Genomic DNA, 144,179 nt, shown 5'->3' with positions numbered 1-144,179 from the left:
TGAATTGATGAATAAATACTTTCTCTGTTTATTTTCTATGGCTCATCAGAAAGTTCTAGCAGAATCAAGCACCAGTTTTTCATAGTGGTAGCATATGATAAAGAGTTTATCTCCATTTTTGGATGTTGGTCAGTTTTTAAGCCTAATTTCTTCTTTTTCCCTTTCTGATCCACATCTACTTAAGCCAGTAAGAAAGCTTAGGTCTTCCTCCTTTTTCTCTGGCAGAAAGTTCAAATTGTGGAAGCTCTGGTCCACATATGGGAATGCTCCTCTGACTCACATCCCCTAACCACCATAAGGACTCCAAGCCAATCTTCTTTCTCAGCCACTTTTGGACCTACTTGAGATTTTTCCCTGATGTCCCCAGAAAGCCTCATTATGTGAGTAATACAACTTTTTATATTGTTTTGGTGGTGTCATCAGTCTCAACATCCAAAGCAAATATTGGGTGAGGGTCCATCCTATCTCTATGGAGTGACTACCACACAGCAAATCTGAAGAAACATTCTTCCATTGTCTTTCTCTCTTTTCATATTTCACTGCATTTTTTTCTTATACTCCTCATCCCAGGGATCATATTTCCATATAAACCACAATGAAACATTTAGAGGAAAGGCCATAGGGTAGGAGCATTTCTGGCATGTTCAATCAATAGCAAAGTGAAACAATGTGGCTGTTGTAAAATAAGCAAGAAAGTAAGTAATAGGGGATAAGGACAGAGAGACAATAGAGGTTGGGGTTAGAACATATAAAACTTAAGCTTTTACTCTATGTGAGATAATAAGCCTTTGTATGTTTTTGAGCAGTGGGATTACATGATTTGTTTATGTAACAGAGAGACAAATGCAGAAGCAGAAAAAATGGTAAAAAACTATTGTAATAATTCAGGCTAAAGATGAGGTTAACTTGGACTAGGGAGGTCATAATTTCCTTTACTTTTCAAAGCCTAAGTTTCCTTATATGTAAAATTTCCCACTCAACCTAAAGAATTCTGTGGGAGTAGAAATGAAATTTAATTTTTGAAAACCACATGATAAGCTGAAAAGGAAAGACAGTTAACTTTCTGGGTGTTTTCTACATACCAAATAACCTCTAAATGTTTTGACCATATATTCAAGTAGCTACTGCTATGATACCCCCTTTAAGATAAGGAAACCGGGACTAATTTTTCTAATTTTCATGGATAGATAGAAACACAGTTGAAATTTGAACTTGAATTTTTGGACCAAAGCCTGTATTCTTAAGCACCATGCTGTACAGCTTAGAATGGATATAAAAATTAAGTCTCTTAGTCGCAGAAAATGAGTCATGTGGTCACAGCATTTTAAGCACTTTGTAGGTTCATTTCCCTTCTTTGTCATCTGTCACTCTTTCAGAGCCTAGCAACTTAACTGTATTTGGCTTATATTAAGTGTGTTTTGATCAATAGGTCAGCCTACTTTAAGTGCATAGCTCTTTATAATAATATACTATCAAAATATATTTTCCTTATAATGGCAAGTGTTCCTGTTTCTGAAATGTTCAAGCCCATAGTAACTCAAGACTTATCATATAAGACAATCCTATAGATGTAAAGTGTTAAAATTTACAATGCATAAAAATGTTTTTATCTTCATTAAAATGAAACTGGAAGTAGTTAGGGCAGAGATAACGATACTAGTTGTTTTTTTTTTTAATGAATTGAACCCCTGTAAGAAAGATTGATGATATAAAATATCAAAAAATTACAGGCCATTCCATGTGTAGTCTCTTTCAAAAAACTTCTTATGCATGTCCATTATAAAAGTTTTGCTTTTATCCCAAAAAGACCAACAAGAAATGCTGCTGTTTTATTGTTTGTTTCATTGCCAGAAAAAAATCATATTCACGTGAACACCAGCAACAAAGTGTTAAATGTTATCTTCCCTAAAACACATATGTTTATTATAGTATGGGCTGTTACTTTAAATTAAGAGTTACAAATAAGTAATTTACATTTAATATAAAGTTTTATGCATAAAATACCAATTAATTTGTCATAAATAAATTGCTGTATTCATAAATTAATAGCCACACAGTCTTCAGAAAATACAGTATATTGATAAGAATGTAATTAAGCCTTTATTGCTCATGTAATTTAAAATTAAATTAATTGGATGGCAAGTGAACCTCATTAAGCATTCTTCTTACAATCAATGTATATCTCATTAACATACAATACCTACCTAAATATACCTAAATGAAATAGAAGGTTTTTGGAGAATAGGACAAATATATGATTTTAATATATTTAGGGGACTCAAAATAATAGTGCATTTTTCCAAGATTTAGACCCTGTTTTAAGGAGAAATTTCAGTCTCTCCATTATTCATTGGTTGAAATATGCTGAAAATAGATCATTTCTGCCTGAATCCCAATGGACTGAGAAAAAAAATCAAATGAAGCCCAACCTTATCAATGAGATCATTAATTACTTAACAAAATGAAAAGAATTGGCACTGATTCATTAGCAGACAATAGAGTCACCTTGTCCAAAATTATTTTTTGTTGAGAACTGCTTTGATTATTTAATGTGTTCAGATTGATAATGGGAGGGGCTATCTGATGCTGAGAAATCCTATTTCAGGCAAAGGGCAGGTGAGAAGGAAGGAAAGTGCTTGTTGAAAAGGAGAAACGGTATTCACTAGACCTTTGAAACCTCTGGGAAAAAGACACCAAGTAGTCTTCCCAATGTGCAATAAACATAATTAAAAATTGGTCACCAAGATTCCCACCCCTTGCCATTAATACCTTGTAGGATCTCCTTCCCTTGAGTTCCATGAAGGTACATAGATAGGTTGTCACCTTGAGTAAACTTTGTGAGACTTTGAAGAGAGGACCTAGTCAAGTTGTACTCAAATTCCTGACCCAAGGAAACACAATGAATGTTCATTGTTTTGAGCAGTTAATTTCATGATAATGCACAATGCAACATAAAAACCTCACACACTGGCTTAGTGTATTTTTAGGGCTAACTTATAGATAAAAGGTAAATAAATTTTGCAGATGAGATTATGGTGCCCAATCAGTTGACTCTGAGTTAGTCAAAAGGGAGACTATCCTGGGTAGGCCTAGCCTAGCAACATAAGCTCTTAAAACTGACGTGAAGCAGCAGCAGAAGACTCTCTGCTGTCTTTGAATACTCAAACATCCACATTTTGAACTGCCTTTAAAGGGAATCCACAGATCCACATGGCAAAGGCCCAAGAATAGTGATAGGAGCTGAGAATGTTCACTTGACAACAGCTAGAAAAAAAAAAAAAGCTACTGTAGTCATACAACAGTAAGGAAATTAATTCTGTCAACATCCAGTGAATTCAGAAGGGGACTCTGAGCCTCAGATAATATTGCAGCACTGGAAGACACCTACATTGGAGACTCATAATACCCTGAGCAGATGGGAAGACAAAGCCAGTGCTGGGCTTCTAATCTACAGACAACTGTGAGGTAACAAATGCATGTGGTTTTAAAACACTTAGCCTGTGGTAATATATTATGCGATAAATAACTAATACTCATCAATTTAAGACTTTATGAGAGCTGTGAAGAGAGGTATGTGGCAGCTGTAACCACACAATATACCAAATATTAATAAAATAGAGATGCTTGCCAAACTTACCTATGGCTCAACTAGAAAAATAAAATAAAATTGTCAAGCAAGTGCTCAAAAATGGCTACAGTGGGCCTCTGCTTAAAACAAACAAAACAGGAGGAGCTTCAAAATGACTGACTAGAAGCATTTCATGCTTGCCTCTCCCACTTAAAAGAAATAAAATCGTGTATAGACAACCACATTTTGAATACATTATCCAACAAAAACACATGAATCCATCAGAAAAGTGACAGAAAACATCAAAGGCATGAAGGGAAAAGGAAGAGAGGCACCTTGCTTGGCTGGGATTTGCTGAGACCTGGACTTGACTTCCCAATGTGGGGAAAGAGTAAGTAAGAGACTTCCAGTGGCCATATTCTCTCCATAAAATTATGTAATCCTGGGCATGGGAGAGCTCTTACATTAACATAGGAAGCTGCCAGGAGACTGTGGGACAGAACTGGTCCAGGAGGAGAGCTTGCACTGTCTCACATACTTTCTGAGACCTAAACAGCTACAGCAAGATATCATTTTCAGTCTGAACCTTTGGTAGACTGCATGCTTCCCTGGGTCCCAGGAATGAGGTGTTAGGGAAACTTGGGTTGTCACAGCTGGTACTGGGGTACAAGCTGGGAGCACCCCCATAGCCAGGGCTGAGGCATAAGCAAAAGGTGGGCTGTAGCTGCTGATGTTGGGAAGCAAGTACTGACAGAACCAAGATTGGTTCATAAACCAGGTACAAGTTGCCCCAGGGACTTAGTCGTGAGATGGGCAGACATTCCTGTAGCTGGAACTGAGGCCCAAGTTAGGCATGGTCTACCACCAGCAGAGCTAGGGACAAGCCTTTCCAAGGCTGGGGCATGAAATGGATGTGTGTTCCCCACCTGCCAAATCAGTCTGCAGCCACTGAGTCCAGCCCCACCTTCTCCATTGGCAGGACCTGGGCACAGATACTATCAGCCCACATCTGACAACTCCACAGGGCATGAGGATCATCCTGCCCCTACCCACCACAGATGGCACCTCCTCTCCCCACTGGGGGGCCCGAGGTCAAGGCCACTCAGCTCTGCTACACACCCTCAAAACAAAACACATAGGCTGGGAGTCCTGGAGATTGCTCAACTTAGTCCACCTCCTTGGGCACATGAGTATTTTGGGGCCTAAAGTTGGGCCTTAATTCCCAATTGTCACCATCTCAGCTGGCACCTACCTGCAAGTGCCACCTTCAGGCCTGGAGACTGGACAGCCAAGAACATAATAGCCACTGCCGAAATCAGTGCACATGGCTTAGGACCCAGAGACTAATCCCAACACTGCTACTGTCATAGCCCACAGTATATCAGTTGTCCAGAAGCATGACAATCTACTCATCTACCTGGTCCACTGCTTCCATTACTCAATTGAGCAGCCCACTTGAAGGCCCAAGAATCAGTCCACCAATAACCACTAAAACTGGAGCCAGTGTACACTCCCTGGGGCAACAAGATTGGCATTCTCAGTCTCCTGTGACAACTACTGGGGCCTGAAGCCTGGCACATTTAGTGTTCCACATCCAAGCACAACTTCACCACAGCCTCTACTAATAAGCATACCCTAAACCACAGAGAAAATCACAGACACTATCAATATTTTCTGCAGTCAAATAAATAATACAGAGATGACACTTGTATACGCATCCAAAATCAAAGCCAGTGCCATAATCGACCAACACCATAAAAACATATTCAGGAAAAAGTACTAACCTATAAAAGTAAATTCAAGAATAGGAAGAAGTGACTGTTACAGCTGATGCACAGATATCTCTGCAAGGACATAGGAAATATGAAAAAGCAAGAAAATATTACACCTCCAGAGAAGTAAAATGTTTCTGCCTCAATAGACCACAATCAAAAAGAAATTTCCAAACTCCAAGAAAAAAATTAAAATATTTGTTTTAAATAAGCCAGTGAGATAGAAAAGACTTCTGAAAAACTATACAATGGAATCAGAAAACAATTCAGAACATAAAGGTGAAATTTATGAAAGAAATAGATATTTTTTAAAGAAATAAATAAAAGTTACTGAATTGAAGTTTATTGAAAGAAATAAAAAACATTAGAAAGCTTCAACAATAGATTATTAGATCAAGAAGGAAAAATAACCTGAAAACTTGAAGACAGGTATTTTGAAATAATCTGGTCAGAAAAGAATAAAGAAGAAAAGATAAAAAAAAATAAGCAAAGTCTTTGTAATATTTGGGACAATGTAAAGTAACTAAATACACAATCATCTGTATCCTCAAGAGCAAAGAGAGGGGAAAAAAGTTTAGAAAACCTTTTAAACGAAATAATAGATACTTCTTTTCCAAGTCTAGCAAGAGATTTAGACATTCAGGTACAGGAGGCTCGCCATTCCCAGGCAGTTACAATGCAAAAATATCTTCTCCAGAGCAGATTATGGTCATACCATTTCAAATAAAACAGCAAATCAGAAAAAAACAGCAAAAGAAAAGAATAAAGTAACCTATAAAGAAAGTTCCGTCATGTTAACATCAAATTACTCAATGGAAACCTTGCAGGCCAAAAGACGATGGGATGATTTATTCAAAGTGCTGAAGTGAAAATAACAACAAAAAATCTCTGTCAGTCAAGAATACTCTATCCAGTAAAATTAGATTTGACAAATGAAGGAGAAATAAAGTCTTTTCCAGACAGGAAAACGCTGAGGGAATTTACTACCACTATACTGGCCATACAAGAAGTGCTCAAGAGAGTACTAAACCTGGAATTGAAAGGGTGACATTTACCATCACGAAAGCAAACAAAGGTAAAAACTCACAGGAAAAGCAATCATATAAAAGAATAAGAAATAGGACTAAAATGGTACCACGACAGAAATGTACCAAACAATGACAATGATAAAGAAAAAGCAAAGACAAAATGATATAAAAAAAAACCAGAAAATAATTAATAATATGACAGGAATGAAACCTCACATAACAATAATAACCTTGAATGCAACTTAATTACAACTTAAAAGATACAGATTTTTTATTAAGATGGCAGATTAGAGGCTTTAGCATGGCTCAGACACTTGGAAATAGCAATATAGTGCATAAAGATTAACTCTCTGAGCCTTAATTCAAGAAGTAAAATGAGAATCCACCAGAATTGTGAAGGACTCCCCAAATCTCAGAGGGAAACATGAGCAAACAGCCCTTGTGTGATGGTTAATATTAAGAGTTAGCTTGATTGGATTGAAGGATGCAAAGTATTGTTTCTTGGTTTATCTAGGTGTTTCTGGGTGATGCCAGAGAGATTAACATTTGAATCAGTGGACTGGGGAAGAAAGACCCACTCAAAATGTGGGTGGGCACCATCCAACTGGCTGCCGGTGTGGCTAGAAAAAGCAGGCAGAAAAAGGTGGAAGAAGCTGACTTGCTGAGCCTTCCAGCCTAAATCTTTCTCCGATTCTGGATGCTTCCTACTCTGGAACATCGGACTCCCAAGTTCTTTGGCTTGTGGACTCTTGGACTTACACCAGTGGTTTGCCAGAGGTTCTTGGGCCTTCAGCCACAGACTGAAGGCTGTAATATTGGCTTTCCTACTTTTGAGGTTTTGGGACTCGGACTGAGCCACTACTGGCTTTCTTGCCCCTCAACTTTCAGACAGCCTATGGTGGGACTTTACCTTGTGGTTATGTGAGTGAATTGTCCTTAATAAACTCCTTTTCATATATGCATATATCCTATTAGTTCTGTCCCTTTAGAGAGAACTTTAATTAATACACGTTGCAACAGCATTCAGCTTTAAAAAGTGAGTAACCCGCCCCTCCCCGCTCCCGCCCAGGTCACATCTCCCATGATGTGAGTGCGGCAGAAAGGCTCCCACTGTGACTCATCTTTCCACTGGGGATCCAAACAACCCAGGCTGAGGGAGAGCGCTTTGTTTTTCCCATGCCCTGGAGCTAACATGGGCAAAGTCTTGGAGGCACTGAGAGTAAGACACTGGGAAAAACTGCAGGTATTTTCCCAGACCTGAGACTGATAGCACGACATTATTTTTAATCTGGGCACACAAAGTAAGACATTCTTTGGTGATACAACACTGTGGCAGTGTAGGCATTTTTGTTTCAGGCCAGAGATTAGAGCACTAGCTCTGGAGTGGGGTAGGGGACTCCACAGACAGAACTGTAGATAGCAGTTCAGCAGTAGAAACTGGAACTGTGCTTTCCACCATTGCAAGCCTGGGGCATGTGGAGAAATGCTTTAGCTGCAGTTTCTCCTGGGCAATGAGATTTGTAGCCAGGGCCAGCTTGGTAACCTGGAACTGGTCTGCATGTACAGCAAAATAATCGACAGAGTGAACCAACAGTACACCTGTTGAATGGAAGAAAATATTTGCAAACTACTCATCTGGCGGGGGACAAATATCCAGAATACACAAGAATATCAAACAACTCAACGATAAATGAAGAAATTATTCCATTAATGAATTGGCAAACAACATGAGTTGACATTTCTCAAAAGAAGAAAAGGGGCCAAGAAGTATCTGAAAAAATGCTCAGTACCAGTAATCATCATAGAAATGCAAATCATATTACCCCAGTCAGAATGGCTATCATCTTAAATACAAAAACAATAACAACAACAACAACAACAACTTAAAAAAAAAAAGATGTTGGCAAGAATGCAGAGAAAAGGGAACTCTTATACACTGTTTGTGGGAATGTAAACTGGTACAGCCACCATAAAACAGTATGGAGATTCCCAAAAAAAAACTAAAAATAGAATTACCATTCAATCCAGCAAATCCCCTACTGGGAATCTACCCAAAGGAAAATATATCAATACTTCAAATGGGACACCTGCGCTTGTGTGTTTATTGCAGCACTATTCACAATAGGAAAGAAATAGAAAAGATATGGAATCAATCTGTGTCCATCAGTGGATACATAAAATACAGTGTATGTACACAATAGAATACTATTAATATTTGACCATTTGAAAAAATGAAATTATGTTATTTGTAGCAACATGGCTGGATCTGGACGTCATTTTCCAAAGTGAAATAAGTCAGGTAATAAAAGGCAAATATCACATGTTTTCACTTATATGTGAGAGTTAAAAACAGCAGTCAGGTGAAAGAGATCAAGTCAATTTATATGGAGAATTCTGAAGTAGTTCCATGATACATATCATTTTTAAATTGCCTTTTGTAAACTATATCAGATGTTAGATAGTGGTGAATGATTGGACTCGGCTCTCCAACAACTTCCCCTACGTGTTGCTAAATGGGAGTGATTTCCAAAGGTTATTTTGTCTCCATTCAAAAGTAATGACTTTTTTAGCAGTATGCCAAAAAAAGAATGATTTTTTTTTTTTATTTAACAGTGTGCTAAATGTACTTATAGTCTTGAGTTCAATGAAGAGCTGGAGAACTGTGTCCTTCCATGTGATAATTGTACTCATTCGTATTACAACTGGGAAAAACAGCCAACTGCATGATTTAATGTTGATTGGTGACTTGGGTGGTCTTCAAGTAGATACTGTATGGACAAAGAAGGGGCACTATTAACAATCCCACAAGCACTTCAAAACAAGGTGTATATGTTAGTCTGTTCTTACATTGCTGTAAATACCTGAGACTGGGTAATTTATAGAGAAAAGAGGTTTAGTTGGCTCATGGTTCTACAGGCTGTACAGGAAGCATGATGCTGGCATCTGCTTCTGTTGAAGGCCTTAGGGAGCTTCCACTCATGATGAAAGGTGAAGGGGGAGCAGGCATATTACATGGTAAGAGAGGGGGCAAGAGAGAGAGAAAGGGATGAGCTTCCAGGCTCTTTTAAACAATCCGATCTCATAGAACTAACTGAATGAGAAATCACTCATTAGCAAGGGGATGGCTTTAAGCCTTTCATGAAGAATCCACCCCTATGATCCAACACCTCTCACTAGACCCCACTTTCAACATTGAAGATAACACCTCAACATGAGATTTGGAAGGGCAAACATCCAAATCACACCAGTGCACTGTTTTTCTCCACCTTATTATTGTAAAATATAAAGATTACTGTATCATGTTCAAGAACTGTCAGAAAATAACTGAGATGACAATGCAAGTAGGTAACTAGGTAGTTTTTCTTGGGACAGAAATTCCAGTAATAGGGGGTACTGAATAAAATATTATTTCTATTAACCTCTGTTCAAATTTGAGTTCCAATACTGGAAGGAGCTATTTGGCTAAAGGAATAGGTGGCTTGGTGCAGTAATACTTTGGTAGCCACTGTGCTAGCAGCTGAAAGAATCTGGTATCCTTGCCAGATATCATAAAATTGTAAGCTTCTAGCTAATCTTAGGAATTGGAAAGAAGGGCAGTGGAGGAAACAAGAAATAGACTGTGGGATAGAGAACAGGGCCAGAACGCAGGACATCTGGGCTTGCCACAATTGAGTACTGGAAAAATGGGGAAGTTGTCACCTTCTAGAAATAATAAAAATTTAAAAATAACTATCTAAAAGAAATCTACTCTTCCAAGTCTCTTCAGGCAAAGAATTGGTTTTTTACTGCACCACACATGCAGGCATATAGCTGAGACCATCCAGAGGAGTGAACATTTTGAAAAAAGGGAAGACTTGTACTTGACCAACTCTCAATTGTCAAGTCCAAGAAAATATATAGAGAACAAAAACCAAATTGAAGCAAAGCAGAAGCAGCCACAGTGATCAATCAGAACACAAAGGTGTGTCCAAGGAACACACTTGGAGAAATTCCTGAAGACAGAAAAAATTGGGCTTTTTATAAAGGGCTGTAACTAAAGGTAAAACTTAAAAAGGCACTCCTAAGGGTGTGTAGGTGGGTTAGACATACTCCCTTGCTCATTAAGTTATTTTCAAATAAGGTAATAGACAGAAAATCAATTATCAAATGAAAGGAAGTCCTATTTAATTTCTATTAGTATTTTTTACTATCAAAATATTCAAAAGTATACCATCACTTCTGCTTTCCAGTTCAGCATGTTGCAAGTTTAGAAGTCGCCACCTCATCCTAACAACAAGCAAAAAGCTAAACACAGTTTAAAATAAAAACTCTTTAACTTTTATTTTATGTTCAGGAGTACAAGTGCAGGTTTGTTACGTAAACTTGTGTCATGGAAATTTGTTGTACAGATTAGTTCATCACCCAGGTATTAAGCCTACTACTCATTAGTTATTTCTCTTTATCCTCTCCCTCCTCCCACCTTCCACACTCCAAAAGGCCCCACTGTGTGTTGTTCCCCTCTATGTGTTCATATGTTCTCATCATTTAGCTCTCACTTATAAGTGAGAACATGCGGTATTTGCTTTTCTGTTTCTGTTAGTTTGCTAAACCCATAAGAAAGATTAAATCACAGGCCAAACAATTGTCCCCAAGTCAGAGTAACAGACAGGTAGATACAGAAAAACCACAACCTACCACAGCAGAAACCCATAAGCAGAAACTTCCACTGCAGCAAGTGTCAGAGCAGGAACACTTGCAATGCAATTGATGAATTGTTAGAGGATTAGTATGTACAAGTTTCAAAACTAAAAACTCTAAGGGTACCCAGTGATAGGAGGGCCTGCACACTTTTAAAGTTTTACCTCTCCCCAGGCATTCTCACTGGTCCTCACGGTGAATATCAGAGACAAGTCACCTCGTGCTTCTGGCAGGGGGAGGAGAAAAGTAACCATTTTTAAATACTCCAGAGCATTTTGTTCTTAACAAGGTCTGCCCTTGTTAAGTCTACCTGTTTCTTCAGAGCCTAACTTACCTAGAGGAAGGGAAATCCCCAACTCCCACCCATTCTAGCCATCCTGTCCCACCTAAAAGTGGGAGAAAAAGGGGGAGAAGCTCTTGCTATTTTCACAGTCCAGGGCCATAGGCTCACCAAAACACTAAGACCTAATCATAGAACATGAGCACTTTCTCCCCGGCCCCGCAAAACTTACCACTGCATTATTAAAGCCTATTTACTGCAGTTTCTTTTACCAAATGCATCATGTCCACCTTTCAAAAAAAATAACAAAGCATAGTAAGTGAAAGAAAAAATACAGTTTTGAAGATTCTGAACAAGTATCAGAGCAGGAGTCAGATATGGCAGAAAAGTTGAAATTATCAGAATAGAAATTGTTCAAGTCTATGTGTAATATGCTAATCACATCTAACATTACAAAGTAGAAAATATGAAAGTACAGATAGATATTGTCAGCAAAGAGATGGAAATTCTAAGAACCAAAAGAAATATTAGAGATGAAAAACACTGTAATAGAAATAATGACTTTTATGGGCTCATTCGTGGACTCTACATTTTTGAAAAAAACAATCTCTTAGCTCTGAGGACATGACAATAAAAATTTTCAAAAGTAAGAAAAAAACTGAACAACTATTGAAAACTCCCCAAATATCCAAAAACTGACAACTCTAAAATGTGTAACTTACGTAGAATGGGAATACCGGAAAAAAAAAAAGACAGGAAAAGAAGCAATATGTGAAGCAATAATGGCAGAGAATTTCCTGAAATCAATGTCAGATGCAAAACCACAGATCTCAAAAGTTCAGAGAACACTGAACAAGATAAATGTCAAAAAAACACCCCACAGCTAGACTTAGCATATTTAGGCTTCAGAAAAATCAAAGATGAAGAAAAATTCTTGAAATAAATCAGAAGGGAAAAACACTTTACTTATAGAAGAGCAAAGATAGAAATCACATCCAAATTCTACTCAGAAACCATGTGTCATAGTTTTTTTTTATGTTCCTATAACAGAATACCAGACTTGGCAATTTATAATGAATACAAATTTATTTGGCTCATGGTTCTTAAGGCTGAAAAATCCAAGATTAAGAGACCCACCTGTCAATTGCCTTCTTGCTGCATCGCAACATGTTAGAAGGCATCACTTGGGTGAGAAAGAGAGGAGAGGACTCCAAATTTATTATTTTACCAGAAATTCACTCCCAGTGTAACTAACACACTCCTCCAATAACAGCATTAGTCTATTCATGACGGGAGAATCCTCATGACCGAATCGCCTTTTAAAGCTCTCTCCTCTTAACACTGTTGCATTGAAAATTATATTTCCAACACATGAAATTTAAGGGACACATTTAAACACTAGCATTTAACATCCATCCCCCAAAATGTATGTTCTTATCATATGTAAAATACATTAATACCACCTCAATAGCCACAAAAGCCTTAACTTGTTCCAGCATCAGTTCAAAAGTTCTAAGTCCAGAGTGTCCTCTAAATCTGTTATGGCTGAAACTCAAGACACGATTTATGAGACAAATTTCCCTCCATCTATAAGTCTATGAAATTAAACAAGCTATGTACTATCAAAATACAGTGGTGGGATAGGCAAAGAATTGACATTCACATTCCAAAAGGGAAAAATAGGCAAGAAGAAAGAGGTAACTGTTCCCCCAGTAAGCCCAAAACCCAAGAGGAAAAACAATATTAAATTCTAAGGCAACATAATAATTTCTTTGACTCCATGTTTCACATCTTGGTCACAGAGGGGTGGGGGTAGGGCTCTCAAGGCCTCAGGAAGCCCCATCCCTATGATCTTTGTAAGCTCATTCCACCCAGCAGCTCTCATCATGGGTTAGAGTATTTTTTTTCCTGCAGTTTTTCCAGGCTGGAATTGCCCACCGATTTCCCAGGTGGTCCTCTGGCATCTCAGAGGATGCCCCACTCACATGGCTCCAATGGGCAATGGCTCTGCTCCTAAGAACAAATTCCTGCCTGGATTCCCAGGCAGTCTGCAACTTCCTTTGAAATCTAAGTGGAGACTGCCATGAACTCACAATTCTTGCATTCTACACATTTGCAGAATTAGTACCACATGGACACTGCCAAGGTTTATTACTTATGTTTTCTAGAGTGATAGGAAAAGCCACACCTTGGACTGCATGCAACATAATTGTGGTGGTATCCTTGCCAGCTGGCATAAAATTATAAGCTTCTGATTAATCTTAGGAATTGGAAAGAGGGACTACTATGGCTGCATAGTATTCCATGGTGTATATGTGCCACATTTTCTTAATCCACTCTATCATTGATAGACATTTGGGTTGGTTCCAAATCTTTGCTATTGTGAATAGTGCCGCAACAAAGGATTATAAATCATGCTACTATAAAGACACATACACAGGTATGTTTAACAATGTTGTTTCTAACAAGCCATTGATATAAAATATCTTTCCATTTTTTGGTGTTTTCTTCAATTTCTGACATCAAAGATTTATAGTTGTCAGTGCAGAGATCTTTCACTCCTTTGGTTAATCCCTTGGTATATTATTTTATTTGTAACTGTTGTAGATGGGAATATTTTATTGCTTTATTTTTCAGATTGTTCACTGTTGTTATATAGAAGTGCTACTAATTTTTGTATGTTGATTTTGTATCTTGCAATGTTACTCAATTTTTAAATAGGTTCTAATAGGTTTTTTGTGAAGTCTTTAGGTTTTTTTGCAAATATATGATTGTATGATCTGCAAATAATGATAATTTGTCTTCTTCCTAACCAATTTAGATGACCTTTATTTCTTTTCCTGGCTGATTGTTCTTTCCAAGACTGTCTTGCTATGTTGAATGACAGTGGTGAAAGTGTGCATCCTGTGATGTTCCAGATCTTAGAGGAAACGCTTTCAGTTTTTTCCTATTTTGTATGATAGTAGCTATGAATCTGTCATATATGGCTTTTATTGTGTTATGTTCTTTTTTTAAGCATTTTTTGAGGTTTTTTTAATCATGAAGAGATGTTGAATTTTATCAAATGCTTTTGCAGCATCAATTGAAATAATCTTAACGTTTTTGTTGTTCATTCGGTTGATATGATATATCACATTGATTTCCATATGTTGAATAATTTTTGCATCCCTGGGATAAATTCCACTTGGTTCATGATTAACAGTCTTTTTAATGTGTTTTTTGAACTTGGTTTGCTAGTATTTTGTTGAAGACTTTTGCATGAATGTCCATCAGTGATGTTGTTTTGTAGTTTCCATTGTTTCATGTGTTTTTGTCTCATTTTGTATCAGGGTAATAATGTTCCCACAGAAAAACTTTGGAAATACTCCCTCCCCCTTATTTTTGGGGAATAGTTTGAGTGGCATTTCTATTATTTCTTCAAAAGTTTGAAAAAAATCAGCATGAAATCAGGACTCAGGGTTTCCTTGGCTGGGAGAATTTTATTACGGCTTTAGTGTCATTACTTGTTATCGGTCTGTTCAAGTTTTGGATACCTTCATTGTTCAGTCTTGTTAGGTTATGTGTCTAGACATTTATCCATTTCTTCTAGGCTTTCCAACTTATTAGCATATAGTTGCTCATAGTAGCCTCTGATGACCCTTTGAATTTCTCTGGTATTGGTTGTAATGACTCCTTTTCCATCTATGATTTTATTTACTTCAGTCTTCTATCTTTTTTGGAGTTAGTCTGACTAAAGGTTTGTTGATTCTTTTTATAAAAACAACAAATTTTGTATCATTGATCTTTTGCGTTGTGTCCTTAATTTCAGATTTATTCATTTGCAGTCCAATATTAATTATTTTTTCTCCTAATTTTGGGTTTGATTTGCTCCTGCTTTTCTATTTATTTAAAATGTATAATTACTTCCATTAGTCATGCAAATTAGGTGCAAAACTAGGCATGAAGAACAGTGAAACTACCCCCACCCAGAGTGGCCACGACCACCTACATGATTGTGCATAGAAGGCACACACAGTCCTCCGGTCACAAATGCTCCATAGCCATGCTAACACTACCACCTGTGCAAATGTTTGCAGTAGCTGGTGGCTCCCTCGCACCCCAGGCCACATTGCCACTGCTGTAAACACCCACATGGAGGATGGCACCCTGGCACCTGCTAGCACCCTACAGCAGCTGATGAGTGTGCACCCTGCCACAATGATGATACTGCAACTGCAGATGGCACATGTGAACAAGGATGGATCCTACTGCTACAAAGTGCTTTCGCTGGCAGCATCCAACAGCATGTAGTGACCAGAGGTTGGAAAGCACCTTGGCCCCTCCAGCACAGCAGGTTCCTAACCTTAAAGAGCCAGAGAACAAAGCCAGAGCCCGATATCAGTCCCTCAGTGTTAGAAAATGCAGTCCAAGCATCCTCAGCTGGCCTTGGCCTCCTAAAAATCTTCCAGAAATGAAGACAGTCGACTGAACCCACTTTATACCAAATGAAATCCTCAAGGTCATTAAATAGGATAAAATTATTAAAAATCCATCCAAAGGACATCAACTTTGAAGATGAAAGTAAAATTAGCCGACAAGGATGAGATAGAACCAGCACAATTACTCTGAAAAGTCAAAATGCCTAAGTACCTTCCTTCCTCCAAATGATTGCAGTAGATCTCCAGCAATGATTCTTAACCAAACTGAGATGGCTAAAGTGACAGAAATAGAATTAAAAATATAGATAGAAACAAAGATTATCGAGATTCAGGGGAGCACTGAAACCCAATCTAAGGAAGCCAAGAATCACAGTGAAATAATATAGGAGCCGACAGACAAAAAGGCCAGTATAGAAAAGAATGCAAGCAATCTCATAGAACTGAAAAACACACTCCAATAATTTCATAATGCAATTACAAGTGTTAGCAGAATAAACCTAACAGAGAAGAGAATCTCAGGCTTAAAGACTGGCTTTCTGAAATAAGACAGTCAGATAAGAATTTTTTAAAGGAATAAAAAGGAATGAATAAAACCTCCAAAAATATGGGATTATGTAAAAGGAACAATTCCATGACTCATTGGCATCTCTGAAAGAAATGGGGAGAATGGAAGCAACTTGAAAAACATATTTCAGCATGTATTAGTCCGCTTTCATGCTGCTGATAAAGACATACCTGAGACTGAGCAATTTACAGAAGAAAGAGGTTTAATGGATTCACAGTTTCACATGGCTGTGAAGGCCTCACAATCATGGCAGAAGGTGAAAGGCACATTTCACATGGTGGCAGACAAGAGAAGAGAATAAGACCCAAGCAAAAGGGGTTTCTTCTTATAAAACCATTAGAACTTGTGAGACTTATTCACTACCATGAGAATAGTATGGGGGAAACTGCCCCTATGATTCAATCGTTTCCCACTGAGTCCCTCCCACAACTTAAGGGAATTATGGGAGCTATAATTCAAGATGAGATTTGGGTGGAGGCACAGCCAAACCATATCTTTCCCCCCCGGCCCCTCCCAAATCTTATGTCCTCAAATTTCAAAACCAATCATGCCTTCCCAACAGTCCCCCAAAATCTTAACTCATTTTAGCATTAACTCAGAAGTCCATAGTCCAAAGTCTCATCTGAAACAAGGCAAGTCTCTTTCACCTATGAGCCTCAAAAATAAAAGCATGTTACTTACTTCCTAGATACAATGGGGATATAGGCATTGGGTAAATACAGCTATTCCAAATGGGAGAAATTGGCCAAAACAAAGGGGCTACAAGCCCCATGCAAGTCCAAAATCCAGCAGGACAGTCAAATCTTAAATTTCCAACATAATCTCCTTTGACTCCATGTCTCACATCCAGGTCACGCTAATGCAAGAGGTGCTTTCCCACGGTCTTGGGAAGCTCCACCCCTGTGTCTTTGCAGGGTACAGCCTCCCTCCCAGCTGCTTTCATGGGCTTGCATTGAGTGTCTGCAGCTTTTCCAGGCTCACAATGCAAGCTGTTGGTGGACCTACCATTCTGGGGTCTGGAGAAGGGTGCCCCTCTTCTCACAGCTCCACTAGGCAAAGACCCAGTAGAAACTCTGTTTGGGGGCTCCAAACTAACATTTCCTTCTGCATTGCCCTAGCAGAGGTTCTCCATGAGGACCCTGCCCCTACAGCAAACTTCTTCCTGGACATCCAGGCATTTCCACACATCCTCTGAAATCTAGGTGGAGGTTCCCAAACCCCACTTCTGGACTTCTGTGTACTTTCAGGCTCGACACCATGTGGAAGCTAACAAGGCTTGGGACTTGCACCCTCTGAAGCCACAGCCTGAGCTCTACATTGGCCCCTGTAAACTGTGTCTGGAGCAGCTGGGACACAGGGCGCCAAGACCCTGTGCTGCACATGGCACGGGGACCCTAGGCCCAGCCCACAAAACCATTTTTTTCTCCTAGGCTTCAGGCCCATGATGGGAGGTGCTGCCATGAAGACCTCTGACATGCCCTGGAAATATTTTCCCCATTGTCTTGGAGATTGACATTCAGCTCTTAGTTATTTATGCAAATTTCTACAGCTGGCTTGAATTTCTCCCCAGAAAATGGGATTTTCTTTTCTTTTGCATTGTCAGGCTGCAAATTTTCGAACTTTTATGCTCTGTTTCCCTTTTAAAACTGAATGCTTTTAGCAGCACCCAAGTCACCTCTTCAGTGCTTTGCTGCTTAGAAATGTCTTCTGCCAGATAACCTAAATCATCTCTCTCAAGTTCAAAGTTCCACAAATCTCTAGGGCAGGGGCACAATCCTGCCGGTCTCTTTGCTAAAACATAACAAGAGTCACCTTTGTTCCAGTTGCCAATAAGTTCCTAATCTCCATCTGAGACCACCTCAGCCTGGATTTCTTTGTCCATATCATTATCAGCATTTTTGTCAAAGTCATTCAACAAGTCTCTAGGAAGTTTCAAACTTTCCCACATTTTCCTGTCTTCACCCTCTGCCTGTTACTCAATTCCAAACTCCCTTCTACATTTTCAGGTATCTTTTTTATAGTGCCGCACTCTACTGGTACCAATTTACTATATTAGCCTGGTTTTATGCTGCTGATAAAGATATACTCAAGACTAGGAAATCTTCAAAAGAAAGAGGTTTAATGGACTCACAGTTTCACGTGGCTGGGGAGGCCTCACAATCATGGCAGAAGGTGAAAGCCGCATAGCACATGGTGACAGACAAGAGAAGAGAATGAGAGCCAAGCAAAAAGGGTTCCTCCTTATAAAACCATCAGATCTCATGCCACTTATTCACTACCATGAGAACAGTATGGGGGATACTGACCCCATGATTCAATCATATCCCACTGGATCCCTCCAACTACATAAGGGAATTATGGGATCTACAGTTCAAAATGAGATTTGGGTGGAGGCACAGCCAAACCATATCACAAGATAACATCCATGAGAACTTCCTCAACCTTGGTAGAGGGGCCAGCATTTAAATTTAAGGAATACAGAGAATCCTCACAAAATACTTCATAAGAAGATCATCCCCAAGACATATAATCATCAGATTATCCAAGGTTGAAATAAAAGAAATACTGCTAAAGGCAGCTAGAAAGGAAAAAAAACAGTCACTTACAAAGGGAAGCTCTTTAGACCTTCAGACTAACAGTGACACTCTCAGCAGGCAACCTACAAGCCCAAGGTCAGGGGCCTATTTTCAACATTAAAAAAAAAAGAACAAAGAATTTCATACCCAGCCAAATTAAACTTCATAAGTGAAGGAAAAATTAAATCATTTTCAGACAAGCAAATGCTGAGGGAATTTATTACCACCAGAACTGCCTTTCAAGAGTTTCTAAAAGAAGCACTAAATATAGAAAGAATATACCATTACCAGCCACTGCAAAAGCACATTTAAGTACAGAAACCAATGGCACTATAAAGCAATCATATTAACAAGTTAACATAATAACCAACAACATGATCACAGAATCAAATCAACACATATCAATACTAATCTTGAATATAAATGGGCTAAAAGCCCCAATTTTAAAAGGCACACTGTGGCAAGGTGGGTAAAGGAGAAAGACCCAATGGTATGCTGTCTTCAAAAGAACCATCTCACATGCCATGACACGCATAGGCTCAAAACAAAGGGATGAATAAAATTCTACCAAGCAAATGAAAAACAGAAAAAATCAGGGGTCGGAATTCTAAATTCAGACAAAACAGGCTTTAAACCAACAAAGATCTAAAAAGACAAATCAAGTATTATATCATAATGGGTTAATTAAACAAGAAGACATAGCTATCTTAAATCTCTGTACACTCAACACAGGAGCCCACAGATTCATAAAGCAAGATCTTAGAAACCTTCAAAAAGTCTTACATTCTAACGCTGTAACAGTGGGAGACTTCAACACCCCACTGACAGTATTAGTTCATCGAGGCAGAAAATTAACAAAGATATTTAGGACCTAAACTCAACAATGGACCAAATGGATCTGATAGACATTTACAAAACTCCCCACCCTGAAACAACAGAATATACATTCTTCCCATTGCCACATGGTACATACTCAAATCACTATGACCACACAGTTGGACATAAAAGAAATCTCAGGAAATACAAAAAACACAAAATTATAGCAATCACTTTCTTGAGTCACAGCACAATAAAAATAGAATTCAAGACTAAGAAAATTACTGAAAACCATACAAACTTGGAAATTAAACAACCTGTCCCAGGATGACTTTTGAGTAAATAATAAAATTAAGGCATAAATCAAGATTTAAAAAAAAAAGCTAATGAAAATAATGATACAACATAGGAGAATCACTGGAATGCATCTAAGGCAGTATTAAGAGGGAAATTTATAGCACTAGACACCAACATGAAGAAGTTAAAAAGACCTCAAGTTAACAAACATTATAGCTAAAAGAACTACAGAAGCAAGAGAAAACCAACCTCAAAACTAACAGAAGACAAAACATTACCAAAATCAGACCTGAACTGAAGGAGATTGAGACATGAATAACCTTTTAAAAGACCAATGAAGCTAGGAGCTGGCTTTTGAAAGAAAAAAAAATAAGATAGATTGCTAGCTAGACTAATAAAAAAAGAAACAGAGAAAATCCAAATAAACACAATTAGAAACAACAAAGGAGATACTACCACTAACCCCACAGAAATGCAAATAACAATCAGAGACTATTGTGAACACTTCTATGCACACAAACTAGAAAATATGAAGGAAATGCATAAATTCCTGGACATGTATGCCCTCCCAAGACAGAACCAGGAAGAAACTGTATCCCTGAACAGACCAATAATGAGCTCCAAAATTGAATCGGTAATACAGAGCCTATCAACCAAAAAAAGCCTGGGATGAGATGGATTTGCAACTGAATTCTACCAGATGTTCAAAAAACAGCTGTTACCATTTCTACTGAGAAAATTCCAAAACCTTGAGGAGGAAGGACTCCTCCCTAATTCATTATATGAGGCCAGAATAATCCTGATAGTAAATCCTGCAGAGACTCAACAAACAGAAAACTTCAGGAAAATATCTTTTATGAACATAGATGCAAAAATTCTTAACAAAATACTAGCAAATTGAATCCAGCAGCACATCAAATTCTAATCCAGAACAATTCAGTAGGCTTTATCCCTGGGATGCAAGTTTTCTATAACATATGCATATCAATAAACATGATTCATTAAATAAACAGAACTAAAGACAAAAACCACATACATGATCATCTCAATAGATGCAGAAAGGGCTTTTAATAATATTCAACATCTCTTCGTGTTAAAAACTCTCAACAAACTGTGTATTGAAGTAAAATATTTCAAAATAATAAGTTCCATCTACGAAAACCCCATAGCGAACATCATACTGAATAGACTAAAGCTTAAAACATTCCCCTTCAAAAATGGCACAAAACAAGGATGTTCTCTCTAACCACTCCTATTCAACATAGTATTAGAAGTCCTAGCCAGAGCAATTAGGTAAAAGAAAGAAATAAAAGACATCAAAATAGGAAAAGAGGAAGTGACGCTATCCCTGTTTGCAGAAGACATGATTCTACATCTGGAAAACCCCATAGTCTTGGTCCAAAAGCTTCTAAAGCTCATAATGAACTTTAACAAACTTTCAGAATACCAAATCAATGTACAAAAGTCACTAGCAGTCCTATACACCAACAACAACCAAGCCAAGATCCAAATCAGGAATGTAATTCCATTCACAATTGCCACAAAAATCATGTAATATCTATGAGCACAGCTAACCAAGGAGGTGAAAGATATCTACAATAAGAATTACAAAAAGCTGCTGAAATAAATCAGAAATGACACAACAAATGAAAAAACATTTTATTCTAATGGTGATATAATTTGGCTTTGTGTTCCCTTCCAAATCTCATCTCAAATTGTAATCCCCAGTTGCTGAGGGAGATACCTGGTGGGAGGTGACTAAATCATGGGGGCAAATTCCCCCATTCTGTGCTCATGATAGTGAGTGAGTTCTCAGGAGATCTAGTGGTTTTATAAATGGCTCTTCCCCCTTCACTTTCTTAATACTTCTTTATCTTGCTGCTTTGTGAGGAAGGTGCCTACTACCCCCCTCAGCCATGATTTTAAGTTGCCTGAGGCCTCCCCAGCCATGTGGAACTGTGAGTCAATTAAACCTCTTTCTTTTGTTAGTTACCCAGTCTCAGGTATTTCTTTCTAGCAGTGTGAGAATAGACTAATACACATGGATAGGAAGAATTAATATCATTAGAATGGCCATACTGCAAAAAGCAATTTACAGATTGAATGATATTTCTATCAAACTACCAATGACATTTTTGACAGAACTGGAAAAAGTATTTTAAAATTTATATCAAACCAAAAATAGAGCCTGACTAGCCAAGACAGTTATAAGCAAAAAGAACAAAACTGGAGGCATCATGTTACTTGACTTAAAACTATACTGCAAGGCTCCAGTAACTAAAACAGCATAGTACTGGTACAAAAACAAACACATAGAACAATGGAACAGAATAGAGAGCCCAGAAACAAAGCTGCATGCCTACAACCAGCTGATCTTTGACAAAGCTGACAAAAACAAGCAATGGAGAAATGACTCCTTATTCAATAAATGGTGTGGGGATAACTGGCTAGCCATATGTAGAAGATTGAAATTGGACCCCTTACCTTTCACTGTATACAAAATTCAACTCCAGTTGGATTAAAGACTAAAATGTAAAACCCAAAACTACAAAAACACTGGAGGACAACCTAGGCAATACCATTCTGGACATAGGAACTGGCAAAGATTTCATGACGGAAATGCCAAAAGCAATTGGAACAAAGGCAAGAATTTACAAATGGGATCTAATTAAACCTAAGAGCTTCTACAAAGCAAAAGACACTATGAACAGAGTAAACAGACAACCTAAAGAATGGGTGAAAATATTTGTCACTTGTGCATCTGACAAAGGTCTAAAATACAGCATCTATAAGAAGCTTAAACATATTTACCAAAAAAAAATTAAAAAGTGGGCAAAGGGCATGAATAGACACTTTTCAAAATAAGACATACGTGCAGCCAACAAGTATATGAGAAAATGCTCAACATCACTGATCATTAGGGAAATGCAAATCAAAATCACAATGATATTTGAGGTTTCGGAGAGAAGAGAATGCTTATGCACTGTTGGTGGTAGTGTAAATTAGTTCAACCATTGTTGAAAAAAGTTTGTATATTCCTCAAAGAGCTAAAAACCGAGCTACTAGGCAACCCAGTGATCCCATTACTGTATATATATCCAAAGGAATACAAATTGTTCTATCATAAAGACATGCACAGGTATGTTCATTGCAGGACTATTTACAAAAGCAAAGATGTGGAATCAACTAAATGCCCATCAATGGTATAAGTAGATGAAGAAAATATGGTACATGTTCATCATGGAATACTATGCAGCCATAAAAAGAATAAGATAATGTTCTTTGTAGGAGCACGTGTGGAGCTGGTGGCCATTATCTTTAGCACACCGACACAGAAACAGAAAATGAAATATCGCATGTTCTCATGTTAAGTGGGAGCTAAATGATGAGAACACATGGACAAAAAGAGGGGAATGACAGACACGGGGTCTATCAGAGGGTGAAGTGTGGGAGGAGGGAGAGGAACACAAAAAATAACTAATGGGTAGTGGGCTTTGCACCTGGGTGATAAAATAAACTGTACAACAAACCCCCATGACACAAGTTTATCTAACAAACCTGCACATGTATCCCTGAACCTAAATGAAATGTATCATTAGGTGATTTATTAGAAGTTTTTTAAAAAAAAATCTTTTTGATATAGGTGCCTATAGGTATAAACTTTTCTCTTAGAACTGTTTTTGATGTACCCCATAGGTACTGGCATATTGTGTTTCTATTATTATTTGTTTCAAAAAATATTTAAATTTTCTTCTTAATTTCTTCATTGACCCACAGGTCATTCAGGAGTATATTGTTTAATTTTCATATCTTTATATAGTTTCCAAAATTCCTCTTGCTATTGATTTCTTGCTTTATTCAATTGTGGTCTGAGAAGATATTTGATATAATTTCCTTTTTTTATTTTTTAAGACTTGTATTGTGTCCAAACATATGGTCTATTCTTGAGAATGATCCACATGCTGAGAAGAATGTGTATTCTGTTGCTGTTGGATAAACTGTTTTGTAAATATCTATGAGGTCTATTTGGTGTATAGTGCAGATCGTCTGATATTTCTTTATTGATGTACCGTTTGGATGATCTGTCCAATGCTGAAAGTGTGGTGTTGAAGTCTCCAGTTATTATGATGCTGGTATCCAACTGTTTTAAGCTCTAGTAATATTTGCTTTATATACCTGGATGTTCCAGTGTTGGATGACTATATACTTAAGCTTGTTATAACTTTGCGCCAAATTGACCCCTTTATCTGTATATAATGACCTTCATTGTCTATTTTTATAGTTTTTGTCTTGAAATCTATTTTGTCTAAATAGAGCTAGCTCTGCTCTTTTTTTTTTTTTTTTGGTTCCTATTTTCATGGAATATCTTTTTCCATCCCTTTATTTTCATTCTATGTATTTCCTTATAGGTGAAGTGTGTTTCTTGTTGGTAACAGATGGTTGGGTGTTATTTTCTCATCCATTCAGCCACTCTATGTCTTTTGATTGGATTGTTCAGTATGATTAAATTCAATGTTATTATTGATAAGTAAGAGCTTACTCCTGCCATATTTTAATTTGTTTTCCATTATTGTGGTCTTCTCTCCCTTCATTTCCTTCCTTCCTATGTTCCTTTTAGTAAAGATGATTTTTTTCTGGTGGTATGTTCTCATTTTTTGCTTTTACTTTTTGTGTATCTGTTGTATGTTTTTTTTTTAATTTGAAGTTACCACGAGGATTGCAAATAATAACACATTATTTTAAACTTAATGACAACTTAACACTGATTGCATAAACAATCTAGCTAACCAACAAGCAAGGAAAAATAAACAAATAAAACACTACACTTTAACTTCATCCTCCTGCTTTTGACCTTTTTGTTGTTTCCACTTATATCTTCTACTATCTATGTCTTCAAAAGTTATTGCAGTTACTATTTTGATTGCTTCAATATTTGGTCTTTCTACTCAAGGCATGAATAGTTTGCAGAGCACAATTACAGTGTTATAATATTCTGTGATTTTCTGTGTACTTACTATTACCCAGGAGTAACATCATTTTCTTTCAGGTTGAAGAACTTCCTTTAGCATTTCTTGTAAGACAGGTCTGGTGGTTATGAAATACCTTAGCTTTTGTTTGTCTGAGGTAGTATTTATTTCTCCTTCATGTTTGAAGGATATTTTCCCTGAATATACTATTCTAGGATGCAGGGTTTTTTTCTTCAGTATTTTTAATATGTCCTGTCATGCTCTCCTACCTGGTAAGATTTCCATGGAAAGATTTGCTGCCAGACATATTGGAGCTCCATTTAATGTTATTTGTTTCTTTTCTATTGCTGCTTTTAGGGTCCGTTCTTCTTGAACTTTGGGAGTTTGATTATTAAATGTCTTGTGGTAGTCTTATTTGGGTTAAATCTGCTTGGTGTTCTTTAGCTTTATACTTGCATATTAATATATTTTTCTATGGGATGTTCTTTGTTATTATCCCTTTGAATAAACTTTCTACCCTTATCTATCTTTCTACCTCTTCTTTAAGGCCAATGCCTCTTAGATTTCCCTTTTAAGGCTATTTTCTAGATCTTGTGTGCATGTGTCAGTCTTTTTTATTCTTTTTATTGTCTCCTCTGACTGTGTGTTTTCAAAGAGCCTATTTTCAAGGTCACTAATTCTTTCTTCAGCTTGACCAATTCTGCTGTTAAGAGACTCCGATGCTTTCTTTTGTATATCAATTGCATTTTCAACTCCAGAATTTCTGCTTGATACTGCTTAATTATTTCAATATGTTTCTAAAATTTGTATGATGACATTTTCAATGTATTCTCTGTGTTATCTTGATTTTCATTGCGTTTCCCCAAAATAGCTATTTGGAATTTTCTGTCTAAAATGTCACGTATCTGTATTTTTTTTTTTTAAGGATTGGTTTCTGGTGCCTGCCTTATTTAGTTCTTTTGGTGAGATCATGTTTTCCTGGTTGGTCTTGATGCTTCTGAATTTTTGTTTGTGCCTGGGCATTGAAGGGTTAAGAATTATGGTCATCACAATCTGGGCTTGTTTGTATGTGTCCTTCTTGGGAAGGTTTTCCAGGTATTCAACGGGACTTGAGTGTCTCAGTTTGAGTTTTTGGTCACTGCAGCTATATCTGAATTAGGGGGCACCCCAAGCCCAATTCTGTGGCTCATTCAGACTTGTAGAGGTACTGCCTTGGTGATTCTAAATTTTGGTTCTCATAAATGTGCTTTTTTATGTGTACAGTTGTTCAGTTTTGTGTTCCTGTGTGGAAGACAATTGGTGAATGCTTCTATTTGGTCATTTTGCTGTGCATATACCTATATAGACTGATTTTGTGGGGAAAGACCTTCACGTGTAGGTGGATGCAAGGTCACCATCTGGGTTGGGTGTGACAATTCTTGTTGTTAGGGGAGCACAGCAATGTAGTCTTTGTGCAGCCTTGTCAGATGAGGTTAACCTTGGCAATATTGAAAAGCTTATCAGTAGCCAATTATGTGGGTGTCCACAGAAATGGTGAGGCATGTTGGGTCTTTCATGGAGAAGTCTGTCTGGGTATTGATCTCTTTTACTCTTAAAAGGGAAGTCATGGCTGATGGCATCCCTCTTGGTGTCAGGTGTAGCTCATGGTTGTGTCAGCAGTGTTGGTGTTACTGGTGTCCAGTGCATGGTGCTCAATTAAAATCCATGAAGCTAGAGTCAGGAGTGTGGGCATACTTTGATGGACAATGTCTCTGGGGTCCAGTGCAGGAGTGACATGAGTGGCTGGAGTGCATTTTTTTAATTGCCACATTGGTGATGGTTAGCAAGACACAGGTGTTTTTGAAGCATCTGGAAAGCTGGGTTGTGAAGCATGGGCATGCACATAGCTGCAGTGACACTTGCAAACAGGATATATGTGTTTCATATGCAGCAAAATCACCAGTATTCTAGGCATGAAATGTGCAGAGTGGCCATGAAGCCATGATTTAGAGTGCAGCAATGGCTCTGATAAGAGGTTAATAGCAAATAAGCAAGTAATCTGATTTAAAAATGAACAAAGAACCTCAATAGACCTTTATCCAAAGAAGACATTAAGATGGCCAACAAATACATAAAACAATCCTCAATATCACTAATTATCAGGAAAACACAAATAAATACTCTATGAGATATCATCTAACTAACATCTGTTAGGGTTGCTGTCATAAAAAATGATAGCCAGTGTTGTAGAGACTTTGGAGAAAAGGGAGCTCCCTACGCTGTTGTTGAAAATGTAAATTGGTATAGCCATTATGGAAAACAATATAGGTGTTACTAAGATAATTAAAAATAGAATTTCCATATAACCCAATAATCCGTCTTCTGGACATATATCGAAAACAATTGAAATGAGTATCTTGGGAAAAAATGTGCACTTCCATGTGCATTGCAACATTATTAGTAATATCTGAGACATAAAAACAACCTTGTGTTCAACGATAGATGAGTAGATAAACAAAATGTGGCATATAGATATAATATTATTTAGCCCTGAATAAAATGGAGATCCTTCCATTTGAAACAACACATGTACACACATGAGCACTAGGGATATTATAGTAAGTTAAATAACCCGGTAAAAGAAGGGCTAATATTGCATGATTCTACTTATCTGAGTTATGTAAGATAGTGAAAGTCATAGAAAGAAAGTATGGAATGGTGGTTGCCAGGAGATTCTAGGAAGAAAAATGGTAAGTTGCTGACCAATAGGTATAAAGTTTCAGTAATAAAAGATAAATAAGTTCTAAACATTTGCTATACAACATTGTACCTATAGTTAACACTATTCTTTGGTATAATTAAATGTTTGTTAAGAGGTAGATCTTATGTTATGTGTTTTATCATAATAAAAATTGTGAAGTAGAAATAAAGACATTTTCAGATGAAAATTGAGGCTATTTGTTGCTACTAGACCTACCTTACAAAAATGTTAAGTTATACAGAAAGAACTTAAATGATATACGTAAGAAACTTGAGTCTGCATAAAGAAATAAAAACCATTGCTGGATAAATAATTGAAGGTAAGATAAAACTTTTATTTTTCTCATTTTTTATTTTAAAAAATCTTTTATTTACTTATTTACCAAATTTAACTTTGTTTAAGTAAGGGTACATGTGCAGGTTTGTTATATAGGTAAACTAGTGTCATGGGAGTTTGTTGGACAGATTATTTTACTTAATTAACCTGAAATAAAACATTTTGCTTTAAATGGTAACAACAATGTATTTTATCATATGTATCTATCCACCTATGCTTATATATGCTTATGTATAAGTAAAATAAATGACAATAAAAGTATAACAAATGAGAGGGAGCAATTAAAATATTTTGTTATAAAGTACTTGCACTCCTCATTAAGCAATTAAATCTTATTTGAAATTTGAGTTGGATTAATTGTAAATGTATATTGCAGAGTCTGAGGCAACCACTAAATAAAGAAATAAAAATATACTTGACATTTTGAAAAGATAGAAATTAAAATTAAATGCTCAAATAGAATCACGAACAATGGAAAAAGTGTAAAGAACAAAAATAGAAAAAAGAATAAGAGCAGCAAACAGGAAACATTAATATAATAGATGTTAACCTGTCTATATTGGCAATTGCTTAAAATATAAATAATCTAAATATACAAACTAATAGAGAAAAACTGGCAGAGTATGATAAAACAAGCTAAAGTACATGTTGTCTAGAAAAAACTCAGTTTGTATGTAAATACACATACAGATTAAAAGTTAAAAATTAGACAAAAATGCATCATGCTAACACAAATCATGGAAAGCAGGAGTAGTGGATACTAATGTGGGGCAGAACAGACTTCAAAGCAAAGAAAGTTATCAGAAATAAAGAGGTAAATTTAAAGACATGGAATCAACCAAAATGTCCATCAGTCATAGACTGAATACAGAAAATATGGTAAATACACATCATGGAATACTATGCAGTCATAAAAAGGGACGAGATTATGTCCTTTGCAGGGACATGGATGAAGCTGGAAGCCATTATCCTCAGCAAACTAATGCAGGAACAGAACACCAAACAGCGTGTGTTTTCACTTACAAGTAGGAGCTGAACAATAAGAACACACGGACACAGGGAGGGGAACAACAAACACTGGGGCCTGTCAGGGGTGGGGAAGGGGGAGGGAGAGCATTAGGAAAAATAGTTAACGCTGGCTGGGCTTAACACCTAGGCAATGGACTTACAGGTGCAGAAAACCACCATGGCACACATTTACCTATGTAATGAACCTGCACATTCTGCACATGTACCCCAGAACTTAAAAACAAAAATGATAAAATGGTCAATACTCCAAGAAGATATAACAATTTGTGATGTCTTTGTTCCTAACAAAACTGTCAAATATGTGTGGCAAACACTTATAGAACTGCTAGGAGAAATATATAAATCCATATTACAGTTGGAAATTTTAACATCTCTCAGGAATGGTCAGACCCAATAGGCAGAAAATCAGTAAGAACATAGCTAAAATTAATAGCATTATCAGTCAACTGAATATAATTGATATCTATAAATTATTCCATCCAACAGCAGCAGAGTACACATACTTCTTAAGATCATATGGAATATTCACAAAGATAAACATTTTAGTTCATAAAACTCACTTTAAATTTTTATTTTTAAAAAAGAAAACATGCAATTTCTGCTCTCCAACCATAATGAAATTAAGCTCGAAGTCAATAACAGAAAGATAGCTGGGAAATCCCAATATACTTAGATTAAATGACATACTTCTAAGTAACAAATTGTGTTAAATAAGACATCTCAAGAGACATTTAAAAACATTTTAACTAAACAAAAATACAACTTATCAATGTTTGTAAGATACAATGAAAGCAGTGTTAAGATGTTCAGAGAGAATCTAATAATATTTGACACATATACTAGAAAAGAAGAAATATCTAAAATGAATACTTTAATATTCCACCATAAGAAACTGGGAGAACTTGAATAAATTGTATTCAAATTAAGTAGAAGAAACAGGAAATAAATTGAGATAATCAATGAAAAAAACTAGCTCTTTGAAAAGAAAAATAAAATTGATAAGCCTCTAGCCAGGATAACTAAGAAAAAAAGAGGAAAAATAGAAATTACTAATATCAGAGATGGAGAGGGAAACATCACTACAGATCCAATCGATGTTAAAAGGATAATAATGGAATATTGTAAACAACTCTATGCTTACAAATTTGATAATGTAGCTGAAATGGATCAGTTCCTTGAAAGGCGTGATCTGCCAAAACTCACACAAGAAGAAATAGACAATCTGAATATACCTAGGTCTAATAAAGTAATTGAAACGATATTTAGTTTCCTCACAGAACATACTGCTTTAGGAACAGATGGATTCACTGTTGAATTCTATCAAACATTTAGAAAGAAATTATACCAATTCTCTACAATCTCTTTTGGAAAATAGAAGCAGAGAAAATACTTTATTTTTCTATAAGACCCACATTATACCAGTACCATAATTAGAAAAAATACACAACATGGAAACTACAAACCAATATTTTCATGAACATAGATGAGCAAACTTAAATGATCAATTATAAAAATAATTATGAAATGCAACCAGCTGATATTTATCCCAAGTACGCTGGGCTGGTTCAACATTCAAACATCAATGAATATAATCAAATACAGCAATAGGCTTGAAGAATCATGTGATCATATCGATAGATTCAGAAAATGCATCTGACAATATCCACACCCAATCATGATAAAAACACTCAGTAATGTGAAAATACAGGATAACTTCCTCAACTTAATGAAGAACATCTACAGTTAGCATCATACTTAATTATGAGAAATTAAAAGCTTTTCCACTAAGATCAGGAAAAAGGCAATGATGTCCCTCTCACAACTGCTTTTTCAACAATGTACTAGAAGTCTGAGGTAATGCAATAGAAAAGAAGACAAAAAGTGTATAGATTAAGAAGGTAGAAATAAAACCGTATTTGTAAATGGCATGATTATCTATGTAGAAAATGTGAAAAAATGAAAAAAAATTATTGAACTGATAAACATGTATATCAATTACAGCAAGTTGGAGGATACAAGGTTAATATACAAAAGTCAATTGATTTATTATATGCCAACAATGAACACATAGAATTTGAAATCCAAAACACATTTTCTTCACCCAAATAATAAAATTATTACAAATCTAACAAATTATGCACGAGACTGACTCAGACGCTTCTCAACTTATGATGGGGTTTAACCCATCATAAGTTGAAAATATCATTTCAAAAATGCATTCAATACATCTAACTTATTAAATATGATAGCCTAGTCTCGCTTAAAGTGCTCAGAACACTTACATTAGCTTACATTAGGCAAAATCATCTAACATAAAGCCTATTTTAAAATAAAGTGTTGAATATGCCATGTCATTTATTAAATACTGTTTAAAAAGAGAAATACAGAATGGCTTTATAAGTACCAGAGGTGTGCTTTCTACTGAATGTGTATAGCTTTCACACCATCATAAAGTAGAACAATTGTAAGTCAAACCATTGTAAGTTGGGGATTATCTCTATGAGAAAAGCCACAAAATTCTGATAAAATGTATTTTAAAAGCTAAATAGAGAGATGTTCCATATTCATGAATAGCATAACAATATTCTCAAGATGTCAGCTCTTCTCAACTTGATATACAGATTCAGTGCATTTCTAATAAAAATCCCAGCAAGTTATTTTGAGAATATTGATGAACTGATTCTAAAGTTTATGTAGGCATGCAAAAACAAACAAACAAACAAACAAACCAAAAAAAAAAACCCAGAATGAACAAGTCAATAATAAAAGAGAAGAATGAAGTGGGAAAATTGACATAGCCTCCTTTTTTTTTTTTTAACTTTAAGTTTCAGGGATACATGTGCAGAACCTGCAGGTATGTTCCATATATATACGTGTGCCATGGTGGTTTGCTTCACTTATCAACCCATCCTCTAGGTTTTAAGCCCCACATGCATTAGGTATTTCTCTTAATCATAGCCTCCTATTGAAAGAAGATGCCCTCTAGGACTCTCATTGCTACAAAGGAGAAGTCAATGCCTGGTTTCAAACCTCCAAAGGACAGACTGACTCTCTTGTTAGGGCCCAATGCAGCAGTCATTTTAAGTTGAAAACATTGCTCACGTATTATTCCAAATATACTAGGACCCTTAAGAATTATTCTAAATCTACTCTACCTGTGCTCTGTAAACAAATAAAAAAAGTTTAAACGTTAATGTTTAAAGCTTTAGGTAAATCACATTAAACAATTTTCTGAATTATATTTTCATTTCATATATGATGACAAGTGATGGTTAACAATATTACATAGTCATACAACTGAGATTTATATCTGCTACAGAAAAAATTTCAATTTGTCCTTAAATGTCATTTTCAGATTGCTTTTGATGTACCTGCATTCTGTCCTTAAAGTTCAAAAGCTTTCAAAGCTATAAAATGACTTCATAAAGACCTTTTCTTCTATTCAAACTTTAATTAACCAAGACTCATGGGTGTTAGATACTGTGATCAGTTATCTGTTTCAAACCTTGATATTGAAAGCCTTTATAAAAATACAACATGATAGGAAGTTTGCATGTCATATAATATAGTGGTTTCAAAACCTCGACATACATTAGAATCACTTTAGAAGCTTGTTTAAAATTGATATCTCCAGATCACAGTCTGGAGAAGTTTGATCCAGGGTTTGTGTAGAGTCTGAGAGTTTATACTGTTTTTAAAGATGATCCAGTCCAAATTCCTACCCATAAAATCAATATCTTCTATAGCATAGCTAACAGTAAAGTTACTAAGTCTGCTGGAAGCCAAAGTGTTGTCCACCTTCATATTAAAGAATCCAGGAGTATGCAGTGCTACTCTAAAAATTTCCAAAACTATAGTCTAAATATAATAAATCTTCATTTGAGGGTTTCTTTCATTACTATGGATTAGAATAAAAATTTACATATATTTCAAGGATAAAAAGTACTCTATTTCAAAGACATTTATGCTAGTGACGGTTTACTTCATGTTAGATCCTAAGTAATCCCAGAGAAATTATTTATTCCCCTCTGCATTTACGTGTATTATAGTGGAAAAATGATTAGTTTTGTTCAATAAAAAATGTACACCTATTAGATTTAAAAGAAACTACCTACACTTCTTCCCAAGACCTGTTTATTATTTTATAATTATAAGTAATTAAATGCATCCACCTTGCTTTAATAGGTAGAGTAACTGACTTTTGCTCTGATTAACTGAGTATCTTATGGAAACTGAATTATTTTTCAACTTATAAATTCTACACATTTAGTCTTAGATATCAAAGTGTAGAAACAATAGGATATTAACCCTAGTACAGTAAATTTTGCTTGTGTCAACCAGCATTATTGGTTTGATACTGTGAGTTATATTTTGCTGAAAGCCAAGTGGAGCCAAAAAGATAAAAGAAAGGAATAAAAAAGGAAGGAAGGAAAGAAGGAAGAAAGGAAGGAAGGAAAGGATGGAGGGACGGAGGAGGGAAGGAAGGGAGAAAGAAAGAAAGAGAGTGAGGAAGGAGAGAAGGAAGGGAGGTAGAGGAGAAAGGAAGGAAGGAGAGGAAGGAAGTAATGAAGGAAATAAGGAAGAAAGAAAGGAGAGAAGAAAGAGGTATGAGAGGAGAAAGGGAGGGAAGGAACAAAAAGGAAAAGAAAGAAAATAAAAGTGAGAAAATAAACATTACTCTTAATTAGGAATTGACAGATAGTGAGGTTCTAGTTAATTGGCGTTTTTCTGTGTAGAATTAAAAATGGAATCATACTATGCAGGTAAAAGGAAACAGGTCCTTAATAGCATTTATCATTTCCATACTTTTTTATTGTTATCCTTTCCATTAGAAAAGCAAAACACAATAAACCAGAATGACTAAATTGACTCCATTGCTAGAGCTGGTAAGGTGTCTGCTACTCTTCTTAGATGTGGCAAGCAGGGTCTTAATGGGAATCCCATCAAATCTTATAATTATATAATAAAAGTTTACGATTAAAAGGCGCCTCTGAGAGCCCAATGCTTTATTCAATATGGGAACCCCCTCTACAGTATCCCTAACAAAGTTCCATTTAATGTTTGAAAACTCAATTGTCAGGAAGTTTACTACCTAAAAAAAGAACAGTTGACTTCTGTACAGCTTCAATAGTTAGAATATTCTTCCTTAATTTGTGTGAAATCAGACCTCCTATAACTTTCACATATGAGGTATTATGTCCAACCTCTACAGCTAAAGTGTATTCTTTACATAAGTAGTTTCATAAGATGCTCTAGAGGAAAAAAGAAGGGAAGTATTTTTAGTGAAATATATCTAAAATGTGCAGTCTTCTTCACCTCTCATTTAGATGATTCAAAATAATAAGTATATTAAAGCCTTAGAAATTATAATGTAAGGATACCGATTTAAGTTTGATTAACTTACCATTCCCCAAACTTAATTGACAATAGTATCCTTTTATTTCAGAGACATATATTAACATAATTTGAAATGATAATTCCTTGGAACACACTTTGAGAAGCATTGCTCAACAAAAATACATACTCTATTTCCCATGTGTTAGCTTTAAAACAAAAATATAAACTTGCAATTTATATATATTTTATGTATACATATATAACCAAGTAATTTAATGTTTTATCTACATTCACCTCCCCCTTTATTATAAGATATAGATTTTGTATTGTAGTAGCATGGTTTGGAGCCTAGTTTACCATCCCATTAGTCCCTCTCTTGCATTGCAGTTTACCTACCTAAAAGAAGGTGCCCATAGTTGTTTTTCTACATTTTGAAAGGTAATTCTTTTATAAATCAGTTTTTTGTTCCTTTCATTTCTGTTTACTATTACGATTTGGGGGAAAATTCTATCTTTAAAGCCCAGCAAATCCGCTAACTTGGTCAATACACTTATTAATTCAAATAATATGTATTGGGCATTTAATATGTGGCAGGCATTTATCTGTGTTCTTGGACTATATTAGTAAATAAAAGCAATATCCTAGCCTTCATGGAACCTACATTCTAGCGACAAGCAGCAAAAAGTAAACAATAAATAAAATAAGACTACTATGTTGTTTACTAGAAGGTGATAAATGCTATGTATTTTTAAAAGTAGAGCAGAATGTAAGATACAGTGAGCCCCACATGATTTAAAATAAGTTGATTAGGATAGAAAGATTCATCAAAAAAAAAGATTCAGAGAAATTGAAATATTTAGCCACACAGACTACTGGAGGGATTATTCAAGCAGAGGTTACAGCCAGTGCAAAGACTCTAGTAGGGATATATCTGTTTCGTTCAAGGAATAGCAAGGAGGTCAGCATGGTCAAAGCTGAGTGAGAAAGGGGTAGTTGTAGGAAACTAGGTTAAAATGATATTGTGGAGGGCAGGAGGGAATGGGGACAGTATTCCATGCAGCGTACTGTAGTTCACTGTAAAGACATTAGCTTGTTTTCATAGTGAAATTGGAAGCCATTTCAGTGTTTTAAGCATAGCAATGACATGATTTAACTACATTTCAATAGGCTACTATGTAGAAATGCCAAACAGGCAGCTGGGTATCTGAGTCTGGAGTTCGGGAGATTGGTCCTACCTAGATGTATAAATTTGGGCATCTTGAGCACACAGATTATATTTAAATCTATAAGACAAGATGAGAACATGAAAGGAGTGAGTGTTCTTAGAGAAGAGGACTAAGGATGAACCCTGGGGCATACTAACATTTAGAAGTCTAGGAGAAAAAGGAAGATGATTAAATGAAAAGGTAACTCTCCCATATTTTCTCTATTATATTTTAAGGATAAATGTAGAGGGTCCACACCTAAACGGCAAAACATTGACTCAGTCTGCTGTTCCAAAAAATGGTAAAAATATTACCCATATGTAATTTGTGATAAGAATAGTGCCTTCATGTTCTTCTATCTTTATCAAAATTTGCTCTCCAGTTTTTTGTGATAAACATATATATATATATATAAATATCAATGATCACTTAAAATATGACCTTTTCTAGTGTGTTACTATTTTTAACGGGTTGAAACATCATATTGTAAAGGAATGAAATCTCTTTAGGTAGATATCAGTAAACAGATGAAAGCCAAGTGCATTTTTGGTCCAGGAAGTTTTCTTAAATGGTTAACTACTCCCCATATACATTAGGCTCAATCTAGGTAATCACATTATTTGGAGGTAGAGTAAAATATAAATTTATGCTCTATTAATTTGGAATTTATGATAAAACCCATGTGTTAGAGTAGCAAAGGTAAATAATTGGTTATATCAATGCTCTGCCTGAGCTATGACTCCAGGAACCAGAACCAGGCACAGAATTACCAGGCTGAACCAAGACTATGAGCATATAGAAAAAAACGGGTCTGATGTCCAGGATATAATTGAAGTTACCTCAGAAAGCAAGGAACTGTCACAAATATCAAGTCCAAAAGGATACATGGAGAGTAAAAACTAAATCCAAAACAAAGAATCAGCAACAATAGTCAGCCAAGAAGAAAAACAAATGTGACAATTATTGTTTTCTGTGTTCTATGTAAGAAAATAGGTTTTGTTACCAAACTCCATGGTATGCTAAAATTTACCTATTCTCCTTAACAGAACAAACTTATTTAATCTCACATTTTCTGAAAAATAACTGGCATTCCAATTATATGTTTACCTCTTCATTAAAGTAGCTTTGATCCTTTGCAAATGCTATATTGACCCCACTGATGGATTGTGTGTAAAGCTATTTCTTTTTAAAACATTCTGTCTTTCAGGCCTGTATTTCTCCCAGATTAGTTTAAATTAATGAGGTTTCAGTGTAAATTCAACTTAGTCTTGACTCAAGTAACATAGTCCCTTACCATTTGAGGAGAGAAAAGCGCATAATTGTAGGAGAACAAAACTGAAACTCTCCTTGGAGACAAAATTTATTTCATAATAGTTGTTGATGATAAGAATACAAATGATTGGATATTAGAGACTCATTCTCCCTTGAAACTTTTGTCTATAATACAAGTTGAAAACAAGGAAATGTAATACTGACTTTCAGCACCCTCTCATATGTGGTTGTTATGTGTAGTTTACATAAAAACAAAGATAGATAATATAACTAGAGCGTGTGTCATCTGCTGATTGTAAAGCCCTAGGGCCTTGAGGGACTATAGGCAGTAGCCTGAGAATGGGTATACGGCCTTGGGTGAGAACCAGTGCTGTGCTGGCTTCAGATCTGACCCAGCTCAGTTATAGCATTAGTGGCAGCAGGGTTGCTTGTGCCACTCCAGCTCTAGCTTTAGGTGGCTCAGAATAGAGAGATTCTGTATGTTTGGGAGAAAGTAAGAGAAGAGAACAAGTGTTTCTGCCTGGTGATCCAGAGAATTCTCCTGGATCTTGTCCAAGACCATCAGAGTGGTACCTCTACAAGTCTGCAAGAACCACAGTATTACTGGACTTGGGGTGCCCACTAAAACAGATACAGCTTAGATTACGACACTCAAGTCTTTTATAATATCTGAAAAACCTTTCCAAGAAGGATGGCTATAAATAAGCCCAGACAGTGAAGACTACAATAAATACATAATTCTTCAATGCCCAGACACCAAAGAGCATCTACTAGCATCAACATCATCCAGTAAGGTTTGAACTCACCAAATGAACTAAATAAATCACCAGGGATGAATTCTGTGGAAACAGAGATATGTAAAAGGAAACTCAACAAAATTAGGAATAACACAGAGAAGGAATACTTAAATTTTGTAGAGAAATGTAACAGAGAGATTGAAATAATTACAAGGAATCAATCAGAAATTCTGAAGATGAAAAATGCAATTGGCATGCTAAAGAATGCTTCAGAGTACTTTAATAGCAGAATACATAAAAGCAGAAGAAAGGAGTAGTGAGCTTCAAGACAGAGTCTTTGAAAATACCGTCAGAGGAGACAAAGGAAAAAAAATTAAAATAAAACAATGAAGCATCTCTAAGGGATTTAGAAAATAGCCTCAAAGGGGCAAATCTCAGAATTATTAGCCTTAAAGAGGAGGCAGAAGAATACATAGAAGCAGAAAGTTTGTTCAAAGGAATAATAACATGAAACTTCCCAAACCTAGAGAAAGAAATCAATATACAAATACAAAAAGACTACAGAACTCCAATGAGATGTAATCCAAAGAAGACTACCTTAAGATATTTAATAAACTAGCTCACAAAGATCAAGCATAACAAAAGAAATCTAAAAGCAGCAAGATAAAAGAAACAAATAACGTGCAACAGAGCTCCAACACATCTGTGGCAGCAGACTTTTCAGTGGAAACCTTACATGCCAGGAGAGAATAACATGACATATTTAAAGTGCTGAAGAAAAAAATTAATGAGAAATAAATAATAACCTGAAGGTATTAAACTCACTGGTAATAATAAGTACACACAAAAACACAGAACATTATAACACTGTAACTGTGGTATGTAAACTACTTTTATCTGAAGTAGAAAGAATAAATAATAAAACAATTAAAAGTAATAACTACAACTTTTCAAGACATAATACAATAAGATATAAATAGACTCAAGTTAAAAAGTGGGGTATGATGTCACGATATAGAGTTTTGTTAGTTTTCTTTTTGCTTGTTTGTTTATTCAAATAGTGTTAAGCTGTTATCAGGTTAAAATAATGGGTTAGAAGATAGTATTTGCAAGCCTCATGATAACCTCAAAGCAAAATCATATATTAGATACAAAAGAAATAAAGAGCAAGAAACTAAATCATATCAGTAAAGAAAACACCCTCACTTGAGATATACAGGAATGAAAGAAAGAAGGAAAAGAAGACCCCTCCCACCCACACACACACAAAATTAAAAACCCAGAAAAACAAATAACAAAATGGGAGGAGTAAGTCCTTACTTAACAATAATAACCAGTAAATAAATTAAACTCTTCACTCAAAAGATACAGACTGCTTGAACAGAAGTACAAACAAGAACCATTGATTGGTTGCCTACAAGAAATACACTTCTAAAAAGGCACACAGAGACTAAGAACAAAGGGATGAAAAAGATATTTCATGCCAATGGAAACCAAAAAAAAGACAGGAGTTGCTATACTTATATCAGACATAATAGATTTCAACAAAAAGCTACAAGAGAAAAAGAAGGACACTATGTAATGATTAAAAGGTCAATCCAGCAAAAAATGCAACAATTTTATATATATTTGCACCCAAAACTGGAGCACCCAGATATAAAAAGGTAATGTTATTAGAGATTGGCCCCCAAGACAGTAATAGCTGCAAACTTCAACACCCAACTTTCAGAATTGGACAGATCTTTCAGACAGAAAATCAACAAAAATACTTCAGATTTAATCTGAAATATAGATGAAATTGATCTAATATATATTTACAGAACATTTTATCCAAAAGCTGCAAAATGCATATTCTTTTCCTCAGCACATATATCATTCTTAAAAATAGACCATAGGTTAGGTCAAAAAACAAGTCATAAAACATCCAAAAATTTAAATAATATCAAGCATCTTCTCTGACCACAATACAATAAAACTAGAAATTGATAACAAGAGGAATTTTGGAAACTATAGAAATATGTAGAAACTAAACAATATGCTTCTGAATTACCAGTTGGTCAATGAAGAAATTAAGAAAAAAATTGAAAAAATGTTTGAAAGAAATGAAAATGGAAACATAACATAAGAAAACCTATGGGATACAGCGAAAGCAATACTAAGAGGGAAGTTTATAGTGATAAATGCCAACATCAAAAATGATGAAAAACTTTAAATTAGCAATTTAATGATACATCTTAAAGAAGTAAAAAAGCAAGAACAAACCAAATGCAAAATTAGTAGAAGAAAATAAATAATAGATATCAGAGCAGAAATAAATGAAATTGAAATGAAACAAAAAATACAAAAGATTAACAAAACATAAAGTTGTTTTTTAAAATTAAAAAAAAATGACAAACCTATGGCCAGACTACCCATGAAAAAAAGAGAAAACATCAAAAAAGAAAAATCAAAAATGAAAAATAAGACAACATAGCTAATACTGCAGAAATTTAAAACATCAAGATTGTAAGAGGAAAAATGGCAGATAGCAGGCAAGACTAACTTCTAACTCCCACTCTCTGATATACAGAGCATCATGTGGAGACTCACATCATGAACTTTTGCTCCAATAACTACCACAGAACATATCAGGAGAGAGAAAAGAATCCACAGACCCTTTGAAGGAGGTGGATTGCTGCTGCAGACTCTGTGGAACAGCCTAGGAAATCTGAAGAAAAAGAACATAATCTACTGGGAGAACTATAGCCCCACTCATCATCTGATCCTCCATATACTACCACAGCTGATGCACTCTTGAAGGCACACCCTCCTGTCTGGAGGCCAACTAACACAAAACCAAAGAACTTAACAAAAATACAACCAAGGACCTCACAGAATCCATTTCACTCCACTGCTACCTCCACCGGTGCAAGTGCTGGTATCCATGGTGAGAGACCTGAAGATTAATCATATCACAAGACTCTGCATACATTCCCCAGTACCAGCCCAGAGCCAGATAGCTCCAATGAATGGCTAGATCAAAAAGAGAAATAACAATCACTGCAGTTCGGCTCTCAGGAAGCCCCATCCCTACAGGAAAGGGAAGAGCACCACATCAAAGGAGCACTCCGTGGGACAGAAGAATCTGAGCAGCAGCCCTTGAGTCCAAGATCTTCCCTCTGACATAGTCTACCCAAATGAGAAGTAACCAGAAAAACAATTCTGGTAACATGACAAAACAAGATTATTTAATACCACCAAAAGATAACACTAGCTGACCATCAATAGATCCAATTCAAGACAAAATCTCAGAATTGTCAGAAAAAGAATTTAGAAGGTCAGCTATTAAGCCAATCAAGGAGGCACTGGAAAAAGATGAAGTCAACATAAAGAAATTTTTTTAAAAAAAGATACAGGTTATGAATGGAAAAATCTCCAATGAAATAGATAACATAAATAAAAAAATCACAGCGTCTGAAAATGAAGGGCAGACTTAGAGAATTGCAAAATGCACTGGAAAGTCTCAGCAATAGAATCGAACAAGTATAAGAAAGAACCTCAGAGCTCAAAGATGAGGCTTTAGAATTAACCCAATCTGTATTAGTCAGGATTCTCTAGAGGGACAGAACCAATAACATATATATATACACACACACGTATATATATACATACATATGTACATATATACATATATACGTATATATACATATATACGTATATATGTACATATATACGTATATATGTACATATATACGTGTATACGTACATATATACGTATATATGTACATATATACGTGTATACGTACATATATACGTATATATATATATAAAGGGGAGCTTAATAAGAAGTATTAACGCACACGCTCACAAGGTGAGGTCCCGGAATAGGCTGTCTGCAAGCTGAGGAGCAAGAAAGCCAGTAAGAGTCCCAAAGCTAAATAATTTGGTGTTGGAAGTTCAAGGGCAGGAAGCATCCAGCATGGGAGAAAGATGTAGGCTCGGAGGCTAAGACAGTCTAGTCTTTTCACATTCTTCTGCCAGCTTTTATTCTGGCCATGCTGACAGCTGATTAGATTGTACCTACCCAAATTGAGGGTGGGTCTGCCTTTCCCAGTCCACTGACTCAAATGTTAATCTCCTTTGGCAACACCCTCAGAGACACACCAAGGAACAATACTTTGCATCCTTCAATCCAATCAAGTTGACACTAAATATTAACCATCACAAGTCCAATCCTTGTCAACTTGAACCCATACATATCTTCTGAAATCATACATAATCTTTAAATAAAGACAATAATAAGGTCATAATTATGCCTAACATAATACAACTATCCTTCATACAACTGGAAATGCACCAATCCCCGACACAAATGCTATTACATAAAGTTAACAACACTTAAATGCTGATATGAAATTAATAAATCTTGTGTCACATGGTAAAGGAAAAAGGAAAAAACACTGAAGATATTTTCCTAGTACAAGTGTATACATGAACAAACATGTTCTTAACTAAATAAGGAGGAAATACTCGTGTCAATTACAGTCATCGTTTCAGCAGCTGGTCTTCTGGTCATAGCTGGTATTGACTACCTTCTTCTACTACCCATTTTGGATTACCTCTGTCTTCAGCAAGCACCACAGCAGGTCGTGATTTTACCTGGTGAAGTGACCCAAACTTTCATTCCTGAAGTGTCTGGGCCATTTGTAGTCCTGCCTGGACTGGGATGTTGCAGTTTCCCATTGACCTCAATCAAATTGCATGGTAATACTAAGAGACACCCTAAGAGATCTCCTACATTACAAGCATAATCTCCCTTACCTCAATTGTGGAATAGTAGACTAATTTTATCGTGACAGTGCAGGTCAATCACTTCAGCCAACATTGTAACTCCCTTCTTAGCCTGTTGACTTAAATGTAGGAGGAGCCCAAAGTGGCCAGGTGGCAATCTTAACTTCCAGTTTAATATAATCATTGTGGTGTCTCCTGGTGGCAGAGTTCATCCCTCTGGAACTAAGACCTCTAAGTCAGCAGAATGTAATGTTACGGGAACAGGAAGCAAAAATTTTGCTAGTGGGTCACTTGGGGTGATGGTGAGTGGTGCCACTTACACTTCCACCCTTTGATTCCTGGACCCCTGAATCCTGGCTATGGGGGAAACAGTACCAAATATTGGATGCTGATTCAGAGCATACACAGCCTTGTGAAGAACTGTGCCCCAGCCCTTCAAAGTATTGTCACCTAGTTGGCATTGTAATTGTGACTTCAAAAGGTCATTCCACCGTTCTATCAATCCAGCTGCATCAGGATGATGGGGAATATGGTAAGACCAGTGAATTCCATGAGCATAAGCCCACTGCTGCACTTCTTTTGCCATAAAATGAGTGCCTTGCTCAGGGGCAATGCTGTGTGTAATACCATGATGGTGAACAAGGCATTCAGTCAGCCCACGGATGGCATTCGTGGCAGAAGCATTGCATGAAAGATAGGCAAACCCATATCTGGAGCAGGTTTCTATTCCAGTGAGGACAAACCTCTGCCCTTTCCATGATGGAAGAGGTCCAATATAATCAACCTGCTACCAAGTAGCTGACTGATCACCCCAAGGAATTGTGCCATATCAAGGGCTCAGAGTTGGTCTCTGCAGCTGGCAAATTGGGCACTCAGCAGTGGCTCTAGCCAGGTCAGCTTTGGTGAATGGAAGTCCATGTTGCTGAGCCCATGTGGAACTTCCATCCCTGCCACCATGGCCGCTTTGTTCATGGGCCCCTTGGGGGAATGAAAGGGGTGGCTGGGGAAAGAAGCTGAGTGGTGTCCACAGAATGAGTCATCCTATCCATTTGATTATTAAAATCCTCCTCTGCTGAAGTCACCTGTTGGTGAGCCCTCACATGGGATACAAATATTTTTACAGTGTTTGACCACTAAGAGAGGTCCATCCACATACCTCTTCCCCAAATTTCTTTGTCACCAATTTCCAATCTTGCTTCTTCCAAGTCCCTGACCATCCAGCCAAACCATTGGCTACAGCCCATGAATCAGTATATAATCGCACATCTGGCCATTTCTCCTTCCATGAAAAGTGCACAACCAGGTGCACTGCCCGAAGTTCTGCCCACCAGGAAGATTTCCCTTCACTGCTTTCCTTCAAGGATGTTATAGATAGGGGCTGTAGTGCTGCAGCTGTCCACTTTCGGGTGGTGCCTGCATATCATGAAGAAACCTCTGTGAACCAGGCCCTAATCTTCTCTTCCTCTGTCAACTGATTGCACCCATGAGGCCATTGGTGCAAGCTGGGGGAGAGAAGGCAGGATGGCAGAAGTGGACCTTGGGTATTTGAGCTACTTTCTCATGTAACTTACTTGTGCCTTTAGGACCTGCTCAAGCCCTATCACATATATATGACTTTTATTTGATTTTGGAATGCTGCTGTACACATCCCACTTTATGGCTAGATGGGTCAGAAAGCATCCAGTTCATAATAGGCAGTTCAAGTCACATGGTGACTTGATGACCCATAGTCAAACGTTCAGTTTCCACCAAAGTCCAGTAATAGGCCAAGAGCTGTCTCTCAAAGGAAGAGTAGTTATCTGCAGGAGATGGCAGGGCCTTCCTCCAAAATCCTAGAGGCCTCCTCTGTGATTCACCTATGGGGGCCTGCCAAAGGCTGCAAACAGCATCCCTATCTGCCACTGACACCTCAAGCACCACTGAGTCTGCTAGGTCATATAGCCCAAGTGGCAGAGTAGCTTGCACAGCAGCCTGGACCTGTTGCAGAGCTTTAAGTACCCCACTCAAAACTGGCAGCCTTTCTGGTCACTCCATAAATGGGCCAGAGTGACACACCAAGATAAGGAATGTGTTGCCTCTAAAAGCCAAGTAGGCCCACTAGGCACTGTGCCTCTTACTTGGTTGTAGGAGGGGCCAGATGCAGCAACTTATCCTTCATTTTAGAAAGAATATCTTGACAGGCCCCACACAACTGGACCCCGAGAAATTTTACTGAGGTAGAAGTTCCCTAAATTTTAGTTGGATTTATTTTCCATCCTCTGGCTTGCAAATGTCTCACCAATAAGTCCAGTGTATTTGCTACTTCTTGCTCACTGGATACAATCAGCATAATATCATCAATGTAATAGACCAGTGTGATATCTTGTGCAAGGAAAAAGTGATCAAGGTCTCTCTGAACAAGGTTATGACACAGAGCTGGAGAGTTAATATACCCCTGAGATAGGAGAGTAAAGGTGTATTTCTGTCCTTGCCAGCTGAAGGCAAATTGCTTCTCGTGGGCCTTATGGACAGGAATGGGAGAAAAAGACATTTGCCAAATCAATGGCTACATACCAGGTATCAGGAAATGTGTTAATCTGTTCAAGCAATAAAACCACTTCTAGTACAGCAGCTGCAATTGGAGTCATCACTTGGTTAAGCTTATGATAATCCACTGTCATTCTCCAATATCCATCTCTCTTCTGCACAGGCCAAATAGGAGATTTGTGAAGGAAATCACCACCCCTGCATCTTTCAAGTCTTTGATGCTTGCACTAATCTCCTCAATCCCTCCAAGGATGCAATATTGTTTTTGATTTACTATTTTTCTATGTGGAGTCAGCTCTAATGGCTTCCATTTGGCCTTTTTCACCATAATAGCTCTCACCCTACCAGTCAGGGAGTCAATATGGGGGTTCTGCCAGCTACTAAGTATGTCTATGATAAGTACACATACTGGCACTGGGAAATGACCACACAGGATGAGTTCAGGGACCCACTGGACTGACTGTAAGTCGTACCTGAGCTAAAACTTCATTAATTACCTCACCCCCCGCCAAGCCCCTACTTTAACTGGAGGACCACGATGACATCTTGGGTCCACTGGAATCAACGTCAGCTCAGAGCCAGTGTCCAGTAGTCCCTGAAAGATCCTATCATTTCCCTTTCCCCAATGCACAGTTACCCTGGTAAAAGGAGGTCTCCTTGGTGAGGGATGGGAGAAAGATTAACATCATACATTGTTGGTAGTGTAGTGGGGTACCTTCTCAAGGGCACCTAGCCTCCCTTTCATTCCAGGAGTTCTTGGTCTGTAAACTGGCTCGAGTCTGGAAATTGATTGAGGGGTTGTGATTCTGTTTTTATATTTCAAATTAGTCTTTTGTCCACTCAACCTGGAAGTTTTCTGCTTATATAAATTAAGTAAGAATGCAATAGGCTTCCTATCAATTTCACTTTTAGGAACACCATAATTAGCCAATGCCAGAGCTCTATGTGAGTCAAACTATTCTGATTGCTGCTTTGCCTCTGCTGTCCATTATGGTAGCTATGCCCACCTTGTCTTTGACAGTTGTCTTTAACAGTTAGTGCTGCCACTTGGCCCCTGCTTCCTCGAAATCCAATTATTCCTATTGCATTCAATTTTGTAGTTCAGTGACTGCGGTTTTCACTGTTAGATCTGTCATACAGAGAAGAGCAATCACAGTGCTCTTCAAAGATGCAGGTGTTCCCCCTCACAAATCTATTTTGCAAAGTATTGGTCAAGGGTATATTCTCTGGACCCTCCCAGCTGGCATTTGAAGGTCTAAAGTGACTAATCCACTTCTGCACCCCAATCTCCCTAAGCCTTTGGATCCATTTCTGTATATTAAACCAAGGCAGATCAGACATTTCTAGTTCACTCACAGCGGGCCATCTTTTAATCCACATTTCTGCTAACCAAGAAAATAAACTAATAGAACCTTTTTTTAACTCATCAGAGTTTACAAGCTCAGTGTCCCCAGCTTCATCAGTGTCCTCCCCCACGTTCCCATTCCAAGGTGCAGGGTCCCATTCTTTTACAATCAATGCCCTCACTTTAACAGTAGACATCTGGTGAGGCTGTGAGTGCACCTTTTGTTGCAGGTCAGCCACTTGCATGATAAGAGCTTGTGTCTGATTTTCTGAAATTTCAGCTCTTCCTCTGCAGGAGATAAGATTCTGACTCCAGGCAATCTTAGAAGATTTGAGGCTCAGTACCTGCTTCTGAAGCTGGGAGACAGAATCCCTGAGTTCATCATTGTTTTTTCATCATTTTGTCCAGTGAACTTAGGAGCAATCAATCAACTTTGTTATATTTTTTGGTTTTCCACATATGGTCAAAAGTGTTACGTACAGATTCACTAAACGTCTTGCCTCTCACAAATGCTGAGTCAGGAGTATCAAATGCACTTATTTTGCATAACCCTTTAAACAGTTCACACCAAGGACTATCATTGTTCTCCATACTATTCGAAGTAGAGTCCTTAGCATTTTGGGGTCTAATCATATTAAGCAGCAAACTCCAGGAACCCCAAAACCAGTGAAATGACTGCACCCTTAATATTCTTTTCCTCTAGAACCACTCCTGGTACCAAGATCTGTATTAGTCAGGGTTTTCTAGATAGACAGAACTAATAAAATGATGTATATATAAAAGGAGTTTATTATAAAGTATTAACTCACATGATCACAAGGTGAGGTTCCACAATAGGCTGTCCATAAGCTGAGGAGCAAGGAAGTCAGTACAAGTCTCAAAGCTAAAGAACTTGGTGTCCAATGTTTGAAGGCAGGAAGTATCCAGCACGGGACAAAGATGTAGGCTCAGAGGCTAAGCCAGTCTAGTTTTTTCACACTCCTCTGCCTGCTTTTATTCTGGCCACACTGGCAGCTGATTAGATTGTGCCCACCCAGATTGAGGGTGGATCTGCCTTTCCCAGTCCCTAGACTCAAATGTTAATCTCCTTTGGCAGTGCCCTCAAAGACACACCCAGGAACAATACTTTGCATTCTTCAATCCATTCTAGTTGACACTCAATATTAACCATCCAGCAATCCAACAAAAAACAATGAAAAAGAATTTTTTTAAATAAACAAAGCCTCCAAGAAATTTGGGATTATGTTAAATTACCAAACCTAACAATAATTGATGTTCCTGAGGAAGAAGGGGAATCTAAAATTTTGGAAAATGTATTTGAGGGAATAATCATGAAAAACTTCTCCAGCCTTGCTAGAGGTTGAGACATCCAAATACATGAAGCTCAAAGAAAACCCAGAAAATTCATCGCAATAACATTATCACCTAGGCACATAGTCATCATCTTATCTAAAGTAAAGATGATGGAAATAATCTTAAGAGCTGTAAGTCAAAAACATCAGGTAACCTATAAAGAAAAACCTCTCAGATTAACAGCAGCCTTGTCAGCAGAAACCCTACCAGCTAGAAGGGATTGAGGTTTTATCTTTAGCTTTCTTAAACAAAACAATTATCAGCCAAGAATTTTGTATCTAATGAAACTGAGTTTCATAAATGAAGAAAAGATACAGCATTTTTTAGACAAATGCTGAAATAATTCACCACTATCAAGCCAGAACTACAAGAACTGCTGAAAGGAGCTCTAAATCTTGAAAAAAATCCTTGAAAATCACCAAAATATAATCTCCTTAAAGCATTAATCTCCCAGGACCTGGAAAACAATAACACAATGAAAAATAAAACAAAGTACTTAGGCAACACATAGAAAAATGAATAGAAAAGAACCTCACTTCTCAACACTAACATTGAATGTAAATCACTGAAATGCTCCACTGAAAAGATACAGAATGACAAACAGATAAGAATTCACCACCCAAGTATCTGCTGTCCTCAATATACTCACCTGACACATAAGGAGTCACAAAAATTTAAAATAAAGTGGTGGAGAAACATATTTCATGCAAATGGACACTGAAAGTGAGCAGGAATAGCTATTCTTATACCAGAAAAAATAAACTTTAAAGCAGCAGCAGTTAAAAAACACAAAGAGGGACATGATATAATGATAAATGACTAGTCCAACAGGAGAATATCACAATCCTAAATACATATTCACCTAAAACTGGAGCTCCTAAATTCATAAAACAATTACTTCTAGACCTAAGAAATGAGATAGAAAGCAACACAATAATAGTGGGGGACTTCAATACTCCCATGACAGCACTAGACAGGTCATCAAGAGAGAAAGTTAACAAAGAGACAATAGACAAACTATAACCTAGAACAAATGGACTTAACAGATATTTATAGAACATTCTACCCAACAACTGCAGAATATACATTCCATTCATCAGTGCATGGAAAATTATCTAAGATAGACTATATGATAGGCCACAAAACAAGTCTCAACAAATTTAAGAAAATCGAAATTATAACAAGTACTCTCTCAGACCACAGTGGAATAAAATTGGAAATCAACTTCAACAGTCAAACCCTCAAAACCATGCAAATACATGAAAATTAAATAACCTCCAGAATGATTGTTGGGTAAACAACAAAATCAAATTGGAAATAAAGTATTCTTTAAACTGAATAATACAAGAGACACAAGTTATGAAAACCTCTGGAATACAGAAAAGTAAGTGCTAAGAAGACAGTTCATAGCGTTAAATGCCTACATAAAAAGTCTATAACAGCACGAATAGACAACATATGCTCACATCTAAAGGAGCTATAGAAACAATAACAAACCAAACCCAAAACCAGCAGAAGAAAACAAATAACCAAGATCAGAGCAGAACTAAATGAAATTGAGACAAACAAAAAAATATATAAAAGATAAGTGAAGGAAAAAAGCTGCTTCTTTGGAAAGATAAACAAAATTTATAGACCATTAGTGAGATTAACCAAGAAAAAAAGAGAGAAGACCCAAATAAACTCAGTTAGAGATGAAAGGGGATATATTATAACTGATCCCACAGAAATACAAAAGACCATTCAAGGCTACTATGAATATGTTTATGTGCATAAACTAGGAAACCTAGAGGAGATTAATAAATTCTTGGAAATATAAAACCCTCTTAGATTAAACCAGGAGAAATAGAAACTCTGAATAGACCAATAACAAGCAGGAAGATTGAAATGGTAATTAAAAAGATACCAATAACGAAAAAGAGATCCAAGACCAGATGGATTCACAGCTGAATTATATCAGACATTCACAGAATTTTTATCAATCTTATTGACACCATTCCACAATAGAAAAGGGAAGCACCCCTAAATAATTCTATGAAGCCAGTATCACCCTAATACCAAAACCAGGAAATGACATAACAAAAAAAGAAAACTGCAGACCAATATCCAGGATGAACGTAAATGCAAAAATCCTCAACAAAATACTACTCAACTGAATCCAATAGCATATGAAAAAGATAATCCACCTTGATCAAGTGGGTTTCATACAAGAGATATAGGGAAGGTTTAACATATGCAAGTCAGTAAATGTGATATACCATATAAACAGATTTAAAAACAAAAACTATATGATCCTCACAATAGATTCAGAAAAAGCATTTGACAAAATCCAGCATTCCTTTATGATTTAAACCTTAAAGACGCGTCCAAAAAGCTCCTAGAAGTGGTAAATAAATAAGTTTCAGGATACAAAATCAATGTACACAAATCAGTATCCCTGCTATACACCAACAGCGACCAAGCTGAGAATCAAACCATGAACTCAAACCCCTTTGCAATAGCTAAAAAATATATAAAATACTTAGGAATATACTTAACCAAGGAGGTAGAAGACCTCTACAAGGAAAAATACAAAACACTGGTGAAAAGAATCACAGAAGACACAAACAAATGAAAACACATCCCATGCTCATGGATGAGTAGAATCAATATTGTAAAAGTGACAATGCTGCCAAAAACAGTACAGAAATTCAATGCAATTCTCATCAAAACACCATCATTATTATTCACAGAACTAGAAAAAGCAATTCTAAAATTCATATGTAACCAAAAAAGAGCCCACATAGCCAAAGCAAAACTTAGCAAATTGAACAAATCTGGAGGCATCACATTATTCCATTTCAAACTATACTGTAAGGGCACAGTCACCAACACAGCATGGTGCTGGTATAGAAACAGGCATACAAAACAATGGATAAGAATAGAAAACCCAAAAATAAAGCGAAATATCAGTTACAGTTAACTGATCTTCGACAAAGCACATAAAAATATAAAGTGGTGATAAAACGCCCTATTCAACAAATGGTGCTGAGATATTTGAAAGCCACATGTAGAATAAAACTGGATCCTCATCTCTCACCTTATACAAAAATCACCTCAAAATGGATCAAAGACTGAAATCTAAGACCTGAAATCATAAAAATTCTAGAAGATAACATAGGAAGAACCCCTCTGGACATTGGCTTAGGCAAAGACTTCATGAGCAAGAACCCAAAAGCAAATAGAACAAAAACAAAGATAAATAGATGTGAGTTAATTACACTAAAAAAGCTTCTGCATAGCAAAAAAAAAATATATATATATATATTAGCAGACAACCCACAGAGTGGGAAAAAAATATTCACAATCTATACATCTGAGAAAAGACTAATATTCAGAATCTACAGGGAACTCAAACATATCAGCAAGAACAAAGCAAACAATTCCATCAACAGTGGGCTAAGGACATGAATAGACAATTCTCAAAGGAAGATATACAAATGGCCAAAAAATATGAAAATAATGTTCAACATCACTAATTATCAGATAAATACAAGTCAAAACCAAAATGCAATGCCACCTTACTCCTTCAAGAATGGCCATAATAAAAAAAAAAATCTAAAAATAATAGATGTTGGTAGTGACGTGGTAAAAAAGGAACACTTTTACACTGCTGATGGGAATGTAAACTAGGAAAACCACTATGGAAAATAGTGGAGATTCCTTAAAGAACTAAAAATAGAGCTATTATTTTTTCCAGCAGTCCCACTCTGGGTATCTATCCAGAGGAAAAGAGGTCACATATAAAGAAGATACTTGCTCACACATGTTTATAGCAGTAGTTGCAATTGCAAGAGCGTGTGATCAGCCCAAATGCCCATCAATCAATTAGTGGATAAAGAAAATGTGACACACACACACACACACACACACACACACATGCATCATGAAGTACTAGTCAGTCATAAAAAGGAACAAAATAATGGCATTTGCAGCAAACTGAATGGAATCGGAGACCATTATTCTAAGTGAAGTAATTCAGGAATGGAAAGCCAAACATTGTATGCTCTCACTCATAAGTGGGAGCTAAGCTATGAGGATGCAAAGGCGTATGATTAATACAATGGACTTTGAGGACTTGGGGGAAAGGGTGGGAGAGGAGAGATAGATAAAAGACTACACATTGGGTACAGTGTACACTGCCTGGGTGATTGGTGCACCAAAATTTCAGAAATCACCACTAAAGAACTTATTCATGTAACCAAACATCACCTGTTCCCCCAAATCCTGTTGCAATAATAATATAAAAGAAATGTAAAGGATCAATACTGTCTACTATGAGCAACTATATGCTGGTAAATTGGAGAACCTAGAAAAAAAGTGGACAAATTTCTACATACATACAACCTACCTAGATTGAACAAGAAAGAAATACAAAAAACCTGAAGAGATAAATTAAGAAGTAACGAGTTTGAGGCTATAGTAAAAATTTTCCCAGTAAAGAAAAGCCAGGAAATTGATGGCTTCACTGCTGAACTCTACCAAACATTTAAGGTAAAACTAATACCAACCCTACTCAAACTATTCCAGAAGCTAGAGGTGGAGGGAATACTTGCAAATTCATTCTATGAGAGTAGTAGTATTCTAATACCAAATATAAAGACACAGTAAAAAAAAGAAAACTACAAGCCAATGTTTCTGATGAGTATTGATTAAAAAATATTCAACAAAATACTAGCAAACCAAATTAACAATACATTAGAAAGATCATTCATCACGATTAATTAGGATTTATTTCTGGAATACAAGGATGATTCAACATATGCAAATCAATCAATGCAGTAAATCAATATCAACAGAATGAAGGATAAAGTCCATATAATCATTTCAATTGATGCTGAAAAAGCATTTGATAAAATCCACATCCCTTTATGATAGAAATACTCAAAAAACTTGAGATAGAAGGAATATACATTAACATATTAAAAGCCATATATGAACGACCCACAGCTAGTATCATACTGAATAGGGAAAAAACTGAAAGCCTTTTCTCTAAGATCTGGAACATGACTCAGATGTCCACTGGCACCACTGTTATTCAATATAACACTGGATGTCTTAGCTAGAGCAATCAGACAAGAGAAATAAATAAAAGACATCCAAACTGGAAAGGAAATCAACTAATCCTTGTGTGCAGATGATATAATCTTATATTTGGAAACTCATTAAAAACTCCACAAGAAAACTATTAGAACTGATAAACGAATTCAGTAAATTTACAGGATACAAAATCAGTAGCACTTCTATATGCTGACAGTGAACAATGTGAAAATGAAATAAAAAAGTAATCTCATTGAAAATAGACAGAAACGAAACAAAATACCTAGGAATTTAACCAAAGAAGTAAAATATCTCTATAATAAAAACTATAAAACACTGATTAAAAAAAACTGAAGACAGCAGAAAAAAATATTTTATTTTTCACCGATTGGAAGACTCAATATTGTTAACATGTCCATCCTACCCAAAGTAATCTACAGATTCAATGTAATCCCTATCAAAATACAAATGACATTCTTCACAGAAATAGAAAAAAACCTATCCTAAAGTTAATATGGAACAACAGAAGTTCCAGAATAGCCAAGGCTTTTCTAAGCCCAAAGAACAATAGTAGAGGAATCACATTACCTGTCTTCAAATTATACTACAGAACGATAGTAAACAAAACAGCATGGTACTGGCACAAAAAACAGACACATAGACCAATGAAGCAGAATAGAGAATGCAGAAATAAATCCACACACCCACAGTATACTCATTTTAAACACAGATGCCAAGAACATAAACTGGAAAAATAAAGTATCTTCAATAAAAGATGCTAAGAAAATTGAATATCGATATGCAGAAGAATGAATCTAGCCCCCATCTCTCATCATATACAAAAACAAAATCAAAATGGATTAAAGACTTAAATGTAAGACCTAAAACTACAAAACTACTACAAGAAGACTGAGGAAAATCTGCAGGACATTGGTTGGGGCAAAAATTTCTACCTTAATACATTACATGCACAGGCAGTCAAAGCAAAAATGGACAAATGGAATCACATCAAGTTAAAAAGCTTCTGCACAGCAAAAGATACAATCAACAAAATGAAAAGACAACTCACAGAATGGGAGAAAATATTTGCAAACTACCCATCTGACAAGGGATTAATAACCAGAATATATAAGGAGCTCAAACAACTCTATAGGAAAAATTTAATAATCTGATCAAAAAATGGGCAAAAGATCAGAATAGACTTTCTCAAAAGAAACAGACAAATGGCAAATAGGAATATGAAAAAGTGCTCCAAATCATTGATCATCAGAGGAATGCAAATCAAAACTATAATGTGATATCATGTCACCTCATTTTAACAAATGGTTTATATTCAAAAGACAGGCAATAACAAATGCTGGCAAGGATGTGGAGAAAAGAGAACCCTTGTACACTGTTGGTGGGAATGTAAATTAGTACAACCACTATGGAGAACAGTTTGGAGGTTCATCAGAAAACTAAAAATTGAGCTATTGTATGACCCACCAATGCTACTGCTGGGTATATACCCAAAAGAAAGGAAATCAGTGTATCGAAGAGATATATGCACCCCTATGTTTGTTGCAGCACTGTTTACGATAGCTAAGTCTTGGAAGAAATGCAGGTGTCCATCAACATATGACTGAATAAAGAAAATGTGGTACATATACAAAACAGAGTGCCATTCAGCCCTAAAAGAAGAATGAGACCTTGTCATTTGCCACCAGATGGATCGAACTGAAGATTATTAAGTGAAATAAGCCAAGCACAGTAAGACAAACATTGCATGTTCTGACATTTCTGGTATTTAAAAATCAAAACAATTAAATACGCAGATATAGAGAATGGAAGGATAGTTACCAGAGGACGGTTACTAGTAGGGTGCTGGGGGAGAGGTGGGGACGGTTAATGTGTACCAAAAAATCGTTAGAAAGAATGAATAAGACCTGCCATTTGATAGCATGATAAGGTGACTATAGTCAATAATAATTTCATCATACATTTTAAAATAACTTAAAGTGTGTAACTGAATTGTTTGTAACTCCAGTAATAAATGCTTGAGGGGATAAATATCCCATTCTGCATGATGTGCTTATTACACATTGCATGCCTGTATCAAGCCATCTCATGTACCCCATCTATATGTACACCTACTATGTACCCACAAAAAGTAAAAATGTAAAACAAAAAATAAAACAAATTAAAAAACTGGAAAGGGCTATGGGGAATATTAAGCCTCCAGTTTTAAAGAAATTACAATCTAATGGAAATGGACACACATGTCTAAGAATCTATAATGAATTGCAGTCAGTTTCAATGACATAAAATGTACAAAGGATATTACTGTAAGTGACTAAGGGAAAGAAGATATTAATTCTAATTGAGGGTTCCAAAAGAGGCATTCTAAAACTTATAAAAGTTGATTTTGCCCTTATAGTATGAATATGGGTTTATCGAGTAAATTAGTACAACCACTAGAGAAGAAATTCTAGATAGAGACTAGGTCACAAGTGGAGGCAGTGATATAGAAAAGTACTGAACAAATTTGGGACAAGAACTTATATTTTGGCAAAGAAGGAGAAGTAAAAAATTTCCACTTTCCTAAACATCCCTCAAACACTACAGGGACAAATGTTACACATTTGGCAATATAGTACAGTATTACCATTCTCATTTTATTTTTCAAATAAGGAACAAGCCAAATTAACAAGAGTGTACAATAGCACTGTAAAAATTATAATGCACAATATGACCCAAGTCAAACTACGTCAAAGTAAATTTACTGCTCGGATGTCAGATGCCTGTAGTCATGGTAGTTGATATATTATATGACAGAAACAAGATGCAAAAAAAAAATGTGTTAGCAATGAGTTGAACCTAGTACATTGAAATTTAGCACGGATAAATGTAACACCTTATCCTTAAGTTCAAAAGCCATTTGCACCATACAAACTCAGAAGCAAATGGATAAATAAAAAATAATACAAAAACATGATATTTAAAGGGACTGACTATAAACTATTAATAAATATAAGCTAGTTGTCCCTTAGGCTTACTAAAAAGGTAATGCCATTTTAGGCTGCATGGATAGAGATAGAGTACACAAAAAAAGAAAAGTGATAAGCCACATCTGTAGTACTACGTTAATTATGAGTGCCACGTTTTTAAGAGAGCCATGTGCAAATTAGAGCATACTCAAAGAAGAATGACTAAACCAGGGACAGAATAAAAATCATTCTGTTAGAAACAACAGAATGAAATTAGAGTATTTAGGTACAGAAATACATGGCAGGCATGGGGAGTGAAGGAATGTATGACAATGCTCATTAGTTACTTGAGGGGCTATCATAGATAGAATTGGCCAGCTTGTTGTGTGTGGCTCCAAAGGACAGAATGAAAGCCTGTGGTCAGACATCTCAGAAAGACTGATTTTCATTCAATAAAAAGAATAAAAGCGTGCTGCAATTATAGCTGTCTGATATTACAATTGGTCACCTAATGAAAGAATGCAAGCCCCCTTCAATAGAGTTTTTTAAGAGTAGGCTTGAAGGCTACTTGTCAACGTATTTTAGAAATTCATAGAACAATCATGTAGGGAGTTTAACTAGATAACCCCTAAGGCCTCCACTAATGGTAATGTTCTCTGATTCCATCAGTCTATGAAAAAGCATTTCATTAATTCTATAAGTCCATGAAAAAAGCATGTATTAATTCCAGTGTCATGTCATGATTAATAATGATATACTGAGAATGTTAAACACATTAATGGAGTGACCACTTACATTAAAGTGTTTTCTAGTCAGCAGTAATACTTCATAATAAGTGAACACTTGTCTCCATTTAAATTACTAAGAATTCCCATTGAATTATTACTGCATTATGAATATGAAATGATTCTACTATAATAAATGCTTTATAATTAACATTGAAGAAAAGAATTAAGATTTTCCTATGCTATAACAAAATGAATTATTAATGAAAAGGAATTTCAGTGTTTATCTCTTTATATTTCTATTCCGACTCCATTTGACATACTTTATCCTCACTAGTTTTAATTCATACATCTGACATGTGGGGGGTGTCAATCTGGCTTATTCACCAAAAACGATAATGTTTAAAAACAGTGATGATGTATAGTCAACTGTGGGGCACAAATATCCGAAGGAAAAGTATCAGTGGGAAACAATATTTTATTTGGGAATATTTTTGTAATCATTTATATAAATATATAGAGAGAGAGAAAATTAGAAAACAGAACAATAAAAAGGACTGACAATAAATGAAGGTCAAACCAATAATGACACGTTAATATAAAGTAATTTTGGGTTATTAGCTAAAGAATGACATATTTAGGAGCTATACCAATGTGAGAACTGGATATAAAGACATAATAAAATAATTGTGCTCAAAATAAGAGAGGCTACCTACAATGATATAAAAACAATGCATGTGAATGCTGATGTGGATAGAAATGATTTTTATTACACAAATATTCAATAATTATAAAATATTATGAAAATAGATTTTGTTTGTAAATTTTGTGACATGGAAATTTATTACTAATATTTTTATTACTGTATTCAAATATAATTTACATGCCATACAATTCACTCGTTTAAAGAGTTGGATTCAATGGCTTTTAGTATGTGGATAGTTGTGCAACCATCACCATTATATACTTTTTGAACATTGTCTCTAAAATGAAACCTCATATCCAATAGCAGTCATTCTCCACTAACCTCCCTCAAAGTTAAACAATTAACAATCTACTTTCTGTCTCTATGGATACTCCATTTCAGGATATGTCATATAAATGGAGTCACATATTATGAGGTATTTTGTGAATGACTTCTTTCATTTACCATAATGTTTTAAAGATTCATACATATTTTTATATTGTCAATGCTTCATTATTTTTATTGTTATATAATATTCCATTATACATAAATACCGTATTTTTATCCATTCATCAGTGGATAGACATTTGTATTGCTCCTCTTTTATCTATTATGAATAATGCTGCTATGTATATTAAGGTGTAAAGTTTTACGTGACTTATGTTTTAATTTCTCTTAGGTAAATGGCGAGAAGTAGAAATGGTGTTAAAATGATTACTTTGTGTTTAACCTATTGAGGAATTGTCAGGCTCTTTTTCAAAGCTACATTCTCCCCAACACTTGTTATCATCTGTTTATTTGTTTGTATCCTTATTAGTGATTAGTGGGTATGGAGTAATATCACATCATAGTTATGATTTTTATTTCCCTGATGGCTAATAATGTTTAGCAACTTTTCATGCCTTTATTTACCATTTGTATATCTTCTTTAGCCATATGTCTGTTTAAATCATTTTTACATTTTAATGGGTTATTTGTCTTTTTATTTGTGAATTTCAAGAGTTCTTTATATAGTCTGAATAAAACTCCCTTATGAGAAACAGTCATACGTCACTTAATAATGTTTTGTTGAATGGTGGACTGCATGTATGATGGTGGTCACATAAGATTATAAAAGAGCTGAAAAATTTGTTTTCACAGCTGAAAAGTTTGCACATAAAAAGTCAAAAAGTTTAAAAAATTTAGAAAAGTATAGAAAATAAAATGTTACATTAAATGAAGTTAATTTATTTTTGAAGAAATAATAGTTTTATAAATTTAGTATAGCCTACATGTACTCTATGTATAAAGTCTACAATAGTAAACAATAACATTTTAGCCCTTCAAATGCACTTGCCATTCACTGACTCACTCAGAGCAACTTCTAGTTGTGCAAGCTCCATTCATAGTAAATACCCTGTGAAGGTGTACCATTTTTTAAATCTTTTATATTGCATTTTTACTGCACCTTTTCTATGTTTAGATATATTTAGATACACAAATATCATTGTGTTATTACAATTGCCTATAGTATTCAACACAATAACAGGCTGTACTGGTTTGTAGCCTAGGAGCAATAGGCTATATCATACAGCCTAGGAATGTAGTAGGTTATACTATCTAGGTTTGTGTAAGTATAATACATTCTACATGACAAAATTGCCTAATAATGTACTTCTCAGAACGTTGTTAAGTAACACGTGAATGTATATAATTTGCAAGTATATTTTCCTACTCTGTTAGTTGTCCTTAAAATTAATACTATTTTTAATTTAGATATAACTGTATAAGTTTATGAAGTACAATAAGATGTTTTTATATATACATACAATGTGGAATGGTTGAACCAAGCTAGGTAACATATCCATCGATTCACTTATTTTTTGTTATGAGACATTTGAAATTCACTCTCTTAGTTATTTTATTTTTTGTTTTTTGTATATTATTTATTTATTTATTTTTATTATACTTTAAGTTCTGGGGTACATGTGCAGAACGTGCAGTTTTGTTACATAGATAAACAAGTGCCATGGTGGTTTGCTGCACCCATCAAACCATCACCTACATTAGATATTTCTTCTAACGTTATCCCTCCCCTAGCCCCCAGCCCCCAACAGGACCTGGTGTGTGATGTTCCCCTCCCTGTGTCCATGTGTTCTCCATGTTCAACTCCCACTTATGAGTGAGAACATGCAATGTTTGGTTTTCTGTCCTTGTGATAGTTTGCTGAGAATGATGGCTCCCAGCTTCATCCATGTCCCTGCAAAGGACATGAACTCATCCTTTCTTATAGCTGCATAGTATTCCATGGTGTATATGTGCAAAATTTTTTTTATCCAGTCTATCATTGATGGATATTTGGGTTGGTTCCAAGTCTTTGCTATTGTGAATAGTGCTGCAATAAACATACGTGTGCATGTGTCTTTATAGTAGAATGATTTATAATCCTTTGGGTATATACCCAGTAATGGGATTGCTGGGTCAAATGGTATTTCTAGCTCTAGATCCCTGAGAAATAGCCACACTATCTTCCACAATGGTTGAACTAATTTACACTTCCACCAACAGTGTAAAAGCGTTCCTATTTCTCCACATCCTCTCCAGCATCTGTTGTTTCCTGAACTTTTAATGATCGCCATTCTAGCTGGCGTGAGATTGTATCTCATTGTGGTTTTGCTTTGCATTTCCCTAATGACCAGCGATGATGAGCATTTTTTCATGTTTGTTGGCTGCATAAATGTCTTCTTTTGAGAAATGTCTACTCATGTCCTTTGCCCACTTTTTGATGGGGTTGTTTGCTTTTTTCTTGTAAATTTGTTTGTTTGTAGATTCTGGATATTAGTTCTTTGTCAGATGGATAGGTTGCAAACAGTTTCTCCCATTCTGTAGGTTGCCTGTTCACTCTGATGATAGTTTCTTTTGTTGTGCAGAAGCTCTTTAGTTTAATTAGATCGCATTTGTCAATTTTGGCTTCTGTTGCCATTGCTTATTGTGGTTTAGACATGAAGTCTTTGCCCATGCCTATGTCCTAAACGGTATTGCCCAGGTTTTCTTCTGGGGTTTTTATGGTTTGGGGTCTAACGTTTAAATCTTTAATCCATCTTGAGTTGATTTTCGTATAAGGTGTAAGGAAGGGGTCCAGTTTCAGTTTTCTGCATATGGCTAGCCAGTTTTCCCAACACAATTTATTAAAGAGGGCATCTTTTCCCAATTGCTTGTTTGTGTCTGGTTTGTCAAAGATCAGATGGTTGTAGATGTGTGGTGTTATTTCTGAGGCATTCTTCTCAGCACCTCAGTGCACTTATTCTAAAATTGACCACATAATTGGAAGTAAAACACTCCTCACCAAATGCAAAAGAATGGAAATCATAAGAAACAGTCTTTCAGACCACAGTGCAATCAAATTAGAACTCAGGATTAAGAAACTCACTAAAAAATGCAGGACTACGTGGAAACTGAAAAATCTGCTCCTGAATGACTACTGGGTAAATAACAAAATGAAGGCAGAAATAAAGATGTTCTTTGAAGCCAATGAGAACAAAGACACAATGTACTAGAATCTCTGGGACACATTTAAAGCAGTGTGTAGAGGGAAATTTATAGCACTAAATGGCCACAAGAGAAAGCAGAAAAGATCTAAAATTGACACCCTAACATCAAAATTGAAAGAACTAGAGAAGCAACAGCAAACAAATTCAAAAGCTAGCAGAAGACAAGAAATAACTAAGATCAGAGCAGAACTGAAGGAGACAGAGACACGAAAAACCCATCTCTTAGTTATTTTAAAGTTTACAATGCATTACTATTGATTATAGTCAACCTGATGTGTGATATATTTCAAAATCTATTCCTGAAAACTTTGATCAACAACTCCTCACTCCCTCCCTCCCACACACCCCACCCAGATAAGCTTCTGATAACCGTCATTCTATTCTTTGCTTCTATGAGTTCAACATTTTTAGATTTCACATGTAAGTGAGACTGTGTGGTATTTGTCTTTCTGTGCCTGACTTATTTTGCTTAGTATAATGTCCTACAGATTCATCCACGTTGTTTTAAATGATCAGCTTTATTATTGTTAAGGCAAAATAGAATTCCATTGTGTGTGTGTGTATATATATATATATATATATATATATATATATACACACACACACATATATATGTATATATATGTACCACATTTTGTATTCCCTCATCAACTAGATTGATTTCATATCTTGACTATTGTGAGTAATGCTGCAGTCAACATGGGAGTGCAGATATGCCTTCAACATATTGATTTTAGTCTCTTGGCTATATATCCAAAAACTACACTGCTTTATGTAGAAATTCAAAAACTCCCATGCTTCTAAAGTCTACCATAAAGAGAAAAGTTGATCAAAACTATGGGTGTCTAAAAATATGTTCAATTAACTATGAAAAAAATTAGTGAAAATAGGTACAGTTTCATTCTTTAAGATATTTAACAGGCAAAAATGGAATTTAATTTTCATTTATTCTACCCAAAGAGTTAATTGTAAAAAAAAATACAAGGAGTATTCAGAATAATGTAGTTTTAGACATCATCACTTTCAAATGTAACCACATTGGAATTGTCCAGGTATCCCAAGTGTATCTAAGAACTGTATAAAATTGTCATGTATTTTGGGTCCCTGCTGGGAACACATCAGTCATCAGCCTCAAAGTGTAGTAATATTTCCAGGCAGTTTTATTATACACTTGGAGTCTTTCTATTGATTCTGTTGGCAATGCTTTAATGTAGATAGCTGTGTCTGTTTCATAACCCTCCAGGAATGTAGCATTAGATCTCCTTGGTAGTACTGTGCATAAAGACATGATATGGGCAATCTGTAACCAAACCTAGCCAGAGCACTGCTCAGAAAATCTCAGCACCAGGATGTGGTGCAGTTGAACACATGTAGATGAAGAGTCTGTCAGTTTTCCTCAAAGGAACACTACCTCCTCAGTCACTCATTTTACAGTCAAATCTTTATTACCCAGTGTGACAGAAACTTGAATAGGGAGATAAACACTTCATTGACATGATGGCCCATAGTTGTTCTCATTGCATTCTTGAAAAATTCAAACACCAGGTGAAAGAGATACGATGGTATATAACCCACTTATATTGGTTATCCTCATGGCTTTACATTTACTTCTTCATGTTTGAATTTGGAAGAATCAATATAATACAAATCACACAGATGTGCAGCATTTTCATAGCCATATTTAATAATTTTGTCTACACTGCCGTTTGCATTTATGATTGCAATATATTTTTCAGGAGATAGACTTCATCTTTTTCACCAAACAATAAAGAGTGCAGATAGAGTAACATTCTAGTTGAAAGGCAACTCATGTAAAAATGATTCAAAAAGTACTGAGCACTCTGGTGACAGAATCTACTCCATAGCTTTCCTATTCAATCACGTTCTGGGCCATTTTAGAAAGGATGTCATTGTGTCAGTTCCTGATCCATATCACAGTTATCTGTAAAGTAATGAATCGTTTTAGCGTCTCGTAGTGCTTTTGTCCTTAAAAATCAAGATGCTCCTGAAAACTCTGTATATACAAGCTTTGTACCAATTGAATTGATGATGTCCTGAGAAGATTATGTGAAAGAAGACTTATTCTTTTTATTATATTTGCTAATTTAATAGGCAAGTATTACTGGAGAAGCACAAATGATGCCTTTTCACTAGCACTCACATATACGCAGTCCAGAAACTGCTTTATGGACAGCAAGGACTGTGAGAAGTGCGTGTGTAAGTCCACTTAGTCTGGAATGCCAGATGCCAGGTGGGAGCCAGAGTCTGAGATAAAGCTGCAGCTGGCATTGGGGTGGGTGGTGCACAGCCCTGCATCCAGGCCAGTCAATGCAACTCTACACAACAGCCCAACCTTCAATTTTCTTGATTGTTTCTTCTGACTTATCAAATCTACTATTGAGTCCTGTAGTGAATTTTTTTTTATTTTGGCTATTGAAATTTAACTCCAAAATTTCTATTTTCAAAGATAATTAATATCTTTCTGTTGGTATTCTCTATTTGATAAGACATTATCATCCACATTTCTTTACTTATTTAAGCATGATTTACTTCAGTTCTTTAAATATATTTATAATAACTAATTTGAATTCATTGTCTGCTGAGTTTACTACCTGAACACCTTCAAAGTTAGTTTCTGTCACCTGTTCTTTTTTTTTTTTTCTGTGATTCGGTTACACTTTCCTGTTGCTTTGTATATTCTGTTATTTTTATTGAAAACAAGTCATTTTAGATAATACATTGTAAAAACAAACTTGAAACTCTGGATTCTGATTCCCACTCCAAGGATTGTCGTTTTTGTTGTTTGCTTGTGTGTGTGTGTGTGTGTGTGTGTGTGTGTGTGTGTGTAAACTAACCTCATTAGTCTACTTTTCCTGCAGTGTACAGCCTGGCTCTTTTTTTTTTTTTTTTTTTTTTGTATTTTATTCTTCTTAGCCTGGCTACTTAGGGGTCACTCTTGTTACAGCATAAGCCACTTACTGGGCAAAAGTTGTGATAAAGACCCCTTAGCCTATTAGATATTTACCGTTTACCATTATATGTGTGTCTGGCTTGGAGGCTGTTAGTTCAGGAAGTTAATGTATTTTCCCCCACATTCATACAAGTAGTAGCAGCTTAGAGATTCCTTCTCTGAGCACAGCTAAGAGAGTGCAATCATCAGCGTGTACACAGTCTTCTAAGCTTTTGGGGATTACTGTGATATTATTTTTAAATTTGGATTCCTAGAAGTCAACCTTGGGTCAGAGTAGCTTACTGTCTAGTCAGTGTTTGGTCATAGTTTGCATTCAAGTCTCTTATGCCAGTTAAGTTCCAGCTCTCTGTTGATGTGTCTGCGTGTATCAAGAAATGCTTTCTGCCAGGCACAGTGTCTCTTGCCTGTAATCCCAGCACTTTGGGAGGCCAAGGTGGGTGGATCACAAGGTCAGGAGTTTGAGACCAGCCTGACCAACATGGTGAAACCCCATCTCTACTAAAAATACAAAAAATTAGCCGGGCATGATGGTGCACACCTGTAATCCCAGCTACTCAGGAGGCTGAGGCAGGAGAATCGCTTGAACCCGGGAAGCAGAGGTTGCAGTGAGCCGCGATCATGCCACTGCACTCCAGCCTAGGCAACAGAACTAGACTCTGTCTCAAAAACAAAAACAAAACAAACCAAAAAGAAATGCTTCCAAGTCTGCCTCTCATCTTGCTCCAATTGCTTCCAAGTGAGTACAGCCTAACACATATGTACACATTTCCCAACTCCTAGAACTTACTGTACTCTCAAGAGAGCACTTTCCTAATTATCTCTTATTAAACTTCTGGCTACTTTGTTATTTTGCTTGTACTATGAAGGTACCAGTCTTCTCTTAACTGTTCTCCAAAAAGATCTCACATTTTTTGACAATATTAGACATGGAGTTCTCCAATCTCTGTTTCTTATGAAGTTATTTTTTTTTAGGCAGACTTATGGAGCACTTTTACCTTATTGTGCTTGTCTCTTGCCTTTCTCCCTGGACAGAACCACTACACCTTTGCACTAGAGCTGGGTGCAGGAGACCTGAATGACACCCGCATTCTATGAGTGGGTTCTGGGGGACAGGCGGCATCCCCTAGTCTTCTCATCTTGCTTTCCTGAACATGGAGACTCTACACTACTAGCATAGTGCGGTAAGCTTCATAGGGCCCAGTATTTTCAACCTGCTGTACTTGGTAGAACTTCTATTAGTTAATGAGGCCTGGTGGGGTAGGGAAAACAAGTTTCTGCCGCATACCCAGAATAAAGCTTCTATAATTCATGGCTGAAAGGAATAAGACAAACAAACAGCCTGCTCCTTCTGGAATGAAACCATAACACCAGACTGGAGCTGAGAAAAAAAGGAGTCCCCATCTTACAGGCTGCATAAAAACAGGGTAGAGTTTCCATAACACAGAGCTGAAGAAGGAGGTATAATGGAGTGGGTGGTGGCTCAAATGCCAAAGACTCATGATATTGTTACCAAGATTTGATATTCTTTCATGAATGATTCTCTATTGTTTGCCCTCAGGACTATTTTCAGAGATTTTGAGTGTTTTGTAAAAGAATTTGGTCAGTTAAATTGTTCTTTTGCTAGGAAAAGTGTCTGTTTTCATCTGTTTGGGCTTCCATAGCAAAATACCATAGACTGCGTAGTGTATAAACTATGGAAATTTAACTCTTACAGTTCTAGAGGATGGGAAGCGCAAGATCAAGATGCCGGCAAATTTGTTGTCTGGTGAGGGAAATTTTCTTGTTTTATAAATGGAGCCTTCTCACTGTATATTCTTGCATGGTTGAAAGGGTGAGGTGTCTCTTTGGGGCTTCTTTTATAAAAGCACTAATCTCATTCATGAGGGCTCCACCCTCATGACCTAATCACATCCTAAAGGCATCACCTCTTATTATTATTACCTTGGGGATTAGGATCTCAATCCATGAATTTGGGGACACATAAACACCCAGACAATAACAGGGTCCTCTGAGCTCCTTACTCCATCATCTCTGAGCTTCTTGCTCCATCATCTCAGAAGTCTGACCTCACTACTAGCATTTTCATATATATGTTTTCTGTGTTTTCATTGTAGAAAAATGTAAATAATGGTGTTCTTATTTTTGTTGTAAAATTATTCAAATACAATGGATTTTTTTAATGCTTTGATGAAGTTTGTACAGCTCTTTGAAAAATACTTTCCATTAAGGCATTGTATCCCCAGGTTTGTGGTTTTCTATTATTGGTTATGTATGGCTCTTTATAGTCTGGCTCCAATCCACCTTCCAACCTGCTCTCCCACTACATTCCTCATTAGCTCTCCATGGAAGTCAGGGTGATCTACCTATCATCCCTTGAAAATGCCAAGTTATTTTTTACTTCTACATTTTTATTTATGCTCCTCAGGTACTCTACTTTTTAACTTGCTGCCCAAATCCTTCTAATCATTGAGGGCTTAATTGAACTTCCATTTCCAACAAGAAACTATCCATGACCATCCTGGTTATTATTTATCTCTCTCTTTCCTTTGATATTTTAAATATTTAATACCAATACTCATGGTATATACATTCTACTGCCTTATGACATTACCTGCATACTTGCCTTTTTTATATCTTGGAAATGTGTTTATGCTTTGACCCCAAATAAATAATAAGCTCTTGGAAAACATGGAACTGTTGGAGCTATTGGATTGTAACCAATAGCCGCTTTGTAGCCTTCCTAGTTAAGTATAGCACTGCGGATATATAATGTTCTTAGTAAATATTTCATTGAGTAAATTTGCTCCCTGATGAGTCCTGAAATAGTACTCTATTTGTATTAACACAAAAATTACTTTGCTCATTGATGGAAGTGAAAGCCTCTTAAGTATACTTGCTCATAAGATCCGTGGATTATTGGATCATTAAGAGCAAATAGCAGTTGCCCCTTCATATACATATGTTCTAGGGTTGTAGCAATGAACAGGCATGGCTAAAAATAGCTAGTTAAATAGATATGGTGCCTAATCAAGTGTCAACTCTAATATATCTTAAACCCAAACTCATTGATTGCCATTAATTTAATTTGCAGCTTGATGAAGGGTGAGAAAATTTTTTAAAATAGAAAAAGAACTTAATTTTTTAACCTCTTTGGTGTTATGTATTAAATTAATATTGACTAATATAGTAGCAATAATCATGATGAAGAAATAAGTGAAGTTAAGAAATTTCCCCATGGCAATGCAGAAAGTGACAAGCCAGGATGAGAAGCCCTGTCTTCAGTGTGCACAATTATTTCATCAGTTAAGTAAAATTCTGGTCAGTTATTAAAAATAATATATTTTTAAAAATGATTAAGCATATATCAAATGAAGGCCTGAAACTTCAAAACTTAACATTGCCATGTTATTAACTTTAATTCCACCTTGGCAACTTCTTACACTTGTATAAAAAGTTATGAGCAGCCTCCTAAGGCAAATACTGTATCTTGGGAAAAAAATGGATGATTTTCAGTTTGATTCTAAGTCAAGTATGATCTTACTCAGTTGGTTTCAAAATAATCAGTTGCTAGCTAGGCCAAACAAAAAATGACAAGAGAAAGTATTGTCCTCCAATCTTGGGATTTTCGTATCTAATATACATTGTTGATATGTTTTCCCTTCAATTCTTGTATAAGTTATTATTTTTGAAGCCAAGTCCACATCTTTAAAACATTATATAATAACATTTCATGCTCTCTAAACTATTATATTCAAACTGAAGATTGTAGATCATCTCCAAAGAACCAACACCACCAAAATAATTCTTCATGATGGTATATGACAGATATTTCTTCATAGTCTCCCATCTTCATTATACTGTAAAACAAAATATTTATTTTTTTAACTCTACAAATGAAATCTCATTTTGCATGGAATTCTACACAGAATGAAATACAGGTTATCTGCATAGTAGGAAACACATTTATAAGATAAGCTTTCTGGCATTTACTTTGTACCAGTGCATTTCAAATTTTAATGTGCACAAGTAGAGATCTTTTTGAAATGCACATTTTAATTTATTACTTCTGGGGCGGGAGCTAAAATTCTGCATTTCTTACAAGCTCCCAAGTGATGCCATTGCTGCTGGTTTATTGACTGCAGTGTGAATAGCAAGACTTTATATTGTTCAAAAAAAAAAGAGTGTAAGAATGTTGATACTTTTGAAGTTTGATGGTGTGTAGGTGCATGATCATTATGCTGTTTTCTTTATTATGGTGTATGTTCGAGTTTTCATAATAAAATGTTTTAAGTATCAAAATTTTTTTCTTTTTTTATTATACTTTAAATTTTAGGGCACATGTGCACAACGTGCAGGTTTGTTACATATATATACATGTGTCATGTTGGTGTGCTGCACCCATTAACTCGACATTTAACATTAGGTATATCTCCTAATGCTATCCCTACCCCCTCACCCCACCCCACAACAGGCCCTGGTGTGTGATGTTCCCCTTCCTGTGTCCGTGTGTTCTCATTGTTCAATTCCCACCTATGAGTGAGAACATGCAGTGTTTGGTTTTTTGCCCTTGTTATAGTTTACTGAGAATGATGGTTTCCAGCTTCATCTATGTCCTTACAAAGGACACGAACTCATCATTTTTTATGGCTACATAGTATTCCATGGTGTATATGTGCCACATTTTCTTAATCCAGTCTATCATTGTTGGACATTTGGGTTGGTTCCAAGTCTTTGCTATTGTGAACAGTGCCGCAGTAAACATAAATGTGCATGTGTCTTTATAGCAGCATGATTTATAATCCTTTAGGTACATACCCTGTAATGGGATGGCTGGGTCAAATGGTATTTCTAGTTCTAGATCCCTGAGGAATCGCCACACTGACTTCCACAATGGTTGAACTAGTTTCCAGTCCCACCAACAGTGTAAAAGTGTTCCTATTTCTCCACATCCTCTCCAGCACCTGTTGTTTCTTGACATTTTAATGATTGCCATTTAAATGGTGTGAGATGGTATCTCATTGTGGTTTTGATTTGCATTTCTCTGATGGCCAGTGATGACGAGCATTTTTTCATGTGTCTGTTGGCTGCATAAACGTCTTCTTTTGAGAAGTGTCTGTTCATATCCTTTGCCCACTTGTTGATGGGGTTGTTTGTTTTTTTCTTGTAAATTTGTTTGGGTGTAGATTCTGGATATTAGCCCTTTGTCAGATGAGTAGATTGCAAACATTTTCTCCCATTTTGTCGGTTGCCTGTTCACTCTGATGGTAGTTTCTTTTGCTGTGCAGAAGATCTTTAGTTTAATTCGATCCCATTTGTCAATTTTGGCTTTTGTTGCCATTGCTTTTGGTGTTTTAGACATGAAGTCCTTGCCCATGACTATGTCCTGAATGGTATTGCCTAGGTTTTCTTCTAGGGTTTTTATGGTTTTATGTCTAACATTTAAATCTTTAACCCACCTTGAATTAATTTTTGTATAAGGTGTAAAGAACGGATCCAGTTTCAGGTTTCTACATATGGCTAGCCAGTTTTCCCAGCACCATTTATTAAATAGGGAATCCTTTCTCCATTGCTTGTTTTTGTCAGGTTTGTCAAAGATCAGACAGTTGTAGATACGTGGCACTATTTCTGAGGCCTCTGTTCTGTTCCAATTGTCTATATCTCTGTTTTGGTACCAGTACCTTGCTCTTTTGGTTACTGTAGCTTTGTAGTATAGTTTGAAGTCAAGTAGCGTGATGTCTCCAGCTTTGGGAAGCCCATCAGACTAACAGCTGATCTCTCAGCAGAAACTCTACAAGCCAGAAGAAAGTGGGGGTCAATACTCAACATTCTTAAAGAAAAGAATTTTCAACCCAGAATTTCATATTCAGCCAAACTAAGCTTCGTAAGTGAAGGAGAAATAAAATTCTTTACAGACAAGCAAATGCTGAGAGATTCTGTCACCACCAGGCCTGCCCTAAAAGAGCTCCTGAAGGAAGCACTAAACATGGAAAGGAAAAACCGGTACCAGCCACTGCAAAAACATGCCAAATTGTAAAGAACATTGAGGCTAGGAAGAAACTGCATCAACTAACGAGCAAAATAACCAGCTAACATCATAATGACAGGATCAAATCCACACATAACAATATGAACCTTAAATGTAAGTGGGCTAAATGCTCCAATTAAAAGACACAGAAAGGCAAATTGGATAAAGAGTCAAGACCCATCAGTGTGCTGTATTCAGGAAACCCATCTCACGTGCAAAGACACTCATAGGCTCAAAATAAAGGGATGGAGGAAGATCTACCAAGCAATTGGAAACAAAAAAAGGCAGGGGTTGCAATCCTAGACTCTGATAAAACAGACTTAAACCAACAAAGATCAAAAGAGACAAAGAAGGCCATTACATAATGGTAAAGGGATCAATTCAACAAGGAGAGCTATCTATCCTAAATATATATGCACCCAATACAGGAGCACCCAGATTCATAAAGCAAGTCCTTAGAAACCTACAAAGAGACTCAGACTCCCACACAATAATAATGGGAGACTTTAACACCCCACTTTCAACATTAAACAGATCAACAAGACAGAAAGTTAGCAAGGATATCCAGGAATTGAACTCAGCTCTGCACCAAGCGGACCTAATAGACATCTATAGAATTCTCCACCCCAAATCAACAGAATATACATTCTTTTCAGCACCACACCACACCTATTCCAAAATTGACCACATACTTGGAAGTAAAGCACTCCTCAGCAAATGTGAAAGAACAGAAATTATAACAAGCTGTCTCTCAGACCACAGTGCAATCAAATTAGAACTCAGAATTAAGAAACTCACCCAAAACCGCTCAACTACATGGAAACTGAACAACCTGCTCCTGAATGACTACTGGGTACATAACGAAATGAAGGCAGAAATAAAGATGTTCTTTGAAACCAACGAGAACAAAGACACAACATACCAGAATCTCTGGGACACATTCAAAGCAGTGTGTAGAGGGAAATTTATAGCACTAAATGCCCACAAGAGAAAGCAGGAAAGATCTAAAATTGACATCCTAGCATCACAATTAAAAGAACTAGAGAAGCAAGAGCAAACACATTCAAAAGCTAGCAGAAGGCAAGAAATAACTAAAATCAGAGCAGAACTGAAGGAAATAGAGACACAAAAAATCCTTCAAAAAATCAATGAATCCAGGAGATGGTTTTTTTAAAAGATCAACAAAATTGATAGATCACTAGCAAGACTAATAAAGAAGAAAAGAGAGAAGAATCAAATAGATGCAATAAAAAATGATAAAGGGGATATCACCACTCATCCCACAGAAATACACACTACCATCAGAGAATACTACAAACACCTCTATGCAAATAAACTAGAAAATCTAGAAGAAATGGATAAATTCCTCGACACATACACTGTCCCAAGACTAAACCAGGAAGAAGTTGAATCTCTGAATAGACCAATAACAGGCTCTGAAATTGAGTCAATAATTAATAGCTTACCAACAAAAAATGTCCAGGACCAGACAGATTCACATCCTAATTCTACCAGAGGTACAAGGGGGAGCTGGTACCATTCCTTCTGAAACTATTCCAATCAATAGAAAAAGAGGGAATCCTCCCTAACTCATTTTATGAGGCCAGCATCATACTGATACCAAAGCCTGGCAGAGACACAACCAAAAAAGAGAATTTTAGACCAATATCCCTGATGAACATCGATGCAAAAATCCTCAATAAAATACTGGCAAACCGAATCCAGCAGCACATCAGAAAGCTTATCCACCATGATCAAGTGGGCTTCATCCCTGGGATGCAAGGCTGGTTCAACATACGCAAATCAATAAATGTAATCCAGCATATAAACAGAACCAATGACAAAATCCACATGATTATCTCAATAGATGCAGAAAAGGCCTTTGACAAAATTCAACAGCCCTTCATGCCAAAAACTCTCAATAAATTAGGTATTGATGGGATGTATCTCAAAATAATAAGAGTTATTTATGACAAACCCACAGCCATTATCATACTGAATGGGCAAAAACCGGAAGCATTCCCTTGAAAAATGGCACAAGACAGGGATGCCCTCTCTCACCACTTGTATTCAACATAGTGTTGGAAGTTCTGGCTAGGGCAATCAGGCAGGAGAAAGAAATAAAGGGTATTCAATTAGGAAAAGAGGAAGTCAAATTGTCCCGGTTTGCAGATGACATGATTATATATCTAGAAAACCCCATCGTCTCAGCCCAAAATCTCCTTACGCAGATAGGCCACTTCAGCAAAGTCTCAGGATACAAAATCAATGTGCAAAAATCACAAGCATTCTTATACACCAACAACAGACAAACAGAGAGCCAAATCATGAGTGAACTCCCATTCACAATTGCTTCAAAGAGAATAAAATACCTAGGAATCCAACTTACAAGGGATGTGAAGGACCTCTTCAAGGAGAACTACAAACCACTGCTCAAGGCAATAAAAGAGGATACAAACAAATGGAAGAACATTCCATGCTCATGGGTAGGAAGAATCAATATCCTGAAAATGGCCATACTGCCCAAGGTAATTTATAGATTCAATGCCATCCCCATCAAGCTACCAATGACTTTCTTCACAGACTGGAAAAAACTACTTTAAATATCAAAAATTTAAAAATGAAGGATAAGTCCTCAGCATTTGGCTTATAGTAAGCTCAATATATATCTTTGATTGACTGTTCTGAATTGAGGAAGGACCCAAGAAGGAGCCATTAGACTTTGTGCTATGTGACTGAGCAATTAGTGCTCTAAAAAGGATAATATCAGTTAACCAATTGGCCAATGAAGGTATATATAAATATAGCCTAAAAGTTTTATTTTCTTTAAGGTTATATATTTCTTCTATATGTTCCCCTAGGAAAAAAAAAGAGAAGGATCATAGCATAACTTTGGGTTAAAAATTATAATATGGCTTTTTTCCATGCTCACAGCCAGTGAGTTGAGACCCAAAAGTGGCATAATTTATGTTTTTCACTTAGACTAGTTTGACTGGACAACATGTCTCTATGGAACAGAGATGCATTGAAAATACTGCAGCCAGGTCATCTCCACTGTTTAAAATTTTCAATGTGGTGTGACTAGGAAGATAAGATTTGAAAAGCCTAGCCTTACTTATTCCAAGGAATACAGGATAAGGCCAGATTGAACGGCAGGAAACCTAAGACTAAAATAGATATTTTTAAAAATTTAGTTGTATTACTTTCAAGTACATAGTTATTTAAACTATACTTTGAAAATGCATTGCCCATGAGAAGTCCTTAGGGAGATCAATTGAATTAATAGGATAATATTTATCATGTAAGTAGGTGTTTCTAAATGCTTCAGGAAGACTCAACAAATTCTTCTTTTAAGTCATCTAAATATGATTTCTGAATACTTGTATAGTTTTTAAAATCTTTGATGGCTATTAAGGAAATTATATTTTAAAAAATGCTGGAAACTGCAGTAGAGCTCCAAGTGATATATATTAGCAGAGACCAAAGGAATGTGACTATATGATTAATGTATTTGGTCAATGTAAAGATAGCTTTCAATATTTCTCCCAGTCTCTTGACTATATAACAGATATATTCTCCAAACATCAGTCTTCATATGTATATTTTCACCATATAATATAAAGCAAGTTTAAAATAATAATATTAGATGTGTGAATTACTAGATCCAGACATATTAACTCAAATTCTCTGAGCAGTGAAGGCCAGAAAACTACGTTTTAAAAAATGTCCCCGGATAATTCTATAGTATACACTAGTTTGAGAACCCTTGGGCTTAACAGTGGCCAAACAGGAAATGAGCTACAGATAAAATTTTTCAATTTTTTCAGTTGCTAGCTGCTGTGAGCAGTTGTATACCATGAGAGGAGAATATGGATGGGAATGGCTAACCAATAACGGATGGGGATGAGCTGTGGATCAACATTTTTCTTTTTTTCTTTCTGTGCCTCAATGATTCTTGCTCAACAAGACTTTGTCATATGCTGGTGACAACCAAAAGTTAATATGTAAAATATGGTCTCATCTTATTTTCTGCTTTTTTTCACGTAAGTGTAACACTAGTTTTTTCATCCTATCTAACCCCATATTAAAAAATAGAAATAAATGCATTTAACTCTTATTATTTGAGATTTTCTGATTCCCTATTTTTATTAATTATTTATTTCCAGTAAGTAGTATTTTAAATAGTATTTTTAATATACAGTACAGAAAGGGCCTAGAATAGTATTTATCACCATCATCAATGAGATTTATTTTTACATTCTCATTATTAAAACATCTGCTAACTTGAAGAATATTTTAGCACCTTGTTGACAACTAGACATCAATATTTTTTTTAAAAAAAAGTTCCATGACTCTAAGTGATTGCTAGAAAGTGCATGTTTATAAAAGTCACAAATGCAAACTCGTTTTCCCTCTTATTGATAAGCACATAGACTTTTGATGACTTGGAGATGCCCTTACTCAAACAAGTGATTTATTACAAGGACAACAGAAATGTTAAACAATTAAGTGATTTGCTAAGAATCATTTCAAGTTTATGGGACATTAGCTCCAGATCTGATCTTTGCTTTTTACACACATGTATTAATAACAAATATTAGATATATCCTGAAGTAACTAAATCATCAGGAAATAGTGGATAGAGCATTGGACAGAGAGACAGGAAATTGTAAGTTTTAGTTGCTGCTAGTCACTAGTTCCGTGAGCTTAGGTAAGTCAATTCCCCTTTTTGAACATCAATTTCCTCTTTTGTAAAATCCATTCCGTAAATGTTTACTGAAAGCCAACTGTGTTTTAGTTAATGTGCTGGTCACTATAGATGGAAAAACAGATTTCATAAGGAAGAAAATGAGCCTGGTGTAATGAAAAGAGCACTGGATGGAAAATGAAGTTACTCATGCTCATTACAGTTTGCACTAGATAATTTCTAAGATCACTTCCAATTCTAAAATTCCAGGAGTCTATTTGTTGTTTGGAAGTACTACTAATAGATGTTTAGTACTGTTCTTTAGGGAGGACTGACTTCCTATCCAGGGCTTGCAGGTAATCATAGATGCAAATAAATAGGTGACAACTTGAGTAATGTTATATCACGAATGTCAGAAAGTCATCTCTCTCCAGGCAAGTTAATTGCAGCCTGAAATCATTTACAATTAGCTTACAATGAGCTGAATTTATATCTCATTCTATTTACAAGCTTATGACTTTGAAAAATTCTAAATGTCAGCTTTCATACCATTAAAATAGTGATAATAATAATGCCTAACTTATAAGTTTGTTGTTAAGATATAAAACACATAAAGCATATAATATCTGGCACATCATTAAAAAAAGCAGTATATCATTTTCAAGCACCTTATCTGTAAATAGTTTTATGTGAGACCTCTGGATATAAAAGGAAGCATAGGATATATGGTGTTTGCCCTTGTGGAACCCATTAATAATTAAGAAAATAAGATACACACATATAAGTCAAATAAAAATAATATACTATCAAGTCCTAAAAATTATTAGTTGAGAGAAGAGATAGTTCTTTGCATACTTTCTGTTTGTTATGTACTGTGTAATGTTTTGTGAAGAATAGAACATTATATAAGATGTAGTCCTTCTTAATAATAGCAGGGATTATTTCATGCACAGACCCACACCCCCTCACCACCCCCCAACCCACACACACACATGGAGAAAGAGAGAGAGAGAGAGAGTAAAATGTAGTAAAGTGTAGTTTAAAGGCTGTTGATTGGATCGAAGGATGCAAAGTATTGTTTCTGGGTGTGTCTGTGAGGGTGTTGCCAAAGGAGATTAACATTTGAGTCAGTGGACTGGAAGAGGCAGACCAAACTTCAATCTGGGTGGGCACCACCTAATCAGCTGCCAGCATGGCTTAGGATAAGATAACAAGGACCATGAAGGATTTAGACAGGTGGCAGTGATAAGGGTGACAGATAGAGGGACTTAGAGCAGCTGTCTCAGAAAGATAGTTTTTCCAACTTCCCTAGAGGGCTTTCTAACCATCCTGGAGTCCTCTTTTCTTGTAAAGTTAGGAATGCAAACATTCCACAAAACCTTCAGGCTGGCTGGCTGAATGCATTATTCTTTAACTGAATGAAAGGTAGCTGGGAAAGCCACACAAAGAAGAGAAACCAAATATCTCCCACTTGGCAAATTTTCTGCTGGTGACAGGCCAAGATAACAAGTTAGGATGAGACTTTGCTGCTTATTTTTTAAGGAGGTCATCATTGTCAGCATTAAGGTAAAATACTCCTATTAACATTTTCTTCAAATGAAGATTATAATCATCTTTTTCCCTGAGGATATCTTCAAGCTTTAAGAACCCCTGGAGAAAACTAACGTACATGGGAGTAGAGAGGTTCATAAATTAACTGTGGACTAGAATCTTGTGTAGGCCAGCATGTGCTTCCATGTGAAAGTTACCCATTGGCTTTTATAAAAATAAGTTGTATTAATGACAAAGGGCTGGCAACTAAATTAAGGAAATGAAGAGTAAGTAACTGGCAGTATGTGGAGAATTATATAGTGAGATCTGATTTATTTCAAGTTTTCAAAGCCTAGGACTATGTTTACTGTTAAAGTTAAAACAGTTGTTTTGATCACTGGAAAGATGGAGATCCACATGTACTATGAATTTCACATTCTGGTTCCTATTTACAGTACTGCCAAAAGGATGGTTTCCACTTATCAACATTCATTTTACAGCCCATCATCCCTCTCACTTGCTGTAATATGTCTTAAAAATTGATAATATTGCATGAGGAAATCTCATGTAGAGGACATTATCAGTCTGTAAAAAGGTAAGATAGAATCTTGCCTAAATAGATACCAATATATTGCAAGGGAATTATTTCTGAAGATTAAATGCAATGTTATTATTCATTAGCTACATGCAAAATATATGATTACCAAGCAACCATATCATAAATCATTATTTTAACTACTTCAGTTCATTCAATATCTCTGATATATTTTTGAGAATCATTTCTAAATTTATCATTTTGACATTATTGGAAGACACACATAGCAATTAAAATGTTATCATTTATTTACATTATTTTCTCAGCTAGAAATAATAAGGTAGCACAAAATATAAGGCTGCTTCCATGTGAATTATATGTGGTTAATGGAAGTTGATTGGTTTTTTTATTTACTATAACACTAAGATCAATTTGAGAACTGTTCGACATATGTGTTTTGTGTTCATTTTTTTTAAATTATCGAAGATCAGGTTTAAATATTAAACTAAATCTCAATATCCAACACACCATTGTAAGAATTAATGCTGCTTAGATTTATCTATGATTATTTTCCTATGAAATCTAATGTATTGAATTTAAAATATTTTCCTAAATTTATAAGGGATAAAATGTTAGTTATGCTTTTTATTTTCCATATGAGATATGTATAATTTTAGCCAATCTTTGGTATTGTTTTAGTTATGTTTACAATTTGTCATATAGATTTTTAAACAGTTGGAGATTCACCCCTATGGTTTTACTGTCTTATAGGTAACACAGTGTTATGCGTGAAGATGAAATAATAGAGATGCACCTACTCAGTCCCAGCTGGGCTGTTTAGCATAGATCCATAGAAACAGACATTCAGTTTGTAATATGATAAATGAAATTATATTTATACTGTCAAACTTTTCTATTAATTATCTTACAATTCTTGACAGTCTTATCTGCTAAGACATTAAGCATTGAAATTCCACATTTTTCTGAAAGTTATCAAAATAGTTTATTTTTTTAACTTTCAACTTTATTTTAGATTTGGGGTTACATGTGCAGGTTTGTTACATGGGTATATTGCATGATGCTCAGGTTTGTGGTATAATTGATCCCATCACCTAAGTAGTGAGCATACTACCCAATAGGTAGATTTTCAGGCCTTCCGCTCTTTCCTCTCTCCCACCTTCAGTAGACCACAGTCTGCATTGTTCCCATCTTTATGTCCTTGTGTACCAAATGTTTAGCTCCCATTTGTAAGTGCAAATATGTGGTATTTGGTTTTCTGTTACTGGATTAATTCGCTTAGGATAATGGCCCCCCTCCATTGCATCCATGTTACTGCAGATAACATTATTGAATTACTTTTTATAGCTGGTGTGATGGTTAATATTGAGTGTCACCTTGACTGGATTGAATGATGCTAAGTATTGTTTCTGGGTTTGTCTGTGAGGATGTTGCCAAAGGAGATTAACATTTGAGTCAGTGGACTGGGAGAGGCAGACCCAACTTCAATTTGAGTGGGCACCATCTAATCAGCTGCCAGCATGGCTTAGGATAAAAGCAGGTAGAAGAACGTGGAAAGACTAGACTGGTTTAATCTTCTGGCCTCCATCTTTCTCCCACGCTGGATGCTTCCTGCCCTAAAACATCAGAATCCAAGTTCTTCAGCTTTCGGACTCGGACTAGCTTCCTTTCTCCTCAACTTGCAGACGGCCTATTGTGGGACCTCACCTTTTGATTGTGTGAGTCAGTGCTCCTAACTAAGCTCCCCTTTATATATACATCTATCCTATTAGTTCTGTCCCTCTAGAGAACCCTGGCTAATACAGATTTTTAGTATTCCATGATGTATATGTATCATACTTTCTTCAGCTAATTCACCATTGATGGGAACCCAGGTTGATTCCACATCTTTGCTATTAAAAATAGTGCTACAATGAACAACATCAGTGCTTGTGTCTTTGGTAGAATTATATATTTTCCTATGGGCATATACCCAGTAATGGAATTGTTGGGTCAAATGATAGTTCTATTTTAAGTTCTTTGAGCAACTCCAAACTGCTTTCCACATGGCTGAACTAATTTACATTCCCTCCAACAATGTGTTACTGTTCCCTCTTCTGTGCAGCCTTTCCAATATCTATTGTTTTTTGACTTTTGAATAGTAGCCATTCTGGATGGTGTGTGAGATGGTATCTCATTGTCTTTTTGAATTGTATTTCTCTGATAACTTGTAATGTTGAGCATTGTTTTAACATTTTCATTAGCTGCTTATATGTCTTCTTTTGAGAAGTGTCTATTTGTGTCCTTAGTTTGCTTTTTAATCAGGTTATTTGCTTTTTGCTTGTTGAATTGTTTAAGTTCCTTAAAGATTCTGGATATTAAACCTTTATCAGATGCATAGTTTGTGAGTATTTTTTCCCACTCTGTAGGTTGTCCGTTTATTATACTGATAGTTTCTTTTGCTGTGCAGAAACTTTTTAGCTTAATTGTGTCCCATTTGTCCATTTTTGTTTTTGTTGCAATTGCTTTTGAGGACTTAGCAATAAATTATTCCCCAAGGATGATGTCCAGAATACTATTTCCTAGGTTTCCTTCTAGGATTTTCATATTTTAACATTTTACATTTAATTATTTAATGCATCTTGACTTAATTTTTGTATATGGGGAGAGGTAGGGGTCTAGTTTCGTTATTTTACATATGGCTAGCCAGTTATCCCAGCACCATGTATCAAATGGGGAGTCCTTTCCCAATAAATTGTTTTTATCAGACTTGTTGAAAATCAGATGGTTGTAGATATGCAGCTTTATTTCTTATTATTCCATTAAGTTCCATTGGTTTCTATGTGTGTTTCTGTACCAGTACTATGCTGTTTTGGTTACTGTAGCATTATAATATTTTTTGAAGTCGTATATAATATAGCTTGAATATATATATATATATACATATATATATGACATAATATAATATCTTTTGAAGTGGGATGTCTTTGGCTTTCTTCTTTTTCCTTACGATTGTTTTGGCTACTCTGCTTCTTTTTCGCTTCCACATTAATTGTAGGATAGTTTTTTCATGTTCTGTGAAGAATTACATTGGTAGTTTGATAGGACTAGTATTGAATCTGTACATTGCTTTAGGTGATGTGGACATTTTAATTGTACTGACTCTTCCAATCCATGAACATGGAATGCTTTTGCATATATTTGTGTCAGTTCTAATTTTTTTCAGCAGTGTTTTGTAGTTCTCCTCATAGAGGTCTTTCACCTTCTTTGTTAGCTATATTCATAGGTATTTCATTTTCTTTGTGGCTACTGAAAATGAGATTGCATTATTGATTTGACTCTCAGCCTGGACATTATTGATGTATGGAAATGCTACTGATTTTTGTACATTAGTTTTATTGTTTATCTGTTCTAGTAGTGTTTGGTGGAGTCTTTAGGGTCTTCTAATTATAGAATCATCATCAACAAAGAGGCAGTTTGACTTCTTCTTTTTCTATTTGGATGCCATTTATTTCTTTCTCTTTCCTGATTTCTACGGCTGGTACTTCTAGTACAATGGTGAATAGGAGTGATGAGGGTGGGCATACAAGCCTTCTTCTTGTTTTTAAGGGGTCTGCTTCCAGATTTGTCCATTCAATATGATGTTGGCTCTGAGTTTGTCATAGATGACTCTTATTATTTTGAGTTATGCTCCTTGCCAGCTTTCTTGATTTGTTGAGGGCTTTTCATCATGAAGGGATGTTGGATTCTTTTACAAGCTCTTTCTGTGTCTATTGAAATAATCATATAATTTTTGTTTCTAATTCTGTTTCTGTGGTGAATCACAATTATTGATTTGCATATGTTAAGCCAAACATGTGTCCCTGAAATAAACCCTTTTTGATGTGGTAAACTAAATTTCAACATGCTGCTAGATTCGGTTTGCTGTAAGAATTTTCATCTATGTTTTCAGGGATGTTGGCCTGTAGTATTCCTTTTTCATTGTGTCTTTGCCAGTTTTTATATCAAGATGGTGGTGGCTTTGTAGAATGAGTCAGGGAGGAGTTTTCCTCCTGAATTTTTTAGAATAGTTTCAGTAGAATCGGCACCAGTTCTTTGTTTGTCTGGTAGAATTTGGCTGTAAATCCATCTACTGTGGGAAAAACTTTTATTGCTTGGCAGAATTTTTTATTACATATTCAGTGTAAGAAATCAATATTAATCTGTTCAGGTTTTCAATTTCTTCCTGATTCAATCTTGGGAAGTTGTATATTTCCAGGAATGTATCTATTTTCTCTAGATTTTCTAATTTATGTATATAGAGCTGTTGGTAATATTCTCTGATAATCTATTGTATTTCTGTGCAATCAGCAGTAATGTCACATTTGTCATTTCTAATTGTGCTTATTTGTACCTTACCTCTTTTTTCTTCTTTCTGTTTCAGTCTAACTGGCTATTAATTGATTTTGTGCATTCTTTCTTGGAGCCAGCTTTTGGTTTCATTCATACTTTGCATGGATTTTTGGGTTTAGCTTCTATCAGTTTTGCTCTGATTTTAGTTATTTCTTTTCTTCTGCTAACTTTGGGGTCAGTCTGTTATTGGTTTTCTAGTTCCTCTATGTATGATTCTAGATTGTTAATCTGAGGTCTTTCTAGATTCTTCATGTAAGCATTGAGCAGTATAGACTTTTTTCTTAACAGTACTTTTTCTGCCTTCTGGAGATTTTGTTATGTTGTGTTTTTGTTTTCATTTATTTCATTTTTTTTTATTTCTGCCTTAATTTCGCTGCTTACCAAAAAGTCATTCCAAAGCAAGTTTTTAAATTTCTATGTAATTCTGTGTGTTTGAGAGATATTTTTCATACTGATTTTTACTTTTATTCCACTGTGCTCTGAAAGTATGGTTAATATGACATTATTTTAAAAAAATTGTTGAGACTTGCTTTATGGCCAAGCATTTGATTGACTTTGGAGTATGCTCCATGTGCAAGTAACAAGAACATATATTCTGTGGCTTGATGAGTGAAGTGTTCTGTAGATGCTTATTAGGTCAAATTGGTAAAGTCTCAAATTTATGTTCAGAATTTATTTGTTAGATTTCTTCCTCCATGGTCTTTGTAATGCTGTCCATGGGGTTTCAACGTCCTCCACTAATATTGTGTGACTGCCTATGTCTTTTCAGACATCTAGATGTAGTTGTTTTATGAATCTGGATGCTCCAGTATTGGATATATTTAAGATATTTGAATCTTCTTTTTGTATTGAACTTTTTACTATTATGTAATGCATTTCTTTGTGTTTTTATTTTTTTGTCATTGGCTTAAAGTTTATTTGATCTCCTATATAGTGATCCGTGCTCTTTTTGTTACTGTTTTTGGTTTGAATGATAGATCTTTCTCCAACCTTTTACTTTTAGCCTATGGGTGCTGTTACATGTGACATGGGTCTCTTGAAGACAGTTGTTAATGGGTGTTTTTTTTTTTTAATTATACTTTAGCATGTGCTTTTTGAGGGGGGGCAATTAGAATATTTACATTCAAGATTAATGTTGATATATGAGGTTTTGATTTTATCATGAAGTTGTTAGCTGATTGCTTTGTAGTCTCAATTATGAAGTAGCTTTATAGCATCCTTGGGCTGTGTACTTAAGTTCTTTTTTTATTTTTTTTCTTTCTGGTAGCAGATATTGTTCTTTTGTTTTCATGTTTAGAATTCCCTTAAGGATCTCTTGTGAGACTGGTCTGTGGTAACGAAATTTCTCAGTGGTTACTTATATGGAAAATATTTTATTTCTCCTTTGTTTATGAAGCTTAATAAAGTGGGATACAAAATTCTTGATTGTAATTTCTTTTCCTTAAGAATGCTGAAAATTCACCATCAATCTAGTCTGACTTGTAAGGTTTTTGCTAAGAATGCCACTGTTAACCTGATGGGGTTCCCTTTGTAGGTGATCTTACCTTATTCTCTAGCTGCCTTTATAATTTTTTCTTTAGCATGGCCTTGGAGAGCCTGGTGACTGTATGCTCTGGTGATATTCATTTGTATAGTATCTGGGAGGTGTTCTCTGGATTTTTTGTATCTGGATGTCTAGCAAGATTAGCAAAATTTTCTTGAAATATTCCCTCAAATATGTTTTCCACGTTATTTACTTCTCTCAGGAATGTCAATAATTCATAGGTTTGGTTGTTTTACATAAGCTCATATTTGTTGGAGGCTTTGTTCATTGTTTTAAATTATCTTTTCTTTAATTTATCTGACTGGGTTTGTTCAAAAGATCTGTCTTGAAGCTCCAAAATTATTTTCTTCTGCTTGCTCTAGCCTATTGATAAAGCTTTCAATTGTATTTTGAAATTTTTAAGTGAGTTTTTCACTGCCAGAAGCTTTGATTTATTTGTTTTTAAGATGTTTACCTCTTATTAATCCACCTAAGTGTTATACCTGCCCACCACCTGAGAGTTCAATTGGTGATCCACGTGATTAGGTGGATTGTTTTAGGTGTTTCTTCGTGTTGATTTTCCAACTCGTCTTGGATCCTGTTGTGCTTCCTTATAATCCATGCTTTGATTTCTTTATCTGTCACTTCTAAGTTTCCACTTTGGTTAGAGTCCATTGCTAGAGAACTAGAGTAATTTTTTGTTAGTGTTGCAGCATCCATATTTTTCATGGTGCCAGATTTCTTATACTGGTTCCTTCTCATCGGGAGAGGCTGGCACTTCTAATTTGTGTAATTATTTTGATATAGATAAGGATTTTTTTTCTATATATAAATTCCCTTTTATCCCTCTCTAAGTGGTGTGACTGAGGAGTATGCTGGTTAGGGTATTTTGGTTTTGCTTCTATAGCCACTTCTGTTGGCAGGTTTTATACTGAGCTCTGCAGTTTGACCTACAGGCCAATCAATGGATTTTATGAGTAAGAGCCAACTGTGGCACAGGCAGATGGTATGTACCTGATGTTTGCTTACAGCATGGTGCTCTCTGTTGTTTCAGGTAATGGACTATACAGTAGCATGCCCAGTGCCTTGAGTTTCCAGTTCTTTGCATGGTTAGGGGTCAGGGGAGAGGTAAGAGATGGAGCTCCTGATTTGCCCACAAATACCCCTACGAGGAGCATAGACAACAATTTTGACAAGAGTGGCTGGGAGGAGCTCCTGGTGAAATGCACTGAGATTTCTGCAGCAGTGTGAAAAAGCTGCACTGGCTTCTCATCCTAGATAGACAGAAATATGTACTCTTACCTTTCAACACTCCTGTTCCAGGGCTCTTGAGTTCTAGTTCAGATGCACACTGTAGTCTATCCCTGGACCACAATGCATTTGAGCCTCAAGAAATGCCTGTTTTATGACTCCTTATGGCAGTGGTTTCAGAGAAAAACTTTATCACTCAGCCTGAAACAGATAGCTTATGGCTTGCCTTTTCTCTGATGTGGTAGCCCTGCTGCTTTATGTTAAAGGGAGGAAAGAGTCCACCTTTAGGCTTATTCATGTGGGTGCTGGTTGTTGCGGTGTCTGCTGGTTGGGTTGGCCCAACTTCAGGCTGTGAGACAAGTGGTCAGGTGGCAGCAGAGTTGGAATGGGGTAGGTAGTTCCACAATTCCCAGACCCTTAGATGGTCTGCTGGACAGTATCTGTGAATCCCGGTGGGGCTGGACCATGTTCAGGCTATACCAGGGCTCAGGTACTGGCTGAGATGGGGAGAGGCAAGCTGGTCCCTGGATCACCAATTGAACTCTTAGATGGGGGGCAGGTAGAACACTTAGGTGGTGGGAGCCTGGTGGAAGATCACAGGCCTATAGGTAGGGTTTTCAGAAGGGCTCTGGGCCACAGCTGAAATGCTCAGGTGGGCACAGGGTGGGTGCACTGGAAGCCAGAAGGCAGCAATCCCCATTCAGGAGGGAGCCATGGGTCAGGGTTCACACAGTAAACAGTCTGGTCATCTCTCATTACATTGACTATGGCATGTTGATAGCATGCAAAACCACTCAGCCACTTTCTTATTTCCCTAGTCTGAGGGCAGCAGGGGTGGGGGCAGTGTCAAAGATGGTCACAGACAGCCTGCCAGTTACCTTTGGAAGTTCTGTCCCAAAAGATTGCAGAGCCGCTACCAACCACAGTGATCAGGTGGAGGTGTAGCAGCTGCACTGGGGGCCCAAACCAGCAGGGGCTGCCTGGCAAGGAGCAGTGGGGGTAGGGAGGGGGTCATATGGTAAACAGTGTGGCCACCACTCAGTATGGTAACTGTAGGGTATTGGAGGCACACCTCTTTGTTACCTCCCAAGCCTGAGGTCAGTAAGGGTGGGAACAGCGACAGCTGTGATCACAGAGGGCCTGTCAGTGACTTCTGGAAATTCTGCCCTAGAGGAATGCAGAGCCACAAATAAATTCTGTGACCAGGTGAGGGTGAAGCAACTTTACTGGGGGCCCAAACTGGCAGGCCCTGCATGGTAAGGAGCAGCAGAGGCAGGGTCTGCAATCTGCCTACTTCTCAAAAACATGGCTGTGGCATCTATCCTAACGGTGTTGGCAGAGCTGTGGCAGCTGGTACTAGAGTGTTCAGAAATCGAAGGCCCATGGGGCTGTACCTGGGCTTAAGAAGTGTCTCTGCACAGACTCTAGGCAGCTCTCTGGGTCAGTCTGGAGGCCCAAGGATGTCACAAGGATTCTCCTATGCCCAGGATTGCAAACGTCCATGAGAGAAGTGTAGATTTCCTGGGGGCTCTCACTCATTCACTCTTTCCTTACATTAGGGAACTCCCCCTGTCTCCATGCCAGTTCCAGGTTGGTGGCTTCCTGGATTTGCTCCTCTATGTTCTCTTTGTGTTTCATTGCTTAATTGGCGAATCCCAACATGATCTTTAGATGATCCACTAGAAGAGCCAGTATTAAGTCACAACTTTGCTTCCTCTCTATGACAGTGGCATGTACTAACTGCTTTTTTTCAGCCTATCTTGAACTGATACCTCCTCAAATAGTTTATCAGATGGTACTATAACCACCCAAATATCACTGAAATTTAATGTAACACTCTGTCTCTTATCAACAGGAGAGTATAGTTTTCACCCTTATTAGGTAGCTAACAACACTATGTAAAACAATTCACAACTTCTTGACCTTTGGCACATGGATATCATTCATAAAAGGTGAGTCAGTAAATAATTTTTAATACTTGGGAAAGTAGGTTTATCTGTTGAAACATGACTTTTGTCACCATTGCCTTTTATCTGAGTAAAAGCAAAAAAAAAACAAAAACAAAAAAACATGGCTTTTTAACTACTGTTTCAATTCTGGCCACAATTTGGCATTGAACAGAAATTTTATATCACGAACTACTTTATGCAAAAGGTACAAGGAGTTTTTCTATTTAATTTCAAAACAACAGATTTGTTAGATTTTTAGCTATGAAGCACAAATGAATTAAAATTATATTTTAAAAATTCATTTAATCATTCTTACAGTGAATAAGTTATTTATTCCATATTTTCACTATAGGATTATTAAAAGTCAGAAGGTTGAATTACAGGGAATATGTACTTTTTACAGTATTTGTTATTCTTTTTTTCAGTAAGCAGGTATTACTTTTGAAAACTACCCTTTAAATTGAAGCATACATTTTTAAAGTCTTACAGGAGGTGTAATTTCAGCCAAATAAATATATAGGCATAAATATGTACATTTGTACCTCCATAGAAGGGAAATTAGCTTCCCAATAATAAAAATGTTTGTCACTGAACCTAAACCTAAAATTCCACCTAATGACGAAGATCATTAATGTACTTCTCCCTAATTACCACTTCCTTTTGTTAGTGGTAATAAATAATATAAATCCATATTTTAAAATTTATTTGTTAGAATATCCTTTCTGATGGATCCACTATTTTATTGAGTATAACTCCTGTGGTTTTCAAAATGTGTATTTTTTCAAATGTATATTTCCTTATGTTGTCTTTTAATTCTCTTATTTTTATTTCTTACTATAGAAAGAAAACAAATAGTATGAAATTTGTAATCTTAACCGTTTTAAAATGTATAAATACTGTTAAGTATATTAATATTGCTGTGCAACAATTTTTTTTCTTTATCTTGAAAACAAAAGGTCTAAACCCATTAAAAAATCTCCTCATTTCCTCCTCTTCCCAGCCCCTGGATACCACTATACTATTTTTTTTTTCCAAGAATTTGACATTAACTGTTTCATATAAGTTGAATTATACATTGTATTTTGTGATTGATTTATTTTATTTAACATAGTGTCCTTAAGATTCATTCATGTTGTAGCATGTGACGAGATTTCCTCTTTGTCAAGACTGAATGATATTCCATTGTATGTATATAGCAAATTGTGCTTATCCATTTATTGGTCAATGGACAGTGTGATTGTTTCTACTTCTTGAATATTGTGAATAATGCTAAGAAGGTGGGCGAATATATCATTGAGACTCTGCCATCAATTTTTTAGATATATATCCACAAATGGAATTGCTGGATTATATGGTAATTCTAATTTTAATTTTTTTGAACAACCTCCATACTGTATTCCATACATCCTGCACCTCATACATTCCCTGAAACAGCACACAAGGGTTCTAATTTCTTCACATTTTCTATACAGTTTCTCCATTGGTTATTTCCTTTATTATTTTTAAGTCATTAGTTGTTTTTAAATTTAATGTTATTTCTGTATTTTTATCATTTTTTATTGATACATAAAAATTGTGCGTATTTATGGGGTACGTGTGATATTTTGATATATACATACAAATACAATGGGTACTAATCAAATCAAGGTATTTAGGACATCCATCACCTCAAACATTTATAACTTCTTTGTGTTGGAAACGTTACTAATCTCCTAGAGCTTTTTTGAAATATGCAATATATTGTTGTTAACTGTCACCCTACTATGCTATCAAACACTAGAATGTATTCCTCCTCTCTAACTGTATGTTTATACCAATTACCCAAATCGTCTTCATCCCCCTTACCCTTTCTAGCCTCTGGCAATTATCTTTCTACTCTCTTTCTCTAACAGATCAAACTTTTCAGTTCCCGTATATACGTAAGAACATGCAATATTTGTCTTTGTGCATGTCATTTATTCCTCTTAACATAATTGCCTCCAGTCCCATCCATGTTGATGCCCATGACAAAATTTCATTCTTTTTGTGGCTGAATAATATTCTATTTTGCACATATACCACGTTTTCTTCATTCATTCATCCTTACATGCACACTTAAATTGATTCCATATCTGGGCTATTGTGAATAGTTCTGTAAAAAAACATGAAAATACAGGTACCCCTTTAGTGTAATGATTTTCTTTTCCTTTTTTTTTTTTTTAAGATGGAGTCTCACTCTGTTGCCCAGGCTGGAGTGCATTGGCACAATCTTGGCTCACTGCAACCTCCGCCTCCCGGGTTCAAGCAATTCTCCTGCCTCTGCCTCTGGAGCAGCTGGGATTACAGGCGCATGCCACCATGCCCAGCTAATTTTTGTATATTTTTTTAGTAGAGATGGGGTCTCACCATGTTAGCCAAGCTGGTCTCGAACTCCTGACCTCAAATGATCTTCCTACCTCTGCCTCCAGAAGTGCTGGGATTACAGGCATGAGCCACTGTGCCCAGCCTAGTGTAATGATTTTCTTTCCTGTGAATAAGTACTCTGCAGCGAGATTATTGGATGGCATGATAATTCTATTTCTGGCTTTCTGAAAACCTCCATATTGTTTTCCAAAATAGCTGTGCTAATTTACAATCCAAACAACTGTGTATAAAAATTCCGTGTCCTCTGCATCCTTGTCAGCATTTGTTATTTTTTGTCTTTTTGATAATAGCTATTCTAACTGGGGTGAGATGAAATCTCGTTGTGGTTTTGATTTAAATTTTTCTGATGATTAGTGATATTGAATACTTTTTCATATATCTCTTGGCCATTTATATGTGTTATTTTGAGAAATATCTATTAATATCCTTTGCCCACTTTCTAATGAGATCAATATTATTAGTATTATTTTGCTATTGAATTGTTTAACTTCCTTGTATATTCTTAGGTATTAGACCAGAATGTCACATGAGTTACCTAGAAATATTTTCTCCTACTCTGCAGGCTGTTTCTTCATTCTGTTGATTGTTTTCTTTGCTATGCACAATCTTTTTTACTTTAATACAGTACCATTTTCCCATTTTTGTTTTTGTTGCCTGTACATTTTAGGTCTTAGTCAAGAAATCTGACTATACCAATGTCCTTAAGAATTTACCTAATGTTTTCTTCTACAGTTTTATAGATTCGGATCTTAATTTCATGTGTTTAAATTTTCAGTTCATTTTCATATATAATGAGTGTAGGATACTTGTTTCATTTTTCTGCATATGAATTCCAGTCTTACACATAAAACATTTGTCAGACCAATGTCCTGGAGTGTTTCCACAGTGTATTCTTCTAGTAGTTTCCTAATTTATTTTCTTAGATTTGTCTTTAAACTGTTCTGATTTGATTTTTGTTTATGGAGAGAGGTACGGGTTCAGCTACATTCTTCTGCATATGGTTATTCAGTTTTTCCAACACCATTTGTTGAAGAGACTGCCCTTTCTCCATTGATAGATCAGTAAGTTGACTATAGTTGACATTAATCAGTTGTACATTTCAAAATAGATAGAAGAGAATAATTTGTGTCTCTAGCATAAAGAAAGATAAATAATTAAGGTGATAGATATTCCTATTATCATAATTCGATTATACAAAAGTATCAAATTATCACACATACCCTGAAAATATGTACATCTAATGTGTATCAATTAAAAAATAAATAAAAGTACCCCCCAAGAAGAATATGTTGCAATAATATTCAGAAATATATTTGCCTTAATGACAATAAAAATTTGATATATTACTTTGACGGAGCTGCAGCTGAGATTTTGGGGAAAGTTACAGGCTGAAAAGCATAATAGAAATTAAAAACAGTTGCATATCAATTATTATAGCATACATCTCAAGAGAATGGAAAAAAACACAGCAACTTAGTTTTTTTAATGTAGAAAAATACAGACAGAATTTATTGAAATTGAAAACAAATATACAGTAGACATAATTTAAACAAATCAGTCATTTTGCAATACAAATAAAATTAATTAGCACCTTATAAGCACCAAAGAGAAAAAAAGGAAAGAACAAATTACTATAAAAAAAGAAAGGGGATATCAGTATCATTACTATAAATATTTTAAAAACTTATTAACAAATGAATGCCAATGAATATGAGAATTCAAGCAAAATGGGAAAATTCTTCTAAAAACAAAAATTAGCAACTGACATGAAAGGAATAAAAAGTTTTTCCTGAAAGAAATAAAAAAGTTTTTCCTGAAATACATTTTTCATCAATATTTTATCAATATTTCATATTCAAAGTTAATATTAATATTAAATAATATTTAATAATTTAATATTAATAAAATATAAATAATATTACATAATTTAATATTAATAAAATATAAATAATATTTAATATTAATATTATATAATAATATCTGTAAATAATGACATTTTGTGTTTTACTTTCAGTCTTAATGACTTCATTTCTTTTTCTGGCCTTATTTTACTGGAAAGAACCTTCAAAAACTACAATGTTTTATAGATTTGATAAAGATATTAAATATTGAAAGATTAGTATTAAATATTAATATTGATTTAAAAATACTGCAAGAAAGATTCAAGAAATTCAGTAATGTAAAAGTTATTTTTTAACTATATTTTTATTACTCATCTACTACTGAAATAAAATCTGCTGAGACATGATGATTGTTCACAAATAGAGTACATTGATTATTTCTACCTTTACTCTACATGGGTCATGGTTTATTCCTCTTATTAAAGCTACAGCTGGAAAGCAGTTGTGTGTACACAGTTCCCAGTCTATTTCCCAGTTTTTAGCACTGGAAATTTTCTCCATGAGGGTTGCATTTTCTTGTATTCCAGCACCTGGTTTTCTGATACTGTGAAAAGATGGAGCACATCAAAAGCATAATTTCCAGCAAACACCACTACCAGAGTAATCTCAGTCTTTACCCTGGCCTAGAACACTTGTAAGAGGGATATCTTGCAGGATACAATACACTGACAACAATGTACCACATTCATACATGCTAACACACATTCTACACAGTTGTTTTTATTGCTTTCTTGGACTTTTCTATCTGCAAATAGATAGAGAAAAGTGATGAATGGAGGTAAAGGTGAACAGTAGTCAGGTCTCTTTCAATATCTTACTTGACACATCCTTGTGTAGAGTCAGGGCAATGACAGTAGAAGAAGGTCAAACCATCTTATGTACTATTAATTAGGCAGACTCTGTTTTATGATCCAAGTCCTGGTTATGCTATGATATCCACTTTTATTTTACTCACGTTTTAATATTAGGTTTTTGGTCTTGATTTTTAATGATATGAACTTTTATTGCAACCTATCAGTAATTTAGTGCAAGGTTGTGAGATAATTTACTAAAGCAACTAGACTGATGCCATTTTAAATCAAAAGTAACCTGTTTCATACATATAACAAGATTCTCGAAGCAACGAAATGATACTTCTATTCTCATAACAGCACCCACATTCTTACTGCATTGTCAAGCTTGGCTGAGTCAAATGAATTGACAAGTAATGGTCTTTGTAAACAACTAATTCTCAGCACTGGCAATTGAAAACAAGTCAACATATATGCTTTGGTGCTAATTTGAGCCATACTACCATCAAATAATTTCATCATGAAAAGAAAAAAATTTATGGCAGCTTAGTTCTTCCCCTTTCCCATGGAAACTTAATCAGATGAGTTCAAATGAAATTAAACTTTATTATTTTTTTCTCACTAAGTGTTAGATTAAGTAGTGGCAATAACTATTTTTTTTCTAAAACCTGAAGGACCAGAGATGACTTGAATACATTCCCTGGAAATTTTAACTACATTGTACTTTGTTACAATCACATAAATATGAATAACAGTCAAGCATAATCCATCATCTGGCATATTTTATAAAGCTAAAGGCTAAATGAGGCTTACCTTTACCATATAAAGTAAATGAGGTAACTGTGCATCAAGTGAGGTCCTTCATATATAATCTTGATAAAGTTTGTGCACTGACTGGAACTGGTGATTCTGAGCTTTCACTGAAGGTTGGTAGTACAAGTAGTATGAAACAAAGAGTAGTATGCTACATTGAGATCATGAAGCATACTTACAACTTTTGTATTTTTTAACCATTTCCCTAAAAGTATCATGTCTATACTATTTTTCATAATGTTCTATTTCCTCTGATTCTTCCTCTTTTTTCCCCCAATTCCTGCATTCCAATCCACTGTTAAATTGAATGCCACCCATACTTCCCTGCTACCATGCATTTGTTTATGTTGTTCTCCAATGAAAGGTGAACAGGCCTGGCATGGTCATTCATGCCTGTAATTTCAGTACCTTGGTAGGCCAAGGCGGGTGGGTCACTTGGGTCAGGAGTTTGAGACCAGCCTGACCAACATGGTGAAACCCCTTCTCTACTAAAAAATTACAAAAATTAGTTGGGCATGGTGGTGTGCGCCTGCAGTACCAGCTACTTGAGAGGCTGAGGCAGGAGAATTGCTTGAACCCGGGAGGTGGAGGTTGCAGTGAGCTGAGATCACATCACTGCACTCCAGACTGGGCAACAAAGTAAGACCATGTCAAAACAAACAACAAAACAAAACAAAAAACCCAAAACACACACACAAAAGGTGAATGATCTATTTTCAGTGCTCTTAAAATTGCATCTATTTATCTTTTGTAATTGTGTTTACATTTTTATCTCTCCCACTAAAATGTGAACTCATCAAAGCATTTTAATTTTGATAAAGGGAAAGGAGATTGAACTATCGGGGGAACCAGCCCCCAATATTTCAACATAGGTTTTTTTCTATTTTTCATAAGTGTCAGCTGGCTGAGAAATAAAGAGAAAGAGTACAAAAGGAAGAATTTTACAGCTGGGCCTCCAGGGGTGACATCACATTTCGGTAGGTCCATGATGCCCACCTGAGCCGCAAAACCAGCAAGTTTTTATTAAGGATTTTAAAAGGAGAGGGTGTGCAAGAACAGGGAGTAGGTCACAAGATCACATGCTTCAAAGGGCAAAAAGGAGAACAAAGATCACAAGACAAAGGGCAAAAGCAAAGATCACAAGGCAAAGGGCAAAAGCGGAATTACTGTTAAGGGTCTATGTTCAGCAGTGCACGTATTGTCTTGATAAACATCTTAAACAACAGAAAACAGGGTTCAAGAGCAGAGAACCGGTCTGACCTCAAATTTACCAGGGTGGGGTTTTTCCCTACCCTAGTAAGCCTGAGGGTACTGCAGGAGACCAGGGTGTATTTCAGTCCTTATCTCAACCGCATAAGACAGACACTCCCAGAGCAGCTCTTTATAGACCTCCCCCAAGGAATGCATTCCTTCCCCAGGGTATTAATTATTAATATTTCTTGCTAGGAAAAGAATTTAGTGATATAATCCCTACTTCCACGTCTGTTTATAGGCTGTCTGCAAGAAGAAAAATATGGCTCTCTTTTGCCTGACCCCACAGACAGTCAGACCTTATGGTTGTCTTCCCTTGTTCCCTGAAAATTGCTGTTGTTCTGTTCTTTTTCAAGGTGCACTGATTTCATATTGTTCAAACACACGTTTTACAATCAATTTGTACAGTTAACACAATAGTGGTCCTGAGGTGATGTACATCCTTAGCTTATGAATATAACAGGATTAGGAGATTAAAGTAAGACAGGTGTAAAAAATTATAAGAGTATTATTTGGGAATTGATAAATGTCCATGAAATCTTCACAATTTATGTTCCTCTGCCACGGCTCCAGCCAGTCCCTCTGTCTGAGGTCCCTGACTTCCCACAACAATTGAACCATTGTTGAAAGTTAAATGAATCTCTAACTGAAAATTTGATGATTAACATAGCAATGTGCTATGTAGTTTATGTTAAGGAGAAAATGGAACATATTCTTTACTCTAGTTCTAAAGCTAATGATTAGACAAATTCCTGGAGATCATTTTTTTAAATAGGCAAACAGTATGTTCATTTGAAACACAAATAAATTTTCCAAACAAGATGTCAGTGATTTACTTCTTACTGTAAAAGAGCTAAGTTCTTTTTCTTTTTAGTCATATGACAAACATTCCATGCAGAGTCACAATAATTCACTAAATAGTCCCCCTGACCCATTGTCCCTTCCAAAGTGCTAAATATTTATATGACATAACATATACACTAGGGAAACCTAGTACAATTTAAATGTAGAGTGTGGTACAGAAGCTGCTGAAAACTTCACTCAATTTCTCAGCTCTTCATTTTTCTCCAGAATTATATGAGTGCATGGTTCCTTCTTTCTAGGATTCATATGGACTTAGATCACAGTCATTTTTGGATTTTTAAAGAAAATGATCATTTCAATGAAGATCACTGAAGAAACAAAGAGAACAGAAAACAGTGTTCAAAATAATTTATTACCTGAAACAAACTGATAGAAAAAAATTAATTCAAATTCCCCAGAAGCAACATTCTTTTTTATTTCATATTCTCTAAATACAATTTTGCCTATGGCCCAAGTTTTACTTTCATTCTGTTTTTCATGCTTTTGTGTTCTCTCTCCTCCTTGACATTTCTAATTGCATCATCTAGCTAATTTTGTTAATATACCAATTTTGGAAGGGCACCACTGGAATGAAAATGTTAGGAGTACTGAACTTGCAAAGTTACATAAAGGATGGTTTTGACCAGTGATCAATCTATCGCATTGTCCCTCAATTCCCTCTGTAAAATAACTTAAGCTTCCTACAAGTACTTTCTTTGTTGTTGTTGTCTGCATCACTATGGCAGGCTATTTAACACATCTAAAATCTCAAACACTGATCATTTCTTTGTGGTGAGAACATTTGTTAGTTCGCCTAGCTGCAGTACATTCCTCCCTCCAAAAAATTTGTTTGTTCTTCTGTCAATTATAGCTTTTGAAAGGTTAAATTTAGGGCAAAATAAACCATTGAAAAGCTTTCCAGAAAAAAAATCTGTTTTATAGATTTAACATTAATACCTTGGAGATATTCTGAGAAAATGCAGAGTAAACGTGTGTGTGTGTGTGCATATGTGTGTGTGTGTGTGTGTGTGTGTGTACAGGTAACAGTTTTGTGAAAAACAATAAAATATTTTGGAATAACATGGGTAGCAAAATTTGATAGATGCATTAATATATTCAAAATCTAACAAAACTTGTATACTACATAGCATGGTGACTATAGTTAATAATGTATTGTACATTTCAAAATAGGTAAAAATGGATTTCAAATATTCTCACCACAAAGAAATGATAAGTATTTGAGATTATACATGTGTTAATTAGTCTAATTTGATCATTTCACAATGTATATATATATCAAACTATCACATTTTGCCTCATAAATATGTACAACTATTATTTAATTGAAAATAAAACTTTGAAAAAAACCTACAAATTGGCAAAATAATACCAAAGACCAATTTAACAAAATATTATAAGCCTTATTTAAGGAAGGTCTCACATATTCTAGGTCATAATAAAACTCTGAGAAAATCAAGTAATTTGAGCAGTTCCTTAGAGTTCATTTTACTGAAATGTTACTTACAGTTTAAACACTGAGAGATTTCTTATAATTTCAATATAATTTATAAATTGTATATTACATAAATATGTACATATTTTGTTTCAGATTTTAGAATGTTTTTTCATTTTCTGATTTTCTCTTTACATCCTTAATAAATAAATAGGCAAAAATTGTGGCTCAGGAAGATAAATTGACTTAGCCAATGGCAGAAAACAAGCAATTGGAAAAGCTTTATGATACAGTTCTCTTGACTTCTAGTTCAGTGTTCTATTGCTTCTCTGTTTCTCTAACAAGTATGAGAAAACAGAACACTGGTGACTCCCACTCAAGAAAATTTGTTATGCAGTAATTCTTTTAAGCCAATATTATGAAAACTATACATCAAATGCCATGACCTGTGGTTTAAATTGGCAGCTGCTGATGTGGATATGGCAAACAATTAAATAATGCACTGAAGGAAAACACACACCAACACACCATCTAATCCAAGCATGTTCCCTTTCATCCCTTAAAATTTGACCTATTCTTTTTTCTCACCCCCAAGCCTTTGTTTAACTGCACTGCATACCCCACCCTCATGCTAAAATATCAAGTGTCTGTTACACTACATCTATTCCCTTAAAGTAAAACTGGAAGTCATTATTTCTGGCAAAATTTTTATTTCAAATATATATCAGTAATTTATTAGATCCTTGGCACAATGCCCATATTACTTTTATGGCATTCATAGTTTGCATTGGATTAGAGTAATTTACATATATTCATATTTCCCAATGGACTATGAGCAGCATGATAGTTTATTAATCATTCAGATAACCCTCAGCGATCAGTACAATCTTTGCATATATTACATGATCTATAAATATTTTTTAATTTAATTTATTTTTATTTTTATTTTGTGGGTATATAGGAAGTGTATATATTTATGCGGTACACGAGATATTTTGATACAGGCATGCAATGCATTACAATCACATAAGGGTAAATGAGGTATTCATTACTTCAAGAACTTATTCTTTCTTCATGTTAGAAAAAATCCAATTATACTATTTAGTTATTTTTAAATGTGCAACAAATTCTTTTTAGCTCTAGTCACCCTGTTGTCTTATCAAATACTAGATCTTATCCATTCTCTCTATTTTTGTACCCATTAACATGAAAAGTCACATAACTCTATCTCTCCAGGATTTCTCCCTGGTAATTTAGTTCACTTGGTGAGGTCATATTTTCCTGGATAGCCTTGATGCTTGCAGATAATTACTGGTGTCTAGGCATTGAAGGTATTTGCTTTACTCATTGCAGTCTGGGCTTGTTTATTGTTGTCCTTCCTGGGAAGGATTTCCAGGTATTTGAAGGGAACTGGGTGTGATGATCTAAGTTTTTGATATCTTCACCCATGTATGCATTAAGGGGCATCACAAGCTCAGTAACTCTGTGGCTCTTGCAGACACACAGAGGTACTACCTTGGTAGTCTTGGATAAGATGTGCAAGAATTATCTGGATTACCAAACAGAGACTCTTTTTTTCTTCTCTTACTTTCTTCCAGTAAAACAGAATCTCTCTCTCCCTGTGCTGAGCTGCCTGGAGCTAGAGGAGGAGTGGCCACCACTCCTGGGACTGTGCTAGGTCACGCCAAAAGCCAGCCCACCACTCAATCTCATCCAAGACCCATACTAACTACTGCCTGGTTTGTATGTTTGCTCAAGGCTCTAGGGTTCTACAATGAGGAGGTGGCAAGGCCAGCCAGCCTTGCGTCCTTCCTTTCAGGGCAGCCAGTTCCCCTAGTCCCAGGTGGGTCCAGAGGTGCCATACAGGAGCCAGGGCATGGAGCCAAAAGCCTGAGGAATCTACCTTGGTGCAGCTAAGCTGGCACTCCAGCCACAAAAGAGAGTCATTCCCATTGTTCTGTCCACTTTCCACAAGTAGAGGAGTCTCTGTCCATGGCTGCCACCACTCCAGGCCTGTGGTGAGTACTGCCTGAATACCATTGATGTTCATTCAAAAACCAAGGGCTTTTCAGTCAACTTGTGATGAATGCTGCCAGGCCTGGGACTCTCCCTTCAAGGCAGTGGGCTTCCTCCCCTCTGGCCTAGGGTAGATCCAGAAATGCCATCAAAGAGCCAAGGTTTGAAATCAGAAACTCAAAGAGCCCACTTGGCGCTCTATGCCACAGTAGCCTAGCTGGTACCTATGCTGCAAGACTAAGTCCCCTTTACTCTTTCCTCTTTTTTCTCAAGCAGGAAGAGACTCTCCTCATAGCCCTCACAACCAGGTATATACTGGGTCATACCTGAAGCCAGCACACCTCTGAATTTCATCCAAGGCCCATGGTGAGTACTACGTGGATACTATTGCTAATTGTTCAAGGCCTAAGGCCTCTTTAGTCAGCAGCTGATTAATCATGCCAAGACTGGGTCTTTCCTTCCAGGCAGTGGGTTTCTTTCTGGCCCAGTGTATCTAGAAATGGCATCCAGAAGCCAGGGACTAAAAGGAGGGCCTCAGGGCTCTGCCTGTTGCCCTATCCTACTGTGGCTGAGCCGGTATTCAACTAGCAAGACAAAGTCCTCTTTAGTCTCCCCTCTCCTCAAGTAGAAGGAAGGATTCTGTCATGGAGCTATAAGCTGTGGTGCCTAGGGTTGGGAGAAGTGTGGCACAAGCACTCCCTTGGTCTCCCTAGCTGGTGTCTCACTAGGTTGCATGCACCTCAAGTACACTGGCTTTGAGCTCAGCACAACACTAGAACTTGACCAGGAATTGCAGTCTTTGTGGTCTTGACTGCCTTTCAAGCGTATTTAGAACACCAGAGCACATTAGCCTGCAGCAGCAAGCCTTGCCAGAATTCAGGTTCCAACGCAAACTATGAAATTCCTTTTTGATTAGGGCTGGTCTAAATGCACTATCTATGGGTGCTGTCTAAATTCTGCCCTGTGTTGCTTTTCTCTGTGTCAGGGCAGCACCAAGTTCCAATGTGAAGTCCCACAATCACTTCATTTTCTCTCCCCAAAGCACAGAGCTTCTCTCTCAGCACCATATGGTTGCTACCAGGGGATGGGATCAGGGGTGGCGTTAGCAATTTAAGACTGTCTTTCCTACCCTCTTCAGTGCCTCTTTTAGTAATATGAAGTTAAAATCAGGTACTGTGATCACTCACTTAATTTTGGGTTCATATATAGGTGCTTTTTTGTGTGGATAGTTGTTAAATTTGGTGTTCCTATGGGGAGAACGATTGTTGGAGGCTTCTATTCAGCTATCTTGCTCCATCTCCTACCAAACATTTGTTTTTTAAAATATCAGACTTGAGGAGATAAGATGGCTGACAAAATACAGTCAGAAAGCACTGCTCCCACTGAGAGAGCCCACATTATCAAGTAAATCACCATACTTTGAGCAGACCTTCAGAGAAAGAAACCACTGAGAATGAACAAAAAGGCAATGGTGAAGCCCAGGCTGAAGGAGGGGGAAGCTGGGATCCCTGGACAGGATACCCAAATGGCAGGGCTAGTTCCTGGCCCTGAGTAAACCTTGGGAAAGTGGTGAGTGAGAGAACTGAGAGAAAGCTGGCTTTCACTATGGACCTCTGAGATCCTAGTCACAATGGACCCCGTGTCCCCCAGGGACACATGATCTGGCAGAGACAGGCCTTCAGATGGCATGGAGTAAGGGAGCTTTTGTGCACTGATAAGCTTCACTGGAGAGCAGCCATAGACATACATACCCAGGGCTTCCTGTCTACCTCCAAGAGGCACAGGGCCCAGCTGACCCTCGAGCCAGTGAGAGTGGAGCCGGTTTCCCTGTGGGACTGTGGCACATCTGTTCTGCAAGTCCTGTTGCTCACCAGCCCCTCCGAGGTTCCATGCCTAGCTGCCTTGCAGGAGTGGGTGCACAGCTCAGCTTCCACAGCACAGACTGAGTGCACTGCTGTACCTGAGTACTTTCTTGGTGACCCAGGAATAAATCAGATTACACCATAGCAGTATGAACTCAACCCAAGCTGTGAGACATCCAGTACCCCCAGGGCTGCAGCAAAAAACTCAGGAGTATGGAGCCGAAATCTGTAGCCAGCACTCGGGCATGGGAGGAACGTCACCTTTATAGCACTGAGAGGGATGAGACACACTGGCTCCTGAACTGGGTGGGAGCAGGGCATACTTCCTTCCACATGGCCAGTCCAGTCCACAAAAAGTGTGGCATATTTCCCAGCCACAGCCTCTGCCCAAGGGGGACCTGCGCCTTGAACACCTAATGAAAACAGCCCCATGGTTGGGTATTAGCCTAGATACCAGCCATTACTCTTAAGTGCCATCTACTGGGTCACAGACCAAACTATAGCACCAGAAATTTATCCTACTAAAATATACACCTGAGAAAAACAAGTGCAATTATTCACCCACACATATTCTGTACAGAGCCCTTGTTCCCTGAAAGCATCTGGAAATGAAGCCAAATGACTATACTCAATTTGTGCTACATTAAAGGAACATCAATCTTTCCAATTGAGAATCAGTACAAGAACACTGGCAAGCCAACAAGCCAGTGTCCACTTACCTCAAAACGAGCCACTAGCTTCCCAGCAGTGGTTCTTAACCAGTCTAAAACGACTGAAATGACAGAGAATTCAGAATATGGAAACCAAGGAAGCTCATCGAGATTAAAGAAAAAATTGAAACCCAATCCAAGGAATCCAAAAAATCAAGTAAAATGATCCAAAATCTGAAAGATAAAATAGTCATTTTGAGAAAGAACTAAACTGAAATATTAGATCTAAAAAAGTCACTACAAGAATTTTATAATATAATCAGAAGTACTAATAGTGGAATAGACCAGGCTGAGGAAAGAATCTCAGAGCTCAAAGGCCAGTTCTTTGAATCAACTCAGTCAGACAAAAATGAAGAAAAAAAATTAATGAACAAAAGGGTTAAGGTCAAGATGGCTGACTAGAAGGAGCTAATGTGCACTATTCTCATGCAGAGGAGATAGGGTGGCCAGTAAACATTAGCTTTTCAATGGGGTCATCCAGGAGGACACATTGGGATTCATCAAGGCAGTATCATGACTCACAGAGATCAGAGAGGATGAAGACCAGATAGCTGCCTACCCAGGAATGACATGGAGCCCAGGGAGGCTCCTAACCATGGGGAAATGCTGAGTAAGCAAGAGACCCAAGAGACTCACACTTCTGCCATAGACCTTTGCAATCCTGGAAACAGGAGATCTCCCCGACCCCCTTTCCCTGGGACATCCAGACTAACATGGAAAACTGTGTGGAGTCTGGGAAAGGTCACCACTCAGGCCCACATAAAGTCCCAAGGGCCTTGGACTCTTAAGTATTCTGGCATTCGCTACCATAGCTTCTCTGACAAGGGAGGCCAGGCTTCTTGCACGGTCCAAGGATAGGAGCTGCATCCACAGTACTAAGAAGAAGACAGACTACAGGCCTTGTCTCTGCTACATGTTGCCAGGCAAACCCCACTGTCCTGAAACCTCAGCATAGCCACCACACCCTCATCAGAATACTTGAGCCAGTAGCAGCTCTGCATTTCTCTGGGACAGAACTCCCAGAAGTCACCAACTGGTCTGCCATTTTTGCCACTGCCACAGCCCCACCCTTACTGCCTTCAAGCTGGGAAGAGAGTGAAGAACCCAAGAACTATCATGGGCCTCTAGCACACCACAGCTGCATTATGAAAAAGTAGCCAGACTATTTTCCATGCGGGTTCCTCCTCCCATCTGCTCCTCAATGGGCACGACCTTCTGACATGGGCCCACGACATAGCAGCCCTGCATCGAGCTTATCACTTCAGTCAGTGGCACCTCTGCATTTCTATGAGAGGAAATCCCAGAGACAATCTACAGACTCTGCCATCGCCACTGCAGTGGTACTGCCCTTGCTGTCCTTGGGGAAGGAACAATGAGCCTGATGGCTTTGATTGCACTGACAGCATGCCACAGCTCCCATACTGGAGGCCAGTCTCTCTTCTCTCTGAGCCTCTGAATCCCTGCTCTTCATTAGGCAGGTCCCCTGGCTTGGGTCAGCAGTGCAGATGCTCAGATCTTTCAGCTGAACATTTGCATTAGTAGTGGCTTCATATCTCCCTGGGATGGAGTTCCCAGAGATAACTGACAGCCCCTCTGTCACTGATGCTGCAGCAGCAGTATCCACCCTTTCTGCCTCCAGGCTGCGGAAGCGACAAAGAGCCTGAGTTCTTTACTCGAAATCCGTATGCCACAGCCATCCTATAGAGAAGAGACCAGACTGTCTTCCCCATGAGTCCACCACCCCACATTCTTTTCACCAGGCAGAGTCCCCCATCTTGGGCAAGCAATGCAGACACCCCACCCCAGGCTGATTATTCTAATTGGCAGCAGTTTTGCATTTCTCTGGCATTAAGCCAATGTGCACTCAATGCTGGAGTACCCAGAGTCATAAAACAGGCTCTTAGAGATTTATGAAGAGACTTAGATAACCACACAATAATAGTGGGAGACTTCAACAGCCCACTGACAATATTGAATGATCACTGAGGAAGAATACTAAGAAAGATATTCTAGACCTGAACTTGATACTTGACAAAATGGATTCAACATCCATCTAAAGAACACTCTACCCAACAAAAACAGAATATATATTCTCATCGGAGAGAGACAAGAGTCAAGTGAAAGGGTCTCTGTCATTGCCACTGACAAGGTCCCCAACCATGCAACCCTTAAGATGGTAAGTGAATAAAAAGCCTGAGCCTGACCCAGGGCTGAAATGTGCAGCCTGGGAGTGCCAAGCCAAGATGTGTGGCCAGCACTGGAGAGGGAGATGAGCCTACACACTCAGAGCACTGAGAGGGTGCAGGGATGCAACATGAAGAAGTAACAAGGAGTCATATGGCAGAGTAAGAACCTATCTATCAGGAATTACACTTAAGTGCCAGCTACTAGGTAGCAGCTCAAACTTCAATAATGAAAATACTATGTTAAGACATCCTCCCTGTCAGACCAAGGGGAAGAATTCAGCCACAAATAAAGAGCCTACACAAAGCCTCAGCCCTCTGAAAACATCCAGAAATGAAGCCAACTGAGTATAATCAAATTACATCACAGTTAAAAGAACATCAGCCCACACAGATGAGAAACAACCAGGGCAAGAATTCTGGCAACTAAAAGCCAGTGTGTATCCTTACCTCCAAACAACTCCACTAGATCCACAGCGATGCTTCTCAACCAGAATGAAATGGCAGATATTACAGACATAGAATTCAGAACCTGGATGACAACAAAGATAATTGATAGCCAGAAGTAAGTTGCAACCCATTCCAAAGAAATATAAGGAATCCAATAAAATGATTCAAGAGATGAAAAACAAAATGGTTATTTTAGGAAATAACCAGATTTGAGCTCATGAAACTGAAAAACACACTACAGTAATTTCATAACACAATTTATAGCACTAGCAACAGAATAGACCAACTGAGGAAATAATCTCAGAGTTCAAATACCACTTTTTTGCATTAACTCAGTCAGATAAAAACAGAGAAAATATAATTTGAAAAAAATGAACAAAATGTCTGAGAAATATTGGATTATGTAGAGACCAAATCTATCACTCGTAGAGGTCCAAGAGAGAGAAAGCAGAGCAGAGGGAGAGAGAGCATGAAAGCAACTTGGAACAAATATTTGAGCATATTGTCCATAAAAATGTTTACAACCTCACTAGAGAGGATTGCACCCAAATTCAGAAAATTTAGAGAAACCCTGGGAGGTACTAAACAAGACAACCACCCAAAACGCACAAAGACCCATAGTCATCAGATTCTCCAATGTCAAAGTAAAAGAGAAAACATTAAAGGCAGCTAGAGAGAAGAGGCAGGTCACCTACAAAGGGAGCCCCATCAAGATAACAGCAGACCTCAATCCCACAAGCCAGAAAAGGTTGAGGGCCTATATTCAGCATCCCTAAAGCAAAGAAATTCCAACCAAGAATTTCATATCCAGTGAAACTAAACTTTATAAACCAAAAAGAAATAAAGTTTTTTCACACAAGCAAATGCTGAGGGAATTTGATACTGACAGACCTATCTTACAACAGTTCCTTAAGGGTGTGCTAAGTATGAAGAAAAAGAAGACCATTACTGTCCACCCCTAAAAACACATTCAAGTACATAGACGATTGACACTATAAAGCAAATACACAAACAAGACACGTAACAATCAGCTAACAACATGAGGACAGAATCAAATCTGCAAATATTAATATTAACCTTGAATAAAAACAGGCTAACCACCTCTCTGAAAAGGCACAGAGTGGAACATTGAGTAAAGAAGCAAGACCCAACTGTACACGGTCTTTAAGATACCCATCTCACATGAAAGAACAACCATAGACTCAAAGTAAAGGGATGAGAAAAGATTTATCAAGCAAACATAAAACATAAAAGTGCATAGGTTGCTATTCTAATTTGAGAGAAAACAAGCATTAAACCACAAGAATCAAAAAGGATAAAGAAATGCATTACTTAATGATAAAGAGTTCAATGCAACAAGGTGACTTAAATATTCTAACTATATATGCATCCAGCATAGGAGCACCCAGATTCCAAGTTTTTTGAGACGTATGAAGAGACTTAGTCATGCAATAACAGTGAGAGACTCTAACACCCCACTGACAGTATTAGACAGATGATTGATACAGAAAACTAACAAAAATATGTGGGACTTAAGGTTAACACTTAACCAAATAGACCTAATAGACATCTACAGAAATCTCCAGCCCAAAACAACAGAATATACATTATTCTCATCTGCACATAGCACAGACTCTAAAATCAAACTCACACTCAGCCATCAAGCAGTTTTTTTAACTTTTACTTCAAGTTCAGGGTTACAAGTGTAGGTTTGTTACATAGGTAAACTTGTTCCATGGGGGCTTGTTGTATAGATTACTTTATAACCCAGGTATTAAGCCTAGTACCCATTAGTTTTTTTTTTATTCTCTTCCTCCTCCCAACCTCCTCCCTCCAAAAGGCAGCAGTGTGTGTTGTTCCCCTCTGTGTCCATGTGTTCTCATTATTTAGCTCTCACTTACAAGTGAGAACATGCAGTATTTGGTGTTCTGTTCCTGTGTTAGTTTACTAAGAATAATAGCCACCAGCTCCATCTACGTCCCTGCAAAGGACATGATATCATTCTTTTCACAAAACACTTTTCTACAAATTAAAAAAAATGAAATCATAGAAACCACACTCTCAGACCAAAATCATACAAACCACACTCTCAGCTCAATAAAAAAAGAAATAAATACCAAGATCTCTCAAAATCATACAATTAAATGGAAATCAAACAAACTGTTCCTAAATGACTTTTGGGTAAACAATAAAATTAAGGCAGAAATCTAAAAATTCTGTGAAACAGATGATAAAAAACATAAAACATTCCAGAATATATGGGACACACTTAAAACACTGTTAAAAATAAAGTTTAAAGTACTAAATGCCCACATACGAAATTTACAAATACCTCAAATTAACAATCTAACATCACACCTAAAGGAGTTGGAAAAACAAGAGCAATCTAACCTCAAAGCAAGCAGGATAAATGAAAAAACTAAAATCAGAGCTAAACTGAACAAAATTGAAATGTGGTACAAAAGATCAACAAAACCAAAAATTGTGGTTTTATTGAAAAAAAGATTGCTAGAATTCTAGCTACACAAATAAAGAGAAAAAAGAGAATATCCAAATAAACACAATCAGAAATGAAATAGGGGACATCACTACTGACCCCACAGAAATACAAAATACACTCAGAGACTATTATGAACACCTCTATGCACTCTAATTAGTAAACCTAGAAGAAATGTATAAATTTCTGTGAACACACCACCTCCCAATAATGAAGCAGGAAGATATTGAAACCATGAACACACCACTAATTAGTTTTGAAATTGAATCTGTAATAAAAAATCCTACTAACCAGAAAAGGCAATGGACCAGACAGATTCACAGCCAAACTCTACCAGACAAATAAAGACCTGGTACCAACCCTGTTGAAACTATTACAAAAAATTGAGAATGAGGGAATCTTCCCTGACTCATTCTATGAAGCCAGCATCATTCTGACACCAAAAAACTGGCAGAGTCATAATGAAAAAAAAATCAGGTCAATATCCTTGATAAAAATATATGCAAAAGTCCTCAAGAAAATACAAGCAAACTGAATCCAGCAACACATCAAAAAGCTAATCCACCATGATCAAGTAGGCCTTATCTCTGGAGTGTAAGGTTGTTTGGACATACCCAAATCAATAAATGTGATTCATCACAGAAACAGAACTTAAAAAAAAAAAAGCAACATGATAATCTCAATAGATTAGATTAGAAAAGGCTTTCCATAAAATTCAACGTCCGTTCATATTAAAAATGGAAAATCCTAGGCATTGAAGGTACATACCTCAAAACAATAGGAGCCATCTATGAAAAACCCACAGCCAACATTATACTGAATAGATGAAAGCTGTAAGCATTCCCTTGGAGAAGTGAAACAAGACAAAAGTCCCCACTCTCACCATTCCTCTTAAACATAGTACTGATGGCCTTAGCCAGAACAATCAGGCAAGAGAAAGAAAGCAAAAGCATCCAAATAGAAAGAGAAAAAGTTGAACTGTCTCTCATAGCATATAATTCTATATCTAGAAAACTCCATAGTCTTTTCCCGAAGACTCCTAGATCTGATAAACAACTTCAGCAAAGTGTCAATATACAAAATGCATGTAAAAAATCAGGCCGGTCATGGTGGCTCACGCCTGTAATCCCAGCATTTTGGGAGGCCAAGGCAGGTGGATCACCTGAAGTTTGGAGTTTGAGACCAGCCTGACCAACATGCAGAAACCCCATCTCTACTAAAAATACAAAATTAGCCGGGCATGGTGGTACATGCCTGTAATCCCAGCTACTCGGGAGGCTGAGGCAGGAGAATCGCTTGAACTTAGGAGGCAGAGGTTGTGGTGAGCCGAGATCACCCCATTGCATTCCAGTCTGGTCAACAGGAGGGAAACTCCACCTCAAAACAAAACAAAGTCAGTAGCGTTTCTATACACCAATGATGTCCAAGCTCAGAGCCAAATCAAGAATGCAATCCCATTCACAATAGACATAAAAAGAATAAAATGCCTAGAAATACAGTTAAATTGAGATGTTAAAGATCTGTTAAAGAAAAATGACAAAGCAACACTGCTGAAAGAAATCAGAAATGACACACACAGCTGGAAAAATATTTCAAGCTCATTGATACGAAAAATCAATGTTGTAAAAGTGATGATACAGCCAAAAGCAATTTACAGATTCAATGCTTCTCCTATCAAACTACCAATAACGTTATTCACAGAATTAGAAAAAAAATTCTAAAATTTATTTGAAACCCAAAAAGAGCCCAAATAGCCAAAGCAATCCTAAGCAAATAGAACAAAGCTGGAGGTATCACACTACCCAGCTTCAAACTATACTACAAGAATACAGTAACTAAAACAGCTTACTACTGATAAAAAACAGACACATAGAATTATGGAACAGGTTACAGAAGTCAGAAATTAAGCCACACACCTATAACCATCTGATCTTTAACAAAGTTGACAATAACAAGCAATGGGAAAATGAATCCCTATTCAATAAATGGTGATGGAATAACTGGCTAGCCATATACAAAAGATTGAAACTGGACCCTTACATTTCATCATATACAAAATCAACTCAAGATGGATTAAAGACTTAAATGTAAAACCTAAAACTATAAAAACCCTAGAGGAAAACCTAAGAAAGACCACTCTGGATATCAGCCCTGGCAAAGACCTCATGACAAAGACTACAAAAGCAATTGCAACAAAAACCAAAATTGAGAAGACATAATTAAACTAAAGAGCTTCTGCAAAGCAAAAGAAATTATACACAGGGTAAAAAGACAACCTACAGAAATTGAGAATATATTTGCAAGTTATACATCTGAAAAACATCTAATATCCAGATATCCAGAATCTATAAGTAACTTAAGCAAATCAACAAGCAAAAAAAAAAGAAAAAAGAAAAATTACTAATGGGTCAAGGACATGAATGGACATTTCTCAAAAGAAGACATTCACGTAGCCAACAAGCCTATAAAATAATATGCAACATCACTAATCACAAAACCACAAAAATATATAGCCTCACACCAGTCAGTATAGCTATTATTAAGATGTCAAAAAATAAAAGATGATAGTAAGGTTACAGATAAAAAGGAATATTTATACACTGCTAGCAGGAATATAAATTACTTCAGCCACTGTGAAAAATAGATTTCTCAGAGAACTTAAAAGTGAACTACCATTAGACCCAGCAATTCCACTGCTAGCTACATACCCAAAGAATACAAATCATTCTACTAAAGACACATATACATATATGTTCATCACAGCACTATTCATAACAGCAAAGACATGGAATCAACCTAGATGCTTATCAACCGTGGACTGAATAAAGAAAATGTGGTACATATACACAATGGAATACTACAGATTCATAAAAAAGAATGAAATTGTGTCCTTTGCAGCAACAACGGAGCTGGAAGCCATTCATCTAAGCAAATTAACCCAAAAACAGAAAACCAAATACTGCATGTTCTCACTTATAAGTGGGAGCTAAACACTGAATTTACATGGACTCAAAGGGAACAATAGACACTGGGGCCTACTTGATGGTTGACGGTGGAAAAAGGGTGAGGACTGAGAAACTACCTATGGGGTACTATGCTGATCACCTGGGTGACAATATTTTCTGTACACCAAAACCCCATGACATGCAATTTACCCATGTAACAAACCTGCTCATGGACCAGTTAAATCTAAAACAATAGTTGCAATGAAATAAAAAAATAAACAAAACCTCTGAGATGTATGAGATTACATAAAGAGACCAAATCTATGACTCATCAGCATTTCTGAGGGAGGAAACAAAATTACCAACTTGAAAATGTTTGAGGACATAGTTCATGAATATTTTTCTAATCTTCGTAGAGTTTGACATGCAAATCCAACTAATAGGGAGAAACCTGGCTAGACACTATGTAGGATGACCATCCACAAAGCACATAATCATCAGCTTCATGAAAGAGAATGCAAAAAAACAAACAAAAGTCTTAAAGGCAGCTAGAGAAAGGGCCAGGTCACATAAAAAGAGAGTGCCACCAGGCTAGGAGCAAACTTTTCAGCAGAAACCTTACAAGCCAGAAGAGATTAAAGATCAATTTTCAGTGTCCTTAAAGAAAATAAATTCCAACTAAGAGTTTCATATCCTGCCAAACTAATTTTCATAAGTAAGGGAGAAATAAAGCTCTTTTCACACAAGCAAATGCTGAGGGAATATGTTTCAACTAGACCAGCCTTACAAGAGGTTCTTAAGAGAGTGCTAAACAGGGAACAAAAATAATGACACCTGCTACCACAAAAGCACGCTTAAGCACATAGCTCACAGGCACTATAAAGTAACTATGCAATCAAGTCTACATAACAACCAGCTAACAACATGATGACAGGATTAAAATCACACATATCAATACTAACCTTAAATGTAAATGGGCTGAATGCCCTGCTTGAAAGACAGAGTGGCAGGCTGGAAAAAAAGAAAAGACCCAACCATCTGTTATTTTCAAGAGACCCATCTCACTTTTAATGACACCCACAGGCTAAAAGTAAAAGGATGGAAAAAGATCTACCATGCAAATGGGAAAAAAAAGAGCAGAAGTTGTTATTATATAAGATAAAGTAGGCTTTAAACCAATAAAAAATAATACAGATAAAGCAGAGCATTACATAATAAAAAAGGGTACAATCTAACAAGAAGCCCTAACTACCCTGAATATATAAACATCCAACATTGGAGCATCCAGATTTACAAAACAACTTCTCGGCCTACAAAAGGAATTAAAGAACCACAATAATAGTGGGAGACTTCAACACCCCACTGATAGCATTAGATAGATCATTGAGGCAAAAGAAACTCTAGATTTAAAGTCAGCACTCGACCAATTGGACTGAATAGACATCTACAGAACACTCCATCAAACAACCAAAAAATATACATTCCTCTCAACTGCATATGGAACTTATTTTAAAATTGACCACGTGCTCAGTCATAAAGTTTTTTTAAACTCAATAAGTTCAAAAAAATTAAAATCATACCACGCATATCCTCAGACCACAATGCAATTAAAATAGAGATCAATGTCAAGAAGATATACAAAAACTACAGACATACATGGGAATTAAACAACTTGTTCCAGAGTAACTCCTTGATGAACATCAAATTAAGGTAGAAGTAAAAAAATATATATGTGACAATGATGAACATGTGATCATAAGTTACCTAAATCTTGAGGATACAGCAAAAGCAGGGTTAATTTGAAAGTTTATAGCTATAAACACCTTCATCAAGGAGTTAGAAAGATCTCAAATTAACAAGCTACCCTTGCACCTAAAGAAACAGAAATAAAAGAACAAGTCAACCTCAAAGCTAGCAGAGGAAAAGAAATAACTATAATTAGAGAACTGAATGCTGTTGAGATGCAAAAATCCCTACGAAAGACCAATGAAACCAAGAGTGGGTTCTTTAAAACATGAATAAGATTGATGATATATGTCTAGCTAGATTAACAAAGAAAAAAAGAGAGAAGACTCAAAAAGTACAATCAGAAATGACAAAAATGACAGGACAACTAATCCCACAGATATACAAAAGATCCTTCTGGAAAACTATTAACAAACTTGTGCATAGTAAATAAAAAATCCGTGAGAAAGGGATAAATTCCCAAAACACAGTCTGTCCAGATTGAATCAGGAAGAAACTGAAACACTGAATAGACAAATATTGAGCTCTGAAGTTGAATCAGTAGTAATAAAAACCTACCAACACAAAGAAGCCCTGGAACAGATGGATTCACAGCAAAATTCTAACAGGCATGCAAAGAAAAACTGGTCCAAATCCTACCGAAACTATTCAAAGAAATGGATGAGGAGGAGCTCCTCCCAAACTCCTATGAAGCCAGCATGATCTTAATATCAAAATCTGGCAGAGACGCAATAAATAAAGAAAACTTCAGACCAATATCTCTGGTGTACATAGATGCAAAAATACACAACATAATACTAGTAAATTGAATCCAGAACCACATTAAAAAGCTAATTTCCCATGATCTAGTAGGTTTTATTCCTGAGATCCAAGGTTGGTTCAGTATATGCAAGTCAAAATGTGATGCACCACATAAAAAAAAAATTAAAATTAAAAATGATCATCTCAGTAGATGCAGAAAAAGCTTTTGATAAAATCCAACATCCCTTCATAATTAAAAATTTCAACAGACTAGGAAACAAAGGAACATACCTCAAAATAATAGGAGCCATCTATGGCAATCCTATAGCCAACATCATACTGAATGGGCAAAAGCTAGAAACGTTCCCCTGGAAAACTGAAACAAGGGAAGGATTTTCACTCTCACCCCTCCCATTCAACATATAACTGGAAGTCCTAAACAGGGCAATCAGGCTAGAAAAATAAATAATAGGCATCCAAATTAGAAAGAAAGTCAAACTCTCTGTCTTCACTGAGGATACAATTCTATCCTTAGAGAACCTAAAGACTCTGCCAAAAGGCTACTAGAACTGATAAATGATTTTAGCAAGACATCGAGATACATATCAATGTCATATAAATCAGTAGCATTTCTGTAAACCAATAATGTCCAGGCTGAGAGTCAAATTAACAACACAATCACATTTACAATAGCCATAGACCAAATGAAATACATAAAACTACAGCTAGCCAAAGAGGTAAACAATTTCTACAAGGAGAACTACAAAACACTACTGAACGAAATCAGAGATGACACAAATAAATGAAAAAACATTCCACTGCTCATGCATTGGAAGAATCAATATCATTAAAACGGCAAAGTAATCTACAGATTATATTCAATTCCTATCAAACTACCAATGACAATTTTCACAGAATTAGAAAAAACTATTTGAAAATTCATATGGAACCAGAACAAGAGCCCAAATAATAAGCAAAAAGAAGAAAGCCAGAGGCATCACATAACCTGACTTGAAACTATGCTCTAAGGTGATACTGATATGAAAGCAGACACAGAGATCAATGGAACAAAAAATAACCTCAGGAATGAAGCTGCACATCTACAACCATCGGATCTTCAACAAGACCAACAAAAACAAGCAATGGGGAAAAAACTCCCTCATCAACAGATGTTGCTGGGATAACTGGCTAGCCATATGTGGAAGAATGAAACTAGATGCCTGCCTTTCATCATGTACAAAATCAAACTCAAATTGAATTAAAAATTTAAATGTAATACATCAAACCATAAAAATCCTAGAAGAAAACCTAGAAAATACCTTTCTCAATATAGGCTTAGGCAAAGAATTTATGGCCAAGTTCCCAAAAGCAATTTCAATAAAAATAAAAAATGAAGCAAGACCTAATTAAACAAAAGAGCTTCTGCACAGCAAAAGAAACAATTAACAGAGTAAACAGACAGGATACAGAATGGGAGAAAATAATCACAAACTATTACACACCTAACAAAAGTCTAATATGTAGGATCTACAATAAACTGCAAGAATTCAACAAAGAAAAATCAAATCACCCCATTAAACAATGAGCAGAGGACATGAACACTTTTCAAAAGAAGACACACATGTGGCCAACAAATATATGAAAAATGCTTATTATCACTAATCCTTAGAGAAATGCAAATCAACCCAGTGAAATACTACCTCACACCAGTCAGAATGGCTATTAATAAAAAGTCAAAAAACAACAGTTGCTGGTGAGGCTGCAAAGAAAAGAGAATGCTTATACACTGCCTGTGGGAATGTAAATTAGTTTAGCCACTGTGGAAAGTAGTTTGATATTTCTCAAAGATCTTAAAAGACAGCCACCATTAAACTCATTAAACCATTACTGGGTGATAGGGTTTGGATCGTGTCCCCGCCCAAATCTCATGTCGAATTGTGAACCCAAATGTTGGAGGAGGAGCCTGGTGGGAGGTGATTGAATCATGGGGGTGGATTTCCCCCTTGCTGTTCTAGTTGACAGTGAGTTCTCACAAGACCTGGTTGTTTAAAACTGTGTGACACCTTCCCATTCACTCTTTTCCTCCTTCTCCAGCCATGTAAGATGTGCCTGCTTCTCCTTCACCTTCTGCCATAACTGTAATTTTCTTGAGGCCTCCGCAGCCATGCTTCCTGTACAGCCTGTGGAACTGTAATACAATTAAACCTCTTTCCTATAAATTACCCAGACTCAGGTAGTTCTTTATAGCAATGTGAGAATGAAGTAATACACTGGGTATATACCCAAAGGAATATAGATCATTATACCAACAAGATATATGCACTCGTATGTTCATTGCAGTACTATTCACAATAGCAAAGACATGGTATCAGCCTAGGTGCCCATCAACGGTGGACTGGATAAATAAAATATAGTACATATATATTGTGGAATAGTACACAGTCCCAAAAATGAATGAGATCATGTCCTTTGAAGCAGCATGGATGGAGCTGGAGGACATTATCTTAAGCGAATTAACACAGGAACGGAAAAACAAATACTGCATGCTTTTTTTATTATAAGTGGGAGCTAAACATTGAGAAAGTATACACATAAACATGGTGGGGGGAAAATGCTGCAGACTGCTAGAGGAGGGAGGAAGGGAGGGAAGCATAGGTTTAAAAACTACCTACTGGGTACTATGCTCACCACCTGGGTCAAATATACCCTTGTAACAACCTTACATATGTACTTTCGGAATCTAAAATAAAAGCTGAAATTTAAAAAAAAATCTCAGACGTATTCCTCTGAGGTCACATTAAAATAATTTTTAAAATACTTTATTATTAGCTTAATATCCTTCTTATGGGCCTCAATAGTTTTGTTAAGGACAGAAGACACTTACCACATATCCCCATAACATATATGTCATCCATAAGAATTCAGAAAATAGTCTTGACAAGCAGAATGGCTTACTAGTTTCTTTAGGCCATAGAATGTGCTGCATGAAGATCAATTTCTTGATTTTGCAATTATTTTCAATTATTTTCCTGTAAATGCCCTGTGAATTTACACGGCTACAGGTGCTATTTTTACTTGGCTATTCATCAACCTCTTTCTACTTAATCATCCAGATCATTTTCTTCAACATATTTCTTCAAAAGTGAGAACCCTTCAAAGTGAAACTATTGGTGTGTGAGTTAGAAAACAATTTATTCCAATGGAGGAAAAGCGTCTTACAATCTGAAAAACATTAAATGCCTGGATAGAAGCATCCTATGATACAAAATATTTTATTTGTCAATTATCAGTATTATAGAGCTAAACACATAAGAAGAAAAAACATACTCACTATAAAACTAATACTGCCTATTGTGTCTAAATTCTTAAACTTCGCATAACCTCTCTACTTTTAAGTTATTTCTATTATTTTGCACCTCTTTGAGAATTTACTAAAACTCCAAATCTCAATTATGCCATTCAACCTTTTATACAATAAAGGTGATTTTTTTCACTTCAAAATCCAAGGTTTAGACATCAACTAAAGAAGAAATGTAAACTAAAAATATACAGCTTTGAACATCAGTACAAGTATTTGTGTTGTAGAATTACAGTAGTAGTATATGCAATCATATAATATAAATACATATTTTATGTTGCAAACTGTTCACATAAAGCAGCCAGATGTGCTATCTTACACAGAAATTGACTTTAATGGATCCTATTGTACAACTTAGGTTTATTTAAAGAAAAGCAACTCAGAGAGTATCTTATTAAATAAATACAGTTAATCTGTAACCCCTTTGACATTATGTGCAGTGAAACATTACACTTAAATGAAAGTAAAAATGTTTACATTAGTAAGGCATACTCCATTAAAAGGAAAATTCTCCGTCATCCTCAGTGGCAAAAAAAAAATGAAGTCTGTCTAAAATCAAATGTGGATATTTCTAATGGACTGGAAGAATGTAAATATAAATCACTGGAGAAAGAGTGACAGGAATACAGAGTAGAAAGGATAAAGATGGAATCAAGATGAGAACATTGCTTTGGCACCCTTTTTTTATTTAGAGGTTTCATGTCTTTCCTAATATTAAAAAGAAGGTGAATCCTTTCTTTGTTATTATCAATATGGAAGGCAATTAATTTATATATTTTACTTTACATAATTTTCCATTTTCATGACTTACAAGTTTAAAATATATTTTATCTACCTATATTTTAAAGATAGGCGTAGCTTCAGAAATGCTGAGGTTTGGATACATATAGTTGTCATGATTCTGTAAAGACAGTTACAGAAATCTGTCTACTGAAGACAAAATGGAGCTGGGCAAAACATGAAATGTTCCATCAAAATAACAAACAACATGCAGAAATGAAGTAAAGGAGATAAAGTTTCTATCATCCGATTTTGTTTTTTAATGATTATGATACTTATTTTGAAAGTATCTGACTGATGTTCAAACACAGATGTTTAAAATTAATATTACAATAAATATAGAAGAAAATGGCCAAGCCTCAGAGAGAAAATTTACCTTTGATGTATTCCAAAATTTTAGTCACCATTTTTAGAGCAAATTTTATCTAGGAACAGTTAACTCAACCATCTCCAGTTATGTACAGATTCCCTTGGCAATAATTTTCACTGTCCTGATTTTTTAAAGTTCTACATTTTCTCTAAGATTATAATTTACATATTTAAATACTTCCTCTGCCTTCATAGACTAATGAGAATAATTGTCTCTATATTGTTGTACTATTCTCCCAAATTAAATATTTTTTTCTCAAAATGTGCTCAATTCTGCCAACAATGTCTCTTGGGCTTTATTTTATAAACATTTAATTATTTTGATTATCACATTTGGTTTCCATTATTGGATTATATTTTAACTGTGAAGATTAAAGGGTTTACAAATGTTATAAAGTCTCAACAAATGGTGAGTAGAATAAAAAATCTTATTTTGGGACTAGGTGGGATGTCTTTATATTTGGTAGTTTCCTACTGTGTGTGAAAATTGTATTAAGCTCTTAATTTTTAAAATAATATAGCCAATATGTAAAATTAGACTTATTAATTTTTATAGTTCATCTTGCAATATAATATCACTCATTACTATAACTGCATTCCTGTTACACATCCAATACCCAGCAGAGCGCCCAGTAGATAATAGACTGGGTAAATATTTATTGAATGAATAATTAAATTACTGGCAGTTTCATGAGACAGCAACAAATTGCAATATTAGGCTCTTTACAATTTTCCACCTTGATCTATTTTATCTTCATTTACGTATTCCACACTGCTGGACTTCAGAGAAATAATATAACATTCTGAAGTGGAGTGATTGTGTTTCACATCATAAGGAGCTATGGAATCACCTGGTGGGAAGCGGAGAAAAGTTAAAAACAATCAAGATTATCAGAATTATTTAGAATAAGAGCATAACTGAAAGAAAACAATGGAGAAAAGTTTTGAGTTATATTTGGTTATCCGAAAACCTCAGACACTGTTATCTAATTTTATCCATGTGTACATAAATAGAGTCAGGAAAATTAAGAATGGGAAAATAAATTTAAGTTAAAAATCAAATTATAAATTCAAAGAAAAGCCCACACCAACCCTGTGCATCAATAGAAGAATAATTTTTTCTCTCTATTCAGCCATACTTCACAGACATCCACCTGCACCTCTTCCCTTCCTCCAGAATGGTACATAGTAGAGATAATGAGAAAATGATTAAAAGGTAATTTAAGATCCAAATAGAACAATCACATTTGTCATGAAATGAAATTCAGAGTATTGAAAAATGCTTTTTAAATAGCCAGGCGATAACAATCCAGAAAAAAAAAAGTTAGTGTATCTGGGCTTTTTAATGTCAGTGCTTTTTGTAAGAACCAAAATACACTATTCTTAGGGAATTGCTAATTGCTTTGCTGAAGTTCCTTGGCAACCAGGAAAAGCTGCATATTAGAAAACCATCATCTACCATACTGTGGACACTCATTGATTCTTTCTTTCACAACATAATGTGACGTGGATAATAAGCTATTGTATGCTTATATATAATAAGAGAAGGTCCTGACTGCCTAAATTAGATTATAACCCCTTCCCTTTTTAAGGATATAAAAGAAACAACACACCCTTGATCTGCCACCCATTACATCTCCATTAATTTCTCCAGAGATTGTAAATTATTTACAGCCCAGAATTCAGGTGAAAATCTTGTCACTCGATACGTAAAACTTCCAAAATTTTTCTTTCAAATGTTAGAAATGGAAGAGCTTCTGCAAAGCGTTAGAACATCTAATTCTGTATTTTTGTCGCCGTCAGGGTCCTTTTCAATCTCAAAATAATAACCAGGAGAGAACACTTTTCAGATAATATGTGAAGAGGGAGAAATTAAAAAATCAGCTGACAAGGTAATACCTCCTGAGTCTCCTCATACGGAGTCTGAGGAGGACAAGATAATGTGTCACAATTTGCTTTCTCCCCCTCTATTATTTGTTGAATAGTTTGAAAAGAAAAAGAATACTGAATATAACAAATCATTTGTTGTCAAATTCACCCATGAATCTGAGATTTCTAATATAAAAGCAACAGATCTACAGCTGTTTAAGTGACCACATAGCAAGAAAGAAAGATAAAAGCAGGCAGGGCGCGGTGGCTCACTACTGTAATCCCAGCACTTTGGGAGGCCGAGGAGGGCGGATCACAAGGTCAGGAGATCGAGACCATCCTGGCTAACACAGTGAAACCCCGTCTCTACTAAAAATACAAAAATTAGCTGGGCGTGGTGGCGGACACCTGTAGTCCCAGCTGCTGGGGAGGCTGAGGCAGGAGAATGGTGTGAACCCGGGAGGCCTAGCTTGCCGAGATCGCGCCACTGCACTCCAGCCTGGGCAACAGAGCGAGACTCCGTCTCAAAAAAATAAAATAAAAAAAAAAAGATGAAAGCAATCTAAAGAAAAAAAACATCTGATTGAACAAGGTAAAATATCTATCAACCTATGCACTTTGTTATGTTTTCTCTGGGAAGAAACAATATAACTATAAACACAATCAAGAGGAAAAAAAAGGTTCTCTAGAATTGTACAAAAACCATCACAATATCAGAGAGCACAAATCCATCCTATGTCTCAGACTTCTCTCAAACATAAAGGAAATGGCAAACTCTCTGCATCTTTGAGGAAGTGACCAATGTTACAGGGAACAGAGAAGGATTTTCAATTTATTCCCAAATCCTTCATAATAATGAAGCCAGGTTCACATAATTTCTGTGTCACTATTTTAGGCAAGTCATATTTCATTAACTATATTACCCACACTTTGAAAGGTAAACATATCCAAAGCAAAGGCTATTGATAAAAATATAACTCAAACCAGGCAAAATAATATATATATTGTCAGCACATTTACTGTTGAAATACAAATATTATAGGTAACTTAATTTGTTTCCTTTCACCCATGTTCATAAAAATGTTCAAAAAATGACATAAAAATGTCATTGTCTCCTTTATACACAAAGGCACTGTAATGAGGCATCCTCAATACTGTTAGTTTTGCACTGATTTATTTAAAACTTCCTACCCAATTTTCCTTGTAATCAATGGCCTACAACAATATTTTTAGTTATATGATTGAAAACCTAACAATTAAATATAAGCACATTTTACCTTTTTATGTTTTTGGAGTCACTATGGCGTGAGACAGCTGACCATATTTCAGGATATAGTTTTATTTTTCAAATATTTTTTATTTTAATTTTTGTAGGTACATAGTAGGTGTATGTATTTATGGGGTACGTGGGATGATTTGTTACAGACATACAATGCATAAAAATCACATCATGTAAAATGGGGTACCCATCCCCTCAACCATTTATCCTTTTTGTTACAAACAGTCCAATTATACCCTTTTAGTTATTTTTAAGTGTACAATTAAATTGTTCATGACTATAGTCACCCAGTTGTGCTATCAAATGTTAGATCTTATTTATTTTTTTCTATTTTTTGTACCAATTAAGCATCCCCATGCTCCCCCCTGCACAGTCCTCCACCTTCCCATCACCCGTCCCAGCCTCTGGTGGCCATCCTTCTACTCTCTATCTCCATGAGTTCAATTGTTTTGACTTTTTAATTCCACAAATAAGTGAGAACATGTGATGTTTGTGTTCTCTGCTTGGCTTATTTCACTTAGCCCATAATGACCTCAAGTTCTATTAATGTTGTAGTAAATGACAAGATATCATTCTTTTTTATGGCTGAACCATACTCTATTTTGTATTAGTACCACATTTCTTTTATCCATTCATCTGTTGATGGACACATAGGTTGCTTCCAAATTTGGGCTATGGTGAGCAATGCTGCAGCAAACATGGGAGTGCAGAAATCTCCTTGATATACTAATTTCCCTACTTCTGACTATATCCCCAGTAGTGTGATTGCTGTATCATATGGTGGCTCTATTTTTAGTATTTTTGAGGAACTTCCAAACTGTTCTCCATAGTGGTTATACTAACTTACATTCCCACCAGCAGCGCATGATGGTTCCCTTTTCTTCACATCCTCCTCAGCTTTTGTTATTTCCTGACTTTCTGATACAAGCCTTTTTAACTGGTGTGAGATGATAGCTCATTGTAGTTTTGATTTGCATTTCTCTGATAATCAATAATGTTAACCTCCTTGTTATATGCCTGTTTGCCATTTGTATGTCTTCTTTTGAAAAATATCTATTCAAATATTTTGCCCATTTTTGATTGGATTATTAAATAGTTTCTGTAGAGTTGTTTGAGCTCCTTATATATTGTGGTAATTAATCCCTTAGTAGATGGTTAGTTTGAAGACGTTTTTTCCCATTATGTGGGTTGCATCTTCACTTTGTTGGTTATTTCCTTCACTGTGCAGAAACTTTTTAACTTGATGTAATCTTATTTGTACATTTTTGCTTTGGTTGCCTGTGCTTGTGGGGTATTACTTAAAAAATGTTTGCCCAGGCTTATGTCCTGGAGATTTTCCCAGATGTTTTCTTGTGGTAATTTATTAGCCAGGGTCTTAGATTTAAATTTTTGATTCATTTTGATTTGATTTTTATATGCTGAGTGATAGGGGTCTAGTTTCATTCTTCTGCATATGGATATCCAGTTTTTCCAGGAACATTTATTGAAGAGACTGTCTTTTCCCCAATGCATGTTCTTGGCACCTTTGTCATAAATGAATTTGCTGTAAATGTGTGAACTTGTTTCTGGGTTCTCTATTCTTTTCCATTGGTCGTGTGTCTGTTTTTATGTCAGTACCTTCCAGCTTTGGTTACTATAGCTTTGTAGTATAATTTGAAGTCAGGTAATATGATTTCTCCAGTTTTAGCCTTTTTGTTCAGGATGGCTTTGGCTATTCTGGGTCTTTATGGTTCAATATAAATTGTAGAGTTGTTTTTTTTCTATTTCTGTGAAGAATGTTATTTCTATTTTGATAGGGATTTCATTTAATCTGTAGATTGCTTTGAGTAGTATGGGCATTTTTAAAATATTGATTCTTTCAATCCATAAATGTGGAATATTTTTTCATTTTTTTTCCTCTTCAATTTCTTTCACCAGTGCTTTAAAATTTTAATTATACAGAACTTTCACTTCTTGTGTTTAGTTAATTGCTAGGTATTTAATTTTATGTGTGGCTACTGTAAATGGAATTACTTTTTTGATTTCCATTTCAGATTGTTCACTGTTGGCATATAGAAATCCCACTTTTTATGTTGATTTTGTATCCTGCAACTTTACTGAATTTATCAATTCTAGTAGTTTTTTTGTGGAGTCTTTTGGTTATTCCAAATAAAAGATTATATAATCTGCAAACAAGGTGTATTAGTCCATTTACACACTGCTGATAAAGACATACCTGAGACTGAGAATGGACAATTTACAAAAAAAAAAAAAAGAGGTTTAATTGGACTTCAGTTCCACATGGCTAGGGAGGCCTCATAATCATGGCAGAAGGCAAGGAGGAGCAAGTCACATCTTACATGGATGGTGGCAGGCAAAAAAAAAAGAGCTTGTACAGAGAAGTTCCCGTTTTTAAAACCATCAGATCTTGTGAGGCCCACTCACTATCCTGAGAACAGCATGGGAAAGACCCACCCCTATGATTCAATCATCTCCCACCGGGTCCCTCCCACAACGTGTAGGAATTATGGGAGCTACAAGGTGAGATTTGGGTGGAGACACAGAGCCAAACCTTATCATTCCACCCATGGCACCTCCCAAATCTCGTATCTTCACATTTCAAAACCAATCATGCCTTCCCAACAATCCCCCAAAATCTCAACTCATTTCAGCATTAACTCAAAAGTCCAAAGTCCAAAGTCTCATCCAAGACAAGGCAAGTTACTTCTGCCTATGAGCCTGTAAAATTAAAAGCGATTTAGTTACTTCCTAGATACAATGGAGGTACAGGCATTGGGTAAATACAAGCATTCCAAATGGAAGAAATTGGCCAAAACAAAAGGACTATAGGCCCCATGCAAGTCTGAAATCCAGTGTGGCAGTCAAATTTTAAAGCATCAAAATAATCTCCTTTGACTCCATGTCTCCCATCCAGGCCATGCTGATGCAAGAGGTAGATTCCCATAGTATTGGGCAGCACTGTCCCTGTGGCTTTGCAGGGTACAGCCTTCCTCCTGGCTTCCTTCACAGGCTGGTGTTGATTGTCTGTGGCTTTTCCAGGAATACAGTGCAAGCTGTAAATGGATCTATCTTTCTGGGGTCTGGAGGACGCAGTACCCCTGTAAGGCAGTACCCCAGTACCTCTGTATGGGGTTCCCACCCCATATTTCCCTTCTGCACTGCCCTAGCAGAAGTTCTCCATAAGGACCCTGCCCTACAGCAAACTTCTGCCTGGACATCCAAGCATTTCCATACGTCTTCTGAAATCTGGGTGGAGGTTCCCAAACCTCAGTTCTTGACTTCTGCGCATTCACAGGCTCAACACCACATGGAAGCTGCCAAAGCCTGAGGCTTCCACCCTCTGAAGTCATGGCCCAAGCTCTACTTTGGCCACTTTCAGCCAAGGCTGGAGCAGCTGGGACACAGGGTATCAAGTCCCTAGGCTGCACACAGCACAGGGACCCTGGGCCTGGCCCACAAAACTACTTTTTTCTCGTAGGCCTCTGGGCCTGTGATGGGAGGGGCTGCCGTGAATATTTTTGACATGCCCTGGAGATATTTTCCACATTGTCTTGAGAATTAACTTTCACCTCTTTGTTACTTATGCAAATTTCTGCAGCCAGCTTGAATTTATCCTCAAAAATTGAATTTTCTTTTCTATTGCATTGTCGGGCTGCAAATTTTTCAAACTTTTATGCTGTTTCCCTTTTAAAACTGAATGACTTTAACAGCACCCAAGTCACTTCTTGAATGCTGTGCTGCTTAGAAATTTCTTCTGCCAGATACCCTAAATCATCTCTCTCACTATCAAAGTTCCTCAAATCTCTAGGGCAGGAACAAAATGCTAGGAGTCTCTTTGCTAAAACATAACAAAAATCACCTTTGCTCCAGTTCCCAACAAGTTTCTCACTTCCATCTGAGACCACCTCAGCCTGGACTTTATTGTCCGTGTCGCTATCAGCATTTTGGGCAAAGCCATTCAACAAGTCTCTTATAATTCATTAATTTAAGCTGATAAAAACTTTATATTTTTGAATAAGCAAACAAGCAAAAAGAAAACTAATGAAGACTGTAACCCTTAACTTCTCCCTGCTTTTTAACTTTTTGTCCTTTCTCTATATATCTTATTGTACTATGTATTGAAAAGTTACTGTAGTTACAATTTTTAGATGATTTATTGTCTTTCTGCTTAAGATAGAAGTAGTTTACACACCACAGTTACAGTGTTATATATTCTGTTTCTCTGTGTACTTACTATTACCGGTGAGTTTTGTACATTCAGATGATTTCTCATTGTTCATTTATATCTTTTGCTTTGTTATCAAAGTACTCCCTTCAGCATTTCTTGTAGAACAGGTCTGATGTTGATGAAATCCCTCAGTTTTTGGTTGTATAGGAAAATCTTTATTTCTTCTTCATGTTTGAAGATTTTTGCCAGATATATTATCCTATGGTAGAAGTTTTTTTTTCTTTTTTTTCTTTCAGCAAATAAACATGTCGTGCCACTTTCCCCTGGCTTGTAAGATTTCCAGTGAAAAATCTACTGCCAGACATATTGGAGCTCCATTGTTTGTTATTTTGTTTCTGTTCTCTCACTGCTTTTAGGATCCTTTCTTTATCCTTGTTCTTTATGAGTTTAATCATTAAAGGCATTTAGGTACTCTTCTTTGAGAAAAGTCTGCTTGGTGTTGTATAACCTTCTTGTACTTAGATATTGATATCTTTCTCTAGGTTTGGGAATTTCTCTTTTATTGTCCCCTTTAATAAACTTTCTTCCCCTATCTCTTTCTCTACTTCCTCTTTAAGCTAAAAAACTCTCTGGTTTGTCCTTCTGAGGCTATTTTCTACATTCAGTAGATGTACTTCATTGTTCTTTATTATTTTTTATTTTGTCTCCTCTGACCATGTATATTCAAATAGCCTGTCTTCAAGCTCACTAACTCTATTCTGCTTCTCAGTTCTGCTATTAAGAGACTGATGCATTCTTCAGTATGCCAATTGTATTTTTCAACTCCAGGATTTCTGCTTAGTTCTTTATGGTTATTTCTATCTCTTTGTTAAATTTATCTGATATCCCTTCTCTGTGTCATCTTGAATTTCTTTGAGTTTCCACAATACAACTATTCTGAATTCTCTGTCTGAAAGGTCACACATTTCTGTTTCTCCAGTATTGGTCCCTGCTGCTTATTTACTTTATTTGATAAGATCATGTTTTTCTGAATGATTTTGATACTGTAGATGTTCATCTGTGTCTGGGCACGGAAGAGTTAGGTATATATTTTAGTCTTCTCAGCCTAGACTTCTTTGTTCTGTTCTTCTTTGGAAGGCTTTCCAGATATTTGAAAGGACTTCAGTGCTGTGGTCTAAGCTCTATTTGCTTATAAGGCACCCCAATCCGAGTAACACTGTGGTTCTTGCAGACTCACTGAGGTGCCACCTTGATGGTCTTGGACAACATCTGGAAGAATTCTCTGGATTACCAGGCAGAGATACTTTTTCTCTTCCCTTACTTTCTATGAAATGAACAGTCTGTCTCTGTTCTCAGCCACCTGGAGCTTGGGGTGGTATTTCACTATCACCTCTGTGGCTACCACCACTATGACAGTGCTCAGTCAGACCTGAAACCTGCAAAGTAGTGGGTCTCACCCAAGTTCTGCTAAATCACCCCCAGACTATGGCATATGTTCACTCAAGGCCTTAGGGCTCTACAATCTGCAGGTGGCTAAGCCAACAAGGTCTCTGTCCTTTCCTTCAAGATGGTGAGTTCTATTGTACTGCAGCTGAGTTGGCACGCAAGCCATAAGATGCAGTTCTTCCTACTTTTCCCTCCCCTTTCTAAAGGCAGAGAATCCTTGTCCCACAGCCACAGCCACCACAGGCCCATAGGAAGTACTACCAGTCTACCACCAATATTTCCTTAAGTCCCAAGGGCTCTTCATTCAGCTTATGGTGAATGCTGTCTGACTTGGAACTCACCTTTCAGGACTGTGGGCTCCCTTCTGGCCTAGAGCAGGTTCAGAAATGTCATCTAAGAGCCAACTCCTGCAATCAGGGATGCCAAGAACACTCTTGGTGCTATATCCCCCTGTGGCTGAGCTGGTACCTAAGATGCAAGATGAAGATACCTTTGCTTTTCCCTAGGTTTTTCTTAAATGGAAGGACTCTTGCCCCATTGTCACCACAGCTGGGAATGTGTTGAGTGTTACCTAAAGCTAGCAAGTCTCAAGATCTCACCCAAGCCCCTCAGTGTAGTGCCTGGATATTGCTGCTCAAAAGGCTCTTCAGTTAGAAGGTAATGGACGCTTTCAAGACTGGGTTCTTCCCTTCAAGGAAACAGGTTCCTTTCTGGCCCAGGGTATGTCTAGAGATGTAGTTCAGGAGCTAGTGCCTGAAGAGTGGGCCTCAAGCCTCTGACAAGTGCCCAATTCTGCTCTGGCTAAACTGGTATCCAAGATGCAAGACAAAGTCCTTCCCACTCTTTCCTCTTCTCTTCTGGAGTGTAGAGGTGGGGTCTATTTTGGAGTCAAGAGTTGTACATCCTGGAGTTATGGGAAAGGTGAGGCCAGTACTCCTTTAGCTCCACGTGGCCCCTCCCAATCCACTGTCTCTAGGCTCAGTTCAGCACTAGGACATGGCTAGGATTTGCAATCCTTGTAGACTAGACTGCCTTTCAGGTTTATTTAAAACCCCAGAGGACTTCAGCCAGTTGTGGCTAGGCTAGTGGGAACTCAAGTTCAGAACACTGGGATCTGTGATTCTCTTCTTGCTAGGGCTGGATTCAGTACTCCCTCCATGTATGGGCATCAGCTAAGTTTGGTCCAGTTTTTTTCCTGCTACAATAAGGCAGCACTGGGTTCAATGCCTCACAAATGCTGTGACCTCTGTCTTTCCCACAAACTTGCAGATGATGAGGTGTGAGGGATGATGGGAAGAGGCCACGTGTGTGATTCAAGACTGCTTTTTCTTCCTGTTCAGTGCCTTTCAGTTATATGAAGTTAAAATCACTTGCTGTGAGTGCTCACTTGATTTTTTGTTATTATGAAGGTGATTTTTGTGTGTGTGTAGATAGTTGTTAAAGTGGTGTCCTTCTGGTGGGGGGCAATCAGTGGAGCCTTCTCTTATGCCATCTTGTTTCACTGGAAAATCAGGACACAATTTTCAAGAAATGATGAGAGTGAAACTAAAAGATTCACATGGCACTAAGCCTATGATTTTGATTCTGTTAATTTTACTGATTGAGCTAACCCAATAAGTAGATAAATTAGTTGAATATGGTATATTTCTCAACTACATTATAATGGACTGACACACACATGACAAAAACGATTAAGTTAAACATAAAAGAAAGAAAAGTAAAACCACTGATAGCAAGTCCAGTGCTCATTTATCATCACTAAAGCTGTAGAAAGTTAATGAATTTAATTGTCTTAGTCAAATCACTATTGGGGGAAGCAACTTGCAGTTAACATTTTTATTATATAAATATGATGAAGTCCTGCTAAGTATCAGTAGAATTACTAAAACAAACAAAAACCAAAAACCACTGCTTCCATCTTACCTACAATACTGATATATGCATATATAAATTTACAAATGTGCCAAGAGAGATCTCTGAAAATTGACTTTTAATTTTTACATAAACCACCTTGAATCATTCCATTGTAAAAAAAAATGGCAATGAGACTTCGTCAACTAATTTGGCATAGTACTTGTGAGGATTACATTATTAACAAAATGTTTAACTATTGAAGGAGGTTCCAGGAAGTATAAACATGCCCTAAAACATACCACATATAATATGTGATAAAAATAAGTAGTCATTGTTGTCATGGTAAAAACACTGGAGAAAAACAGTATCTGTAGTTATAGTATTACAAACTTACCAGTTAATGATAGGTACTACTTAGCCTTTATTTCAGAATGACCATGTGCTGTTTATAATTTACTAAGACAAATATGTATTTCACTGACATTTGTTATTTCGTATTTATGAATTGCCAAGAAAGTACAAAACAAAAAAATATTACTTTTTCAAGAGTAGAAGATTTCTTCTAATTTTATTTTTCTTTGATTACCCCATTATTTTCTTTGGGGAATAGATGCTATCAAAAAAAGTAAAGCAAGCCATAGAAACATCTGTCTGGTGAATTTTATGTAGCCTTCACTGAGAAAAAATAATGATGCACCTGATATCCGACCACTTAAAATATTTGGAAAAAAGTAACTAGAGTCCCAGGGTAATAACCTATTGACATTTAATTAATTATGAAAATATTCTGTAGAATGGTATTTCACTTTTACATGAAAGTGATATATACAATGAGCACCTTTTTTTTCTTTCTTTTTTTCTTTTTGTTTCTTGAGACAGGGTCTCATATGTCAACCAGGCTAAAGTTCAGTGGTGTGATCATGGCTCACTCTTGAAATTTAGAACTCCTTATAAGTTAAAATTTGCCTTTATTTTGTTGGAATTAACTCTTAGAAAGATTATAAAAAGTTCTGGGTCAAATTTTACTAACCTGATATTTTGTCTCACAAAATTCAGAAAGACATGAATTCAGAATTTAAAAATTCACAACACTCCAATGTAAGCCTACAGGTAAACTTACCTACAGTAGATTCAGAATTCACACCATTTTATTTATTCTTCTTTTTTTTTTATTATACTTCCAGTTCTGGGATACATATGCAGAATGTGCAGATTTGTTACGTAGGTGTACACATGCCATGGTGGTTTGCTGCACCCATCAACCCGTGATCTACATTAGGTATTTCTCCTAATGCTGAACCTCCCCTAGTCCCCCACCCCCAATAGGCCCCAGTGTGTGATGTTCCCCTCCCTGTGTCCATGTGTTCTCATTGTTCAACTCTCACTTATGAGTGAGAACATGAGGTGTTTGGTTTTCTGTTCCTGTGTTAGTTTGCTGAGAATGATGGTTTCCAGCTTCATCTATGTTCCTGCAAAGAACATGAACTCATCCTTTTTTATGGCTGCATAGTATTCCATGGTACATATGTGCCACATTTTCTTTATCCAGTCTATCACTGATGGACATTTGGGTTGGTTCCAAGTCTTTGCTATAGTGAATAATGCTGCAACATACATACGTGTGCATGTGTCTTTATAGTAGAATGATTTATAATCCTTTGGGTATATACCCAGTAATGGGATTGCTGGGTCAAATGGTAAAATGGTATTTCTAGTTTTAGATCTTTGAGGAATTGCCACACTGTCTTCCACAGTGGTTGAACTAATTTACACTCCCACCAACAGCGTAAAAGCATTCCTATTTCTCCACATCCTCTCCAGCGTCTGTTATTTCCTGACTTTAATAATCACCATTCATTCTAACAGGTGTGAGATGGTATCTCATTGTGCTTTTTTTTTTTTTTTTTTTTTTTTTTGATGGAGTCTTGCTCTGTCGCCCAGGCTGGAGTGCAGTGGAATGATCTCGGCTCATTGCAAGCTCCGCCTCCCAGATTCAGGCCATTCTCCTGCCTCAGCCTCCCAAGTAGCTGGGACTACAGGTGCCCGCCACCATGCCCAGCTAATTTTTTTGTATTTTTAGTAAAGATGGGGTTTCATCGTGTTAGTCAGGATGCTCTCGATCTCCTGACCTTGTGATCCACCCACCTCGGCCTCCCAAAGTGCTGGGATTACAGGCGTGAGCCACTGCGCCCAGCCCTCATTGTGCTTTTGATTTGCATTTCTCTAATGACCAGTGATGAGCTTTTTTTCATGTTTGTTGACCACATAAATGTCTTCTTTTGAGAAGTGTCTATTCATAACCTTCACCCACATTTTGATGAGGCTGTTTGTTTTTATCTTGTAAATTTGTTTAAGTTCTTTGTAAATTCTAGATATCAGCCCTTTGTCAGATGGGTAGATCGCAAATATTTTCCCCCATTCTGTAGGTTGCCTGTTCACTCTGATGGTAGTTTCTTTTGCTGTGCGAAGCTCTTTAGTTTAATTAGATCCCATTTGTCAATTTTGGCTTTTGTTGCCATTGCTTTTGGTGTTTAGTCATGAAGTCTTTGCTCATGCCTATATCATGAATGGTATTTCCTAGGTTTTCTTCTACTGTTTTTATGGTTTTAGGTCTAACGTTTAAGTCTTTAATCCATCTTGAGTTAATTTTTGTATAAGGAGTAAGGAAGTGGTCCAGTTTCACCTTGAAACCAGAAAAATGGCTAGCCAGTTTTCCCAGCACCATTTATTAAATAGGGTATCCTTCCCCCAAACCCCATCATCTCAGCCCAAAACCTCCTTAAGCTGATAAGCAACTTCAGCAAAGTCTCAGGATACAAAATCAATGTGTGAAAATCACAAGCATTCCTATACAGCAATAATAGACAAACTGAGAGCCAAATCATGAGTGAACTCCCATTCACAATTGCTTCAAAGAGAATAAAATACCTGGAAATACAACTTACAAGGGATGTGAAGGACCTCTTCAAGGAGAACTACAAACCACTGCTCAAGGAAATAAGAGAGAACACAAACAAATGGAGAAAGATTCCATGCCCATGGATAGGAAGAATCAATATCGTGAAAATGGCCATACTGCCCAAAGTAATTTATAAACTCAATGCTACCTCCATCAAACTACCATCGACTTTCTTCACAGAATTAGAAAAAATTACTTTGAATTTCATATGGAACCAAAAAACAGACCGTATAGCCAAGACAATTGTAAGCAAAAAGAACAAAGCTGGAGCCATCACACTACCTGACTTCAAACTATACTACAAGGCTACAGTAACCAAAACAGCATGGTACTGGTACCAAAACAGATGTATATACCAATGGAACAGAACAGAGGCCTCAGAAATAACACCACACATCTACAACCATCTGATCTTTGATGAACTTGATAGTTTTATTTTTAAATACCATGTGTGACTGACAAAACCATATTAATATGCTTGTCATTTATAACAGTCATGCTATAAAGAGTGCATAGAATAAAGTTTACCATCTTTAACATTTTTAATTGTTAGGTATACAGTTCATTCATGTTAACTATATTCATATCACTGTGCAGCCAATCTCTGGAAGTTTTTCATCTTGCAAAATTGAAACTTTATAATCATTTAACAAAAACTCCCAATTTTCCCCTATTTCCAACCCCTGGAAACCACCATTCTACTTTCTGTTTCTATGAGAATGATACTCTAGATACCTCATATAAGTTAAATAATACAGCATTTGTCTTTTTGTTACTGACTTATTTTACTTAGCTTAATGTCTTCAAGGTTCATCCATGTTGTAGTGTGTGTCTGAATTTGTATTATATTTAGGCTGAATGATATTACATTGCCTGTATGTATATTACATTTTATTTATCCATTTATCCATTGATCACTTGGATTTCTTTTACTTTTGTCTATTTTGAATAATGCTTAGACATGAGTGTGCGATTATCTCTTCAATACCCTGCTTTGAATTATTTGCAAATATACCCAGAAATTAGATTGCTAGATGATATGGTAATACTATTTTTAACTTTTTGAAAAGCCACCAAACTATGTATGTACAAGAGTTCTGATTTCTTTACATTCTCTCACAACACTTTTTATTTTCCCTTTCTTATACTAGACATTGTAATTGGTATGAGATGACACTCATTGTGGTTTTTATTTGCATTTCCCTAATGATTAGAGATTTTGAGCATCTTTTTATATGCTTGTTGGCTATTTGTGTATCTTCTTTAGAGGAATGTTTATTCAAGTCTTTGTCCATTTTTTAATTGAGTCATTTGGGTTTTCTTTTGTTGTTGAGTTGTAAGAGTTATTTGTGTATTCTGGATATTGACCCCCATCAGACACATAATTTGCAAATATTTTCACCCATTTTTTGGTTTCCTTTTTATTATGTTGAGTGTGTTTTTCAATGCAGTCCATCTTGTTTGGTTTTGATTTTGTTTCCTGTGCTTTTAGTATCATATCAAAAATATCATTGCCAAACCCAATGTATAAACCTTTCCCTCTATGCTTTATTTTAAGAATTTTATAGTTTTTTTCTCTTATGTTTAAGTCTTTAATCCAATTTGAGTTAATATTTCCATATGGTATAAGTTAAAGGCCCAACTTTATTCTTTCACATGTGGATATCAAGTTTACACATGGTTATTTGTTGAAGAAACCATACTTTCCACATTCAGTAGACTTGGTTGACCCTATATGCAAGGGTTTAATATTGGGCTCTTTATTCTATTTCTAATTGCTTTTATTTCACTTTTTTCTTCTCCACCTCCTTTTTCCTTCTACTTGACAAAAATTTTATACATTTAAGTGTATAATATGTTTTGATATGTGTATACATGATGAAATGGCTAAACCAAGCTAATTAATATCATATGTATTGCCCAACAAAGTCACCATTTTGTGGGATGAGAATGCTTATACTCTCTTAGCAATGTTCAATTGTATAATTTATTGTTATTAACTATAGTCACTATGATGTAAAATAAGTCTCTTGAAATTATTATCTGACTGAAATTATATATTCTTTGACCAATAGCTCCCCAATCCCCCTCACTCCCAGGCTCTGATAACTGACATTCTACTCTCTGCTTCTATGAGTTCAATTGTTTTAGATTCTATATACGTATGAGATCATGCAGTACTTGTGTTTCCATGCCTGGCATATTTCACTTATCATAATGTCTTCTAGGTTCATACATATCATCACAAATTACAGAATTTCCTCCTTTATAAAGACAGAATAGTATTCTGTTGTGTATAAAAACCACATTTCTTTATCTGTTCATTCATTGATGTCCAATTAGGTTGATTCCTTATGTTTGCTATTGTAAAAAATAATGTTGAAATGAACATGGGAGTATAAATATCTCATCAACATACTGATTTAATTTTCTTTGGATATATACCCACTAGTGAGATTGCTGGATCTTATGGCAGTGTATTTTTTTTTAATTTTTTGAAAAACCTCCACAGTGGTTTTCATAATGACTCTAATAATTTGCACTCCCACCCATAGTACACACATGTTCCCTTTTCTTCATATTTTCACCAACGCTTATCTTTTGTCTTTTTGATAATAGCCAGTTGAACGGATGTGAAGTGATATATTATTGTAGTCTTAATTTGCATTTTTCTGATGATTAGTAACATTTAGTATTTTAAAATATAAATGTTACGAATTTGTTTGACTGTTTTTGAAAAATGTTTGTTCAGATCCTATACCCATTGAAATGAGTTATATATTTTCTTAATATTGAGTTGCTTGAGTTCCTTTTGTATCTTGGATATTAACCCATTATCAGATGTATGTCCTGGAAATACTCTCTCCCATTTCATAGGTTATCAATTCATTCTGTTTATTGTTTTCTTTTTTGTGTATATGCTTTTTAGTGTGATGTAATTCCATTTGTCTATTTTTGCTTCTAATGCTTGTGCTTTTGGTGTCATATATAAAAATTATTGCCCAGACCAATGTTGTGGAGGTTTTCCTTTATGTTTCTTCTAGTAGTTTCACAGTTGTAGGTTTTACATTTAACTCTTTAATTTATTTCGAGTTGATTTTTCATCTGATGTGAGATGAGGGTCTAATTTCTTTTTCTTCTGCATGTGGATATGCAGTTTTATCAACATCTTATTGAAAAGACTGTGTTTCCCCCATTGTGTGTTCTTGACATCTTTGTCAAAAATCAATTGACCATAGATATTTGGATTTATTTCTGGACTTTCTATTCTGTTCCCTTGGTCAATGTGTCAGTTTTTTATGCCAGTAATAGGCTGTTTTTATTGCTATCATCTGTAGGAGATTTTCAAATCACATAGTGTAACACCTTCAGCTTTGTTCTTTTTTGCTCAAGATTGCTTTAGCTATTTGGGTTCTTTTCTGGTTCCACATAAATGTCAAAATTAGTTTTCTATTTCTGTAAAAAATATCCTTGAAATTTTGATAGGGATTGCACTGAATCTGTAGATTGCTTTGAGTATTATGGACATTTTAACAATATTAATCATTCAAATCCATGAACATAGAACATATTTCCATTTATTTGTGTCTTCTACAATTTCTTTTATCAGTATTGTGTGATTTTCAGTTTACAAATTTTTCATCTCCTTGGTTAAATTTTTCCAAGTATTTTGGGGTTTTTTTGTAGCTTTTGTAAATGGTATTTTTGACTTATTTTTATATAGTTTTTCATTAGTGTACAGAAAAGTTACAGATTTTATATGTTCATTTTGTATCTTCCAACTTTACTGACATTTACTATTATTTTCAACAGTTATTTTGTGTAAGTCTTTTGAGGTTTTTCTCTTTTTTTACATGTAAGATCATACCATTTGCAAACAGAGACAATTTAGCTTTACCCTTTCCAAATCAGAAACATTTTATTTCTTCTTTTTGCCTAACTGCTCTGCTTAGGACTTCCAATATTATGATAAATACAAGTGGAGAAAATGAGCACCTTTTCTTGTTCCTAACATAGAGGGAAAAAAAATATTTCAACATTTCACTGTTGAGTATAACATTAGCTGTGGGCCTCTCATATATGGCCTTTATGGTGTAGCAGTACATTCCTGAAAAACTCATTAGTAGAGAGTTTTTATAATGAAAGGATGTTGAATTATATCAAATGTTTTTACTACAACTGTTGTGATAATCGTATGGTTCTTGTCCTTCATTCTGTTAATGTGGTGTACCACATTTATTTATTTGCATATGTTTAACCATCCTTTCTTCTCAAGAATAAATTCTGCTTGATAGTCGTGAATGATAATTTTAATGTGCTGCTGATTTGGGCTTACTAATATTATTTTTTTTTTAATGTTTTCATATGGAGTCTCCCTCTGTCGCCCAGGCTGGAGTGCAGTGGCGTGATCTCAGCTCACTGCAACCTCTGGCTTCCAGGTTCAAGCAATTCTCCTGCCTCAGCCCCCCAAGTTGCTGAAATTAACAGATGCACACCACCATGCCTGGCTAATTTTTGTATTTTTAGAGACAGGGTTTCACCATGTTGGCCAGGCTCATCTGAAACTCCTGACCTCAAATGATCTGCCTGCCTCAGCCTCCCAAGGTGCTGGAATTACAGGTGTGAGCCACCGCACATGGCCAGGGCTTACAATATTTTATTGAGTATTCTTGCATCTATGTTCCTCAGGGATATTGGCTTGTAATTTTCTTTTCTTGAAAAGTCCTTATCTGTCTTTAGTACCTGAGTAATGATAGACTTACAAAATTCATTTGGAAGTATTCTTTTATCTTCAGTTTTTTGGAATAATTTGGGAAAGAATGGCATCTTTAAATGTTTGATAAAATTCAGCAGTTAAGCCATTAGGTTCTGGGCTTTTCTTTTTTGGGATACATTTAGCTACTGATTTAATCTCCTGACTTGTTATTGGTCTGTTCAGATCTTCTGTTTCTTTATAATTTAGTCTGCATAGGTTGCATGTTTCCAGGAATTTATCCATTTTTTTAGATTATCCAAAAGTTGACATGTAATTGTTCATAGTAGGCTCATGATTCTATGCATTTCTATGGCAACTGTCATAATGTCTCTTTTATTTCTGACTTTATTTATTTGAGTCTTTTCTTTTTTTCTTTGTTAGTCTAACTAAAGGTTTGTTGATGTTACCTTTTCAAAAAAACAGTTTTTACTTTGTTGATTTTTTCTGTCATTTTTCTATTCTGTATTTCATTTATGCCTTCCCTTATCTTTATTATTTCCTCCCTTCAGTTAATTTTGGGATTAGTTTGTTCTGTTTCTAGTTTCTTGATGTATAACATTAGACTGTTTATTTTAAATCTTTCCTCTTTTTTGATGTAGGTGTGTATTGCTGTAAATTTTCCTCTTAGGAATGTTTTGGCTGCATTTCATAAGTTTTAGTATGTTTTGTTTTCCAATTTCTGTTGTCTCAAGATTATTTAAGTGTTTATTTTAATTTCTTCTTTCATACATTGGTAGTTCAGTAGCATGTTGTTTAATTTTTAGATATTTGTGAATTTTTCAAATTTTCTTCTTTTATTGATTTATGGTTTCATACAATTATGATTGGAAAAGACACTTAATATTATTTCAATTTCTTAAGAACAATCATGACAGCTCAACTTCCAGGAAGCCACATCAATAGGAAAAAGGGGAGAGTACTACATCAAGGGAATACCCCATGGGACAAAAGAATCTGAACAAAAGCCTTCAGCCCTAGTCTTTACCTCTGACAGAGGCTACCCAAATGAGAAGGAACCAGAAAACCAACTATGGTAATATGACAAAACAAGGCTCTTTGACACTCCCAAAAAATCACACTAGCTCACCAGCAATGGATCCAAACTAAGAAGAAATCCCTGATTTACTTGAAAAAGAATTCAGGAGGTTAGTTATTAAGTTAATCAGTGAGGCACCAGAGAAATGCAAAGCCCAGTGAAAGGAAATAAAAAAAAAAAAGATACAAGCAGTGAAGGGAGAAATATTCAAGGAAATAGATAGCATAAACAAAAACCAATCAAAACTTCAGCAAACATTGGACACACTTATAGAAATGCAAACTGTTCTGGAAAGTCTCAGCAATACAATTGAACAAACAGAAGAAAGAAATTCAGAGCTCAAAGACAAGGTCTTCAAATTAACCCAATCAAACAAAGACAAAGAAAAAAGATAAGAAAATATGAACAAAGCCTCCAAGAAGTCTCAGATTACATTAAATGACCAAACCTAAAAATAGTCAGTGATCCTTAGTAATAAGAGAAATCTAAAAGTTTGGAAAACATATTTGGGGAAATAACTGAGGAAAACTTTCTCAGTCTTGCTAGAGACCTAGACATCCAAATACAAGAAGCACAAAGAACACCTGGAAATTTTATTGCAAAAAGATCATCTCCAAAGCACATTGTCATCAGGTTATCTAAAGTAAAGACAAAGGAAAGAATCTTGACTAGTGCTATGAGACAAAAGCACTAGTTAACCTGTAATAAAAAACCTCTCAGATTAACAGCAAGTTTCTCAGCAAAAACCCTACAAGCTAGAAGGAATTAGGGCCCTATCTTCAGCCTCCTTAAACAAAACAATTATGAGCCAAGAATTTTGTATCCAGTGAAATTAAGTATCATATGTGAAGGAAAGATATAGTCTTTCTCAGACAAACAAATACTGAGAGAATTTGCCACTACCAAGCCACCACTACAAAAACTGCTAAAAGAATCTCTAAATCTTGAAACAAATCTTAGAAACATATCAAAACAGAACCTCTATTTATGCTTTATAGCATAAATCACACAGGACTTATAAAACAAAAATACAATTTAAAAGGCAAAAAACAAAAACCAAAATACATAGGAAATGAATAGCATGATGAATGGAAGGGTATCTCACATCTCAATACTAACATTGAATGTAAATGACCTAAATGCTCCACTTAAAAGATACTGCACTGCAGAATAGATTAGAACTCACCAACCAACTACCTGCTGCCTTCAAAAGACTCACTTAACACATAAGGATTCACATAAAGTGGTGGAAGAAGGCATTTCATGCAAATGGACACCAAAACTAGCAGAGGTAGCTCTTCTTACATCAGACAAAACAAACTTTAAAGCAACAGTCGTCAAAAAAGACAAAGAGGGACAATTTATAATGACAAAAGGCCTTGTCCAACAGGAGAATATCACAATCCTAAACATATATGCAGCTAACACTGGAGCTCCCAAATTTATAAAGCAATTACTAATAGACCTAAGAAATGAGAGAGATAGCAACACAATAAAAGTGGGGGACTTCAATACTCCACTGAGAACACTAGAAATGGGTCATCAAGACAGAAAGTCAACTCCAAAAGGAACCTTCAAAACCATACAAATACATAGAAACTAAATAACCTTCCCCTGAATGATTATTGGGCCAAAAAGGAAATCAAAATGAAAATTAAAAAATTCTTCAAACTGAACAACAATGACGCAACCTATCAAAACCTCTGGGATACAGTAAAGATGACGCTAAGAATAAAGTTCATAGCCCTAAACACCTACATCGAAAAGACTGAAAGAGCACAAGCTGACATTCTATGGTCACACCTCAAGGAACTAGAGAAAGAAGAACAAACCCAACCCACACCCAGCAGAAGAAAGGAAATAACCAAGACCCACAAGTAATGGAGATACAAAAATGCCCTGACAAAAAGTTTAAAATAATAGGAAGCTCCATGAACTAGAAAATATGGGAATACAATTTAATGAAATTAGAAAAACAATAAACAAAATAAAAATATAACGGAGATATACTGAAATCACTAAAAAGGAATTCTGCAGCTGAAGAACACAATGAATAAAGTGAAAAAGCAATAGAGAGCAAAAACAGAAGAACTGATGAAGCAGAAGAATGAATATGTGAATTTGAAGATAGATTACTTGAAAATTAATTAGAGAGAAAACAAGATCTTTGCCACGCAGGAAATCAGTATAATAACTGATAGGTAGTTTTTTAATCCTCACCCTCCTCCCAACCTCTATCCTCAAGTGGGCCCCAGTGTCTATTGTTCTCTTCTTTGTGTCCATGTGTACTCAATGATTAGCTATGACTTACAAGTGGGAACATGCGGTGTTTTTTGTTCTGTTGCTGCATTAATTTGCTTAGGATAATATCATAGGAGTAGTATCAGATAAGTTAAAAAAAGACTATTTCAAGAAAGACATTTGTCAAACATTTTTACAAGTAAAATATTAATTTGACCTTTTATTTCTCATTTTACTTTCCTCTTACAAAGACACATAAAACTTGCTTCTCATACCCAGTACCAATAAATAAAACACTTTTTACCAGTCCAAACAATACATAAAGATATTAAATAAAAAGCATCTATATCCTTCTTTTCATCTGCCTCTTCCTCATTCTATCACTCAAAGGCAAACATTGTCAAGAGTTCCTTGTGTTTCTGTAAAAAAAAAAAAAATTGTACTTTAGGAGTAACTATTCTGCTTGATTACAATTTTTTGCTTCCCTACAGTCCTCCAAAGAGTGAGGTATTAATCTTTTAAAGCTGGGATATGATCATGTCATCACCCTGCTTGAAGCCCTCATTATTTACCATTGCATTGGAAATAGAATTTACATCTACAAATTCCTACATGATCTTGCCTAGAACTACCTCTCTGCCTCATTGCACACATTAATGTCTGAATTCAGATACAGTGGCCTTTATTTAAATTCTCTAAGAGAAGTTCTTTCCCAACTCAGAATTTTGAATATGTTCTTTCATCTACTGAATGCCTTTTCCCTCCACCTTTTGCATAGCCAGCCCCTTCTCATCCTTCAGGTCTCAGTTTACTGCTAGTTACTCAGAAAATGTATCCCTGACCACCAGATTTAAAGTAAGTCCTGGCATCCCACAGTATTATCTATTCTTCATTTTTTTATTTTCTTTCACAGTAGTATACCACAATTTGTAATTTTTTGCTTATTTTTGCTTATTTGTTTATTTTCTGCCTCTTCCACTGCTTAGTGCACTAAGTTCCAGGATTGTATGGAGCTCATTTGTACTGTTCACTGATGGACATGTAGAACCTAGAACTGAGTTAGTACATCTCAGACACATAACATCCATTTTGTGTAAGACAAGTACTAATGTGTTTTCTCTCATTAGAGATTAGTTTGCATTTTCTATAATTTAGTATGAATCAAATCTTTTAATATTTATTCATATTGTCATGTATATCAATATTTTTTTCTTTTTGAGTAGTATTTCATTGTGAGAATACCACAATTTGTTTATACATTCACCTGTTAATGGACATTTAGATGCCAGTTTTTTGCTATTACAGATTAAGTTGTTATTAATATTCATATACAAGTATGAAAATATGCTTTCTTTCCTCTTTAGTAAATACTGTCCAATGGTATCACTAGATCATATGGTAAATGTATTTTTAACAACATGTGGACATGCCAAACTGTTTTCCAAAGTCACTGTACCAGTTTACATTTTTATCAACGGTGTATCAGTGTTCCTTTTCATCCTTGACAGAATTTGGAATGATCTTTAAAAGAAAAATTTGGACATTCTATTGGACAGGTAATGGTATCTTATTGTGATTTTGGTTTACATTTCCCTAATGACTAATGATTTTAAGCATCTTTTCTTGTGTTTATTGGCTATTTATATATATTTTTATGTATAAATCATGTGTCATTAAACAATAGGGATACATTGTGAAAAATGTATCCTTAGGCTATTTTTTCATTGTGTGAACATCATACAGTGTACTTAAACAAACTTTGATAGTTTAGCCTACTACACACCCAGGCTACATAATATAGCCTATTGCTCCTAGAATACAAACATATATGGCACGTTGCTGTACTAAATACTGTAGGCAATTTTAACACAATGGTAAATATTTATGTATCTATACATAGAAGAAATACAATGAAAATATGGTATAAAAGGTGAAAAAACGATACACCTGCATGAAGCACTTACCATCGTGAATAGAGCTTATAGGACTGGGAGTAGCTATGAGTCAATTGGTAAGTGGTAAGTGAATGTGAAGGCCTAGGACATTACTGTACACTATTGTAGAGTTTATAAACACTGTACACTTAGACCAGACTAAATTTTAAAAGTTTCTGTCTTCAATAATAACTTAACCTTAACTTACTGCAATTTTTTTACTTTATAAACTTTTTATTTTTTTAACTTTTGACTCTTTTGTAATAACACTTAGCTGAAAACACAAACACATTGTACAGTTGCACAAAAATATCTTTACTTATACCCTTATTCTATAAGATTTGTTTGCTATTTTTAATTTTTATTTTTTTAAACTTTTTAACTTTTATTATTAGAAACAAGACACAAGCACACATAGTAGTTTAGGCCTACACAGGTTCAAGATATTCAATATAACTGCCTTCCCTCTTCATATCTTGTCCCACAAGAAGATCTTCAGGGGTAATCACATTTGTGGAGCTTTCTTCTTGTATAATAACAATGCCTTCTTCTGGAATATCACTGAAGAATCTGTCTGAGAAGGTTCACAGTTAATTTATTTTATAAGTATTAATAGAAGGAGTACACTTTAAAATACAATAAAAATATAGTATAATAAATGCATAAACCAGTAACAGTCATTTGTTATCATTATCAGGTGTTATATATATACATAACTTTTATATTATGCTTTTATATCAATGGCAGTGCAGTAGATTTGTTTACACTAGCATCACCACAAACACATGAGTAATACATTGTGCTGTGATGCTACAATGGTTAGGATGTCACTAGGTAATAAGAACATTTTCAGCTCTATTATAGTCTTATGGAACCACTTTCATGTATGTGGTCTATTTTTGGCTGAAATTTATTACTTGGCTCATGATTGCATCGTGTATTCAAATATTTTGCCCATTTCCTTTTTGGATGGTTTGTATTCTTATTGAGTAGAAAGATATATTTACATATTGCAGACACAAGTCTTGTGTCTAATATCTGTGATGCAAATATTTTATCTTAGTGTGCTCTGTTTTCAGCATGCACATACACATTTATAATTGTATGGCTTCCTAATACATCATCATATTTATCATTATGAAGTGTCTCTCTTTATCTCTGGTAACCTGCTTTGTCTTGAAATATATTTTGTCTGATACTAAAATATCACTCAAGCTTTCTTATGCTTAATATTTGTAAGACATCATTTCTCTATATTTACCTTTAATTTATTTATATACTTATATTGAAAGTGTGTTTCTTAGAGACAGATATAGTAGAGTACTGCTTTTTTCCACTCTGTCAATGGCAAACTTTTAATTAAGTGTTTGCACGGGTGTCCAACCCTTTGAATGCAAGATTTTTTTTTGCTTACCTATGGTGATAGATACAACTAAACTTATGCAAGATTTTTTTTAAGCTCATCGGCTATTGTTAGCGTTAGTGTATTTTATGTGTGGCCCAAGACAATTCTTCCAATGTGGCCCAGGGAAAAAATGTTGAACACACGTGGTTTAGACCGTTAAAATGTAATCTAAATAGTAATATTTTTACTTTAAGTTAACCATCATGTTATTATTATTATTATTATTATTGGAGTAACAAAAATGTCATTTAGTCAACATTTATTTAACATTGAATATATCATATTCCTGTAGGCTCTGGGAATACAGGAATAAACCAGATAGACAAAACAGTCTGTCCCTTTGACTGCTGGGATTATCAGCCTTGCTTAACTACAAGGCTTAACAGAGGTTTCAACTATAAATCTTTTTTAAAAATTTGTATTTTACTTTAAGTTCAGGGATACATGTGGAAGATGTGCAGTTTTGTTACATAGGGAAACGTGTGCCATGGTGGTTTGCTGCACCTCTCAAGCCATCACTTAGGTATTAAGCCCCACATGAATTAGCTACTTTCCCTGATGCTCTCCCTCCCCCTGCCCCCCACAAAGGCCATTAGGTGTTGTTCACCTCCCTGTGTCCATGTGTTCTTATTGTTCAGCTCCCACTTACTTATAAGTGAGAACATGCTAACCATTGTATTATTTATTTTCTCTTTGTCTCTTATGTTTATTTATTCCTCTATTTTTCCTTCTCTATTTTCTTTTTAAATATTTAAAATATTTGGATACTTTTATTTTTATTTTTATATGAACCTGTTTACTATAACCCTGTGTGTGGTTTTTCAGTGGTTGATTGATGATTTGCAATAAACATACTTAACAATTCACAGTCTACTTAAAGTTAATATTGTGCCATTTAACCCCAAATGTAGAAATCTTGCAACTAGTTTCTCTTTATTGATGTTATTGTTACAATTGTCAAAAAATTATGTTTTCATACACAGAAAACCACACCAGACTATGTTATATTTACTTTCCAAAGTTGTGTATATTTTAAGAACTTAAGAGAAAATAGTCTTTTATAGTTTGGTAGATAAATACCATTTCAGTTGTTCTTCCTTCCTTCCAGAAGATTCAAGCTTCTCTTTGATATTCACAAATAACTTTAGTATTTCTTGTAGAGTAGCTCTATTCGTGATGAAATCTCTTAGTTTTCTTTCATCTGAAAATGCCATTGTTTATTCCTGATGTGCTAGGAAAATAGAATGCACGGTTGACATTTTTTTTTCTTTTTAACTTCAAAGATTTTGTTCCATTGTTTTCTGGACTTCATAGTTTCTGATGAGACTTCTACAATGTTTGAACTCTTGTTCCACTGTGTGTAATTTATTATTTTGGGGGGAAGATTTAAAGGTTTTATTCTTTAGCTTTGGTTTTCAGCAGTTTAATTGTGATGTGTATAGACATAGCCTCTTCTGAATTTATTCTATTTGAAGACTGTTGAACTTCTTAAATCTGTGAATGTATGCTTTTCCCTACATTTGAGAGGTTTTTGGTCATTATGTCTTCAGATAAATTTTCCACCTCAATCTCCTTCTCTTCTTCTAGAATTCTAATTACTTTTGGATAGTGTTCCACAAGTCCCATTGCTCATTTTTTCAATTTTTATTATTCTCTCTTTTACAATTTGGATAATTTCTGGTGATCTAGTAATTTTCTTTTTGGTTTCCCTGATTCTTTCCTATGTCAATTTTTAAAGTTGCTGATATTGAACTTTTTGTTCTAAATATTCCATTTTGTTCTTGTATTATATTTTATATTTTCTCCGATAATGTCTATCTTTCTATTTATGGCAAGTATGTTTACCTCTACCTCATGGAACACAGAATAGCTGTTATGTTACAGGGTATTAAGTTTTGGTTACACAAGATAAATAAATTACAGAGATTAACTGTACAGCATAGTGCCTATAGTTAGCAATATTGTATTGTTTACTTAAAAATTTGCAAAGAGTTTAGATCTTATGTGAAGTGTTCTTATATTATCAATAATAATAGTAATGATAATAATAATAAGTAAAGACAGCAGGAGGAGGTTTTTGGAGGTGATAAGTTTATGACACAGATTGTGGTGATGACTTCACAAGTGTAACCTTATCTCCAAACCTATCAAGTTGTATATACATTAAATATGTATGGCATTTGTGTGTCAATCATATTTCAACAAATGCAAATCAAAATCACAATGAGATAGAATATCACACTAGTAAGATGGCTATTACTAAAAAGTCAAAAAACAACATATGCTGGCGAGGTTGGAGAGAAAAAGGAGCACTTATATCCTGCTGGTGAAAATGTAAACTAGGTCATCCACTGTGGAAGGCAGTTTCGAGATTTCTCAGAGAACTTAAAACAAAACTACCATTCCAAGCAGCTATCCCTCTGGCGGATATATGCCCAAAAGAAAATACATAATTATATCAAAAAGACATATGCACTAATATGTTCATCACAGCCCTATTCACAACAGCAATAGAATCAACCAAGATGCCCATCAACAGTGGACTGGTTAAAGAAAATGTGGCACATATACACCATGGAATACTACACAATCACAAAAAATGAAATCATGTCCTTTGCGTAAACAAAAATGCAACTGAAGGCCATTATCTTAAGTGAACTAATGCAGGAAGAGAAAACCGAATACCACAATACACATGGACACAAAGATGGGAACAATAGACACTGGAGACTACTTGAGAGGGGAGAGTGGGAGAAGAGTGTGGGCTGGAAGGCAACGTATTATATACTACGCTTACTATCTAGGTAACAGGATCATTCATACACTAAGCCTCAGCAACGCAAAACTTACCCATGTAACAAACCTGCACATGTACCCCCTAGAACCCAAAATAAAAGTAGAAGAAAATAAAAGTAGAAATAAATAAAAGTTTCATAAAGAAAATATACTCAAAATCATGATAATAATTTACATATTATAAGAGTTCCATCACAAAATAAAATCAACAGTGTTAGGAGAAACTGAAACTAGTTTATAATGAATTCAATGAACTATAAGTTCTATGCTGCATGGAAATTAGGGACTAGAATTAATTCTTGATTCATGCTTATTCCAACCTCAACAATGCTTATCCTCTGAGGTGTATCATCAACAATTTGACATTCCAGTTAGTTAAATTCAATGCAATTTTTAAGAACAATAAACATAGAGAAAAAAATTTTAAGTATATAAAGTTGTTTCAGCCAACAAATGTAGGGTAATTGCTACAAGTAAATGAATATCTTGTCACTACCCTATACATTCTCAGATAATTGCTAGAAATAAATGTCTACCTCGTCAATCTGCAAAAAAAATAAATAAATAAATAAATAAGTAAAAGTTTTTGTCTGATAGTTCCGACATTTTAAAATTATTTGGAATCTAGGAAATTATTATTTGTTTTATCAGGCAATCAACCTAATTCAGACTACATATTTTACTTGAAGTTTCTCTGAGACTATCCAAGCAGGTTATTAAGCAGGGACTTTGAAATGACAGCATGAAACTCAAGAGAAGAGTTGCATATAGATATGGAGTCACATACCTAAAGACAATAATTGAAACAAATGAGTGTATTAATAAGACAATATGTGTAAAAATGAAAGGTTAAAAAATGAATAAAATACAAATCTAGGTATCAGATAAGAAAAACAAGAAAAGAGATAAAGATATCAAGCTTAGTTTTTGTCACCGTGCCTAGATTATAGTTGATGATCAATAATATCTGTTGAATCTGTGAATAAAAAGACAACATAAGGATGAAGTGAAATAATTCTAAAGTTAGAATAGAGTTAAACATATTTTGAGTTAAAGAGAAAGAATACAGTATATAGTTAAATAGAATAAATTGAGATTAGAGACATTGATAAAAATATAAGGACTCTGTATTAGAAGCAATGCATCATGGTAGCATTATTACAAATTTCCTGATATGATAGAAAAAGTCATAGGATTCAACATGTACCTTTAGTGGTAAAAAAAAAAAACCTTTACTTTGCAATTAATTGAATTACATAAAAGTAAGGGAAAAGAAGGTATCACATCAGATCTTCATAAGCGAGTGGTTAGATAAATAATGGTAACCCATTCTTTAAGATAAAGTAAATAGAAGAGTTTATCTTTAACATCTCCTTTTACCCCACCCTCTACATTCCAAACAAGGCACTATAAAAAGGGGCATAGCACTGACATCATCAAGTGGTATAAACATCAAGATAAGAGATGTTTCTTACATAAAAGGGAAAGAATAATTATTGAAACGTGAAGAGAATCCCATCTCCACATCACAGTCCAATTCCATATGAATGGTGAAATTAAAGATAGCATCCACTAGGGAATATTTTTATTTATCCTGTGAAAGAACAATGTTTTTTAAAGCAAAGGAAGAGAAATTATTCTGTGATAAGAATTTAGAATGTAAAGAGATTTGTTCACAAAGGAACAGTAGAATGGTAGGGATGAAGGCCAGTGGTAGTGTTGAAAAGAGCTGAGGTAAGGGTGTGTGCAGTGTCACAGGGAGTTAATAATACAGAGGAAATAGTTTTAGAGAGGCATTATCTTTTAGCTGGCCATTAAGGGTAACAGAAGTTCAATCACGGGTAGAACTTACTGATCTTAAGAAGT

This window comes from Pan troglodytes, chromosome X (genome assembly GCF_028858775.2).
Source record: "Pan troglodytes isolate AG18354 chromosome X, NHGRI_mPanTro3-v2.0_pri, whole genome shotgun sequence".
Lineage (NCBI taxonomy): Eukaryota > Metazoa > Chordata > Mammalia > Primates > Hominidae > Pan > Pan troglodytes.
Note: the sequence above shows the minus strand (reverse complement) of the source record.